The sequence below is a fragment of the Eumetopias jubatus genome, unplaced genomic scaffold (genome assembly GCF_037043125.1).
Source record: "Eumetopias jubatus isolate StellerSeaLion01/CBP00866 unplaced genomic scaffold, mEumJub1_p1.0 scaffold_6, whole genome shotgun sequence".
Classification (NCBI taxonomy): domain Eukaryota; kingdom Metazoa; phylum Chordata; class Mammalia; order Carnivora; family Otariidae; genus Eumetopias; species Eumetopias jubatus.
Window position 1 is genome coordinate 147,204,261 of NW_028274812.1, and position 140,011 is coordinate 147,344,271.

At 43.1% G+C, this 140,011-nt stretch overlaps 7 protein-coding genes and 1 pseudogene across 14 annotated transcripts in view; 6 read left to right on the forward strand and 2 right to left on the reverse strand.

Annotated features, from left to right (window-relative positions):
• LOC114199787 (olfactory receptor 2B8-like) overlaps positions 1-486 on the reverse strand; it is a 960-nt gene extending 474 nt beyond the window's left edge. Inside the window, exon 1 of the mRNA XM_028091796.2 lies at positions 1-486. This exon is cut by the window's left edge and continues 474 nt beyond it. Coding sequence (XP_027947597.2) covers positions 1-465 — 465 coding nt within the window. The 5' untranslated portion in view covers positions 466-486.
• Positions 487-20,330: 19,844 nt separating this feature from the next.
• LOC114199798 (putative olfactory receptor 1F12P) lies at positions 20,331-21,275 on the forward strand. Its single transcript, XM_028091809.1, has one exon. It carries the CDS (start codon positions 20,334-20,336, stop codon positions 21,273-21,275), a length of 942 nt encoding a protein of 313 aa, XP_027947610.1. The 5' UTR covers positions 20,331-20,333.
• Positions 21,276-27,277: 6,002 nt separating this feature from the next.
• On the forward strand, positions 27,278-33,934 carry ZNF165 (zinc finger protein 165). 3 transcript variants are annotated; one of them, XM_028091789.2, is made up of 5 exons: positions 27,994-28,340; positions 29,490-29,628; positions 30,410-30,893; positions 31,181-31,316; positions 32,967-33,934. In XM_028091789.2, the coding sequence occupies exons 3-5, from the start codon at positions 30,483-30,485 to the stop codon at positions 33,869-33,871; spliced, it is 1,452 nt and encodes a 483-aa protein (XP_027947590.2). In that variant the 5' UTR covers positions 27,994-28,340; positions 29,490-29,628; positions 30,410-30,482; the 3' UTR covers positions 33,872-33,934. The 3 variants fall into 3 exon arrangements, with proteins under 3 accessions (XP_027947587.1, XP_027947590.2, XP_027947589.1); XM_028091786.1 differs by lacking the exons at positions 27,994-28,340; positions 29,490-29,628 and adding an exon at positions 27,278-27,354; XM_028091788.2 differs by lacking the exon at positions 29,490-29,628.
• A 15,682-nt stretch (positions 33,935-49,616) lies between these two features.
• LOC148164209 (zinc finger protein 24-like) lies at positions 49,617-57,911 on the forward strand. 2 transcript variants are annotated; one of them, XM_028091785.1, is made up of 4 exons: positions 49,617-50,141; positions 51,155-51,609; positions 51,738-51,885; positions 56,337-57,911. In XM_028091785.1, exons 2-4 carry the CDS (start codon positions 51,211-51,213, stop codon positions 57,275-57,277), a joined length of 1,488 nt encoding a protein of 495 aa, XP_027947586.1. In that variant the 5' UTR covers positions 49,617-50,141; positions 51,155-51,210; the 3' UTR covers positions 57,278-57,911. The 2 variants fall into 2 exon arrangements, with proteins under 2 accessions (XP_027947586.1, XP_087880301.1); XM_088024175.1 differs by lacking the exon at positions 49,617-50,141 and having other exon boundaries at positions 50,271-51,609.
• A 2,599-nt stretch (positions 57,912-60,510) lies between these two features.
• On the reverse strand, positions 60,511-60,836 carry LOC148164210 (10 kDa heat shock protein, mitochondrial pseudogene; annotated as a pseudogene).
• A 5,212-nt stretch (positions 60,837-66,048) lies between these two features.
• On the forward strand, positions 66,049-79,718 carry ZSCAN16 (zinc finger and SCAN domain containing 16). The gene is made up of 3 exons (XM_088024185.1): positions 66,049-66,809; positions 67,716-67,854; positions 75,034-79,718. Exons 1-3 carry the CDS (start codon positions 66,423-66,425, stop codon positions 75,552-75,554), a joined length of 1,047 nt encoding a protein of 348 aa, XP_087880311.1. The 5' UTR covers positions 66,049-66,422; the 3' UTR covers positions 75,555-79,718.
• A 12,492-nt stretch (positions 79,719-92,210) lies between these two features.
• On the forward strand, positions 92,211-127,747 carry ZKSCAN8 (zinc finger with KRAB and SCAN domains 8). Of its 4 annotated transcripts, XR_015768414.1 has the most exons (10): positions 92,211-92,364; positions 101,186-101,705; positions 102,316-102,460; positions 104,797-104,888; positions 105,192-105,315; positions 105,911-107,643; positions 115,267-115,414; positions 123,250-123,344; positions 125,675-125,812; positions 127,474-127,747. XR_015768414.1 is itself a non-coding variant. In XM_088024173.1 (6 exons), exons 2-6 carry the CDS (start codon positions 101,289-101,291, stop codon positions 106,870-106,872), a joined length of 1,740 nt encoding a protein of 579 aa, XP_087880299.1. In that variant the 5' UTR covers positions 92,211-92,364; positions 101,186-101,288; the 3' UTR covers positions 106,873-111,736. The 4 variants fall into 4 exon arrangements, 1 of the variants encoding a protein (XP_087880299.1); XR_015768413.1 differs by lacking the exon at positions 125,675-125,812; XR_015768415.1 differs by lacking the exons at positions 123,250-123,344; positions 125,675-125,812.
• LOC148164212 (uncharacterized) lies at positions 115,326-127,747 on the forward strand. Of its 2 annotated transcripts, none has more exons than XM_088024190.1 (4): positions 115,326-115,414; positions 118,424-121,658; positions 123,250-123,344; positions 127,474-127,747. In XM_088024190.1, the coding sequence occupies exon 2, from the start codon at positions 120,645-120,647 to the stop codon at positions 121,449-121,451; it is 807 nt and encodes a 268-aa protein (XP_087880316.1). In that variant the 5' UTR covers positions 115,326-115,414; positions 118,424-120,644; the 3' UTR covers positions 121,452-121,658; positions 123,250-123,344; positions 127,474-127,747. The 2 variants fall into 2 exon arrangements, with proteins under 2 accessions (XP_087880316.1, XP_087880315.1); XM_088024189.1 differs by having other exon boundaries at positions 115,329-115,414; positions 120,587-121,658.
• Positions 127,748-140,011: the final 12,264 nt, after the last annotated feature.

The following is a 140,011-nucleotide window of genomic DNA, read 5'->3' on the forward strand; positions in this document are numbered from 1 at the left end:
GTTGGCAAAACCAATGGACCACGATGCAGAAGCCATGAGGGCACAGAGACGGGGGTGCATGATCACTGTGTACTGCAGGGGCTTGCAGATGGCTGCATAGCGGTCCAATGCCATGACCCCTAAGAGAATGCATTCTGTGGATCCCAACCCTAGAGCAACAAACAGCTGAGCCACACAGCCACCAAAGGAGATAGACTTGTCTGCTCCCCTGAGATGCACCAGGAGCTGCGGGACAGTGCTGGTCGTGTAACACAGGTCCAGAAAGCTTAGGTTGGAGAGGAAAAAGTACATGGGAGTCTGAAGATGTGGGTCCAGGTGGGACAAGGCAATGATGGCGGTGTTTCCCAGCAGAGTGAACAGATAGAAGACCAGAAGAACCACAAAGAGGACTAGCTCCAGTTGAGGCCGGTCAGAGAAACCCAGCAGGATAAACCCAGTGAAAGAACTGCCATTTTTCTGTTCCATCCTCTGTTAGCACATGTTTCCTGTCAGGACCAAGCATTTAGCAATTTTTAAAAGAAATCTTCAAATAATAAACAGTTGTTGGGGAGTGGATGTATCATGTTAAAGACAGGGCCATGGGATTTTATCAGTAACAATTTAAATAAATGATGTACTGAGGGGGGAAAGATGGTGGAGGAGTAGGGGACCCTATTCCAACCAGTACCCGGAATTATATTATCCATAAGGACTAAGAAGGCAGGTGAGAAAAGACAAAACTCTGGCGAGATGAACTTGTACAAATGATTTGCTGCTTTATAGGATTATATATGTATGTGTGTATATATATATTTAAAGAATGCTGAATGACTACCAATCTAACAGGGATAATAACGAATATTATTTTAGGTTGAAAAATAAAATAACAGGCAAAGCAGATGCCCACTAAAAGAGAAAAAAGAATGTGATTGCCTCTGAATGTTACAATTGCTTCTGGTGCCTTGCTGGAGAGCACACGGGAGGGAACTAGAACACTCATGTCACAGGCTATCATCCTACCTTTATTTTTATTTCTCATTCCACTCAGGAAAATCATTATCATTTAGTAACACTGCATATGAGAAAGATCAGGCTGTGCATTGCATTCTCCCTTCGATTCTCCAGAGTATGTTCTGCTGATTGGGTCACTTTTTTCCCTTCTTCCTCCCCTCCTCAGCATCCACCCATCTCCAATCTCTGGGCACCACCACAGAACACATCTTCCAAGGGAAAGAATATGTCTAGACTAAGGTTAATAAGAAATTACATTTCATTTCCTTCTTACCACATTTTAAAAATTGTGTAATTAGACTAACCATCCTCTCTGTATAGGTAAGCATCAAACTACTGAATGGAGTAAGAAACATTGATTCCTCTAACACAAACTATGTAAATAATACTGGCTGGAAATATGAAACACAACCATCCTAGGTACAGGTGCACAGAATGGTGTCCCTACTAAGTATCATGATATGATATATAGAAAAATCAAGTTACAAATCCAAACATAAATTATTACTTTGCATATAAAAACTAAATACTTGAAAAAAGCACATGTTACATAGAGAGAGAAAAATGTTATTAGGCAAAATAACAATGATTAGATTCTACAAAATAAAAGAAGACAGCATTCTAAGTAATAATTACCATCAAAAAAAGAAAATAATTGGAAATGACATCTCACAAAAATACATTTTTACAATAATAATTAAGAGAACAGGCATCAAATGAAAGAAGTTAAATGCTTAATACCGGCGCACATAAGATGATAGAGCAATTCCCGTGAGTGTTCAATGCTGACATATAAATCTAAAAATTTAATGGAAGAATACATATTTCCATAAACTAGATGCTTAGTATGCAAACTACACATTGTAAAGACCAAAGATCTCAAGACAATGTCTATATTGAAGATATTTCAAATACATAACATTCACTGATATATTTGAGATACAAACCCTGCCGTATCCAGTTCCTGAATGAATCCTAAAATAGTGCGGGCAAAGTTTCTACAGCGTCAGGGCTACAACTGAATCACTATTGCTTTAATGATGCCTCTGGTTCAAAGGTCTGAGGTGACCTCAGATATATTAGAACAGTCCCCTCTATATGAATTGCAACAGATTTAGTCCTGCCTTGGCATTGGCAGCCTTGTCTATCCCATGAGTCTGTCACTGGCTGTGAGCTGCCCCCACCCTGTCCCTGAGACCACCTGGCAAAGTGGCTCCCTTTCAGCTGAGGGCAAATCTCTGAAGAAGGGAATGGCTGTGAACCTTGCAGCCCATGTTCCTAACACATAGGGTAAGGATTGGATCAGCAGCCAGGTAGACAGCATCCGAGCAGGGCACCAACGGCATTCATACAAGAGTCCATTCAGGATCCTGGGCAAGGATAGAAGGATGGAACCCAGTGTACCTCACACATCACCTCAGTGCAATCACACACACACACACACACACACACACACACACACACACACAGAACTTGTCATTTGCCTAATTCATCAATTAGACACTCAAGAGTCTTCCTACCTTTTTTCTTCAGATTGGTATTTGTACTCACTTGAATGATCATCATTTCTTATTAAAATAATGTCAAAATAGAGAAGCGCTCACACAATATTCACAAAATGGAACTCCCCTATTGTTATTTACAACATAGTATTTTTAAAACTCCATAATATTTTATATTTTAGATATTTTAGTAACTCCTAAGGGAGAAAATGACCATTTAGAAACTATAAATACTGACAATGAGTTTTGTGCAGAGAGAACAAATATCTAATTTCACAGACAATAAGGACGAAAAAAAGCATGGAAGCATATAGTCTAATACTTTTACACATATGCATACTCTCTTATTCTCCTACTGAAGGGCATATTTTATTACCATTAAATATACATATTTAAATTATTTTCCCCATATGCATCCTGAATGTACTACAGTAGAATGAAATGTCTGGGAACAACTTGGTGGTCTATAATGAACAACTAAATTTAGTTCTTATATTTGGTGAATTTCCACGGTCTGTTCTTTAGACAATGGACCACATATGCAAACCAATAGTTTTTCTGTTTCAACAACAACTGCAACTGAAAATAAACTAAGTTGCCAATTCCAAAAGCAACACAGAGACCGAATTCCTTTTCACTCACCTTTGTTCACCCTCTCTGTGAATTCTAAGCTATTTCCCTACCTCCTTTCCAAGTCACTGCCTAATGACAGTACTGGGGATTGGCCCTTGGACATGTAGAATCAATTGTATGCAGTAAATGCAAAGGCTGACTATACCAGCACTGGCTTATCCATAGATTTTTCCTGAGCAAAAGGATGCTTTCTCATGATGAGTTCACGTGTCTTCAGGTGGTACAGAGTACACTTTGCCTCTGGGAGGTAGGAGGTGAAGTCCCTTGCAAACTCTCACTATGCTTTCCCGAATACAATGGCCTGCCTGTATGAGCACAGGAGAGGGTGCTGTGACGCTCAGCTGTGGCTGGGCTGGCACTGAGAACCAAATGTGTTTCCCTGGCTGACGTCTCTGGGGAGCAGATGCCCACACTGCTGATGAGCCCCTGTCACTGAGCGGTCCAGAGATGGCAGTCCTCAGGGAGAATGACGACTAAGGACAAAGCCAGAGGAGACCTCATCCATCTCTTTTGTTATTTCATATATTTCACAGAGGACAAATAACTCCCTAGATCTCCCAAACCACCTTGTTCACATCTATGAATGACCTACATGTTTTACAAAACACTTGAGTTTTTTTGTCACAATCACCCAAAAATTTCTTCTAAATATATAAGTAAGAGTCTATTCAGTTACTTAATTTTAATGTAAATATGTAAATAAATTCTTAATTTCATTGATAACCATCATATATATGGGATCACAGAGCTAATATTTAGGCAATTCTTATCTTTACCATGAATATAAAGGAGGGCAACCAAATTCTACCAAACTTCTAATGTGGCAAAGGAAAAAAACCCTCAAATCCTCTAAAACACTCTTCAGTTTATATCCACAGGTTTTAATGATGTACTCAAACAATTTTTATAAAAATTATCTGTGTTTTGCGCATCTGGGTTGCTCAGTCAGTTAAGTGTCTGCCTTTGGCTCAGGTCATGAGCTCAGGGTCCTGGAACTGAGCTCCACATCAGGCCCCCTGCTCGGCAGGGGGTCTGCTTCTCCCTCTACCTCTGCCCCTCCCCTTTCTCATGTTTGCTCTCTCTAAAATAAATCAGTAAAATCTTTAAATAACATTATCTGTGTTTTTAATAAAACATACATTGTTTATTTAAATTCAACTAGTCTTTGCATTTAAGTTCCAAATGATTTTGACTTTACCGGGTTAATTAAAATAATCACTACAGAAAAACAGAAGGAAGTTGATGGGTGGTTTGTGGCTATTTCTCGTAGGTCCATAAGTTTCAATTTCATTTATCATGTTCGACCAGAAGAGATAAACTACTTCCTGCTAAAAATGTTCTTAGATTTGAATTTTCTCAGTTATTCCCAAAGCAGTTAGATTCCCTCCTGGGAGTTAGAGGGAAAATTGGCAGACTCTATAGCCAGGGTGTCCTTTGAAGAGGGAGGGAATCACAGTCCTGCTATTACCTGCTGTTACACTTTGCATCCCCTGGCAGCCTTACATGCTCAAATGGCTTTAATAATAGTGTGGCCTTATGTAGTAATGTGGACCCACACTTACATCCTAGACTCAATATTATCTAGGATAACGCTCAGGCACCTACTCCAAGATACGCATATAAGGACGGCCAACAGCAGCATTGTTTGTATTAATGGAAACTAGAAACAATCCAAATGCTTATAATGGTAAACTAGGTAAACTGTGGCCCGTTATTATAAAAGAGTACTCTACAACAATATGAACAAATCTTAGCTAAACAGGGACACCTGGATGGCTCACTCCCTTAAGGATCTGACTCTTGATCTCAGGGTCATGAGTTCAAGCTCTGTGCTGGGCTCCACGCTGGGTGTGGAGCCTGCTAAAGAACATCGGCTAAACAAACAGAAACTGTTTTTCACACAAAGTGCTGAGCAAATGATGCAAGTCACAAAGTAATCCTTCCGTCTACATAAAGCTCAAAAACAAGTAAAACAAATTATTCTTTATGAATTCGAATATGGGTGGTAAGACTATAGCTAGAGTAAAAAATTATGGTAAAAACTAAAAACGATATCAAAAGGCTGATTATAACAAAGTCAAGATCAAAATAGAGAGAAAGGTGTGCAGTTGAGTAGAGTCCAAGGTTCTGTCCAGGTTCTAGTGAAGGGTGTCAATATCATGACCATTCACTTTTCCATGATTCTTTAAATTAAACGATTTATATGTCGGTCAATTTATATGTCATATTTTTATATGACAGTGTTGTACCCAGTATTATACCTATGACAATAAGAAAGCAGGAAACAAAGTTACTATATAAAAATAATATAAATGATGAAGAGTATTTTTAAAAGGATGAAAGTGGCTGATAAAATCACATTTGGAAAAGCTAACTTTAGACAAAAAAGATACACTATCAAGGACTTGTAAGGAATCACACAGGTGGACTCCAATGAATACCTACCAAAATAAGATTTTACCGAAAAGCAACATAATTGAAAAAGGAAGGAGCAGGAATGTTTCTCCAGCAGGAGCCTGGACACCATCCTCCCTGCAAAGCTACAATTGTGAGGACAGTCTTTCATCTCAAAGATCCAAACTGCCACCAGCTCAGTACATTCTCCAAGAGGCTACTTCTGGTCTCTGAGTTGTTCCCAGCTCTCTGATCCTCTCCTCATTACTTGTCCCCCATCTGAGGGAAGCAGTGGGAAGAGCCCAACCTTCCTACTAAGTGAGATTCCACCGCCCCTGCACTGCTGCCCTGTGTTGGGATCTGTGGTTACCACTGGGTAAACAGATAAAGAGCCTAAGAGGGGAACGTGAAAAGGAAAAGCCTCCAAGAAAAGGGAGAGACAGACGACAAATCCAGAAGGACAAATGACAGAAGCTGAAACAGACAGGACATATACACAGAGATTCCAGTTACACAGAAAACAGAGAATACTCCCTAAAAGTGAAAACAGGAGGAAAATGACAGAATGACAGAGAAAACAATAAAATGATGGGCAATAGAATTCTCAAGGTACAAAAAGCTCAGAATGGATTGAAGTCATTAGAAGTGAGGTAAAATACAGTGCCAGACTGCAGAGCAAGCATTTTTTTTAGTTATTCCATACTCAGAGGTAGTTCACTTATAGAAGGAACTTTCACACACATGTTCATCTAACACAAAAGGTAGGAGATCGTGCATATGTTCACTGCATTTCCACCCAGAGTCAGTGGTAACAAACGTGCTCGCTCCCTGTTCAACATACCACACAGTCCCTCACCCTCTCTGCACAAGGCATGACTCTGACCCTTTCACGGAAACGTTCTCGCACTCTGCAGCTGGACGCTCCATTGCTCCTCTGGGGTTCTTGAAGGATGCTCCCAAACTATTTCATCTTGCTGGGAATTTCCTGGAACCTAAACCAACTAGGTAGAGTGATTGTGATGAGGATATAACTGAGAGCACTAGAAGCCCAAACGTGTGGAAAGAGGCCATAAATCCCTGGCTACATTTCCCTCACCCACACCCTCCCACTCCCAAACACACAACCACGTACATACACACAAAACACGTGCATTAGGAAGCTTCCAAAATTTGGTTTACTATGTCTTCTTTGAATATTTGACCACTGAACAAATCCCTGCTCAGGCTGCTGAATATACAAGGAAACTTAAAACAGTTGGCGCCAGTTTCTATTTTCATACATTAAAATTCTTTTAAGTTTGGCCATTTGGGGACCAACCCTATAATTCTTGTGTAATTAAGTTCTCTACATTATTAACACCTTAACATTATAAATTATAAATATAAAGTTTATAATCACAGTGAGGAGATCTTTGAATGCTCAGCATGGTGACTAAAACATTAAGAGCAGTTGATCACTGACTTTTGGTAACCGTTAGTCTCTACCTGGTAAGAGTAGGGGCTTATTAAAAGCAATTTAAAAATATCCCAAAGTCCAATGGAAAGAACATAATTTTGGAGTCTGTATGTCTAGGTCCACATTTTGGCCCCATCATTTAAAACTGTGACATTTCAAGAAAAGAATTTAACCTCCCTATTCCAGAGTGTGCTCACTTGTATATAATGGTCTCTGAAGACAGTGACAATGTTGATAATGTTGACTCTTGGTGCTATGGGAAATAAATAATATAGAGAATGTGAAAACTCCTAATAAATTAGAAAGCACAATGTAAATGCAAAGAACTAGTAGTTGACTGAAGTCACACTTTTTCTACAGTGCATTTTCCCCGTCACCCGGCATCGAGCCATGTTATCGGCCACTCTCAGCTTGAAATGGTCTTCATGAAACTATTCATCCTAGATATACTCACTTGGCAGCAACCATTACTATTCTGATTCTTTTAAAACTCTATGTACTTTACCTTTAGTTCTCTTTTTGGCGATTTCCCCCTTTAAAAATGATGGTACTTCAACTGAACCACCAAAGAATAATTGTCAAAGGGTATCAGGCTCGGAGTCCCTTCCCAAGTAAAATCTTACACTGCCCATTGTCAGTCCTGACATAGCTACATGGATATTTACAATTAATATGTCTCCCCCACCAAAGGTGGCTGTATTCATTTCCTGGGGCTGACATAAAAAGTACCACTCACTGTGGACTTAAACAAGACACCATTCTCTCACGGTTCTGGAGGCGAGTCCAAAGTCAGCTGTCATCCAGGACACCCTCTCTCGGAAGGTCCTAAAGGAGAATGTGTTCTATGCCCTTCTCTTAGCTTCTGGCATTGTCAGCAATCCTTAGTGTTTGTTTTGTTTTTTCCTTTCTTTCTTTGTTTTTTTTGGTGGGGGGGAGGAACAGAGGGAGAGGGAGAGAATCTTAAGGAAGAGCCATGCCCAGCACAGAGCCTATGTGGGGCTCGATCTCACCTCCCTGAGATCATGACCTGAGCTGAGATGAAGCCTCAGATGTCTAATGGGCTGAGCCATGATGCCCGATCCTTGGCACCCTCTGGCAGACAGATTCGTTGTTGCTCCAGCCTTTGTCTCCGTGGTCACCTGGCGTTCTCCCTGTATTCTGTGTCTGTGTCTCTGTTTTCCCTTCTCATGAGGACACTGAACATTCTGGATCAAAGCCCACCTTCATCATGAATGACCTCATTTAAATTCGATTACATCTGCAAAGACTCTATTTTCAAATAAAGTCACATTCACATACACCAGCTGTTGGGACATGAACATATCTTTTGGGGGGGCATGATTCAACCCAAAACAGGAGCTTTTCCTTTTGGCTTCTCCACTTCTAAGAAAGGGATCAACTGACCTCGCAGTCACCAAGACTGGCATCCTGGTTACCCTGATAATTCCCCTATAGTCACTCACGATATGCTGTCCTGTCTCAGGCTGCCCTCAAGCTCCATATCCTGATCCAGGTTTAAACTCAGAATTCATGATGGAAGATACAGTTTCCCATGTAATAGCTGTGTGATATAAGGAAAAGGCCCTACCTTCTCTGTACTGATGCTTTGTCCAGAAATTGAGGGGATTTACAGAAAAACCTCCTAAAATTCTTTCCAACTTGGAAAGTTGTAACTTCTTTTTTTAATGTTTTTATTTGAGTAGAGTTGACACATAATGGGACATTAGTTTCACGTGTACAACATAGTGACTCAATTTATCTATACATTATGCTCACAAGTGTAGCTGCCCTCCGTCACCATACAACCACCATACAATGTTATTACAATGTCACTGATCATGTTCCCCGTGCTATGCCTTTTATTATCTTTACTTATTCATTCCATAACTGGAAGCCTGTACCTCCCACTCCCCTTCACCCATTTTGCTCACCCTCCCAAACCCCTTCACCCTGGAAACCATCAGTTTGTTCTCTGTATTTATAGGTGTGATTCTGCTTTTAGTTTTATTTATTTGTTTTGTTTTTGAGATTCCACATATAAGTGAGATCATATGGTATTTGTCTTTCTCAGTCCAATTTGAGCCAAATCTGTCTCCACATGGTATGTTGGACTAGAATTGCTGAACCTACATAAAGACAGCAAGGATTTAAAAAGAAAAAACAAAAACAAAAACCTGGGTGCACTTGGTTGGCTCAGCTGGTAGAGCGTGCAACTCCTGATCTCAGAGTTATGACTTCAAGCCCCACATTGGACAGAGAGATTACTTAAAACAAACAAATAAAAACTGAATAATTACTGGGCAAATTCAATCCAAGGAGAAGTTCCGGGTCTTACTGGAAGGAGGAAAGAGAGGTGGGAAGTCATTGCCTTTACCGTCCCAGACCCTCTGTCAGTGCTCTGCACATAATGGATATCCAACACAGTTTTGTTTGAGCAGTTAATTAATATATCAGATAATAAAAAATCAAAAATTGATAGCCATATCCCAGAAGAAGAGAGAAGGTAATTTGAATACAAATGAAGAAATGGAGGGTTTCATCAGGGACAAAATAAGTGTTTATATATATGAAATAAAATTGTTTTGTTAATTGGAATAGACTTTTCACATAAAAAAATGAAGTAACAATAAGGAGAAATATATATCTACGAAACATGTATCTAAAAGCTTAGTTGTCTAATTAAATGCCTTGTGGGGGCGCCTGGGCGGCTCAGTCAGTTAAACATCTACCTTTGGCTCAGGTCATGATCTCATGATTCCAGGATCCTGGAATCAAGCCTCGCATCGGGCTCCCTGCTCAGCGGCGAGCCTGTTTCTCCCTTCTCTCTGCCCCTCCCCCCTGCTCGTGCATACTCTCTCTCTCTCTCTCTCAAATTAATAAATAAAATCTTAAAAAATAAAATTGCTCTAAAGTTGCTCTAAAGTGGAATTATTAAGTCAATAGATCTGAATTATTCCAAAGTGTTTGTTGCATGAGAAATGTGATTTATCTGACCCAGAATACCAACACGTGGTACACTAGCTAAGAAATCTGAAGAAACAGGACACCGGACTAGCATTTTCAACCAAATACCAATAGCACCATTACTTCATACTCTGCTTCCATGATTAGGTCTAATGAGCTGGAAATGATTGTCCTTTTCATTTGCAGGAACTTAAAAGTGCCCACCAGCCTTCCACATGTGCAAGCACATCTGGGCCAGAGCTGGCCACCCTCGTGCATGGAGGCAAGCATCAGACAGTCCAATAGGAGAGCCTTTTAACTCCTATTAGGGGTCATCTTTACAATGGCAGAACATGTGCTTTGAAAAGTAGAGCCGAAAATCTTGGACACTGTGTATCACACAACATAGGAACACCGTGGAAGAGTAGGAGGCACACAGGCTCGAGGCCTCGGGGCCTGAGGAACAACACTGTGCTGTGTTCCCTGAGCTGCCCTCTTCCATATGACAGCACTGACTGGGTGCTGGAGAAGCAACAGGAACGCCAATGGGCACAGACCAAAGAAAAGCATCAAGACCTCGTCTCTCTAGCCAAAGGACTTAGAAAAGCAAAAAACTTTTGGACACTAACCGCTGTATTCCAGAAAAGCCTGTGGCCCCTTTCCCACCCCGCCAAGTCCAAGCTGATGTGATTTCGTGGCAGCCTGGTGGAGATGCACAAATGTCATCAGCACCCAGGAGTAATGTGGCCACACCGCCCCACTGCCGTCAGTGAGGGTTCTGTGGGGAGGAATAAGGAGGCACCCACGCCCCTCCCAGCAGAGCCCTAGTGGGTTTACACTCCTGGGTCCCACAGGGCTGAAGCGAACAGAAACAGTTCCTAACTGGCTGGGCCTGCCCCCAGCGCAGCAAACTGAAACACCCAGATATTCTATGAAAGAAGCCAATTTTCAGATCTTCATAGCCGCACTGGAGTGGGAGGGGGTGGTTCTAAATGAACGCCCACCTCGGGGCCAATTGCAAGCCTTTCCAAAGGCCTGGAAGCCGACAAGCACCGTCTTCACCGTGCCCTGTGGGCCTCTGTGAAAGGAGCTTGTGCACACGTCTGACACTCAGCTGTTGTGGCTGCTGCCTGGGGGACACATTCCTCGGAGGCTGTGCTCTGGTGGCCAGTGGGGCTTGTGTTGCTAGGTTTGACAGGACAGTAGCAAAACAAAGACAATTCCCCACCAGCAGCACAGAGGGAGGAGCCAGACATGCCATCTTCCCTTGAAAGAGGTATGTTTATAAACTTTAAAAGCTGCTGTCCGATGGGCCAACTTCCAATCAGCCTACATCAAGGAGTTGCCTGAAAGCCTCCCTTTTGGGACACGAACAGATCTTGGCAAATCCTCCAATACTGGGAGCCACTTAGAACAAAATGGAGCAGGGGCGCCTGGGTGGCTCAGTCATCAAGCGTCTGCCTTCGGCTCAGGTCATGATCCCAGGGTCCTGGGATCGAGCCCCACATCGGGCTCCCTGCTCTGTGGGAAGCCTGCTTCTCCCTCTCCCACTCCCTGCTTGTGTTCCCTCTCTCTCTGTGTCTCTCTCTGTCAAATAAATAAATAAAATATTAAGAAAAAAAAAGAAAATGGAGCAGAAATGTTCCACAGATGTTGACCAGTTACACCACTGCCTGAGAGCAAGGCTGAGAGAGAGACGGAGACAGAGGTGAGGTGGAAGCACAGAAAGGACCTTCTTTAAGCCACTACATTTTCAGGGTCTTTTGTTATGGCAGCTTATCCTTTAATTTACCTAATGAGTTTTCCACTGACTTCTCTGGATTTTCCTCCCAACTGCATTTAGACGCCAGCCCTCCACTGGCCAATCATTAAATGTTGAAGTGCCTCAAACCTTGGTCTTAAGTGCTCTTCCTTCTCTAAAATCTCTCCCCGTGAGATCTACCCCCTTATGACTGCAAATGTCTATGACATGCAATAACGCCAAAATCCCTGTTTATAATCAAGATCATTTCTATAGGCCCCCAAATTCTGCGTCTCAGCCGAGGCTTTCGCGGAAAACAGAACTTGAAACAAAGGCCTGTGTGCAAGTACCTAGTGCAGAGTGTGATACAGCATCAGGAGTAAAAGAAGGGGAGCAGAACAGGGAAGAAAAGTGGGCTTGTCATCAGGTGCCGCCAGTGTGAGTAACTGGGTGCCTGGCCACGTGCACTCCCCTGAAACAGGTCTTAGGACGTATCCCTGGGTGCTTGGCCACGTGCACTCCCCTGAAACAGGTCTTAGGACGTATCCCTGGGTGCTTGGCCACGTGCACTCCCCTGAAACAGGTCTTAGGACATATCCCTGGGTGCTTGGCCACGTGCACTCCCCTGAAACAGGTCTTAGGACGTATCCCAAGAAGAAAGAAAGGAGAAATATTTACCCAGCAGCTCCATTCCCCATTGGTCAAATTTCAGTCCATGCAGCACTAACTAAGCAGTCTCCCTACCCTCTACCAGGGTGTTGGAGTATTAGAGGAGCTGTAGAGGCCCAAGCTGCGGCATTGTCAAGTGGCACCCAAATAAAAATAGAGCTCACAGAGCTAACTACTGCAGCAGTGGTTGAAATTAGAAAAATGTGAGGCCCCGAAGATCTCAGGTGGTACTCAAAAGGTTCCTGAAACAGTCCACCCCTGACAACATTAAGATCCTTTTGTGTCCAAGCAAACAGGGTCCCCTGCAAGGTGGCTGCCAGCACAATCTCTATAAAATCTTTTTTTTTTTTAAGTAGGCTCCACACTGGGCCTACTGATCAAGAGTCAGATGCTTAACCGACTGAGCCACCCAGGCACCCAACGATCTTTATAAACTCTTAGTGCAAGAGATTTAGCAGAGCACCAGACTGGCTCAGTAGGTGATCTCACGGTTGTGGGTTCCAGCCTCACTCTGGGTGTAGAGATTACTTAAAAATAAAATCTTTAAAAAGAGAGAGAGATTTAATAAAAATGCTACAATCTCACTGCTGTAAGCTGTTCGGAAGCTTTTGACCAAAAGTAGATTTGATTTATCCTCAGCTGTCAGTTTAGCCTGTGTTGTTTGCCTGGAATGGTGGTCCAGACATTTATCCTTAAGGGAACTATACCATTACTTGTCTTCCTCTTATATAATCATGGCTGCTGCAATTCCACATTCACACCCAGGCTCCAGATATACTCATTCCCTACCTTATGTGTAGCATCCCCATGATCTACACAGTCATCTACATGATAATCAAGGTCAATCGTCCTCCACCAGTATCATAACCCCTTTCTTCACTTACTGGTCTAGTGGCATGAGGATCCCAAAGAGGCCATAAGGTAGTCATAGCTTCAAGTTCAGTGAAACCCCTCTTGTGTTTCCTCATGGAAACATTCTCTTCCTTAGAATCAAATATGGCTGACCTAGAGGTAGAGGGATGAAAAACAGAAACTCTAAAACCATATCATTTGGAGAAATGGTAAAAAAAAAAAAATATATATATATATATACACATATATACACACACACACACTTTTATATATGTATGTATATATATACATTTAATATATAATATGTGTGTATATATATATTTCACATATATATAGATATGTTATAGATAATAGATAGATAGATAGATAGATAGATAGATAGATAGATAGATAGATGGATGGATCCTACTTTCATCTTTGGTTGATTGCAAAACTGCCCACAATTTTGCTCTCCTTCCTGAATCTATGTCTTTTTGCCATGTGACTTTGAAGCTCTTCCACCAAGAGGCAGATTCTTTCCCCATCCTTTGAAATTGGGTTGGTCTTGTGACTTGCATTGGCCAACAGAATGCAGTAGAAGTGACATTGTGCCAGTTTTAAACCTAGACTTCAAGACGCCTTTCATGGTTTTACTCTCTCACAAATCTGCCCCTACCATATGAACAACCTGGGCCATCCTTCTGGAGGATGAGAGATCACATTGAGCAGACAGGTGTCATCCCAGTATGGCCATTCTAGAACACTAAGCCCTAAATGAACCCAGATGCTACCTGCAGGCATTTGAATGAGTTTAGCCAAGGCCAGAAGAACTACCCAGCTGAGCCTAGCCCAAATTGCTGACTCATATAATTGTGAGATAAACAATGGTTGGTGTTTTAAGCTTCTAAGTTTTAGAATGGTTTGTTATATAGAAAAAGCTAACATATGCACACCCTTTGGCATCTAGACACATAGGTTGTAGCACTGGGGACACACTACCATAGATGGTTATTTTTCCATGCATATATACCATCCTGAAATATGGCATCCCCAAACTTCTGGGTGTTATCCCCAAGTTGACATATTAGCTGAGGCTTTACAAGGCTATTTCACTGTTAGATCAGGCCGAGTGCTTTGTGGGATGGAGTTCATGATAAAACCAGTGAATCCTGACCATATGCCCATTGTCTCATCTTCTTTGCCCCAAAAATGGGCCCTCTTATCTCAGGCAGCATTGATAAATCAATTCAGAAGCCCAAGGATGGTGTTGTTGACAGAGTGCTGCAATCAGGGAAGATAAATCCTATATTTAGAGAATAAGTCAACTCATACTGGAAAAGGTTATTTGTTTTTGGTGTAATGTTTGATATTTGTTGTTTTGGAGCCTCTTGGAAGGTGAAGGGGGTGACATGTGTTACAAACCTTCCTGGGAGCCTGGAACAATTTCTAGACCTTTTAACTCCTTGAATCTCCCTGGAGGATTATCTGCCAGGTACATTATCCCTAGGGTTGCAATTGGGAAACCCACAAAGGGGATAAAGTAATTGTTACCGGAGTTGAGGAAGCCTGGCAAGATTGGGTTCTCAAGCACTGCAAAGAAGCTATAAACTCCAGTGCTGGAGAATCCTGAGGTCACTCCAACTCTCACCACACTGGATACATCTGCCGCAAGAAGCATCCCATCCCTCAACCTTGTACATCCTGGAGGAGGGGCAACATGCCCTTTTTAAAAATTTTCCCATTACCCTTGAGACTTAGAAGCTAAAGTCTCTTCTCAGAAGATTCCTGATATGAGGATCTGGTAAGGGTGCTGGAAAGTGAGCAGATCTGAGAAGAATGGAGGAAGCAACTCTTTAAAAAATATATATATATTATTTATTTATTTGACAGAGCTACAGAAAGAGAGAACACAAGCAGGGGGAACAGCAGAGGCAGAGGGAGAAGCAGGCTCCCCGCTGAGCAGGGAGCCTGATGTGGTGCTCAATCCCAGGACCCTGAGATCATGACCCAAGCCAAAGGCAGACACTTAACTGACTGAGCCACCCAGGTGCCCCGGAAGCAAGTCTTTAGATAAGTAAGACAAACTCAGGTTCTACTCAAGGCCACCAGGCATTGTCTAACATATAGTAGTGCCTAATACCATTTGTGGACTGAATGAATGAATTGATTAATAACTGGAAGCCCTCCCTGTGAAGGTGTTAAATCCTAGATTCAGTAGTGGCTTAGTGAAAAGTGGACGAGATTTCAAAACAATTAACTCAGGTCCTGGCTCTGCTAACACTCAGTGTCTCTCTAATGAGGATATGTGACCTATATTATAGAGGTGTTATGAGGATTAGCAAACTGTGAGAACATTTAGTGTGGCATCAAGTACTTGATAGTGGTAAGCCTTGTCTTTATAGTTTTTCTTTGTGAAAATTTTATTATTTTTACACAATTTCAGAATTTACTCAGCTGGTTTCATGCAATTTCCATTGTTTTATAATGTTTCTAGAATGAAATCATTTGGGTGATAGAAAAGTGGAGGGGAGAGGTCTTTAGTGTTACCGCTGCCCCACCCTCATGCACTGATGAAATCAATAAAACCTATGGTTACACACCCAGAGTATTTTCACATGCCCATAACTCCTTCTTTATGTCTCCTATAGATTATTGAAAAGCTCTTTCTGTTCCCTCCAGAGTACTTGTTTTCTGGAATATTTCTTTTGTACATTCTCTGTAAATGAATTTTTCAATATTCAGATCAGTTCTTTAACAGAATCATATAAAGAGCTTAGGATAACAGTTAACAATAGGCTTGGGCCAAAATGAGAGAATACTAGAAAGATATGTATTAGCAGTTGAAAGAGTTGGGTAAATGACGACCGAAATGCCAATGGGCATGAACGTGGCCCAAGCTAGGAAAAAAGAGAAGAAATCTGTGTCTTCAGAACTGAGTTTAGGAAGAATTGCTAGGTCAGGAAGGTCAAAGGTGCAAAGGTGAGAGGAGAAAATAAGTAGGAGATATCCTTTTAGATGGACAAAGCAATTAACAAAGGAGTCAGAGCTGAAGTAGAATGCTATGTGACTCTCCCCTTTTCCTGAAAATCTACTTTAATCTTCCCTCTGTGCAGGCAGGTTTCCTGTTATTCAGTCCACATAGCATAAAGTGGCAAGAGCCCAAGTTCTAAATTTTTATATCCCCTCTGTCCAAGAACTAAGCCACTTCACCTGGCCATTTCCCCCGTTATCTCCAAAGCTCCTGGAGTGTCAGCATAGAGACTTTGATGGAAGAAGAAAGAAGACTACAAGGGCTGTTTTCTCTTGGGAGTTTCTCTTTAAGTGGAAGTGCAGGATCTACACACTCGTAGCAACTGTCAAGGCAGAGAGGCATTCTACAACATATGTGTAAAGTGGAGAAAGGCGTGCACTTCACATCCAGAGAATCCAGGGCTCATTCAAATTTGTGTGTAGAATGCCTTTCACACTTCTGTTATTTGATCACTGGAAAAATAACCCAACAGAGTTCCTCCATTTCCTTCAGTTTCTGTCACCAGACTCTCCACTGCTTTGGCTAAGATACAAGACAGTGGGGCTATAGGTGGAGAACCAAGACTAGAACCCCAGATGGTGTGTCTGGCATACTCTGGCATGCAGCTCACTCCACCCGAAAAACCAGTCTGTCTTCACAGGCAAATATAAATCATTGTTTGTAAAATTGGGTTTCCCTATGCAAAGATGAATAAGATACAGTATATATGCTCTCCAAAATAAACTGCAGGCCAGGAAGAGTCATGAAAGCAAAACAAAAACAAATATATAAATATTTATATCTATATATGTATTCTCAAATGCTATATAGACTAGACTTAAAGTAGCTATAAAGTATACACTGAAGACACACATTGCTATCTAAGAAAAAGCTTCCTGAGTCTCTTAGAGGCATATTTATGTATTCAACAAATACATATTGATCTGTGTGTCTGCTGTATTGTCAGGCAATATTCCACACATATATTGGTTTTAAAAAAAGGACAAGTTTCCTGCTCTTATGGACCTTACATTTTATTGATGCATATCAGAAAATAAATAAATTACTTTATGGAAACAAGAAAATTCCAGGTGGTGGTGAGTCATATGAAGACAAAAAGCAGGGCAATGCTATAGAGAATGTCTCGAGGGAAGCTTTAGGTAAGGTATTCAGAGGATTTCAAAGTGAGAAAAGCCAGAGAGACATAAAGTTTCAATGTGTGTCAGGAAATTCTAAGGGTGGGAAATCAGTCACAGCAAGAGATAAGACTAGACAGGCAAGAAAGGGATAATGAAGAACCTTGTATGCCAAGATAAAGAATTGGAATTTGGATGGAAGGCACCTGAAAACTATTGGAAATTTTTAAGAAGGGAAGGAGGGAAATTCTTGTTTTAGAAGAATAATTCTTTAGGAAGTATGAAGGAGGATTGAAAGGGGAAGTCTACAGTCTTCTTTCCTTCCTTCCTGGGAAGGAAGATCAATGTGAAGGTTATTGCAAATATCCACAAGAGATGAGAGTCTGACATAGTATAATTAAGAACAAAGAAAAGCAGTATGGGTGTGAGAAAAGTCAGAATATCAACATGGCTTGGTCATGAACTGGATGAGTCAAGGATAACTCTAAAGTTTCTGGCTTTGGTTTAAAGCTCCTCAAGGGGAGAGACCATGCCTCTCTATTCACTGCTATTTCCCAATGCCCAAAACAGTGCTTTAGTTGTAGTAGATGTTAAAAACCTATTCGTTTAATAATAATATTCTGAATCCCCAAAAATAACATCAGCAGGGCTTAATGATTGATTGGATGTACAGGTAAAGGAGAGGGAGAAGTCCTGGGCTGACTCCCAAGTTTTCTTTTCTTGAACAACTGGACAAACTGTGGTGCTGTTCATTGATAAAGGGCACATGGAGGGAGTAACGCTCTTTGAGCAGGGAGAAGAATATGATGGATTCAGTTTGGGAAGTATTAGACATAAGATGTCTGTGACATCCAAGTAGAAACATCCAGAGAGCATTGGGAATAGGAGTCTGAATATGAGAGAGAATTGCACTAGAGAAATAATTTAGAAGAGAGTGGCATATAGATAGAATTAAAGACATGAGAGTGAATAGAATCATACAGGAATATGTGTTGGATGAAAAGAAAAGAAAGCATAAGACAAAAGCAACAGCAACAACAACAGCAACAAAAACAAAACAGAGGAATGACTACATTTTACGGGCTGTCAAATGGAGTGTGCTGACACTCTCAAAGGGAGTGCAAAGGCAACTGAAAAGGAATGGCCAGACAGATTTGAGAAAATCTGAAAATAAATCCAAGGAAGAGTTTCTCAAGAAAAGAATTCTAGGAAGTCTAAAAACATAAGGACTAAGAAGTGAACATCGGGTTTTTCAAAAGACTCCAAAGAACAATTCATTGGAGTGCCTGAGGCAGCAGCAGATTGGCATGTGGCTATGAAGAAATGAAGTACGTGAGGGGTTGTGCAGTGGGGAGAGAATCAGGAGGAATCCCAGAGGTAGATACGGATCTGGAAAGGGAAGCCAAAAATGGGAGAGACTTCAGCTGAAAGTCAGAGTCCACAGAGCAGGAGAACACGTAGGTTACAGAAAGGAGGAGCTGTGGGCACCTGCCTGGCTCAGTCAGTAGAGCTGGTGACTCTTGATTTTGGAGTTGTGAGTTTGAGCCCCACATTGGGGGTGGAGTTTACCTATAAAAAAAAAAAAAGGAGCAGCTGAGGCTCTGGAGATGTGGAACAGGAGGAAAGGAGAGAAGGAATCATGAGTAGAGATGCAGATAAGTTTCCTGCATTGGTGGCAGGAAGTTGAGCACATGCATCTGACCATGGTTCTGTTTTCTCTATGAACATAAGAGAAGAGCTGTGAAGGGACATGCTGGGGGTTCAGGAAGGAAGATTTACAACAGCCACTGTGGAGACTGGGAAAGAACCCTGACCTTACCCAGTTCTGGCTTGGTCACCAGCAGCTTGCATTTATTAAGTAATCATTCTTTGCTGAGAGTTTTGCACACATTGACTCATTTCATTTTCACAATAAGGCAGGTGCCATTATCATACAGGGGAGAACTAAGATTCTGAGATTTGGGGTGGTTAAGTGCCTTGGTCACCCAGGCCACAAGTGAAGGGGTCTGGTTCCAACTGGGCCAACCAGAGCCCACATTCTCCAAGACCTTTTCTATCTCTCAGGGAGCCCTCTGTTCTCGGGCAACTATCTCATCTGTGGATGTGAATGTTTGTCTTAATTGTTTTCCAGGGTAGTATTTTTCATCCACATCCTGATCCAAGTTTCAGGAATTCTTCCATTGCATTGTGTTTTCTACAACACCAAGATATGCAGCACCCAAACTAATCATGATACCTTAAAAACTTGAACCCTTTTTTTTTTGTAGTTACAGTTAAAATAATACAAAAAAAAAATTAAAAGGGAATCTTGTAAATCTGCACCCTAATTTGATATAACTTTCTCTGTGTTCTTTATCTACACGTATTATATAACTACGTGTTACATAACTTTTTAACTTGTTTTTAAGTATTTTCCTAAGTTGCTCATAGTCTTCATGTAAATTATTTTTGAGAGGCTTAATTTTTTATACTTGTCAAGCATGTTACTGTTATTTTTCTTTTGAATCTTAAAAAGCTAAGATGGTTTATCTTCTTCTTATAAATCCTAAATGGTAAATGTCTGACTGGTTTCCAAGCAGCATGGTTCATAGGATGTTGGATAAACACCTGGAAAATTTTTCTCCTTTAAATCTCAAAGTTTGGCTTAGAGTCACTTAGTGTGTCAGACTCATGGACATGTTCCAACACACAACTGGCAGCCAGGCAGCCACACAAAGTGCAGAATGTGCAAGAGCCACTACAGACATCACAGGTAGGAAGAGGGAAGCGGTATAGAGGCCCCTTGGACGCTCTGGTGAGGTGCCGTTCCAGTAAGGGAGGATAAATAAAAAGTCGACTGATGAAATGGAAGGACATACCCACGGTCAGTGAAGCTCAGGACAGAATACCAGAGAGGAGGCAGGATGGCCTAAAGAAAATATTTAGTAAATGAGACAAGACTAGGTGAATAGATAAAAAATAAAAAGGGAAAAAAAATTTTTGTCAAAAATATTTCATCCTCTTGTTTTCATGCAGATATATCCATGCAATGGAAAAAGGAAACCAAACCAGAGTGTCCGAATTTCTCCTCTTGGGCTTCTCAAGTTGGCCAGAGCGACAGGCTCTCCTCTTCGTACTTTTCCTGTGTCTCTACTTAACAGGGCTGTTTGGAAACTCGCTCATCTTGTTGGCTATTGTCTCAGATCGCCGCCTCCACACACCTATGTATTTTTTCCTTGCCAATCTGTCTGTGGTAGACCTCTGCCTTCCTTCATCTACCATCCCCAAGATGCTGCTGAACATCCAAGCACAGACTCAGACCATCTCCTATCCTGGCTGCCTGGCTCAGATGTATTTCTGTATGATGTTTGCCAACGTGGACAATTTCCTTCTCACAGTAATGGCATATGACCGCTATGTGGCCATCTGTCACCCTTTGCACTACTCCACCATTATGACTCAGCTCCTTTGTGCCTCTCTGGTGTCTGTGTCTTGGGTCCTTGCCACTTTGAATCCCCTCTTGCACACCCTTATGCTCACCCGTCTGCACTTCTGCTCTAACAACATCATCCACCATTTCTTCTGTGATATCAACTCTCTCCTCCCCCTCTCCTGTTCTGACACCAGTATCAATCAGTTCATAGTTCTGGCTGCAGTGGGGCTGATCTTCATGGTACCTTCAGGGTGTATCATGGCATCCTATAGCCTCATCATCTCTGCTGTGATTAAAATCCCTTCCACCCAAGGAAAACTCAAGGCTTTCTCCACCTGTGGATCTCACCTTGCCTTGGTCATTCTTTTCTATGGCGCAATTACAGGAGTCTATATGAGCCCCTCATCCAACCATTCATCTGAAAAAGACTCAGCCACATCAGTAGTCTTCATGGTCGTAGCTCCTATGTTGAATCCCTTCATATACAGCCTAAGGAACAGTGAGCTGAAGGGGGCATTAAAGAAGGCTGTGGGCCAGACCAAAACCTTCTCCCAGTGATTTGTACTGACTGAAAGGCGTTCAACAGGAGACAAATCCTCATCAGGTCAACATTTTCATTCTAGTCATAGTTACAAAGCTGTTACCAAATAACTAACTAAACTTGGCAATGACCTAAATTTGCTACCTTATCACAGGCCCTATCTATTTGAGCTCCTGAAGATATTATTGTTGTGGGCAAACAAGTTCCTGAAAATACAGAAGGAACATGAAATCAACATTTGAATACATCGTTAAGAACTCCCAGATGGCTCAGGACAACACAGAAACCTACCATGGGGAGTGAATAGAGCACCCCTGCAGGCCTGTCCTCCTGGAGTAGACAGAAGTGATGTAACCACATCGCCATGCATGAAAAACAGTAGAGAAGAAAACTACAACGTAATAAAAGGTTCAAATCATAACTGCAATGAGAGGTTAAAGAGAAAAGATATCGGGGAGGGTATAAGAGGTCAAGTAAAGCTTTGAGAAAAAAGCCTCACTTAATCTGGATCCTGGATATAGGTGATTTTTACACAGAAACAATGAGACTATTCCAAACCCACGAGGAAGCCTTGTAGGTAAGAAGGAGCATGGTGTGTGTGAGTAAATGTATCGAGTAAATTAATGGGTGAAAGGTCCAAATGAGGGATTGGTGGGAATGAGGGGTTGGGTTATTTCTCACCCTAATGTTTTTTATATTTAGTCATGTTTTATGATTATATTGTGCGTATTTCCTATAACCTGTCTTTATTCCCTTGTGTAAAAAGTAGCATTTATATTTCCTTGTATATATAAATCTTATCATGGTCTACAAAGAATTGCCCAGAAGACTACTAATCCCATTTTTAAAATTAAAAACCTGGGACACCTCGGTGGCTCAGTCAGTTAAGCATCCCACTATCGGTTTTGGCTCAGGTGATGATCTCAGGGTTATGAGACTGAGCCCCACATCAGGCTCCACGCTCTGCAGAGTGTGCTTGAGATTCTCTCTCTCCGTCCACATCTGCCCCTCCCTCTGCTCGTGCTCTCTCTAAAATAAATTGGGGTGCCAGGGTGGCTCAGTTGGTTAAGCGTCTGCCTTCCACTCAGGTCATGATCCCAGGGTCCTGGGATCAAGCCCCATATCAGGCTCCTGGATCAGCGGGCCGCCTGCTTCTTCCTCTGCCTGTTGCTCCTGCTTCTGCTTTCTCTGTCAAATAAATATTTTTTAAAAAATAAAATTTAATTAATTAAATTAAAAATCTGTGCTGTTATTTAGAGTTGCCTATATGAGAAGCCACCATACCAGCAATTGATAATATGTGCCTTTGTGATCTTTGATTTGGAACTCATAGTTGATTTAACAGTGAGTGTTTTCTGGGTCCATTGTGTTGCCCAGAGCCATGCAAAGTGCCTTTCTCCATATGCCATATGTCCTATAGTTTAAGTCATACTATCCAAAACATCTCCTCAAAGTTGGTAAAAAGGGGGGGAAAAAAGCAAATAAATAAAATGCTCAATCATTTTCATATATGTAATAATTAACAGGCAGAAATAAAAAGATTTTTTTAAAAAACATCCCACTATAAACATTTGTCCTATTTCTTTATGATGAGAAGACCATCTACAAGTTACGCTTGTGTTTTTTACTTTTTTCTTATGAGACAGAGATCAGAAAACTTTGCTGGAGCTTGTAAGGACCAATGTAAGCAACACTGGGTGGGACAGAGAAGCAATGACAACATTGGACCACTCAAATCCGAATTTTCTATCTCTTGAAAGATCTTTGTATGCATCAGCTTTCTTAGTTGCAAAGAAACAGAAATCAATGCTGCCTAATTAAGCAGAAATAGAATTTAATAAGAGAGTGTTGGGTAATTCATAAAATTGCTAGAAGGGCTGGAGAACCAGGGTCATGAGCACGCTATGAAGGCACACATACGAGTTGTGTCTTTCCACAATGTCAGCTTTATTCAATCATAAGGCAAAGTTAAATCACAATTATAAAGCAGGTTCTGGATTCCAAACTCAGTGACAATTCACCATGTGAATAAACTTGGCTTCTTTACACAGCACACAAGGCAGGAAGGAAGACAAGCCACACAACAAACAAGGTAACTGAAGGGTGCAGAAGTTAACGAACCAAGTGCGAAGTCAGTTCATGGGCCCCCAGTTGAGATAAGGCCTCGGTCTGGTCCTGGTCAGCTCTTGGCACTTACTGCTTATGTTCAAGCAGTGAACATAATTTAATAAATTCCAACTTATTTTTCATGGATTATGCTTTTGGTTGTTGTCTAAAATATAACCACTAAATTCAAGGTCATGTAGAATTTCTCCATGTTTTCTTTTAGAAGTTTTATAGTTTTGGATTTTACATTTAGGTCTATGATCCATTTTGAGTTAATTTTGTGAAAGATACAAGGTGATTTTCTTGCATATAAACATCTAATTGTGCCAACACCATTTGCTGAAAAAAAGCTATCCTTTCTCCATTGAATTGCCTTTGCACCTCTGTCATAAATTAGCTGACTATATTTGTTTTGAGTCTATTTCTGGGCTCTATTCTATTCCACTGACCTATGTGTCTATTTCCACTGACCTATGCCATCTTGACTACAGTAGTTTTACAGCAAATCTTAAAATTATAGTGTGAATCTCCTAACTTTGTCCTTTTTTCAATATTGTGTTGGTTATTCTACGTCTTTCCCTTCCCATATAAATGTTAGAATTAGTTTGTCAATATCTACAAAACAGCTTGCTGTGATTTCTGAGTTATGTTGAGTCAACGGATCAAGTTGGGAAGAACTGACATCTTAACAATTCTGAGTCTTCCAATACATGAACATAGAATATCTCTCCATATGTTTAGATTTCTTTGAATTATTTCATCAGTGTTTTGTAATTTTCTGCATACAGATCCTATACCTATTTTGTCAAGTTTATACCTAAGTATTTTCTCTTTGACTTTCAGATATTGACCTTGTAACCTGCAGCACTGCTGTAATTGCTTGCTCCAGGGGATTTTTGTTTTTTGGTCTTTGGGATTTTCTACATAGAAAGTTTATATGTGAATAGACAGCTTTATTTCTTCTTTTCATTTATTTTTGTCTTACTGTCCTAGTTAGGACTTCCAGCATGATGTGAAGTAGTAGTGAGAGAGGACAGCTTTATCCATTTTCTAATCTTGAGGAAAATATTCAGCTTCTCATTTATAAGTATGGAGTTAGCTGTGGTTTGCTGGGTAGGCAGGTGGGTTGTTTTCTGTAGATGTTCTTTATCAAGTAGAGAAAGTTTCCATCTACTACTAGTTTATTGAGAGTTTTTATCACAAACAGCTCTTGGATTTTGTCAAATGCTTTCTCTGAATCAAATGATTACGATTTTGCTTTTTTAGCCTGTTGATTATATTGGTGGATTATGTTAACTGATTTCCAAATGTTGAACCACTCTTGCATGTCTGGAATAAATTCCACTTGGTTGTTGTATATAATTCTTTTTATATACCATTGGATTTGTTAATATTTTGTTAAAGATTTTTGCATCTATGTTCATGAGACAGCTTGGTCTGTAGTGTTTTTCTTGTAATGTCTTTAAATGGTTTTGGTATTAGATATAGTAGAAAGTTAGGAAGTGTTCCCTCTGCTTCTAGTTTCAATAGATTGTGAGGAATTGGTCTTTAACTGCTTGACAGAATTCACTAATGAAACTATTTAGTGGGCTTGGTGCTTCTTCCAGAAAGTTATTAATTAGGAAGAGCAAGGAGGTTCATTGCGGATGATAGAACAGAATGAGCTAGGGAGAGAGTAATAGATTACATGGGGTATAGGTCATATGGGGTCTCATAGGCCATTTTAAGGACTTTAGGTTTGTCTTGCCTGAAATGGGGAGCTACTCAAAGGTTTTAAGGTGAGGGCTAGTTTAGGGATTGAAGAATAATTTTCCCTCTATCATTCTGAGTTGTCAGTTGAAATCCCTGTAATAAAGGACAGTAACAAGAGAAAAACAAACAAGTTTATTAACATGTATACCTCATGAGTACATAGGAAATACCTAGAGAAAAATGAGCAACGAAAAGAGTAACTTAGGATTTCATTTAACAGGGAAAGGGGACAGGAGATGTAGGCCTTTTAGGGGAGAATAAATGATTTTTAGTAAAGACGAATGGGCCCTTAAGAGAACAGAGGGAGGTATGACTGATGTGGGAAACAAAGTCTAAAGAAAGAATTAAATTTCCTTACTGCCTACAGCCCAGTGACAAGTCCTGGAAACAGGTAAAGTGACCTTCCTCTGGGATTTCAGCCACCTTGATGTTGACACTTAGCTAAAGTGGTAATCTTAGCTTAACATTATCCCAATGCCCCAGGATCCTGTTAAGTCTACTTTAACATATAAAAATTCTTTTGGAAACTTTATCTCTACCCCCAAGATCTATGTCAGCAATCATACTCCAAGGATATGACCCACTGATATACATCTGAAGGGTCTCATGACTGAGTTCTTACTAAACAGTAATAAATGACCTTTTCCTAACAATAGCTAGCCCCCCTCAGGATCCTGGAAACCTTGCTTCCAAAATACCTTGGAGGCCTGTGCTGTCCCTACCCCCTCCCAACATGATAGCAAATAATCAGTCACCCATCACTACCCCAGTGCAGCTCTTTCTGCCCACTGGTCCTGTCCCCATGCTTTAATAAAACCACATTTTTCCACTGAAGACATCTCAAGATTTCTTTTTTGACTGTGGGCTCCAAACCCCATTTCTACATCATGATCATTTGTGACAAGTTTGTCAGGGTGTGGTGTCAACTTCTTTCCTATGATATGAGCCAATCTTCCCTAGTTGATGAAACTTCTGGGGAGGGTATTTACAACAATTGAGTTTATTCTGGAGGATCTGTCTTTAGGCAGATAAGGGAAAGTCAGAGAAAGCCTCTTTCCACATTTGCTTTTTTTCAAGTGCCTACAGCTCAAAATAATCAATATATCAAAGGTGCATATTTTGAGGAGGTGTGTTCTGCTACCCTTCAGCAGCATGAGAGAACTCATGCTGCAACAGCATCCTTCTGGCTGCTCTATTAAGAACAGACTGTGGGGAACACGGAAAGAAGCAGAGGGAACATGTAAGAGGTTTACTGCCTTATAACCAGAAGAGAGGGTATCCGTCCATCTTCAGGAAAATGAATGCCATATTCACAACCGGAGAATAAACACAGATTATAGGGGTTACTTCTGTTGAAAAGAAAACCACAGGCCCAAGGTGGAGTTACTTGCCTCCAGAATAGCAAACCAGGACAAAATTACAGTTGCAATCTCTTCAGGAGTGAAATTTTAAGCAAATCAATCAAGAATTTTCTGGCCAGCACCACTAAGGTCACATGGGCCCTCTTCATTCCGTTCTCCCCGCCCCCAAGAAGATGAGATAAGCTGCAATATAAGACCCCCCCCGCCTCCCCACCCCCCCGCCCACCCCCCGGCCAAGGGAACACCAACTTGCCTTGAGACAATGCTTTTCCTTTGGCTAAGAACTTCCTTGCTCCAAGCTCTTTCCTATGAAAATCTTCGGTTTTTGTACCGCTCCACGCTCCTCTCTACTTACTACGGCCTAATTAATAGGATTAGATCTTCACGCTTACTCAGTTGAATTTTGGTTAACTCCGCACACGAGAGGAGGTACTGAGAGCAGCAGTGAACGCAAGTTACCGTCAACATTCTAGTCCTCACGCACGGCCCGTCGCGAGTCCGGGGTATAACCGGCCACGTTTGTAAACCTGCGCTCCCGGAAGCCCAGGAGGGCTTTGCAAGGGTGAGGTCTGAGCGCGGTGCGTGGGCTTCCGGCCCCCGCCCCAGACTGAAGTCCAGGCGCGGCCGCGTTTCCCGCTAGGCAGGGGTGCAAGGACCCCACCCCAGGGCCCCGAACACTTCGGGAACCGCGGAAGCCGCCTGGGAAACGGGAGGCAGAGCGCGGGAGAGACGCCAAGACTTCCGGGAGTCGCAGGCCAGAGCCCACGAAGGCCGCCTTCTGCGCAGGCTCAGAGCCCACGAGGACGGAAGCTTTGAGAGCGGCTGCAGCGCCGTGCCCCCACCGGAAGTGTCCGATCGGAACCACCCTGTAGGAGAGGTGAGTCCGGGTTTGGGACCCATGCGTCCGGCCTTTTGTCCCCTCCAAGCACCTAGTCCCTACGACTTTACTTCGGGACTGCAGCAGCCCCGCGGCGCCCTGGAGCCGGGACCGCGGAGGAACCCCGAGGAAAAGTGGGACTGAGACTCGGCGTGCGGAGGACGCGGCGTCCGCCTGCTTCCAGAGGGGCGGCGGTTTCCATGGTCCCCGCGCCGCGCGTTACGTCACCGCCGCGGGCGGGGCGGGGCGGGGCGGGGCGCCGGGCGGGGGCGTCGTGCCGCGGGCGGGGGTCGGTGACGGGAATGGCGAGCCCTGCGGCGACCTCGGCTGGGCGGCCTCTCGCCTGCGGGAGCTGCACGGGAGCCCGCCCCGACGCCCGCCCTTCGCGGCAGGAGCCCCCGCCTTCTCGTAGGGAAAGCGGGGCGGCCGGACACAGTGGATGTGCCGGGGACGCGGTGGAAGCGGCGGAGACGGTCCCAGGGCCGGCGGTGGGCGGCACTGCGGCGCGCTTCGCTGCGGGAAGCCTTCCCGGCCGCTCCCCCGCGCGCCCCGGCGCCCGCCCTCCCGGCCCGATCCCTCCTCCCTGTCCGCGCCCGCGGCGTCGCGAGGCCCTCGGGCTTTCCTCCCGCTCGGCGAGTGTGAAAACTCGGAAAACGGGGGTGCATGGCCCTTCGCCTCATGGAGCAGCGGTCACCGAGGAAGAAAAACAGCCAAAGCTGAGCATCGTTCGAGCTGACGTGCGTTGTAGCCGCGGGTGCTGTGGGGGCACTGCGTAGAGTGGTCGCTCCAGACGCGGTGCCCGGCGAGCTCGTCCCTCCCGCGGCCGGCCGGCCGCCCCCCTTGCGCGGCCCGCCTTCATGCCGTTGGGATCTTTCCCCTCTGCGTACCGCGCGTCGGCGCCTCCGCCTCCGGCCTTCGCTACCCGGCGCGGACTCCCTCTCCGCCTCCGAACCGTAGGGCGCTTGGTGCCGCTGCCCTACAACTCGGTTAGTCCTTCAGCCTCGGCAGTTACCAGCACTGCAGTGTGTGTTATATGTGAAACATCTTCAGTTACTTAAATGTTTTTAATCCACGTGGGTTTTATGTCCTTTTTCCCGACTGTTTTTACAAACTCAAGCACCATTTAAGTCCTTACGGTTGTACATCGGAATACGGATTTTCCAGGTATACCCATACTGACCCAGACAGTATCCCAAGAATCACTTTCTAACAAAGTTCCCACATGATTGATTAATCAGCTGGGAACTCAGACTTTCTTGGAAACCGTTACTGTACGACTTCTAGCCCGAGCTTGGCTTGTGTTCAGATTCTTAATAAAGTACATGTCCGTGCAAGCATCAGCAGTCAACTGGTGAAATGTGTAGTAGAAGGCCCCGCAAGCTCGATATTTGCATTCTGCTCTTGCACTCTAGGCTTCACATCTAAATTCCTGTCATTCAGTTTTTCAGTGCAGAAACCAGGCATTCCTGTGTGCTAAGACTCAAGGAACTGGTATTTAATAACAAGACTCACAGTTGACAGATAAGCAAGTCATGGTGCCGGTTTATTATGTTTAACTTTATTGGTGAGATGATAGGACTTAATGTCCAAGATACGGACTGAGCCACGAAACTAGGGAGGTAGAGAAGGAACTGTTGGGGTAACAGGAAACCTATTTGAGACCTTTGCAGAAGGAACTAGTTAACACTGATTGAAACTGTTAGCTCCTGGCTCTCAAGAAAAGTTACCCTGGGGCACCCAGCTGGCTCAGTTAGTGGAACAGGTGATTCTTGATCTCAGGGTTGTGAGTTCCAGCCCCACCTTGGGTGTAGAGATTGCTAAAACCTTTTAAGGGCGCCTGGGTGGCTCAGATGGCTAAGCATCTGCCTTCGGCTCAGGTCGTGATCCCAGGGTCCTGGGATCGAGCCTGCTTCTCTCTCTACTGTTCCCCCTGCTTGTGCTCTCTCTCTGTCAAATAAATAAATAAAATCTTTTTTTTTAAATCTTGTAAGAAAAAAAAAGTGACCCTTATTACTTAAGAGATTTATAAGTAATCCTAGGTCCAGATTTTGAATTAATAATTACCATTCCAAGCTTGCATTTTCCTCACACTTGTCTAAGTATGGCCTCTCTATGTCTCTCTTTTCATATTGCAGTCCATCCTAGAAATGAACAACATGTTAATCTCCACAAACAGTATTTGTCAGGTCATTCTGCTCAGAAGCTTTCCTTGGCTCCCCAGTGCCTAAAAGATAAACTCTGAATTCAGGATCTTGGCATTTGAGGCTTTCTATGGTAAGGCCTTTGCCTCTGTGATTTCCTTATACAAACCTACTGAACGTTTTCCTTTCCCACTTGTGTGATCCTACCATTAACCAGTTCGGGCTGTTTCCTTGCTTGTAATTTCCTATTTTTCTCTCTCCCACATCCTATCAAATCCTTTCCATTCTTCAGAAGTTAATTTTTTCATTAAGTTTTCCCTGATCATTGCAACCTGCTAGACTTTGCATCTCCTGTTTTGTGAAGCACTTTATTGTTTTTCTATGCTGCGCCTTGTTGTCTTTATGACTTACATATAATTTAATTGCATGTGGCATGTTAACATGCAGCATTGCCTTAAATTTATAAATCTTATATTTATTGTTTCTACTTTAAGATATTTTGTTTTTATGGGTGCCTGGGTGGCTCAGTTGATTAAGAGTCCATCTCTTGATTTCTGCTCAGGTCATGATCTCAGGGTCATGGGACTGAGCCCAGCCTTGGGCTCTGGGATGGGCTAGGAGTCTGCTGGAGATTCTCTCTCTCTCCCTCTCCCTCTGTCCCTCCCTCCGACCCACGCACATGCGCCCTATCTCTCTCTAAAATAAATGACTCTTAAAAGGAGGTATTTTGTTTTTAAATTTTAATTTTAAGCTGCTTTGAGGTAGAAATTATGTGACAGTTGTATTCCACAAAGTATTTCAGTGCTTTTACATATAGTAAATGCCTAGTACACTTCCGTGTAATGGAAAATGACTATTTCTGTGATGTGATCTTTCATCTTCATAGATAGTAATAGTTATTTTTTATCCCTTAGAAGAGCCCTTGAAACTGCATAAGACCGTTCACAAAGCAGAAGTGGGTTTCCTGGTAATACATTTCATCCAAAAATGACAACAGAATCAAAGAAAGCTACAGCTCAGAAACTTCAGGAGAATGAAGGACTTCTGATAGTGAAGATAGAGGAAGAAGATTCTGTCTGGAGGCAGGACACTTGCCTCCAGAGAAGCGATCCCCTCAGGCAGGAGCTCTGCCGGCAGCTTTTCAGGCAGTTCTGCTACCAGGATTCCCCTGGACCCCGAGAGGCGCTGAGCCGGCTCCGGGAGCTCTGCCATCAGTGGCTACAGCCCGAGACCCACAGCAAAGAGCAGATCCTGGAGCTGCTGGTGCTGGAGCAGTTCCTGACCATCCTGCCCGAGGAGCTGCAGGCCTGGGTACAGGAACATGACCCAGAGAGTGGAGAGGAGGTGGTTACCATACTGGAAGATTTGGAGAGAGGCACTGATGAAGCAGTAGTCCAGGTACTCAAGGGATGGGAGATCTAAGACCTCCACATGGATGGAGTCCCACAGTGGGAGGAAAGGGCCTGAGATTGAACGCCTGGGGAGACCTGCAGGGGCTGTTAGATCAGTGTGCCTTTCTGTCTCCTTTCCACCACATTTGGTGCTGTGCCACATTTTACATTTAAGTCAGACTTAATCCTTCTGCAGTTTTGTATTCCTACAGGAGGTTCTCTTTGTTTTTGGAAGATGTTCAAATACCCAGCAGGGATTCTCTCACAAGCCCAAATGTACTTTATTTTTCTCAGGTTCCAGTCCATGCACATGGACAAGAGATATTCAGGAGAAAGGTGGTACCTCCTGGACCAGCACTTAGTGTCCAGTTGCAGCCAGTGGACCCCAAGACCCTTCATGGTTCTTCAGCACCCCTTCTTCTGGACGGTGGTAAGAGGCAGTATTGCATGCAATTCATGTCACTGAAGGAATGGGACTGTGAATGTCCCTTCTCAGAGTAGCCTCAGTTACCATAGGTGGTCCTTTCCTTTATCACCCCATGAAAAGTACAGAACTTTTTCCCTATGTGTCATTGACCAATTAAAACAAAAACAGAGAGAGAATTTGGTTCCTTTACCAGAATATTTACATTTTCCCATTTGTTCTTCATCCAGAATATTTCCAAAACGCAGGATATTTTTATGAGTAAGTTAAAGGAAAGAAAAATAAATGCATGAGAAAACGTCAGGGAATAAGTAAAGAAACAAAAGAAAAAGAGGAAGAAACGCATCAGGAGAAACAACACATTTTAGTAGAGAAGCAGATACATAATGATATACTGGGAAGTGTAATATAATTCACAGATACATAGAACAAGATCCACATTATTGTCTCTTTTATTGTATTTTTGGTCCTAGAAAGCTTCCATGTTTTTATAGGAAGTCAGCATACTTCAGGTGACTACCTCCATGGAATACTCATCACTGTTCTAAGACTCCTCTGTTTAAAAAGTTCATGGACTCAATATTACTTTAGGTGTGAATGATCTCAAAAATAAACTCAAGAATAATTACAGCCAGTTTTGGGGGCACCTGGGTGGCTCAGTCGGTTAAGCGTCTACCTTTCAGCTCAGGTCATGATCTCAGGGTCCTGGGGTCAAGCCCCAGGTCAGGCTCCCTTGCTCAGCGGGGAGTCTGCTTCTCCCTCTCCCTCTGCTCTCTGTCTCTCTAATAAATAAATAAATAATCTAAAAAAAAAAACAACAAAATAATGATCTTTAAAAAATATATAAGTAAATAAATAGGTAGATAAATAAATAAGTTAGTCAGTTTTTTAAAAAATACCCAAATTCTGCTTTCCAGTTTGTTCTGGAGACATTCCATCCACTCCATCCAAAATCATGTATTTCCCCCAGCCTGAGACCAGCATGGCCTAACCACCTTTCCTGCCTTAGCATATTCTAGACAAAGGAAACCCTACAAAAAGAGGGGTTGCTTGATTGAAGCACAATATAGAATCATAAGTATTGTATAAATTTGTGAGCCAGAAGGCAGGAATTGTGAGGACTTAATCATAAACGGATTCTGGAAAACAGGCAGAGGAGTTCAGGTGTGTTGTGGAAGAAAAGAGGGAAGGTTTCTGAGTCGGGTATAGGAAGGGACAGGATTTTAAAGACAGTTGGTCTGGTGAGGGTATTCAGGATGACTAGGGAGAACAGCTCAGAGTCAAAACAGTGGGAGGCTGAGACAGTCCCCTAGGAAGGAAGAGTGACAAGGATAGTGATACAGAAATGTAAAGAAGGGGATGTGTTCAGGGTACATTTAGCAGAAAGTGCTTATAGAACTTGATTAGCCATGGACGATGAAGAAATGGGTGGGTCGATAGATGGTTGAAGGTTTTCCCCTCCCCAGGCATTCTACTTGCTTTTACCAATTTTTCTCTTTTGTGTCCTTGTCCATCACACCTTTCACTTGAAAGGCCACATTTTTAGAGTAGCCAATTGAAGTACCAATATGTAACTGTCTTGTGTATATCTCAAAATTTTTTTTTCTTCCAACTCAGCAAACAGATATTTACCAGTTTGTCTTTTCATTCTTTTAGATAATGAGAGTGAAAACAATGGATCCATGCCAAAGTTGGACATTTATGAAGAAATGGAATCACAGAGGATTCTATCAAGAAGAATTTCAGGATTCATGTCAGAAGGATCTCCTGAACCTCAAGACATCTGTAAGTCTGCAGGCAGATTAAAGAGGCAATGGGAAAAAGAATCAGGAGGGTCTCAGAGACCATCATCTGCTCCGGATGGAGGTTTTAGTAAAATCCTTACCCACAAAAATACACTGACAGGTGACATTAGCCATGATGGTTGTGAGAGAAGCTTAAACCTGAATTCAAGTGAATTGACACACCAGAAATCTTGTAAACACAGTACCTATGACCAAAGTTTCAAATGGAATCCAGAATTTATTAAGCATCAAAGAATTTATGCCGGAGAAAAAATTCACCAATATGGAACATCTCTCAAGAGCCCAAATCTTATTAAACATGCAGCAATTTTTAGTGGGGAGAAAACCCACCAGTGTAATGAGTGTGGGAAAGCTTTCAGACACAGCTCAAAGCTAATCAGGCATCAGAGAATCCACACTGGAGAGAGGCCCTATGAATGTAATGAATGTGGGAAAGGCTTTGGGGGGAGCTCAGATCTTATTAGACACCAGAGAATTCACACTGGGGAGAGACCCTTTGAGTGCAAAGAATGTGGGAGAGCATTCAGCCTGAACTCACATCTTATCCTGCATCAGAGAATTCACACCAGAGAGAAACCCTATGAATGTAGAGAATGTGGGAAAACCTTCAGAGTGAGCTCACACCTCATTCGACACCTGAGAATCCACACTGGAGAGAAACCCTATGAATGCAGTGAGTGCGGGAGAGCCTTCAGTCAGAGTTCACACCTTCGTCAACACCAAAGAATTCACAAGAGGGAAAACCTGTTAATGTAAAGAACTTAAATTTTTATGGAAATGCGAAAGAAATAGCAACATGAAAAATACTGAATAAAAAATATGGAGTGAGATGAATGACTGAAAGACGAATGTCTCTTTTCTCTCGTTCTCTGGCTATGGCCTTCACTATGGGGGAGAGGGGAGGCTTTCTATGGGACAGGATTTTCCTCTCTACTGCTGACTGCTGAAGTCAGGCCAGGAGAGCGGAATTTGGAGGAGGCTAATAAATAGGTGTGTCTATGGCAATGGAGTTAGAGGGGAAAGGACTGTCTTGGGAAGTAACCATGATTACAGTGTGGAGGGGAGAAGATTCAGTAAAGCTGATCATCAACACTAGTTAGTGATTCTCCTCAAGAGGAAGTAGGCTAAGCCCTGAAGGGGAATAGTTCGAGCAATACACAACAGAGCTTTCAGAACATTACTTTAAATGAAGGCACAACAAAACTAAATTAGAAAGTCATGTCAAACGAGAGGACCTGCACACAGTGGCATTCCAATATGTAGACCAAAGTCTGTGTCCAGAGGTCATGCCAGGAGGTAAACCACAGGAGCATCCGAGGCAAGAGGCCAGAATCCAGAGAGACTCAAACAGGACAGGAGAGAAGTAAATTAGGCAGGAGTTGGGGTTAGAGGTAAGGGAAGGTAGTCACATTGAATTCAACCTCGGATTTGGAGGAGACAAACGGTAACATAACTTCGATCTTACTGCCACATATGCCTGGGTTTTGGCACTTCCATGGGGTGAGTAGACAAGAGACTGCAGTTCTGGGGAGCTCTCTGGACAGAAACAGGGTTCTCTGGCTACTGACAATTGTGGAAGAGGGCTGAGGGAATTAGCACTAAAGGTAAAGGTCCTGAAACTTTCATTACTGCTGGCTGCTCTTCTTTCCAGAAAAGACAGTGTTGAGAGGGTTGGTATCCAAGAGAAGAATGGAGAGTGGAATCCAACAAGTAGGAACTCCACCAGTGATTTCAGGATATAAAGGCAAATCCTGCTCTACTGTTTTCCTGTTTGATAGGCACGTTTTCCCTAATGTGAAAATAAAAGCAACTATATAAGGCTTAAAGTCCCATTGTATATATAATGTCTTTATCTGAAAACTAGCAAACAACCCCCAGTGTAGAATTACCACAATCCAACGTACAAAATCTTCCACCAACAGGCTTTATTAAAAATGCCTTAGCATTTGCTTTTCAATCCTTGAACTAAAAATGTCCTGATAGCATCTAAGTAACCCGATGTGCGGGTGTTGTGGGGGTACTGAACGCAGTTTCCTGTTGCACGTGTACTGTGCTAATGCAGCCTATGTCGTGGCTGTTACAAGTGCTGTTCATGTGTTCCCTTCTGTGGTTGAGAAAACGGAGCTGGGAGTGTCCTGCTCGGAATGCATGAACAGCAAGTGCTGGAAGCAGGAGTCAGACACGTGCTGTTCCCGGCCTCGTGCCTAATCCTTAACCTTGATTATGTCCCTGACAGAATCACCACGTGACGTGACACCAAAACAGACGGCACTCGTGCACCACTAAAGTGGGGGACACGGTTCACACGTCGTTCGCCTTTCAGAAGGTGAAAGACCACACGCAACTCTTCATGTGGGGGATCGTCTGTGCACAGGGTGCCCATTTTCTGGTCAGGATCAGAAGTCTTACCTGTAGATTTGCTTGTGCTGCAAAACACCAGCAAGTTTGGTCTGGTATTTTCATTCCCTTCCATTTGTAGTCAAGCTTCGAATCTTTCCGTGTTATAAATTTTGACTGGCCTAGTTTGTGCTTTCCATCACACATGACTGAATTCACCAGGATTGTTGTTTTCCCTTGGAATTAATCTCTCAGTGAGGTGTTGTTGTTGTTGTTTTTAAGATTTTATTTGTTTGGGGGGGCCTGGAGGGCACGGGCATGAGAATCTCAAGCGGACTCCACGCTGAGCGCTGGGCCCTCACCGCCCGAGATCATGACCTGAGCCAAAACCAAGAGGGAGACACTGAACTGACTGAGGCACCCAGGTGCCCCTCATTCAGAGAGTTTCAAGATGACTAGTCAGCTTTAACCTCAGCAGTTTTTGGCACTCTTTTGCATTTCTGTAAGTTAATGATTTGTTTTGCCTTAGGAGTAGCCAAAAAAATTCACCCCCAGAGACAGTCTCCTTGAAGCAGAAACCTGTGAAGTAAGTTTATTGAAGCGTTAGAGCCCGTAATGGAGGCAGCCTTGGCTGTTAAATCTCAAAGGAGCAGGAGGACTACCCTTGGAGCTAAGAACGTGGGCTGTGCAGGAAGAACGCCCAACAACCAGGAGGTAGCCGCTAGTCATAACGTCAGGCAGTTTTGTTACCAGGAGACACCTGGGCCCTGGGAGGATCTGAACCAACTCTAGGAACTTTGGGTCACTGGCTGATGCCACACCAAGGAGCAGATCCCAATCATCCTGCCCAGGAGCTCCAGGTCTCAATGTTAGCAGATCGGCCAAAGAACAGCGGAGGCAGCGGTCCTGCGGGGCAGTTTGGAGAGAGCGCTTGATGAAACAGGACAGCAGGTGTGATTAAATGAGCTAACATCTAGTGAGGGAGAGAAGCATCCCTACAACCGCGGGAGCAAGGTTGCAGAGCTTCAGGCTGCCCTCAGCCAGGCTGGAAGTATTAGTGTCAGCCTTTCTCATTCTCTCACGCTTTCTAGTTTCTTACTTCTTGAAGGCAGAATACACTCTGTGTCCATTTTTTCTCTATTCTATGCCCTGAGAATTGTCCCCTAAGGTGTCCTTCTAAGATAATAACTCAGGTTCACTCACTGAGTCTTTCGCAAACCCAACCATGTCTTAATTGTTTCCAGGCTGTTGCCAGGACATGTGGAATGGGAGTACGTTCAGAGCAGACGAGCAGCATAGAAGCCACCAACTACTCCAGCCCATGAAATATCTAGAATTCCAGGCCATTCATGAGCAAGGTGAGAGAGGGTGGTTGAAAGTTCTGCTAGCTATCCAGGTTGAAAAGCATTGGGAACACCGGAAACATAGAAACAGCATGCTGAATCAGACTGAATATCCTCTCAAGTTTCGAATTCCCGCTTAGTTAGCACTAACAAAGGACATGATACAGAATAACATAATGCTGTCTTCCCTACTATCAGCCTCAGGAGGAAGTTGTATTCCAGCATTCCTAACTTCATTTAAAAACCTTTTCAGACTGTTCTCATAAAATAAAATTTATCTTTATTTAAACCTGTTTATATTTTCATCATATGTAATATCATGGCCTAACTTCTGTACATTTAGTACTTGCTCTGTAAAGTAGAACTTAATCAATCTTTTGCCTTAAAATGACCTTTTCCGAATTTCCCTGATCATTTAAAGCCATTTTGTACCTCTTTACTGTGTCCTTGTAATGAACTCTGTGTCGTCTACCTAATCTTTCAGACTCATCTAACCCTGTTTGTTTAGTTTTTCCTTTAGTTCCTGCTGTCTTTAGTTAAAAAGTCACAAATCATTCTAAAATATAGATCTTTCCTCTTCAGTATTATCTCCTCATTGCCCCCATTCCCTCTAACTTCAGTACATTTTCATCTGTTCTGACTACAGTTCAAAACAAATTATTTTGGGGCGCCTGGGTGACTTGGTTGAGCCTCCAAATCTTGATTTCAGCTCAGGGTCCTGGGATCAAGCCCTGTGTTGGCCTCTGCGCTCAGCGGGGAGTCTGCTTTTCCCCTCTTCCTCTGACCCTCACCCACCCCACCCCATCCCCCATGCTCACTCTCAAAATAAAAAATATCTTTTAAAAAGATTTATTTTTCTGTTACTTTCTACTGCCATCCCCAATATTTCTTATTTTCACCTTCTTCCACTTTTGATAACCATGTTACTTTCATTGTTCAGTCCAAATCCCTTTTCGATAGTTGCTTTATTCATCTCTTTCCTTGCCCACCTCACCCCCCAACTCTGTACCTATAGAATGGGATAAAATATCTGCAAACTATCAGATAAGAGGTTAATATCCAAAATATATGAAGAACTCGGGGAGCCTGGGTGGCTCAAGTCAGTTTAGTGTCTGACTGTTGATCTCAGCTCAGGTCTTGATCTCAGGGTTGTGAGTTTAGGCCCCGTGCTGGGTGTGGACCCTACTTAAAAAAATTTTTTTTAATATTTTATTTATTTATTTGAGAGAAAGAGAGAATGAGCAGTGGGGGGAGAGAGAAGCAGACTCCCCACTAAGCAGGGAGCCTGACGTGGGGCTTGATCCCAGAACACCAGGATCATGACCTGAGCTGAAGGCAGATACTTAACCAGCTGAGCCACCCAGGTGCCCCAACATTTTTTAAAAAAAGACAAAATATAGGGGCGCCTGGGTGGCTCAGTCGGTTAAGTGTCTGCCTTTGGCTCAGGTCATGATCCTGGGGTCCTGGGATCGAGCCCCGCATTGAGCTCCCTGCTCAGCGGGGAGCCTGCTTCTCCCTCTGCTGCTCCCCCTGCTTGTGCTCTCTCTCTGTCAAATAAATAAATAAAATCTTTTTTAAAAAATTAAACTAAATTAAAAAATAAAAAGACAAAATATATAAAGAACTCATACAACTTAATAACAACAAAAACAATCCAATTAAAACACAGGCAGGGCACCTGGCTGGCTCAGTCGGTAGAGCATGCAACTCTTGATCTCAGGGTCATGAGTTCCAGCTTCACACTGGGTATGGAGCTTACTTAAAAAAAATAAAGTAAAAATAAAACACAAGCAGAGGAGGTGAATAGACATTTTTCTAGAGAAGACATACAGATAGCCAAGAGATACAAATCATCGGAAATGCAAATCAAAACCACAATGAAATATTACCTCACACCAGTCAGAACGACTGATATCAAAAAGACAAGAAATAAGTGTTGAAGGATGTGGAGAAAATGGACCCTTATGCATGGTTGGTGGGAAAGTAAATTGGTACAGCCACTATGGAAAACAGTATGGAGGTTTCTCAAAAAATTAAAAAATAGAACTATCATATGGTCCAGCAATCCCACTTCTACATATATATCTGAAGGAAATAAATGAAAACAGGGTATCAAAAAGATAATCTGCACTCCCATGTTTATTGTATTATTCACAATAGCCAAGATGTGGAAACTACTTAAGTGTCCACTGATAGATGAATGGATAAAGTATAGTACAATGGAATATTATTCAGCCATGAGAAAGAAGGAAATCCTGCCATTTGTGACAACATGGATGGAACTTGAGAGTACTGTATTGAGATAAGTCAAAGAAAGACACATTGTATGATGCCACTTATAGGTGGAAACTAAAAAAGCTGAACTTGTAAAAATGAGTAGAATGGTGGTTACCAACTCAAAGTGGAGGAATTGGGAAGACAGTCAAGGGTACAAACTTGCAGTCAGAAAATTAATAAGTTCTGGGGATCTAATCAACATTGTGATTGTAGTTAACAGTACTATATTATATACTTGAAGGTTGCTGAGAGATTAGATCTTAAATTACAAAAAGTAATTATGTGCCATGATGGAGGTGTTAGCTAATGCTAATCATATTGAAATATATAAGTGTATCAAATCAATGTTGTGTATCTTAAATTTATACACTGTTAGATGTCAATTATAGCTGAATAAAAAAATATAGAGAACTATATTTTTCCCCTCCCCGAGAACTATTTTTTAAATGTCAGCATCTTGAAATGGACTCATCATGACATGAAATCTATTTTTCCAAATCTTACTATCCATGTCATTAGCTTTTTGATTAATAATAATCATGATAAAATAGAATTTTCAATTCATGGTATATAACAAAATTGGATTTAAAAATGATTCCTCCTTTATTCTTTTCATATCAGTGCAAAGTTTCTCAGTCTTAAACATAACTTCTTATAGACCCAAGTTTTGTTTTGTTTCCTGAAATTAAAAAAGTGTTAAAATATCATAGCTCCTTTTTCCCCATCTGAAAGCACTGATACTCCACATTTTTAAAAGAAAAAATATTTGGTTGCAAAGACAGTAAAGTTTATGTCTTCTGAATCTGCAAGTTTAATAAAAGCCTAATAACAAACATTCTATAATCTATACTTTGGGAAAAGATTTTGGTTCATATTCTGGAAAAAATTGTAACATGTTTCTCAAGCGATATTTGTGAGGTTTTAGTATGTATTTTATTCTTGTTTATTTCTCTTCTCATAGTCATATTCTTTATTTTGGTCTTTTTTAATTTGGCAGAGCCAGTACTCACCTGTAGCACAACTTTCTTATATCAGCACAAGAATACATATATCCGGGGGGAGCGGAGCAAGATGGCGGAGGAGCAGGAGACCTAGATTTCGTCTGGTCTCAGGAATTCAGCTGAATAGGGATCAAACCATTCTGAACACCTACGAACTCAACAGGAGATCGAAGAGGAGAGTAGCAACAACTCTCTGAGCAGAGAAGCGACCACTCACTGGAAGGTAGGACGTGCGGAGAAGTGAATCCGAGGCGATATTCGGGAGGATAGACGGCGGGGGAGGGGGCCTCCGTCGGCCGCTTCTGGCAAGTGCTAGAGCCGCGGAGCACAAAAACGGACCTTTTAGAAGTCGGCTCCGTGGAGGGACGTCGCTGCAGTGGCTAAGCGGGGGGTGGAACCCTCCCGGGACAGTGTGGTCTCAGGACCCTCGGGGTCACAGAGAGACCGGGGGAGCCTGAGTGCGGCCGAGCTCCCAGGGATCGGAGCGGGGAAGCCGGCTGCAGAGACGGAGCCGAGGCGCGGGCTCTCAGCTCGGGGTGGCCATAAACTGTGATCCGCGGCCCAGTCGGGCCACTGCTCCTCCAGCAGGGACCCAACAAGCGGCAGAGCCGGGGAGACTCCCCTTCCTCCCCCGGGAGGAGCGGCGCGGGAGCGCACCGCAGGGATCTGCTGGGTTTGGAGACTCCACACGGGGTCGGGTGCCAGAGATAGCAACGCTCGGTCACAGGCCGGGTGAGCACGGAGTGCGGCCGGAGACCGGGGACACGGGAGTGACTGCTTTTCTCTGGGGGCGCACTGACGAGCGGGGCCCTGAGTTCTCAGCTCCTCCGGGTAGAGACTGGGAGGCCACCATTTTCACCCCAGTCCTCCAAAACTGTACCGAGAGTTTGCAGGGAACAAATCTCCTGAGAGCAAACCCAAGCAGATTGCTTAGCCTGGACCACAAGGGCGGGGAAATTCCGCCTCCGGCAAAGACATTTGGGAACCACGGCAACAGGCCCCTCCCCCAGAAGGTCAGCACGAACAGCCAGCAAGCCAAGACCAAGTTTACCGCTCAAGGAGAACGGGAGAACTCCAGCGCTAGGGGAATACGGCACATAGAATTCATGGCTTTTTTTTACCATGATTCATTAGTTCATCAAAGTTAATTTTTTTAACTGTTTTTTTTTTAATTTTTCTTTTTCCCTTTTTCAACCAACATCTTATCAATCCCTTTTTTTAAAAAAACATTTTTTATTTTTCATTTTTAGAGTCATATTTTATCCCTTGGTAGTAGTTACCCTTATTTTTGATATATATATATAAGTTGTTCTCTCTTTAAAATTTTGAGATACAGTTTCTTCTAACAGATCAAAATATACCCTAAATCACTACTGTATGGCTCTGTTCTAGTCTCCTGCCTGATCACATTCTCTCCGTTTTTTCTTTTTTTTTAATCTTCTTTCTTTTTTCAAACAACTTATCAATTCCTTTTATAAAATCTTTTATAATTTTCATCTTTACAGTCATCTTCCATCCCTTCATTGTATCAACCCTTATTTTGTACATATATAAGTCTTTCTTCATTTAAAATTTTACGAGGCACTTTTTTCTAACAGACCAAAATACGCCCAAAATCTAGTGTGTGGCACTGATCTATGCACTAGCCTGATCATATTTGATCTTATTCTGCTTTTTTTGTATTGTTCTGTTTTTGTTATCTTTTCTCTTTCTTTTTTCTTTCTTTCCCTTTCTTTTCCCCTGGTTTCAGGTCTTTTCTGATTTGTATACAGTATATTTGCTGGGGACATTGTTAACCTGTTAGCATTTTGTTCTCTCATTCATCTATTCTCCTCTGGACAAAATGACAAGATGAAAAAAATCACCTCAGCAAAAAGAACAAGAGGTAGTACCGTCAGCCAGGGACCTACTCAATACGGACATTAGTACGATGTTGGACCTAGAGTTCAGAATCATGACTTTAAAGATACTAGCTGGGCTTGAAAAAAGCGTGGAAGTTATTAAAGAAACCATTTCTGGAGAAATAAAAGAACTAAAATCTAACCAAGTCGAAATCAAAAAGGCTATTGATGAGGTGCAATCAAAAATGGGGGCACTAACTGCTAGGATAAATGAGGCAGAAGAGAGAATCAGCGATATAGAAGACCAAATGATGGAAAGTAAAGAGGCTGAGAAAAAGAGAGAGAAACAACTACTGGATCACGAGGGCAGAATTCGAGAGATAAGCGATACGATAAGACAAAACAACATTAGAATAATTGGGATCCCAGAAGAAGAAGAAAGAGAGAGAGGGGTAGAAGGTATATTGGAGCAAATTATACCAGAGAACTTCCCTAATGTGAGGAAGGAAACAGGCATCAAAATCCAGGAGGCACAGAGAACCCCTCTCAAAATCAATAATAATAGGTCAACACCCTGACATCTAATAGTAAAACTTACAAGTCTCAGAGACAAAGAGAAAATCCTGAAAGCAGCTCGGGAGAAGAGATATGTAACCTACAATGGTAGAAATATTAGATTGGCAACAGACCTATCCACAGAGACCTGGCAGGCCGGAAAGGACTGGCAAGATATCTTCAGAGCACTAAACGAGAAAAATATGCAGCCAAGAATACTATATCCAGCTCGGCTGTCATTGAAAATAGAAGGAGAGATAAAAAGCTTCCAGGACAAACAAAAACTAAAGGAATTTGCAAACATGAAACCAGCCCTCCAAGAAATATTGAAAGGGGTCCTCTAAGCAAAGAGAGAGCCTAAAAGCAGCATAGATCAGAAAGGAACAGAGACAATATACAGTAACAGTCACCTTACAGGCAATACAATGGCACTAAATTCATACCTTTCAATAGTTACCCTGAATGTAAATGGGCTCAATGCATCCTTTTCCAAAACATATTATCTGTTGAAAGAGGCCTAAATTCTTAATGAATTTGCCTAATAGGTAGCCCATTAGTAGAACTTCTTATCCACAGGAGCAGTCTGAGGCCTTACTGGAGCTGAACTCACCTGGAAACCTCTTCCATATTTATTGCATTCATAGGGTTCCTCTCCTGCGCAAATGCTCTATTACTGAATAAGGCCAGGGCTTGCCCTGGAAGTTTTCTCACATTCTTTACATTTAGAGGCCTTCACTCCAGCATCGATTTTCAGGTGAACAAGATGAGAGCATTGGATAAAGGTTTTCTCACACTTACTACAGTGATACAATTTCTCCCCAGAGTGAGTGAGTTCTCTGATGTCAAGAAAGTGGGAAATGCTGAATAAAGGCTTTCTCACACTCACCACAATTACAGGTTTTTATCCGGTATGGTTTCTCCTGTGTTTAAAGATTTAAATTCTAGGGGAAATTTTTCCTACATTCATCACCTGTCTGTTGGAAGACTTTTTCATAACTGCCTTCCTTGTAAGTCTTCCCACTGAGTCTGCCAGATGTGCAGTGCCAGCCTCCAAGATGTGTTACCTACGCCATAACAGAGGGCCCCAGGGCTCAGAGTGCTCAGAGGGGTCCTGCTTCTCGGAAGGTCCGGAGCTTGGTTTAAGATCGTTTGCACAGTCTTGAGATTCTAAATTGTATCTTTGAACTTGTGTTGTACATGTGAAGGACAGGACCATGATGCCTGCACCTGAGCAGAGGGTATGTCTTGCCCTCTCATTCACGTAGAGCACTTGTAATCCCCCAGGAAGACAAAATTCCAGTGGACCCATTATTCACGGGAGTTCAGTGAGACTCTAACTATGAAGGGGAGCAGAATAGGCTGCCCCAAAGTACACCACTTTGTCTTGTGGATTATGTTGAGCTGAAGGCAATCAAGACCCAGAAGACTCAGGAAAAACATCTACCTCTCCATCAACTACTTAAAATAATTTAGATAGAGGGCCTGTACCAGAAAAAGAGCTATTACCAGACATAACTTTTTTATCTGAAAGACTTAACTGCACGCCATGGCAAACGTCTGATAACCAGACATCTCCTCTCATTATCCTGTGAATTATCCTTCCCCCCTTTGAAGTCCCAGACCCCTCTCCCATTCCTTGGCTCAGGATGGCATATAAACCTCAATTGCCTGAATTGCCCATGAGTCTCATATCTTTGGGACTCCTGTCTGTACATAATTAAATTTGTTTTTCTCCTGTTAATCTGTCTTAGGTCACTTTAGTTATTAGACCAACCAAAAAACCTAGAAAGGATGAAGGGATGAAGAGAAAATTTCCTGCCCCTAAGGTACAAGGTAGGCACGTTATATCTGCACCTGAGTGAGCTGGGGTGCTGACAGCCAGGTGAGACCATACTTTTTGCTGGAACCAGAACTTGCTCATAACTCAGAAAGGTGGCAAATGACAGGGTCTAAGAAACAGGAACAAGGAACCCACCATGTTCTTACTTGTGTTACTTCCCTGTGCTGGGCAGCCACTTACTGGAAATTATGGCAAAAGCGAAAGGGAAGAGAGCAACACACTGCCACCTTCTTTTTCTTTCTCCTTAGTCCTCAGCAGTTAAAGGTAGAGTAGACAGAATGTGTACCCGTCAAGAAGTGATGAGTCACCCTGTACAGCGTTTCCACTGATCTGAAACACATATGCACGTAGGAACTACAAAATATGAATTGTGTATAATTTGGTGATTCCTAATGCTTTCATATTTGCATTTAAAAGTGGTATTATACCATCTAAAGATGAACAGCAAAATTCATAATTAAAATTTTAATTTTTGTTTAAATGACATTAAATAACAAAAACACACTGATGAGTCATGAGAGAGCCCATGGTAGGGGAAAAATAGGTTTTATATTTTAATACCTTTAACAATATGTTCTTCCTGCTTTTTGAACAAAGGGCCCCACATTTTCATTTTGCAGTAGTCCTGCAGATTATGTAGCTAGTACTGCCTATGTGTATTTCTCTAAATATTTGGTTCTTTAGAGCAAACTCTTATTGGTACTACTTTTGTCACCTAAAGTAGACAGACTGCAGATATAACTTATTATCTGAGACAGACACCTAAGGGAAAGACCAAAGGATGATTTAAGCATGTCCCGGAATATATACTATGGGTCAACCTAAATCAAGCACAGTCTAACAGGGTCAGTTCAAGAGAGACAACACTAACACAGTAAAGATCCAGGACACAGATGAGAACAGTAGATCTTTGGCAATGATTACACTGAAAATTATGAGAGCATTAGAGAGTTATAATGTATATAAAACACTTTCAAAAGATATCTTCATTTAACCTCACAACTCATTCCTGTAAAGTAGATATTTTTGTCCCCCATTCAGAGGTGAAGAAACAGAAGCTCACAGAAGTTAAGTAACTTGCCTGTGGTGATTTAAAATATAACAATGAATTCTTTGACCCAACTCCATCTAAAAGATGGAGCCTCATTTCCCTCCCCTTGAGTCTTGGCTGGACCTAGTGACATACTTCCAAAAATGAGAATATGGTGGGAGTGGTGATAGAAACTAGGTCACAGAAAGCAGTGCAGCATCCTTGGTCTTTTGGATAACTCGTTTTGGGGAGAAACCAGCTGCCACGCTGTGAGGACACTCAGGCATCCTGCCAAGAGCCATGTGAGGGAAGCAACTTGAAAGCCAATCCTCAGCTTTCTTGAGATGACTACAGCCGAGCCAACATCTTGACCACTACCTCTTGAGAAACCCAGGACCAGAACATTCTACTAAACCACTTTCAATTCCTGACCCACGGAAACTATAGATATGTTTAAGATGGCACATTTGGGGGTAATTTGTTACACAGCAATAAATATGAAAAGGGAATGACTACACTAGGAAGCTTTAGAGACCGAATAAAGAGAGTTCTCTGCTGGTGCACTGTCCCTAAGATGTCTGGTAAATCACAGACTCCAGTACCAGATATTCTGATTCCAAATCCTATTTCCTCTTTACTAGATTATTCTACTCATTACAAGGATGAGAAAAGAATGATAAGAATCAAAAGGAGAATCAAAGAAAATGTGGAACTGGAAGCTGAATGAACAGAAATAGTAGTGAATTAGCAAGAGCTATGAAGTGTTAGAGTAAATCCATCACCAGAGGTCAATGCAACATTATGTGAGGGACTGAGGAGGGAGAGACAGTGGACTGGAGAAAGTGGGAACAATGGCCATTGATAATAATATGATCCAACAGAAATCAAGAAAAGAACAAGCAGGCAAATAGAAACCATCAGGGGGCACCTGGGAGGCTCAGGCGTTAAGCGTCTGCCTTCGGCTCAGGTCACGATCCCGGGGTCCTGGGATCGAGCCCCGCATCGGGCTCCCTGCTCCGCGGGAAGCCTGCTTCTCCCTCTCCCACTCCCCCTGCTTGTGTTCCCGCTCTCGCTGGGTCTCTCTCTGTCAAATAAATAAATAAAATCTTTAAAAAGAAAAAAAATAGAAACCATCAGGAAAATCCGATTCAATACTGAAGTTGATCCCAAAACAAGCAACCGACAGAGTTTTTACTAAGGAGGGTGGAGACAGATCTACAATGATTTGGGAATTTACTAAATACAGAAGATCCTCAACATTTCAAGTCAGCACAAAGGACTCCAAGGATCCATGTCTCTCTTTCTCATTTGATGAGTCACAAACACCTTAAGGCTGGGGTGCTAGAAGTTATTAAGCCAGTGAGAGTCCAGTTTCCACATTTCAACAAGTTTTCACTGTTCTCTGCTGATACAAAAACTCTCATTAAGGCTGATGAGTTTATTATGTAAATGTTTGTTACATTTCAGTCAATTTGATGGAGGCCATATACAGACCACTGAATTTTCTAAATTCTTCCTCCCCATATGATTCTCCTTCCCTTTCTCTTCTAAGACCCACTGTCCATTTAAAGCTCAGTGACTCCCAGGAAACCTTCACTGACCTCCCCAGACCAGGGCAAAAGTATCCAGTTTTAAATTCCCGACTACACCTTTGACAAATACAAAATAGGTGTCAGGAGAAGTACTCTGGAAAGATGGTCTGACCAAAGGTGAATTCAAGGTAAATTGTGCTTCTTACCTCCTTCCAGTAGGGGACTGAATCTCTAAGACTGACAGCAAAGCTGTGTTTCCATAAGCCAGAGTTGGAAACTCCAAGACCTGTGGCCCACCATTCTCTTTAAAAACATTACCTGTCAAAGGCAACAAGCGGGGACCTGGAGAAAACTAGATACAGTTGAGCTTGTGAGGGAACCACACTGGGAATTGGAAATAGAACTTATAAATCACAAGTGGTATAACCAAGGGACACGGAGCAGGAGACCTAGGAACCAGAAGCTCATCCAGTCTTCAAGCAATGGAAAGCAGAGAGCAAGAAGTAAGAGACAGACTTGGAACCACAGGGAAGATTTTATCTCAGTAATGATCTACTCATTCCAATTTTGCATCTATGTCCCCTCACCACCATCCTCACTGTCCTACCCAGATTGCAACTCTTTTCTCACCCAGTATCCTAGATCATCAAGCTCTTTCCCTAAAGCTTCCTAGCATGCTCACTTCCTCCACATTATGGATGTTTCTTGTGCATACAAGCCTACAGCTCTTTGGATAGGATGGTCAAGAACTGCTCCAGCACCTTTATAATCTGCTCCTTAATGTGTATCTTGGACCTCAGCCTCTAACAGCAACATTCCTAGAGTTAGCCCAGAGATTTTTGGGGCCCAGACATTCGTTTCCTGCTAACATTACTACCTAAAGTACTGGCAGAAGTTCTGGTCAATAGACTTATTCCACTGCTGCCAAGATTCTTGCACCCTAGTCTGCCCCCCCCTTTTTTTTTTACTAATAGAGGTTATTTGGCTTTTGGAGACTGTATCTTAGGGATCAAGTTTGCTAAAGTCTTCAACTCCTTAGTCATCCTGATCTTGAATAGAGATAGGGTTCAGGAAGATTCCACTGAGTCTTCTGGGAGAATTCCTAAGGCAGGGAAAATTTAACATTTCCCTGATAAAATTGTCACATACGCTTGTTTTGTCTAAGGCGTCATTACAACACTGCAAAATAAAATCGTAGGCTTAGGTAGTGTTTTGTAAAGCTATACAGATTTTCTCTCCACAATGGCCAACCAAGTAAAAACATATTTACTAAGCACTTAATACAACTCAACAGATAATACAAAGAAAGATAAGACAGATCCCTGCCATCCAGATGCTGATAAGAATCCAGAAATAATACTTCTGCCTTTGGTGAGGGCAGCCTGGGTACCAGATAAGAAAGAGCAGAATTGAAAAGGAAGAAAGCAAAATCAAAGAAAAGCAATCAAATCCAGCTAAAGGACATCCGTCTTGGAACAAGCGTCTCAGTACAGCGCACAGAGGATTTAGAGGAGCTGAAAGAGAAAGCTAGAGATGTACTACCTTTCCTCCTCTACCCTGAGCTCCTTCCCCACCACGGCAGATGCTCATTCTCACGTATCTCAGACTCTGCAAGACCCTCAACACCAACCTCACTGTTCTATCAGTGTTCAGTTCAGTCATAACCACCTTTCCAATATATCTCTGTTCTTACAAGGGTGATCTGCTTTGTCAAAGGTCATCTATGTGTGCCGCCTCAACACTGAAGTCTTATTCATTTGTTACCTTTCAGGCAGGTTCTCTGCTAGTCCTGTAAGTTAGCAAAGCGCATCAGTGGTTCTCTGCTTCCCGCTCCACCTACCAATTGAAAGAACTTCCGGAGTAGAAGCTTCTTGTATACGCCGCCGCACATCAGCGGTTCAATTTTTCCAGTACCCTGTTCCCTACCTGGGATTTCAATTTTCTCAAACTTTTTGAAGTGTCTGTAACATTCATTCTCTGCACCACTCACGCAGGAGTTGATCTGAACCCTGGAACAAATGAATTACCCCTCTGCACAAGACACAGTAGCTCAGGGATGCAAAAACGAAGAGAATAGCCTCAAGGAGCTCACTGTCCAGAATACGGTAAGAAATCCAATTACTAAGTGGTTTTTTACTGTAGTGCGTACGAAAATATCAGGTTACTAAGCGTCGTAACAGCAATGCGGTGTTCCCCAATGCATCAGAACATGTCTATGAAGTATTGTCCTTTCCTATTTGGAGAGGAAATGACTTCAGAAGAGTGCAACTAGTAATCGGAGAACTCAGGATTCCCGCAGAAAGCCCCCCGACTGCATAGCCGACGCTGAGCACTGGACTGCTAGGCCAAGCGCCAGCTCGTGGCGCGTGCACGGGGGCTGCGCAGCTAGTGGCAGCACCACACCTCGGCGCTCAGCTCCGCTGCACACCCGTGACAGGGTCGCGGAGCCGTTTTGTCTTGTTTCAGGATGTACAGTAAGCCCAGAAATGACGTCACCTTCGCGGCGCCCCGCGTGGCCGCGCGGCAGGAACCCCGGGGCAGAGCAGAGCCGCTCGCGTCCCGCCCGCGCCGTGCGGACTCGAGCGGGCCCCCGGGCCCCGCGCTTGTTCCTGGGCCGACGGCGGGACGCAGGGCGCGGCGCCCAGCCGGGGGAGCTCAGCTTCGCCTCCGGGCGGCCGTCCTGCCCGCCGGGCAGGTGGGCCCACGTTGACGGCGCTCGGCTGGAGGCCGCGGCCGGGGAGGCAGGCTCCCAGGAGCGCGAGGCGGCAGCGCCCGACCCCCGCCTTCTCCGCAGCCGCGCCCCCGCCCCTCGCGTCCCGACGGGTCGTGGCTCAGCCGCCGTCCTGGCTCGTTCTTCGGAAGGTGTGGACTGCTGCGCGTCCCCGCGGCCTGCAGGCAGAATGATCCCCGAAACTGGCTTCCTGCAAGCCCACTGCCGAATCCCCTCAGCTAATCCTTAGGGCCGGGGAAACACACCTTCGGGTGTGTCTGAAGGATGCCGAGTGGGCAGCCGGTGAGAGGCGCACACAAGACACGAGAGGGGCCTCGGTGCGTGGTCCTGAGTTCTGTGCGGGGAGACCGAGGCAGGGCTCCGCAGCCAGCGCCCAGATGACGGGGTCGCGGCGAGCACTGCAGCCGGTACTGAGGTCTTACCGGGGGCGAGCTCTGAATCCAACGCCGCGCTGCCCGAGCTTACTCTCAGAACAACCCTACGCAGAAGGTTTAGTTAACCAGTTCCTTTCCTGGTCCTGTTAACTGTGCTGCGGTTATGTAAGTAAGATGTTCGCGCTAGGGGAAGCTGGGTGAAGGGTATAGGGACCTGTCTGCACCCTTTGGGGAAATTTCTTTAAATTCAAAATTATTTCAAAATAATACGTTTAAAAAAAAGGTAAGATTTTTACAGAGGGGGTAAATAGAGGTTTAGAGAGGTTAAGCCACTACACATAGGAGAACACGACACGGTTCAAGCCTAGGTCTCCCGGAATCCACAGCCCGCGTCCTTCGCCGCGGCCCGCCATGCTGATGAAGCGGTAGTGCGCATTTCAACAGATAGGCCCTGCTTACGTCTGCTCTTACGGGGAAAACTGAAACCGTCTACACCCACACAGCCTGCTACCGCCCTAGGTTAAGGTGACTTTACTATTCATTTGTCTACGCTAGATATGACGCTATTCCACTATCTTTATCAACATGCCACTATTCCAGGAAATCCTTGCCCTAGAAGATAAAGTGGCAAATAATCATATCTGTTTCAAGAAATTAACCCTCAAAAAATCCACCTGAATGAATCTCAGACTCCCAACTTTCAATGGATAGGATCCAGACTTTTTGAAACCCTCAGCGGAAAACCTTCATCTTGTGTTCATCAGTTACTATTGTCATGATTCTTCTCCAGTCCTTATTCTGCTTTGAAAGGTCTGTCTTAAACCCCTGAAACCTCATAAATATCCTGACTTTTCCGCCCTCCCTGGGAGATACTAAGACTCTGTCAAGGTAGTGCTAGCCTTCGTAAGAATAAATTCAGCTTGCCCTTATCAATGGATTGTTCTGGTGTTACTTTTGGAAAGCAGGGGTCCAACAATATTCTCAATACAATGAAAAATGCTCTTTCTTGACAAACATTCCTTCTACTTAGAAAAAGGTTTGAATTACCTTAAACATATTTTTTTAAATTTGGGTCAAGCCTTCTTGCTCTTCTGAAATAGAAACATTAGACTTAGTAAGTTCAAGTATTTAGTCAGCGTGTGTGTGTCTCTTTTTAACTGTGGTTTCTATAACCTTAGGAGTGTTCCCTGAAAGATAACACTTGTTATTGTCCCCTCTGACCATTGGAGCTGGAATGGCTGCAGTGTTACTTCCACGGGCTCCTGAAGAGCCAGAGGGGCTCTTCAAAGGAAACAACAAAAAAGGTCCTGCCAAGGTTCAGGGATCTGGCCCACAGGGGAGCAGCCCAAAAAGCCAGGAGCTATTCCGCCAGTGCTTCCGACAATTCTGCTACAAGGAGACTCCTGGACCCCGTGAGGCCTTGAGCCAGCTCTGGGTGTTCTGCTGTGAGTGGTTAAGGCCTGAGATACACAGCAAGGAGCAGATGTTGGACTTGCTGGTGCTGGAGCAGTTCCTCACCATCCTGCCCGAGGAGCTCCAAGCCTGGGTGCGGGAGCAGCACCTGGAGAGCAGGGAGGAGGCCGTGGCTGTGCTGGAGGATCTGGAGAAGGAATTGGATGAACCAGACCAGCAGGTAGAAAGGGACCTGTGCTCAGTGCAGGGATGGTTGGGAGTGGGCATCCAGGCTGATCCTTTATGGGCTCTCGGGATCATGTAGACTGTGGGCCCTTCAGATGCCCAAATGAGCCTGCCTGTTCTCAGGTTTCAACCCAGACCTGTGCACAGGAAGTGCTTTCTGAGACTTCGGAACCTCTGGATCCAGCTAAGGAAGCAACATATCTCCAGCCTCAACCCATGGAGATCCAGCTTAAGGGTGAATCTCAGGACCCTCAGCACCAACAGGATTGTGGTTAGTGTTGACACTTGGGTCAAATGGCTCCCCTGGAGACCTTAGAATCATTCATCATTGAACACATATATATTGAATACTTACTCTGTGCCAGGCGCCATGCCTTGCACTGGGTATAGTGAACAAAGCAGACGTGATCCTTGCTTTCACAGAGCTTACAAAATAAATGTACCATAACAGATTGTAGATGGGGGAAGAAGAAGGTAGTCAGAGAAGGCCCTTTTGAGGAAGTAACATGGGAGCTAAATCCCAAAAGTAGAGTAGAAAGTAGCCAGGTGAGTTGTAGAGGGGAAAGCAATGTAGGCCTAAGAGCATGTGCAAAAACAGGTAGGAAAGAGGCGGGTTTGAAAGAAGGCCAGCGTGACTGGAGCATGAAGAGAGGCAGAAGAGCAGAGAGAAGGTGGTTGGGGCCAGAACACAAGGGCTTTGTGCGAGCAGGTGAGGGGTCAGTATGTCTTTAACTTTCAGGGTATATGAGACCTACCTCTGGGGTCTATGAGAATCAGAGGAATTTAAATTCCATTATTCATGGGCTTTTTCAATTTTTCCTATAACTAGGATAAATAATAAAATAAAATAAAACTCTCCTGTAACTCAGGAACTAGACTCTATTAATCCTAGGCACCCTAGATTATAGTTGGCATTCATAGAAACCAGTTTCTCTTTAAAATGTGAAATCAGTTTTTTTCTTTCATAGCAAGTTTATTAAGTTCCTGATGTACTTTATCAGTTATTAAAAGCACCATTCTCTGGGCCAGTACCTTTCCTCTGGGTTCATTTTTATTGAAGTTCATTCTTTAATAATTATCTTAGGTTCTTTGGGTGTAGACTTAGTCTGTGCTTGTCTGAAAATACCCTTATTCTGCCCTCCCCCTTTTTTAAACATATATATATATAACATGTATGTTATATATATGTTATATATATATATATATATTTTTTTTTTTAAGTAGGCCCCACGCCCAACACAGGGCTTGAACTCACGGCCCTGAGACCAAGAGTTGGACGCTGCACCAACTGAGCCAGCCAGGCTCCCCTTTCCTCCCTTTTTACTCACACTTTAGAGTAAAATTCGCATCGACCATTTTCTTCTTCAGCATTTGGAAGGTCTTGCTGGTACTACTTCTAGTAGCTAGTCTTCCAGCTTCTGCCGTGTGCTATATTACCAGTGTCTAAATGCCTTTTTATTTTTTTAGGGATACCATCTTTTCTCATTAATAGCATTTCTATTTACTCTTAGCCTTTATGATGTGAAGTTTCACTAAAACGTGTGTGCTAATAGCGTTTTATTTTTACTTATCTTGCTTGGCCCATAAATGTCCTGTTGCTAAGAACCCATGTTTTTCTTCACTTCTGGAAAATTCTCAGCTATCGGTTCTTTATATAATGGGTCTTTTTATTCTTTACGTGTTTTCTTCAGGGACTCCCAGAAGACACTGGTTAGAACCTATTTATCAATCCACTCACTTCGCTGAACTACTTTTCAGACCCTTTATGCCTTTGTCTCTGTGGTACATCCCAGCGGAGTCCTTTATGCTCCAGTTTATTCTGTCTCCAGTTTGTCCATTTCTGAAATTCCTATTCAGTTTTTATATCTTTTCTTGTTTCATTTTTACTGATTTTATTTCATAATTCCGTGTGTATGTGCCATGGGCGCTGTCCCATCACTTACCTCTTTCAGGTACCTTTCATCTTTTCAGGCTTTTTGATGAGAATAATTTCATCTGGATTGAATTCATGTTCCAGGTGGTGATTTTGTTAACCATCTTTCCTAGCATTCTGTTCATGTGTTTTGAAATTTTCATCTCTGGGCTCATTCTGAGTTCTTTCTGATCTGCTGTACATTCCCCCCTTCCTTGCCGAGCCGTTCCGTGGTCCCCTGTACCCGACCCCACACCCACACCAGGGCTCCCGTGATCACACACACACCGTCAGTGTCATCACAGGCTTCCAGGCAGCCTGACGGGCTTCCTGGTCGCAGAGCCGTCCACATGCTCGTGTGCGCGTGCCTGGGGGTCCCACCCAGACTCCCCACTTTCCTGTGGGCCACTGTCCATCTCTCTCTGGAGCCCAGCGGGTCCATGGCTGCAACTGTAGCTACCATTCTGTGGTTTGGCTTCCTTTCTGGTCCACAGAGAAGTTTGTCTTGTTTAGCACAGATGCGTTAGAGATTAATTTTTACTTTTATCACTCCGCATATTTGGAGCTAGATTATGAAGTTGCTGTGCCATCCTGACTAGAAGTACATCATCTTCTCCAACCTTTTTTTTTTTTTATATTTTTATTTCTTTAAGTAATCTCTACTCTCAATGTGGGGCTTGAACTCACGACCCCGTGATCAAGAGTCACATACTCGGGGCGCCTGGGTGGCTCAGTCGTTAAGCGTCTGCCTTCGGCTCAGGTCATGGTCCCAGGGTCCTGGGATCGAGCCCCGCATCAGGCTCCCTGCTCCATGGGAAGCCTGCTTCTCCCTCTCCCACTCCCCCTGCTTGTGTTCCCTCTCTCGCTGTGTGTCTCTCTGTCAAATAAATAATTAAAATCTTAAAAAAAAAAAAAAGAGTCACATACTCTACTCACTGAGCCAGCCGGGAACCCCTTCCCCAACCTTTTTTAGTCAGTTAGAAATTATGTTTCTACACTATGATGTTTTTTAATAACAATCCATTAGTTTTTTCTCATGCTGATACGAATTTTCTGTTCTATGTGCAGTGATGTTTTGGATCCCATCCTATAGTACATTTTATATTTGCTAATGGCTCTAAAAGATTATGTTCTTTTTTTCTTTTTTAAAAGATCATATTTAGGGAGAGCACGTGTGAGCACAGGAGCAGGGGGAGGGGCAGGAGGAGAGGGGGAGAGAGAATCCCAAGTGGACTCTGCACTGAGCAGGGCCCCACGCAGGGCTCAGTCTCACGACCCCGAGATCATGACCTGAGCCAAAATCGAGAGTCAGACGCTCAACGGACTGAGCCACCCAGGTGCCCCTAAAAGACTATGTTCTTACATAAATGTGTACTTTATGTGATTTTCCTTTGAATTCTGCACACAAATGTATCTAAGGTAGCTATAACATAAAGTTTTAAAGTGCCCCAAACTTTTAAGATAACCTTATATAACCAGTAACAGGAGAACTTTCTCACCAGTGTGGCAGGTGATCTGGTGAGGAACTACCGCAGGCCCCAGTCCTAAAGGGAGGCCTGCAGAAAGGGAAACGCCCCTCCCACTCTGGGCAGCATTGGTTCTCAGCCCCTCCTTCATACAGTGGGAGCCCTGACACCCAGGGGGGCTGTCACTTTCCTGAGCTGGGGTGCCAGTGAACTTTGTCCCTCCTCCACGGAGAGCTCACTCCTGCAGTTTGGCCATGGCTCCTTCCCCCTGCTCTCCCAGAGTGCCCTTAGCTGACCCGTTTTGGCACGGTTGGCCCGCGCCTCTGCCTAGGGTTAGGTCTGATGTATACTGCCTCCTGCATCTTCAGCTGTCTCATACTTGTCTTTCCTCCCATTGCTGCCCCCACCCCCACCCCCCCATTTAGAAGCATATCGCTTTTCCCTGCGTTATTCCTACATGGTTACAAAGTCTGCCCTTCGCTCTGGGCCCGAAAGTGGGATTACTTCCGGGAGAATAGGCCTGAGTGGGACCATCTCACTTTTTTTCAGCAGCTGGTGACCATTGAGGAAGTGGCCCCGTGGCCCACACCCTGGAGGACGGGGGGTTGGGACCCTGCTCAGAGGCACCTTTGTAGGAGAGTCAAGCAGGGGAATTATGGGAACATGCTTTCCTGGGGTCAGGACAGGTGGGAGTCTGGGTCTGTTAAAGACCATCCTCTGTGTTCGTGACTGTTTGCCCGGGAAGTCTCAGTGGTCCACAGAGTGTAGCTTCAGGCTTGACGGACTCCCAGGGTCTCCTCTGCAAGAAGAGTAGTGATGTCTTTGGGGCCAAATCAGTTTCTGTCTGTCCCTACATGATAACAACCTCTTGTGCCCCATGTGTCTAGACTCTGGTCTCCTTGCTCTCCATATCTGGAAATAGGTACTTTTCTGTGCTCCAACCCGGCATTTTTCAGTCTCCCAGAGGCCTTTGGAGCCACCTGCACAGAGCTCCTTCACGACTCCACATCAGCACTGGCCCCCATGGCTTCCTTTCTGCTCCTCCCACAGTCCTGTTCCTTCACCTCTCTCTGCTCTGCTCTCCCCTCGGAACCTGCTTTCATCTCAGATCTTTCCTTCTGTTGTTGACTTACTCCTCCCTGACTTATCTCCACTCTGCTCAGATCATGCCCTGCTAGTCCAGACACTGCTAGTCCTCTCTGCCTTTGCAGTCTCCCACTTTCTTCCTCAGATGTTGTAAAACTGTTTTGCTGGTATAGTTAAGCTGTGTGCTTCTAGTATATGGGTTTAATTTTATTTCCTGTATACGTCATTGATATTTGAAATCTATCCTTTTTGTTTCAGATGATGTGATCGGAATTGAGAAAGGAGAACTGATTCAAACGCAGGAGTTTACTGTAGATCTGGAGTCTCCAAAAACGTTCTCTGGCCAAATGAATGGAAAGGTCCCTGAATGTGGAGAGACCCAAGGACATGAAGGATGGACAAAAAGGTATCAGAGAAACACTTCAACTGAGAAAAGATGTAAGTGTGACAAATGTGGGAGAAGATTCACTCAAAACTCAAGCCTCATTAGACATAAAAGAATCCACACTGGAGAAAGACCCTATTCATGTAATGTGTGCGGCAAAACTTTCATCCAGAGCTCTCAACTTATTGACCATCAGAGAATACATAACCGGTTAAAACCCTATCAGTGTGATGAGTGTGGAAAAGCCTTTTATTACAGTTCACACCTTGTTCAGCATCAGAGGACCCACACTGGAGAAAAACCTTTCCAATGCAATGGGTGTGGGAAAGCTTTTCACTGCAGCTCAGGCCTTGTTCGACACCAGAGGACCCACACAGGAGAGAAGCCGTACCAGTGCAGCGACTGTGGGAAGGCTTTCTGTCTGAGCTCACATCTGATTCAGCATCAGAGAGTCCACACTGGCGAGAAGCCGTACCAGTGCAGTGAGTGTGGGAAAAGCTTCAGCCAGAGCTCAGGCCTCTTCCATCACCAGAGAATCCACAGTGGGGAGAAACCCTATGAGTGTGATGAGTGTGGAAAGGCCTTCAGCCACAGCTCAGCGCTGGTGGGGCACCAGCGCATCCACAGTGGAGAGAGGCCCTATGAGTGTGACGTATGCGGGAAAGCTTTCGGTTACAGCTCACATCTCCTGGGACACCGAAGAATCCACACTGGAGAGAAGCCCTATGAGTGTGACGTATGTGGGAAAGCTTTCCGGCGGAGCTCACACCTCATTGTACATCAGCGAATCCACACTGGAGAGGAGCCCTGGTGATTGTCGGCGCTCATTCCTGCAGAACGCCAGGAAAGCACGGCTAGCAGAGGGCGCCACCGTGACAGTGGGGAATTCTGTGATCACCGCGGCAGTTGGCGCGGCCATGTGTCAGGCCATGCTCCGGAGCCGAGACAGGTGATCCCCAAGCAGCTTACCAAACGAGCACATCCTTCCGCATGCTCGGACTTCCATCTCTGAAGCCAGGGCTCAGGAAACCTCAGTGACCCGTGAGATGGGTACTTGGGGGCTGTAGAGACAGCTGCCGCCCCCTCCCTCCTCCTCCCCCCTGTTTTCTTTGGAGTTAGAATAACGGTCTTGTCTGAAGTGTGCATTTAGAGTTAACATCTCATCTACATAAAAAAAAAAAAATCCTGCATTTTAGGTTAACTTGATAAAAGACATCAGCCTATCAATTATCTACATGAAAACTTTGTGAATACAAAAACCACTCTGTAATCTGGGATGAACGATTTGTGCAGATAGGAAAGGAGGGTGGATCACGCACATTCCATGACCCCTCACATCTTCCACCAGAGATGGCAAACGGGCCAGTGGGCTGTATTTGGCCTGCATGTGTATTTCTCCCAAATGCTATTTTCTTCAATAATATATAAAATTATTCCAAATTTTTAAAGCTGTTTTTTAAAGGTTTATTTATTTGGAGAGGGAAAGTTCCAAGCAGACTGCCCTGAGCACGGAGCCCAACACAGGGCTCGATCTCATGACCCTGAGATCATGACCTGAGCCAAAATCAAGAATCAGATGCCCAACTGACTGCGCTACCCAGGTCCCCCAATTTTTTAAAAATCTAGCGATTTCACATAAAATATGACTTTCTGGATTTTCTTAAAAAATGCGTGATGTGGCAACACTAGATGGCATATTCCCACAAGGCAAGAGTTGACTGGAACAGATTATCACTACTGTGTGTTTAGATGCGGTCCACTGCCACACAGCTTCCTGGGGTCTCCCGCCGCTCCCTCCTCCTCTTACCTGGGTGAGCCCTGCCTGCCCTAAGGGCTTCTCGGGCTTGCGGGTTCCAGGGCAGCTTGCCACCAAGAGTTCCACCTTAGTTTGACACACCGTCCCCCAATAAGATTTTCTCTGAAGAAAGGGCTTTCTGCTAACAACAGCTTGAAGATTTAGATTAAAAAATAAGTTTAAAAGTGTGTACTTGCACACCTGAAGGTAGAGGAAAGCCACTTTAAAATTTTCCTTAGATAGAATGTATAGGTAATTATTGAAAGTCAGCTGTAGTAGCTTCAAGCCAAACCCGTGGAGATGAGTTGTTTGGGTGAGATGAGAACACCACACGTGACGGGGTTCGACACTCATGTCAGAGTGAGAAGGCCTGGGGCCGAAAGCGGAGGTGCAGCTCAGAAAGAGAAGCTTGGAGATCTGAAGCATTTAGTGACAGGAGCAGCTGTGGGAAGACTGTGGGATGAGGCCCAAATGGGAGGCTGGGGAGAGGTGAGAAGAAAAAGCTATGAATATGGGAAGGTCTAGGATAAACGGAGGGAAGGAGAATGGACAGAGACGCCAGGAAAACAAACTGCAAACAGGAAGCCAGAGCAAAGGTAGTGAAGACATGAAGCGAGAAAGCATGATTTAAAGAAACGGGAGTGGAGGGACGCCCGGTGGCTCAGACAGTTAGGTTCAAGGCATGATTGGAGTCCGGGGATTGGGCTCCACGCCGGGCTCTCTGCTGAGCAGGAGTCCGCTTCTCTCTCTCTCCCTCTGTGCTCTGTCTCTTGCTCTCTTGCTTTCTCTCAAGCTAATAAATGAAAGGCCCTCACCCAAATCTGAGTTCACTACTGTTTCTTTGTCACTCAGGGCCCTGGCCCTGCATGGGTCTCTGAGTGTTGGGACACAGGACACTTCTCCTTAGGTATAGAAAAAGACTGTTCAACCCTGCTCAGCCTGGACTCTGCCTTCACAAAACCAGCCAAGCAGGAGGATTCTCCCCCAGGAGCAAGAATACATTTCTGGTGGGGGCCCTGGGTGGCACAGTCGGTCAAGCATCTGACTCTTGATTTGGGCTCAGGTCATGATCTCAGGGTCATGAAATTGAGCCAAGCCCCGAGTCAGTTAGGTGCTGGGTGTGCAGCCTGCTTAATATTCTCTCTCTCCCTCTGTTACCACCCCGCCACCCTGGCTGGTGCATGTGCCCGCACTCTCCCCCTTCTCTAAACAAATAAATAAATAATTTTTTTTTTAAAGAATTCATGCTTGGCCTCTCTGGGAAACTTGTAATTTACCCATTCCTCCTAAAGAGGAAAAAGTGTGTTGTGAGATAGAAATACCCATTATAAATTAATTAAGTGATGTAGCAAAAGGAAAAGTCCTTTGCAAACTCTGACAATCATGGCTGCCATTTGTTGAACGTCAGTTGTGTCCAGCATCCAGCATGTTGTATCTGATGTCAACGTTCCAACTCTTCTGTAAGGTACTATTTATTATCTCAATGTGTAGATGTAATTTATTCTTATGAAAGGCTTATAATAAAATGAAAAGTTTTTAATACATTTAAATGTTAAACAGCCTATAAAAGTATTTTTAGAATATAATGCCTAAAACAGACTTAAAATATTAAAAGTTGGAAGTAACAAAATGTCAACAGTGTATTTAGGTAATGAAAAGGGAATGAGTCTCACCTTTTCTTTCTATTTCTCTGTATATTCCAAATGGAAAAGTTAGAATTCATCATACACATGTAGTAAACACTTTTTTTTAAATTAAAATACTACAGAATTGAGTCTTTCTGGAGATGATTCTTTGATAGCCTTTTCGATTATTTCCTTAGGACTGGTTTATTTAGAGTTTTCTACCTTTTTTAAAAAATATTTTATTCTTAAGTAATCTCTATACCCAACATGGGGCGCGAACTCACAACCCCGAGATCAAGAACTGGACTCTCCACCAACTGAGCCAGCCAGGTGCCCATAGATTTTGCTACTTCTTGAGTGAATTTTGGAACTAAGGGTTCTTTCCCTGAAAATCACCAATTTCGTTGAGATTTTCTAAAATTTTGGTAGCATACTTACTTCTTCATCTGCTATTTGTCATTTACAATTCTTAAATGTTTTCTTTCCATTGGATTTGCTGTAGGTTTGTGGGGTTTTTTGTGTTTTTTGTTTTTTTAGTTTGGATACCATTAGTTTATTATAAAAGACAGACATGAAAATTATTTACATGATGAAAGATTTCACTTCACTGGAATGAGCAGCTTCACTTCATGCCGTTTTAATAATGATTCCAGTCCACATACTTCCAATGTGACCATCTCTGAATAAGAAACAATCCTTGTCATCTAGAACTACTTTGGTGCCTCCATATTCTGGGAAAAGAACTTCGTCTCCAGCTTTCACAATAACTGGCTGAATCTCTCCACCCTTTCCTTTAGAGCCCCATCCAACAACTACTACTGTTGTTTGCAACACTGTTCCTTGAGATTTTTCTGGAAGCATAATACCTCCTTTGATTATAGGTTTAGCCGCACTGCTTTCAACTAAAACGCCACGGAAGAGGGGAAGAAACTTTTAAATGCTTGCCTTGCCATGACTCCAGCTGCCCCAGTTCTTACAGTTTGTGGTTTTTAATAGGCTTGTTTACAAATGTTTCATTCTTGGATCTATTAATGTCACTTTTTCTTTGTTGTAATCCATTTACTTCTGCTTTTATCCTTATTTCTTTTCTAACCTTTCCCTTGGGGATTCCCTTCTCATCCTTTTTCTAATTTCTTGAATGCTTAGTTCATTCATTTTCTCTTTTTAAATTTTATTTTTTAAGATTTTACTTATTTATGAAAGAGAGCACACGCAGGAGGAGAGGCAGAGGGAGCTAGAAAGGGAGAAGCAGACCCCTGCTGAGCAGACAGCCTGATGTGGGGCTTGATCCCAGGACCCTGGGATCATGACCTGGGCCAAAGGTAGATGCTTAACCGACTAAGCCACCCAGGCGCCCCTCATTTTGTCTTTTTAAATAATGAAAGCAAGTGAGAATATACATCCATTGAATGCTGTTATTTTTAAACAGTCCACTAGTGTTTTTGTGGGGTGGTTTTTTGTTTTTAGTAGCTTTGGGAGATCTAAGTAGAGAAGAAGAGGGCCCTGGGCGTCATACACTGGACTGCCTGCTTATGCCTCAATCATGAAGGCAGAGAGGCTTATCCAGATAGAGGAAGGACGTAACCAAGCCAAGGACCAGGGTTTTACCAGGAAGCCTCATTCTGACTGATGTTCAACCACTCACATTTCCACAGCCAGGTGCTCCAAGGCTCTGGCAAGCTGATTGTGTGAAGTTGATGGCAGCCTGAAGCTGGGGGCATACCTGAAGAATATTCTGGATTCCTTAGGAAGTTCAGGACCTGGAGCAGGGTTTGTGTTTGGAACCTGGTGAGAAAATTTGGTACAAGAATTAGATAAGGAGGGAGAAACATGCTGGTAAGTGCACTGCACTGAAGGAGGCGGCAGGGAACAGTTGAGCATTGTCTGCAGTTTTAATTTGCTCAGGCTATGAGGACGTTTTGCGCCACAGTCAAGGGAAGGGGTTGGCTCTCCATCATGTACTTCTAATGGAAAGAAGAGCAGAGGTTATGCTGTTTTTAAATTTCTCTCCCAGAGAGGACAGTTCTCTAAAGCTGGCTTACTTGGAAGTTACTCATTTCTGCGTTTCCTAAATGACCTTTCTAGGTTTATTTTTTAATTTTTTTAAAAGATTTATTTTTTTATTTTGTTAATCACCATACATCACATCATTAGTTTTTGAGGTAGTGTTCCATGATTCATTGTTTGCGTATAACACCCAATGCTCCATGCAGTACGTGCCCTCTTTAATACCCACCACCAGGCTAACCCATCTCCCCACCCCCTCTGCTCTAGAACCCTCAGTTTGTTTCTCAGAGTCCATAGTCTGTCATGGTTCGTCACCCCCTCCGATTTCCCCCCCTTTATTTTTCCCCTCCTGCTATCTTCTTTTTTTTTTTAACATATAATGCATTATTTGTTTCAGAGGTACAGGTCTGTGTTTCAACAGTCTTGCACAATTCACAGCACTCACCATAGCACATACCCTCCCCAATGTCTATCAACCAGCCACCCCATCCCTCCCAACCCCCACTCCAGCAACCCTCAGTTTGTTTCCTGAGATTAAGAATTCCTCATATCAGTGGGGTCATATGATACATGTCTTTCTCTGACTGACTTACTTCACTCAGCATAATACCCTCCAGTTCCATCCACGTCGTTGCAAATGGCAAGATTTCATTCCTTCCGATGGCTGCATAATATTCCATTGGGTATATATACCACATCTTCTTTATCCATTCATCTCTCCATGGACATCTTGGCTCTTTCCACAGTTTGGCTATTGTGGACATTGCTTCTATAAACATTGGGGTGCACATACACCTTCGGATCCCTACATTTGTATCTTTGGGGTAAATACCCAGTAGTGCAATTGCTGGGTCGTATGGTAGCACTATTTTCAACTTTTTGAGGAACCTCCATACTGTTTTCCAGAGTGGCTGCATTTTAAAGAGCACATGAGCTGGGGGAGGGGCAGAGGAAGAGAGAGAGAGAGAGAGAGAGAGAGAGAAGCAGACTCCCACAGAGCACAGAGCCTGATGAGGGGCTCAATCTCAGGACCCTGAGATCATGACCTGAGCTGAAATCAAGAGTTGGATGCTTAACCGACTGAGCCACCCAGGCACTCCCCACCCAAGTTTATTTGATCACTTATATTTGCCCTACGAAGCATAGTGAAGTTGAATCTGATTTTCATCTTAAAAGAGTTATGTCCTTTTACAAGATGACCCGTTGGGCAAAGAATTTCAGAGAGAAAGGGATATTGAGGACATTTCCCAAACAGGGAAATTGTTTGTGGGTTGTGAAGAATAAATGAGGTTTTAAAACAAGTATCTTTCCTGTTTATACCAGTAATAAATTTTTGTAAAAAGTTAAATTTTAGAGGGGTGCCTGGCTGGCTCAGTCCATAAAGCATGCAACTCTTGATCTCGGCGTTGTAAATTTGAGCCCCACGCTGGGTGCAGGGAGATTACTTAAAATCTTTAATAAAAAAAAAAAGTTTACTTTTACAGAAATATATAATATGAAATGAAATTCTCTGTAAGTTTACCCCAGTTAAGAACACATTTAGGGGGCGCCTGGGTGGCTTAGTCGTTAAGCATCTACCTTCGGCTCAGATCATGATCCCAGGGTCCTGGGATCCAGCCCCGCATGGGGCTCCCTGCTCGGCGGGAAGCGTGCTTCTCCCTGTCCCCCTGCTTGTGTTCCCTCTCTCACTGTCTCTCTCCCTCTGTCAAAATAAATAAATAAAATCTTTAAAAAAAAAAACACACACTTAAGATAATTATTCTACAAAAACAATCATATACTGTTTTGTAACTTACTTTTTTAATTCAATATGCCTTTGGCATCTTTTAATTTTTAGCTTTTAAAAAAGTTGGGGATATAAAAAATCTAAATTCCCAAATGTGGACATTTGGGTTTTCCCAATTTAAATGAACAATGTTTCTTTGTATATGTTTGAACATTTATGTATTTTTTTAAAGATTTATTTATTTATTTTAGAGTTCAAGAGCCAGGGGAGGGGCAGAGGGAGAGAGATCTCAAGCAGACTCCCTGCTGAGTGCAGAGCCCCGAAGTGGGACTCAGTCTCAAGACAATGAGATCATGACATGAGCAAAAATCAAGAGTCAGTGGCTCAAATGACTGAGCCACCCAGTCGCCCTTTGTGTAAGTATTTCTATATAAATAATTCCAAGAAGCTAAGTTGTTGTATCAAGAGGTATGGACATACGAATTTTAAAGTCTTGCCTTCTGAAAATATACCAGCCCAAGAGTGCCAGTATTTTCACACACTTTTCAATACTAAATATGACCAATCTTTTTATCTTTAGTAATCTGAACAATTTAAAAAATTTTTGTTATTGTTTTAATTTAAATTCTTTATTAGTGAACTTGAGCACCTTTTCATGTTGTCTATTTGTGTTCTATAAATGCTTACCTAAGTTGTTTGCCAATTTTGCTATTGGCTTGGAGTATTTTTCTTATTTTTTTGTAAGAGGTCTTTGTGTATTAGGAATATCAGTCCTGTGTCTTTTAGATGGGTGACATATTTTACTCTGAGTTTATACTTTAGTTTTTATATTTTTCATTTAAAATTCCAAATGTTTGCATCACCAGTTCCATCTATCTTTTTCTTTATGGGTTCTCAGTCATATGTCTTTAGGGTTTTATGTCATGCTTAGAACCCTCCCCACTCCAAAGTAGCAATAACTTCCCAGCCCATCTCCCTGCTCTGTCCTTGTCCAGCCCCCTTCATTTACAAGTTTATGTTTAACACAGCAGCCAGAAAACTCTTTTCAATACCTGTAGCTGAACATGTTACTCTCCTGCTCAGAAATTCTGAATGACTTCCCATCTTGGAGTAAAACAATATATGTATCCTTGAGCTCACCCGAGACCTTCATATCTTTCCCTCTCTCTACTCCCAACACCCTTTTGATGCCTTAGCTCCAGGCACACAAGCCTCCTTCCTGTGCCTGGAATATTTCAAACACACTCCACTCCAGGCTGTGCATGTGCTATCCCTCTCCCTGAAACAGCTTTACCCCTGACGATGCACTCACTCGTCTCCCTCAGTCTTTGCTCAAATGTCAGTGTACCAGTGAGGTCCTCCATGACCACCCTATTTAAAACTGTATTACTTCGTTCTCACTCCAAACTTCTCATTTCCTTCATTTTCTCCTTGGCACTAACATCCACCATCTAATATACTATATATTTTTCTTGTTTGTTGCCTGCCTCCCTACCTCATACGCAGAAGCACACATACTAAATTACAAATTCCATGAAGTCAAGAGTGTTATTTTCCTTTAAACTATAGTTACAGCTTCCAGAACAGTGCCTGGCATAGCCGGTGAATAATCAATATTTGTGTAAGAAAGAGAAAGAGGGAGGGAAAAGAAACTAAGCATTTCTAACCCATCAGATTGGCAAATATCAAAATATCTTATGATATTGTGTTGACAAGTATAGGTAAACAGGAACATCTCTAGTAGGTTCTATGGTTGGTAATTTGGCACTAACAAAAGTACAAATGTCCCTACTCTGTACTCTAGTAATTCTATTTCTAGGAATATATACTATGTAAATACCCTTACACATGAGAAAGATACATGTTTACAGTAATTTATTGCAGCAGCGTTTCAAAAAGAAGATTGGAAACAACCTGCCTATCAATGGGGTAATTATGAATGAATGATGGCACCTACGATGAATACTATGCAATTGTTTAAAAAAAAAAAAGGCAAGATCGAGGAAACCCTTTATGCACAATCTCCAATATTAGTTGCTAGAAGGAAGCAAGCAAGGCGCAGAAATGCTACCATTTGTGCAGGAGGAAAGCGAGGGTGGCATGTACCTGCCTGACGGTCTACAGAACAGTACGTGTGCCGCGAAAAACACGGGCTGTCAAAATTAGATGCTGGAGGACACTTACTCTTTTTAAATCCTGAACTCTGTGAATGCTTCACTTTTCCATACTACCTATCTAATAAGTAAACCTAAAAAATTCTTGAGAGGGGAAGAGTTTCGAAAAAGAACAAAGAGGGCGTGCCCGCGAGCCCGCGCACAGCCTGCTCGTCCACGTGGTCCTCCGCGGGCGGGGCCACCGAGGCGAGGCTTCCTAGAGCGGCCGGAAGTGCCGGCGGCCCGCGGCGGGGCGCCCATTGGTCGGCGGGAGTCCGGCCTTTGTTCCGGGCCGCCGAGAGGTGGCCGCCGTGGCGCGCGAGTCCGTCCTGCGTCCGTGGCCTCCGCAGGGGAGGACGAGGGCCGAGCCTCCCCCCAAGGCTGTTGACACTGGCGGCTCTTCAGGGCTGACGAGCGCCGACCGCTCCTCAGCCCGGTGAGAAGCGCGAGAGCTTGACAGACGGCCGCCGGGGCGCGGGCCGGCGGCGGGAACTCGGGGCCTGAGCGCGCAGATGTGAGTCCGTGCCCCTGCGCGCCCGCTCGCCTCCATTCGCGCGCGTCCGCGCTCGCGGCAGCGCCCGCCGCGTCTCCGCGGTAACGGCGCTTCCGCTGGAGTCGGCCCCGGAGAGCGTTAACCGCGCGCGCCGCGCACGATGGCCGCAGCCCCGGCGCGCGCCGGTCGGCAAGCAGCTGCCGCAGTGCAGGCGGCGCGACGCCGCCGGGGCCGGGACGCCGTGGCACAGCCCTGCAGCCCTCGCGAGAGGGAGGTCTGCAGGCAGCGCTTCCGGAAGCTCTGCTATCAGGACGCGCCTGGGCCCCGGGAAGCGCTTACGCGGCTCCGGGAGCTGTGCCGCCGGTGGCTGAGGCCAGAGTGCCACACCAAGGAGCAGATTTTAGACCTGCTGGTGCTCGAGCAGTTCTTGAGCATCCTTCCCAGCGACCTGCAGGCCTGGGTGCAGGCGCACCGTCCGAAGACGGGCGAGGAGGCGGTGACCGTGCTGGAGGACCTGGAGCGGGAGCCGGAGGAGCCTCGGCGGCAGGTGGGAAGCGGACGCCCGTGTGGCTGGGCGAGGTCAGGGCGTACGGGCCGGGCCAAAGCAGAAGGGAAAAGCCCGTGGAAGAAGAGCTGGACGCGTGGCATAGGTCGTCGGAGAGAAGAACGAGGCTTAGCGGGGGCCGGCCCGTGCCGGGTGACTGGCGCAGTTTGTAAGGGCGGGCCCGTGAGAAGTTAGGGAAGGCAGGCAGGTAACAGGCAACAAAGAATCTCCGACATTCATAGCTTTCTCTTAAAAAACGGGCTCCCTGGTTAAAAAAAGAAAGAGAAAGCCCTTTCCGTGGAAATAGTCGAGGTGGGTTTAAACAGATGTCAAGGATGCCACGGAACAGCACTGTCGAAAAGAAATGTAATGTGAGCCATGTGTGTAGTGAAAACTCTCTAGTACCAAATTTTAAAAAGTGAAATTAGATATTTTTTAACCCAGAATAACCATGTAATCAATATAAAAAATGAGGTATTTTGCATTCCTTGTTTATATTGTTTTTAAAATTCAGTGTATATTGTACACGCTGGGTATCTCCGTTCCTACGAAGCACGTTTCAGGCGCCCACCCTGGGCTTGTAGCTAACGTCCTGGACAGTGCGGTTAGAGAAGAAATGCCCCCGTTCGGTGAAGGTTGGGCGAGATAATTTTTGAGGTTCTTTCCAAGTCAGAATACCGATCCTGGACCTCTGCGATCATTGAGAGAAGAGACTGAATTTCACTCTCCGGTGGCCTGAAGTGTAGAGATTAGTTTCTGCCTCTTTTTTGTCATTATTGCCATTTGCAGTTGAATGCATTTTTCCCATTTGTGTTCCTGGTCCCAGGCAAAATGCTTCTTTTGATCTTTTCTCTGAAGTTCTTTCACAAAATCTACCTTACAAGGCCAATCATACCTCATTGTTCCCAGGTCCCAGCCAATTCAGAAAGACAGGACACACTTCTGGAGAAGTTGACCCCCCTGGGAAGACCGCATGAGTCACTGACTGCACAGCTCCGTCCCAGGAAGAGTCAGCAGGAGCAGGAATCTGGGGAGCCCCAGAGGAATGGTAAGGAGCAAGAATTTATGTGCGTGAGGGAAGATGATGGTTCCTTGTGTTAGGGGCCTTCTCACTTTGATGTTCTCCTTTTCAAGTTTTCTTGCTCATCCTCCACCTCACTGTGGAAGATTTTATCCCCTTCCTACCCTTGCCTCATCATGGAAAGAATTATATTTTAGTATTTCATTAGACTTAAAAGCTGCTTTTTTGGCCCGATGGATGGGGGATGGGATTTAAATACTCATTCAAGTTAATAATACCTTACATTTCTATTTGTTGTTATCTGATGATTCTAGTTCTAAATTCTCTAAAAATTTACATTTTGAGCAGGAGAATTCATATGACAACCTGTATTCGTCTGTTAGGGCTGCCAGAATGGAATACCACAAGCTGGGTGACTTACACAACAGAAATTTATTTTCTCTCAGTTGTGGAGGCTCAGGATCAGGGTGTTAGCAGGCTTGGTTTCTGGTGAGGCTTCTCTCCTTGACTCACAGACTTGCTGTGTCTTCACATGGCCTTTCTGCTGTGCACACACACTTTTGTGATCTCTTCCTCTTATGCAAGGATGCCAGTCCTATTGGATAAGGGCCCCACCCTTATAACCTCATTTATTCTTAATTACTTCTTAAAGGCCCCTTTTCCAAATGCAGTCATATTGGAGGTTAGAGCTACAGCGCATAAATGGGGGGAGGGGGGCAGGGCACAATTCAGTCCCTAATACAGCCTCACACTGAAAGAAGTAGCAAAAAGAGAGAGCAAGAACTAGTCAGTATAGTAGGCTTTTTGTTTCTCCACGTTAGGTTGACTGGGTTTTGGTTGTGGTTTGCTTCCCCACCCCAGTAATCAGTTCACTAATTGAAAACCAGATGTCTAGTTTATCCCCAGGCTTCAATAAAAAGTAAACAAACTTTAAATTCCAGTTTGCCCAAACACCTTTTTTCAGTGCTCCCTGCCCTTTCTCGAGAGGCTCCTGTGTCCATACTGCCTCCCCTGGGCAGTATTTATACTCTGGCCTATTACGGATTCCATTCTCACTACTTTAAATTTTACTAGTATGGTTCTCTCATTCCCTAGGTTCCCTGCCAGGTGATCTGTCTAATCTGAAAAATTATTTTAAGTTAAGGTATTTGTATTTCATACCTGGAAAGATGGCATTCGATTATGTATAATTTAAAGGAGTCTTTTCATGCTTTAAAGCATAGTGTTGGTTATTGGTTAGCTTTAGAGGTGAGGTTGAGACCCCCTGTTCTGTTCATTCTTCTTTTATTAAACATTTGTTGAGCAGCAGCTACATGCTAGGCACCATGCTAGATGTCAGGAATACAAAGGAAAGACTTCTCTTCAAAAAACAGAAGTGAGCAGTTATGCTATAACCTACAAAAAAAAAGGGACAGCTATCCCTGTGGCAGGCCCGCAGAAGTGTCACAGAGTAGGTTTGCTTGAGCTGAGATGGTCAGGTGGGTGGGAACTGGGAAGGGAGAACATTTCAGGCAGAAAGAACGCGGTGGGGGGATGAAAGCGTAACATTCTAAGAACAGCAGTTGCTCTGAGTTGATTTTGATGAGAATTTTGTGGAAGGGAAAAATCAAAGGCCATTGGTGAAGGTTCCTGAATACCATACTGAGGAAACAGATGGAGGTCTGTTACATTTTTTATTTATTTGTTTGTTTGTTTATTTTTAAGTAGGCTCCACACCCCAACACCAATACCGGGCTTGAACTCACAACACTGAGATCAAGACTTGAGCTGAGATCAGGAGCCAGCTGCTTAACCAGCTGAGCCATCCAGGTGCCCCGTTATATTATTTTAATAGAGGAGTGGATGACAGATTTGTGTTTTTTAAAAATCACTATCCATGATTCTACTTTCTTAAAGTTACAGAGAAAAATATTAGAAGGGTATCTCCAAATGTAGACAAAGACTGTTTGAAGGCAATGAAGTCACAGGTGACTTATTCTACTCTATTTTCCAAAGTCTGTAAGTGAATGAGCACACCACTATAAATAGGGAGAAAAGATAAAACACAAAGGGGGTGAGGGGAAACCACTTTCAAATATAGAAGATTGTAGACCAGTGCCCAAATAAGGCTGGAGAGAGAGGAAGGAGAAAATTCAAGAGAGATTTAGTATTCACTTATTAATGAACAGGTCTGATTAGATATTGGTGGTTGGGGGTGTTTTAATAAAATCCAAGTTTGTGACTTGGGCAACTTGCAGATAATGGTGTAAGTAATTGAGAGGAAAATCAGAAGGTGGGAGTATCTTACGTGTGGAAACTTAGAATGGATTCAATTCTTATACATGTGAATTTGCTGTATCTCTGAAACATCCATCCAGTAGGCAGTACAGTTTAAAATATGGTTCTAGACATAGAAAGATGTGGGAGGAGATAAGAAATTTGCGAATCGTCCCTGGGTAGATGATAGAAGCCATGGCTGTAGATGAAGTTGACCAAGAAGAATGTATAAAGTGAGGAGGAGAGAGGCACATGCAAATTTTTGAGGCATGCCACCATTTGAAGTTTGGGTGCAGGAAGAGGATTCTATAAAGACGGCAGATGAGGGACTATCAGAGAAGCAGCAGGAGGGGGTGGTGTCACTAAAGATACCAGGAGCTTCAGCCGGTTATAGCCAGTGCTACTAGTGGGACACAGGACAAGAACTGGTAAGTGTCCACTTACTGAATTTGGCATTTAGAAGTCAGTGGTAGTCAAGAGTAGTTTCAGAAGGCAGAAGCTAAAAGATGTAGGCTATTTTAATAGGCTTTAGTAAGCTTAACTATGTGGGGTCTTCACCTTTTTTCTGTGAGCAGGCATATTATAAGAAATTTCTCTCCCTGCCTTTGGGAGGAGACAGGAGAAGCAGTCAGTCATAAAATAGGTCACAATAATATTTTAACATGTCAACATGCTAAATTCTATGTAGAACACAGAATTATGATGACTAGGGCGCCTGGGTGGCTCAGTTGGTTGGGCGACTGCCTTCGGCTCGGGTCATGATCCTGGAGTCCCAGGATCGAGTCCCGCATCGGGCTCCCTGCTCAGCGGGGAGTCTGCTTCTCCCTCTGACCCTCTTCCCTCTCTCATGCTCTCTGTCTCTCATTCTCTCTTTCTCAAATAAATAAATAAAATATTTTTAAAAAATTAAAGAATTATGACTAATGGATAGTCTGTGCAAAACTTTAAGTTCTAGATGGTCTTTCCTTGTTGTTTTTTTTTTTTTTGAATAGGTATTTCTGGACTAGTTCCACTCTACTTCATGTTATAAATTCAGAAAAATAGACAGTTCCTATACCTAAAATTGTAGAGGGTTACACATGTGCTGCTATTAAAATAACTTTTCAAGGAAAACTATGAATTGTCTTTTCTTAATCTAATACACTGAAAGGTGCTTCATGAAATCTACCTATCCTATGAGGCCTGAGAATTTTTAGGGAATCCCTTTTGTCTGCATTGAACAGCATGAATAGGACTTTTTTTCTAAGGTACAGCACCAAGAGCCATACACAGTTTTTATCTGTGTCACCACCACCACCACACTCCCCACCAAAACAAATGACAAGCAAAAAACAAAACCCACCAAAACAATACAAAAACAAAATAAAACTCTGCAGAAATCACAACACACTTCAAGACATGTCTTTCAACTTTATTAAAAGCATGTAATGTCCAGTCCAAATCCTCATTTTACAGTTGAGGAAATACACTCACAGTGGTTGTGACTTGTCTAAGTTTCCAAAAAGTAAGAGGCAGAGCTGAGATTACAGTCAGAACCTGGGGCTCCTGCCTGCTGGTCCAGAACAACTGTTAAAAGCCATCAGGATTATGTACCAAAAAGTCACTATCTTTAAAAATATAAATTTATTGTTAAATAGACTTTTTATGCACTATTTCTTATTTTTAAAAAATTCATTGTGAGGCGCCTGGGTGGCTCGGTTGAGTTGTCTGCCTTCAGCCCAGGTCATTATCCCAGGGCCCCCTCATGGGCTCGCTCTCTGTCAAATAAATAAAATCTTTAAAAAAAAATTATAGTATCCATACCAGCAAGGTATTATTATTTGTATTAGCTGTGGGCTAGGATAACGGGACTCCTCTCTATAAACATAACTGGGAATTACAATAGCAATTATCACTTAATACAGAATTATCTTCATAGATGACAGAAGAACTTGGAGAGCTGAGTATTTTGCAGTTCTTTGTAGCACGTTTTAAAGTATTTCAAAGTGAACTTTTTGGACATGCTATTAACCCACAACACTGACTCTCCATTAGCAAATAAATGACAGTCTCCTTAACTCCCTTCCAGTTTCACTGCACTCAGCATTTAACCTTGTCTTTGCTCCCCTAGACTGTCAAGCAAGTTGTACACTGGTAATCAGATGATCTTTACTTGTCCTCATCTCAGTGACTAGCAGGGTTGAACTTACCTCGAATTGTAACTGATAAGGACTCTTAGTATTACATATGCCAGAATAACATTGGAAGGTCAGCCCTGGCAGAAGATGTTAGATCCAAATATTTTTCATTTTGTCTGTTCTAAAAGAAGGTCTCTTGGTGTGCCTGGGTAGCTCAGTCAGTTAAGCGTCTGACTCTTGATTTCAGCTCAAGTCATGAATTCAGGGTCATAAGAACAAGCCCTGTGTTGGGCTCCATGCTTAGTGGGGAGTCTGCTTGAGATTCTGCCCCTCCCACTCATGCTCTCGCTCGCTCGCACTCTCTCTCAAATAAATAAGTAAATCTTTGAAAGAAGGCCTCTGGGAATCCTATTGGCCTGGGACTGGCTAGCACTTGGAAGAGATACATAAATAAGGCCCTGAAACTCCAGTTGACCAAGAAATAACTACAGATCCTTGAGATGAGAAAAGTTCACATTTGACAATTTCCATACAATATTATTCTGTACATTGTTCAGTTGCAGATCTAAGGGAGAGGGTTATCATTTCAATTGCTGACCAAGAAAAACCAACCTTGTATTAAAGAAAAAAAAAAAGCCTTTTGAAGTTCTGGTGAGATTTTTCTCTAGATTTCTCCTGAAGTTGTGGGAGAGAGACTTATCCTGAGGACTGGTAGATTACACTGAAGATGGTGGACTGACCACTTAGTTTTGTCTTTTTTTTTTTTTAATTCATCTTCATCAGTAAGCCACAGGAAAGCCAACCAGTGATGACAGCTGTATATAAAAGAAGTGGTTGAGCCAATATGCTGATGTTTTTGTTTGTTTGTTTTGTTTTGTTTTTTAAGATTTTATTTATTTATTCGAGAGAGAGAGAATGAGAGATAGAGAGCACGAGAGGGAAGAGGGTCAGAGGGAGCAGCAGACTCCCCGCCGAGCAGGGAGCCCGATGTGGGACTCAATCCCGGGACTCCAGGATCATGACCTGAGCCGAAGGCAGTCGCTTAACCAACTGAGCCACCCAGGCGCCCCAATATGCTGATGTTTGAGAACACCTTTCTTAATGGTATGGGGGTGTCTCTGATCTCCATGATTTGCCTGATCATTATTACCCTACTAACTTAGCAATACTTCTGTCACACATCATACTTTTACAAATGCTTTATCATACATTCCCTCATCTAATCAAACTATAGGTAAAGAGGAGGGCACAGAGGTGAAAGGAAACCCAAATAGTGGTCATCTGCCAAAATTTAAGCAGTTATCAGACAGTTCCAAGACTGGAATCTAGACCTCCTGGCTCTAATTTAGTCCTTGTCATTTCTAGCCAAAGATAATACAGCAATTAGGTTCCAAAACAATATCATCTTAGAGGAAATATCCCAACTTTGAGAAAGTCTACTGCCTGATTTAAAAAAATAATAAATAATAATAAAAAAATTTTTTTAATTAAATGATCGTTAAGGAGGAACTGATTTGAGGAAGAATGGTAGCAAGGGGGCATGGTGATGACAGTGAAGAGTGGACTTCACGGCATGGCACTCAGTGAGCCATGTGAGCCAGCGTTTTCCACCCCCAGCCCAGGCACTGAAATGTCCGGGTAGCTCTTGCTGCTGCTTCTGTCATGCCACGTGACCAATGAAAACCGTAATTAAATGACTGTTGCACAGTGAGGATTCCTAGGTTTGTTGAGATGGTGGTCACAGCATGACCAAATAGGTGGCTTTCTATTCCCTCCAAATCATCAAAACAGCTATTTTCTTATAAAATTCATCTCAACAAATATTGAGTACTTGCCATTATGTGCTATTCTGTACTAAACTTGGGGTTGAGGACATGGGGAGCAGGAAGAAGGAGAGAACACATCCAGTTTGGGAAATTAGGGAAGACTTCCTGGAGGAGAGAGCATTTGAGATGGACCTTGAATAATAGCTAGGTGAGTGGTTCTCAAAGTGTGGTTCCTGGACCAGTAGTATCTATCACATCAGGAAACTTGTTAGAAATGCAAGTTCTTAAGCTCTATTCCAGCTTAATCAAATAGAAGTTCTGGGGTCGGGAAGCCTGACATTCTGTTTCAATAAGTCATCCAAGGTGATTCTGATGCACTAAGTTTGAGAACCACCATGCTAGGATTTGGACAGGAAGAGATGATAGTTTCAGAAAAAAGGATTCAACCCAGCACATATACCAGATCATCCATTGTCACTTCCTACTAATCTTCCTGGATTTATCCTGACCTACATGCTCTCAGTCTGCTTTTAATTAATTATTATCCTTCACGCATTCCCCTCCTTTGATGGTTCCTAATCACTACATTCCTCTCATATCCCTAACCCCACTGTCTTCTCCACTTTTACTCAGTTTTACTCCCACTTAACTACCTGTGTTTCAGGGCCCTGCATGTTTCTACCAAACTTTTACCTCCCTCCCCATTTCTGTTCTTTGATCCCCATCTGTCCCTCTTAATTATCCTCAGCATATCTCTAGTCCTCATTTACCACTCACCACTCTGCCTTTGCACAGGACTGCAAGGCAACCCCCTGATCCACATCAGTGCCTTTTCCTCTCTTCTTAATCTGTTCCCAAATAATTTTTCTGCTGCTGTCTTCCCTACTGGCCTCTTAATCTCTTCCTTATATTGTCAATATACGTTTTGACGATGCCAAATATCTAGTTTGTACATTGTATGTTACTTTGTTTTTTATAACACATTTATAACATTTACGTGTTCGTTCTTTCATAGGCTTTGCTTCTCAAACCTAGACTAGGACATGTTTGTGTACTCTGTGTTACAGGTGATAAAACCAGAACTAAGAATGAAGCATTGTCCCGGAAGGAAGATTTGCCCAAGGACACGGAATTCTTTGGGAAGATAAATGACAGACTTAACAAAGACATTCCTCAACATCCTGAATCCAAAGATGCTATGGAAAGTGAGGGCAGATTAGAGTGGCAGCAGAGGGAAAGAAGACGCTATGCATGTGATGACTGTGGGAAAAGTTTCAGTCACAGCTCAGACCTCAGTAAGCACAGAAGGACTCACACTGGAGAGAAACCCTACAAATGCGATGAATGTGGAAAAGCCTTCATTCAACGTTCCCATCTCATTGGACACCACAGAGTGCACACTGGAGTGAAACCCTATAAATGTGAAGAATGTGGGAAGGATTTTAGTGGGCGCACAGGTCTTATTCAGCATCAGAGAATCCACACAGGTGAAAAACCCTATGAATGTGATGAGTGTGGGAGGCCCTTCCGTGTAAGTTCAGCCCTGATCAGACATCAAAGAATTCATACAGCAAATAAGCTCTACTAAGATGGTGAAGTAACAGAAGTTCTTTAGCTAAGCTACTCAGGTCTCCTTCATTATCAGAGAATCTGCCTTAGGAACTGTGAGTATCCTGAATATAGGCAAAGCTTCAGTCATCATTGAACATTTCTCTGGCACCCGAGAATCTACCTGAGAAAACTTCCTTTTATTTCTAAATTAGTTCAGTTTCTTAGGAAGCATTAAGGTTATTTCAGAAAGCCTTGTCTGTTAACAGACTGCTCCCTTGCAACCCAAAATAACCATGTTTCTTGGTTGAAAGAGTGAATTCTACTTCTCAGCTTTCCTTTTTATTTGACTATTCTGTGTATGACATTAGGCAAAACAGTCACATTTTTCTCTGCCTTCATTTCCCCCTTCTGTAGAGGACACAGTAGAGACCCACCAGGTATGTTGTATTAAGTTAAAGCTGCTTTTGAAATTAATAACTAAAACAATACTAAGTATTTATTTTCCATCACTACTGATATAATGGCCATTATAATGTGGTATAATCATTTTGTGGAATTTGTTTGCCAGTGCTAACAAAGAGGAAACTACCAAAAAAGAAGCAGGGTACGGAAAACATTCAAGTGGAAAGGAAAGCAGTGAGATGAGTAGGAGCTGCTGGGAAGAGGGATGACCGTAATGAGGATAAATCACTCTTCTGAGTCTCAGGTTCCTGGAAACTGAGAGACGTGGGGAGGGATTGGTCCAGAACTGCATTGTCCAGTGGAGTAGCCAGTGCCCACCTATGGCTGTATAAATTTAAAATTAATTCACCCAAAGTAGAGAATCCTGTTCCTTAACCACATGTGGCTAGCAGCTACTGAACTGGACAGCACAGACACAGATCATTTTTATCATGGTGGACAGGATGCTGCTGTCCTAATCAATCACCAGTAACATGTCTTCCAGCTTAGATGTTGTGTGATTCTGAGTTCGGGAAGGTAGTAAAAGAAACACCTGAGGAGACTGTAGTAGCAACAGGAGATAAAACACAAACACTCTAAAAAAGGAATTTAGTAATAACTTTATGGCACTTTTCAGCCTTAAAAAAGGAGTATATTATAATTGGATGACTGAAGATTATTAAAGTAAATACAATAACATAATAATCTACATTAAAAGCTTAAATTACTACATCGTCTCTAAAACAAGAGTGTAACTACCTTTACAAAGTAGCATCCCATCAGATACATATGCTGAAAAGAAACTGGGACTCTTGGGAGTTTAAGATAATAAACAGTCCAATTTTTTTGTTTGGCTTGGAAATGCATTAGCAGTCCATGTGCTTGCACCAGTTTTACATCCCTAGTTTGAGAATACCATAACACGACAGATACTGTGACCAGAGGCCCAGCACATTCACATGTACACCACCACCAAACCACCATGAATCACTGGTTCTAGGAATAGCCATCGCCAGGACAAGCAGGAAGGGATCTAATCTCTTTCTGAAGACAGGAATTACATACACCTGCTTCTGTATTGTGACCGAGTAGTTAAACCACCAGTCATTTCAGTGTCTTTACTACTGTTGGAAGATGAATCTTAAATCACTCTTTGTAACACCATAAACTGAACTTTTATGTCTTTTGAACGTAACACTGCTTTAAAAGAAATCTAAGTTTATTTTGATTGTCTACATCAACTGGTAGAAAATTTTAAAACATCAAGTCTCATACTCCTTGTTTTTATGACATAATTATCTGAGCAATATTTCAAAGCATTTGAAACAAAGGATTTTTTAATGGTCATGAAGAGAAAAGTATTAAAAATCTTTAGTATTAGAAACATCCTTGTTTTGAAAATAAAGCTAGATGCTGAGTGATAGCTTTTCCCCCTTTACCTTTTTTGTCTTGCTGAGAAACAAGCGTAGAAGCTGTTGGCAGTCTCTGTAAAAGAAAAGCTCATACTTCTGATATTATCCACTCTTGAATTTAGAGAGGCTTCTGCAATGGTAAGAAAGATGATTTTGCCTACCACAAGATTAGGTTTCCTAAAATTGGTAAAGACATGACAGACTAATTTTCCTTTATCATCCTCTATATGCTGTAACATTCTACTCAGATAGTTTTGAATACCACCTGTTAAGTACAAAGAATCATTCCAGTCTTCGAGTTGTATACCTTCAAAGGCTAGTCTGGAGCAGAGACAGACCATGCTACCCTTTTTTAGGTTTGGTGTTGATTCTCAGTTGCCACCACAGTGTCCACCATCTGGTAACAGGGAGGAAGAGAAATATATGTGGCCAGAGATAGCCTGGAGTGCTGCAGGCAAGAGAAATCTGGGATAAGTGCAGGCATAAGGCAAAGAATGCATGATGTTAAGGATCTGAGTTGTTGCTGGTACCAGGAAGCAGCAGGTGTTGTCCGGTAAGTGTGTAGAAACCCAAAGGAAAGAACTGGGGAGGGTGCTCAAGCACAGCCACAGTTACTGGAAAAGAAGATGTAATACGTTAGACACCGTAACCATAACTACAACCGCTTGGTTCTAGCAGACAGCCATCCGTTTAGAGCACCGGCTCTAAAAGAACCCAGTTTCTCAAACAGTTGTGTCAGAAGCATATGCATTGCGCCTCCATCTTTTTGGAGAGACGATTTTTTTTTCTTTTTTGAAGGGGGCAAGAAGTTGGAGTTTCGAGTTTTTGTGAACTAACAAGACAGCTGTGGTTGTAAGAGGCACCTAAAGGGAGTAGGGGGGCAGCTCTCTTAGACACTGATGGGGGGATGGTAGTGAACTGGTGATTCTGAATTAGGAACCAACAGCTTTGAAGGCCGGAAACAGATTAGGTGCCGGGAGAGGAGGGGCTACAGGGGTATGTACGGACATTGGTGGGGGAAGGGGAGTAAGATCAGGGGGAAGGGAGGAAGGGAGAAAATAAAAAGGAACAAGGGTACCAAGAAAAGAACAAAGATAAAACGAGATGGTGATAGGGGAAGAGGAGTGACGAGTAATCTAATACCGGCATCAGTCGTGTTTGAGCCTGGGTCATAGGATGGATATAAGCCATACGAAGAACAGATGAGCTCCTTATCCCAAGGTACACTGCATCTTACGAGCACAGCACGTATTATCTATCTTTATCCAACAGGTCTCCATTCTCATCCTGAGCATGACATTATTTGTTTATAATCAAAAGTCCATCAACAGTGAAAACAACTAGAAACCTTGACATACTTCAACAAAACAAGCTCTTCTCCCCTAACTGATCCCACAAGGGAGTCATATTGAGGTTCTGAAGGGACAGCTAGCTCAGTCTGTCTTCCTCAAACCGTCTAGAGCAAGGTTTCTCCATCTTGGTTCTGCTGACATTTTCAGTCAGACAGTTCTTTGTAGTGCCCTGCCCCCTGCAGTGCAGGGCCTTTAGGGGTATTCCCAGCTTCCAGCCACTGGATGCTACCACACCTCCTACTTGTGACAAGCAAGCATTTTTAAGATGGGGGACAAATGCCCCCTTGAGGGGCAAAATCACCCTCAGTTGAGAACTGATCTGTAGGAAAATAATCTAATTTCCATGACTGTTCCTCATCATATACAATAAGATTCTACGGAGATGGTGCATACAACCAGCACTGCTAGACCCTCTTTCTACCCCCCAAAAATGATTCCCAGAGTACCTAAGCTCTAAATAGCAATCATACTGAAAAATATTAGTCTGCTTTAGGAAGCCATACCTCACTGCTGAAGACGAGAGGAATCTGCCCTCAAATGGGACTTGCATAAAGAGCTTACATTGCATTTTTTAAGACTTTCCTCTTCCTTCCCTGGCATACTTGTGGTGCTACCTACTCCTCTAACCCCTGACCCAACCACGAACAAAGATTTTTTTATTGAGATTTGCCCTGTCCAGTACAGTAGCCATCAGGTACATATGGCTATGCAACTAAGAAACTACATTTTTTAATTTAAATTAAATTTTAAAACATAATTCAGTTATTGGAAAACCTTCATGTTTGGTGTAATTTGGGTATGTGAATCTACTTTTAACATTTTAAATTTTGTATAATCCCAATAAAGTATTTTCAATGAAAATTTAATATCTGAATTGAGATATGCAGTAAGTAGAAACACATCAGCTTTCAAAGATTTAGTATAAAAAAAGAATGTAAGATACTTCATTAATTTTTATATTGATTAATGTTAATATTTTGGATATACTGGTTTAAATAAAATATGTTATTAGTTTCACCTGTCTTTTACTTTTTTAATGTGGCTATTAGAAAACATTACATAGGTAGATCACATTCTATTCCTATTTATTGGACTGCCTGATCAAGATCTCACCTCAGGGTACATCCCACTCTTTATGTTTCAAACCACTTCTTTTTTTTCTTTTTTTTTCTTTTGTCAGAGACAGCGCACGCACAAGCAGTGGGGGCAGCAGGCAGAGGGAGAAGCAGGCTCCCCGCTGAGCAAGGAGCCCCTGGGGGACAGATCATGACCTGAGCCCAAGGCAGACGCTTAACTGAGTCACCCAGGCGTCCCTCAAACCACTTTAGTTCTGTGAGACTAAGTTCTGTGATGCCAAGTACTTTTTACCTATTTCTTCTTATTGATTTGTTCGACAGGTATTTATTAAACACATGTTATGTGCTATAGAGACAAGGGCAGGTTGCCCCAAAATGTACCACTATGGCATACTGATTATTCTAAATAGAAGTTACTTAAAAGACAGCTGGTGCAAGAAGGATACTGAGACCTCCTCTGTGTCCCCCTGAAAGCAGGAAATAAATCTCCCATGTGAAAGGTCCCCGTCCTGTACCAGGAGGTAAGGAGACATCCTTAGTACCAGAGATGGGAAATTTAGAGCCCAGAAGGCTGTATAAACACCCCGTGTTACTGTTTACTAGTTTACCACCCCAGCCCAAATTCTGTTTAGAATTCCTTACTAACTGGACCTCCCAAAGTTAAGGTTTCTTTGTCCTGTCAAATCCTCACAGTTCTATTGTCTCCTGTCTGAAAAGTATAAAAACCACCTGCTTTGGTCATTTCTTTAGGTCTTAAGTTCGTTATTGGGCTTCCGTCTGGTCTTTTCTCCTGTTAATCTGTCTCCAGTAAATTTAATTCTTAGTCCAACTGTAAGACCACGAAGGGTACAGTAATAATTTTCCCTCCGCTTCAGTTCCAAGCCCCGATTCTAGGTACTGAGGACACAGCAGGGAACAAGGTAAAAATCTCTGCCCTTAAGCCTATGTTACAGTAAAGGGAGATATCCCCTCACACCAGTTAGAATGGCTATTACCAAAAAGACAAGAAAGAACAAGTGTTGATGAAGATGTGGGGAAAAGGGAGCCCTCATACACTGTCGGGAAAGGGAAGTGGTGCAGCCACTGTGGAAAACAGTGTGACATTCTTCAAAAAACTAAAAATAGAAGTATATGATCCCGCAATTCCACTTTTGGGTATTTATCCAAAGGAAAAAACAAACCACTGACAAAGATGTATGTGCCCCCTGTTCACTGCAGCGTTATTCAGGACACAGCCAGGATATGGAAAAACCTAAGCGTCCCGGGGTGGGTGCGGGGTGAAGAAACTGCGGTATGGACGCTGGAATATCACTCAGCTTTTTTTTTTTTAAATGAAATCCTGGATGGAAAACACGGATGGAACTTGAGGGCGTTCATTATGCCAAGCAAAGTAAGTCAGAGAAGGGCAAATACTGTGCGACCTCTCTTGGGGCGCCCGCCAATCTCGGTCTCCGGGGGGCGTTCCAGCCCCACGCTGGCTATAGACGGTCCTTAAAAAAAATCCTAACTACACGGTCTCTCCTATGTGTGGACTCTAAAGAGAAAACTACACAGATGTAGAAAACAGAAGGGAGGGGCAGGCATGGCTTGAAGGAGGTCAAAAACTTAAGAGCCAACCACAAGGCGGTCATTCAGGCCCACATTCAGGAGACCTGACGAAGCGACACTTAACAGGAGCAGCCAGCCGCTGAAGCATGTTCCTCTTTAGTTCCCACTAGTAAAACCCGAGGCATCTGCGCGGGAACCAGGGCCAGCCTGGCTCTTTCCGGGGAGCAAAATACAGATTCCTAGGCCCTGGAGGCGGTGCCTGGAAACGCATTAAAAACGAAAAAAGATCTCCGCTCTTACAAGCCTACCCTACGGTCGGGGAAACAAACACGACAAACACCAGGGACGAGCGACCACGGGGACGGAAGACGCAGAGGCACCGGACGAGCACTCCCGGCCGTCAGCGCTTCTGCGGAGGGAACACGGCCGCAGCCCCGCGCGCCGCCGCGCGCCGCGCACCGCGCCGGGCGCTCTCTGCACAGAGGCTCTGAACAGACTGGAAGAAGCGGGTCGCGTCCCGCCCCGGCTGGGCGCCCCGGCGGGAACCGGCCGCCACCGTGGCGTCCCGGCCCGCACGCTCTCCCCTCAGAGCCGCGGCCATCAGCTCACTGGTCCCCCGCCTCCACGGCTGCACGGCGCCGTCGCCGCGGGGAGTGCTTCCCGACTATTCCGTCCTCCTGCACGGCTCCCTACATACCTCAGCCCGCTCCCAGTGGGGCCGCAGCGCCGGCCCAGCGACGGAGACCGCCCCCGGCCCGCCCCGCCACTCGCCGCCAGCCCCTCTCCCCGCAGCCGTCCACCCGGCGCCCGCCCTTCCGGCCCGCCGCTCCGGAACCGTGGGCAACCGGCAAGCGGAAGTGCCGAGCGGTGGTGAGAGCGCGGGGAGAAGGGTCCGGGCTGCCCCCGCGCCAGAAACACTGGGGTTCCCGCCTGAAAGAGGCCTGGGGGCCCTAGGTGCAAGCGGGGGAAGCTGGTTTGGGGGGCTCCCGGAGGCCCTGTCAGGCGGCAGGGTACGTTCCCGTAAAGTCCCTCGACCGCGGGGCTCGGCAAACCTCCAGGATTCCACAGGATGCAAGAGAGTGACTGTGCGGACCGGCCTCTGCGCCCCGCAACCTCTCATCCGGAAGAACAGTGAGGGGGAGCGAAATATGCCGCCCCCAAATATGCCTCTTTGATATAGGAGAGTTTAGAATCATTATTTTTCAAAAACAAACAGGACAGGAGCTCTGAAAACCATGTAAAATTTACCCCTTTGTAAGAAACCTTTACATTTGTAAATGAAATCTCCATTTGTAAGAGTGTCTCCCCAGGAAGAGGAGGAAGGACTCCAAGCCTCCAGAAACTCCTTGTTATTGAGAGGGTAACAACAAATCAGCATAACAACCTCCTTGTTCTTTATTGTGCTTCACCTGGCAACCTCCCGGGGCTCCCCAAACCCAAAAATCTTCCTTTGCTCAGAGGTGGACATTATACTTAGGGTGGTGGCTTGGCTCCTTTCAAGGAGTCACTCGGTTTTCCTGGATCTCCCCATGTGTAGGAGGTACACCTGTTACTTCACGGTTTTTCTCCTGTTAACCTGTGTTTTTATTGGATGCTGGGGGGGATCTCAGCCAAAATCCTAGAAGGAAGGGTAGAGGCGAAATTATTTTAGTTTCCCCATAAAAGTAAAGTGCAGGACTTGAGTAAGAGACAAACCATGAAGAATGAAGAAGGTTGTGGTCATTGTGAGCTTCATACAGGTGCTCATCCCAGCACTCTCACCAAACTTGGCACCTGGCACAGGTAGGCTCTTGAGAAGTAGTTACTTGGATGAGTAAGGACAGATCTCAGTAGAAGGAATAGAAAAGGGAAGGGGAATCAGATGGACTAAATTTCACTAGTTGACAAAACAAATCAAACCATTTTTTCCTGTGTGAAATGTATGACACATCTGCATATTTTAAGGGCCACTACATACTGGAAGTGGGAGAGAGAGCTCAGAATAAATATTAGATAAGGAAGCTTATACTCTATTTAAAGAGCAGATGCAATAATAGCAGGTAATACAAAATAGAATGCAATAAATAGATTGATAAAATCCTGAGAAGAGAGACATGTTATTCAAATAACAGACCAGTATTTAAGATGATTAAGAAACAATGAGACAAATTCTTGACTTCAGAGTACTGGGGAAACATCACAGTGATTATGGGGTAGGGAGAGGGACATTCTAGAGGGCAGTAAACACAGACAGGATTGCTAATGTTAGAAAGAAAGGAAAAAATCTGCATGTCTATCAATAGGGGAATAATTACATATGCCAAATCATATTATAAAATACCATTCGGGGGTGCCTGGCTCAGTTGGTTAAGCATTTGCCTTGGGCTCAGGTCATGATCCCAGGGTACTGGGAGTCCTGGAATCGAGCCCCGTTTCAGGCTCCCTTCTCTGACTCTCCCTCTGCCTCTGCTCCTACCCCCTGCTCGTGCTCTCTCACGCTCTCTCACGCTCTCACTCTCTCAAATAAAATCTTTTTTTAAAAAATAAAATAAATAAGGGCGCCTGGGTGGCTCAGTTGGTTAAGCGACTGCCTTCGGCTCAGGTCATGATCCTGGAGTCCCGGGATCGAGTCCCACATCAGGCTTCCTGCTCAGCAGGGAGTCTGCTTCTCCCTCTGACCCTCTTCCCTCTCATGCTTTCTATCTCTCATTCTCTCTCTCTCTCAAATAAATAAATAAAATCTTAAAAAAAATAAAATAAATAAAATACTATTAAGCATTTAAAATGACAAATTATCATTGGAAAAAGCAGTGTCAGAAAATATGTATTCCGTATTTCTTGGAAGAAAACTATGTGTATATATATGTAATTATGTGTTATGCTTGTGAACTTAAAGGAAAAGGATGCACTCCAACCTGAACAGTAATTCTCTCATGTTAAGAATTGTAAAAACTTGGGGCACCTGGGTGGCTCAGTCATTGAGCGTCTGCCTTCGGCTCAGGCCATGGTCCCAGGGTCCTGGGATCGAACCCCACATCGAGCCCCACATCGAGCCCCACATCGAGCCCCACATCGGGCTCCCTCCTCGGCCAGGAGCCTGCTTCTCCCTCTCCCGCTCCCCCTGCTTGTGTTCCCTCTCTCGCTGTGTCTCTGTCAAATAAATAAATAGTCTTTAAAAAAAAAAAAGAATTGTAAAAACTTTACAGTATTTGCAAGCTAACAATTTTACGTGCCAGATTCATGAATCCTGGTAGAAGTCACTAACTCCTGTGACAGAAACAAAGGATTTTATTTAATGACACAAACATCAGGAGCTTCATGTTTCCCTTGTGCTGAGGCCACAGGGGTGATGTGGAGGGGCCCAGGTGGATGCTGCTCACACACTGGGTTTGCATCCTAGCAGAGGAACCCCAAGCTTGGGAAAACCCAGTCTTTGCCCAATCTTGTCCCAGAATGAGGCATTATCTTTATTATCCTGGTCAAGAAGTAGATCTGATCCAAAAGGAGTTATATCTTTGAAAAGATAATCTGAAAGAAAATTTGTCAGAAGAAATCCTTGGAGAATTGTCTCCCAACATTCTAGGTAATAGCATTTGGAGGTAGAGATGTCAGCTTTTTTTTTTTTTTACTTCATATACATGTAGATCCTAATTTTTATCATATTTTGTTATTTTAATCTTTCAAAGTATAAAAAACAAAAGAAAGAAGTTTAAAGTTGTTTTAGTGAGAGATGAGCCACTCATGGTCAGTGATTGGGGGAATGATAATGATACTTAAGGAACATGAATCTAATAACCATATATGGGATGGACTAGAGGTATAAAGACTATCTCAGGGCTGCAGTCATGTAGATATGAGATAACTAGAACTGAGAATGATGATTATGGTAATGGAAAAGAGCAACCTTTCAAAGGAGAAATATGCTGGCTCTGATGATTTCTACTTTACCTCCATATTTCATCCAGGTAAATCAAGGAAGCTTCTCAAGATGGCATACATTCAAAATTGGTGATACTGTTAATAAGATCCCATGGTGTTTGCATGCACGATTGAATTTAAGAAAAATCAAGAAAATTCCAGGTCCAGATGGTTTCACTGGAGAGTTCCACCAAACATTCAAAGAATAAATAATTCCTATCTTATATCAACCTTCCCAGAATGCAAAGATTAGGTTATACTCTACCCATTTTATGAGACTAGCATATCTTTGATTCCAAACCTGACTTGGACAGTCTCACTCATGAACAAAAGTTACAAAAGTCCAAAAATTAGTATTAAATCAAATCCAATTTATTGAAAGGATGACATATGTTATGACCAAGTTGCATTTATTCCAGGATTGCAAGGTTGACTTGACACTAGAGAGAATCAATGTAATTCATATTAACATGTTAAAGGAGAAAAATAATACAACATTCAATAGTTTTAGAAAACGTGATAAAATTTAACATCCATTCATAATTTTCAAAATTAGCAAATTAAGGAATTGAAGGAGAGTTCTTAATCTGATAAGGAGTATCTACAAAACCTACAACAGAAATGATGTTACTTAACTGTACCTCCCTATCTCCTTTTCTGTCCAACTGGTTCAGGACAGGCTGCCCCCAAATATGCCACTTTGGGCTATTGATTATTTGGAATTAAAGTTATTTAACAAACAGCCGGTACAAAAAGGGCACTCTGACCCTCCTTTGTCCCCCTGAAAGCCGAAAATAAATCTCCCGTGTGGAAAGTACCCTCCTTGTACAAGCAGGTAAAGAGATGTCCCTATCGCCAGAAATAGGAAATTCAGGGCTGAGAGACTGTATAAACAACCTTGTTACTTCATTACCAATTTACTATCCCAAGCCCAAACTTTGTCTTCTCAGTTCCGCTCAAATTTATTATTTCTTTGTCTAAAAGGTATAAAAACTGCTTTGGTCACTTCTTTGAGCATCATATTTTTATGAACTCTTGTATAAACAACCCTAAATGTTTTTCCTCCAGTTAATCTGTCTGGTGTTGATTTAATTATTAGGCAAACCAAAGAACCTAGAAGGGAGCAAGTTTTTCCTCCCCTGCATTATTTACAATTAATCCATTTTTCTGTTCCCTGGGTTGTTTCTATGTGCGTTACACCTCCCCCTTTTCTTTCATTGTCTGCTCTTGATTTTTATTAGGTGTCTTCTAATGCTTGGTGTTGCTCATATCTAAGAATGGAGTCCTGTGCTGGTTAATGTAGATAGTGTGAGTTTCCACTGCGGGAGGCGGCTTCTGCAGCTGGTCTTACCCCAGTGGGAAGACCCAATCCAGGCTGGACATAAGAGGCTATAGGCAGGCCTTCCTCCAGGGTAAGTGAACAGGGAGCAGGCAGACAGGCTGCGAACCTACACAATTACTGAAATATGAACCTCTTTCTCCAGACTGGAGAGCTTCAATGTACTTCACTTCCAGATAGTGCTTTCTTTATTTTTCCTCCTCCTGTTCCATTTAAAGGTCCAGAGTCATCTCAAATTTTGCTATGCTTCTTTCTTAGGCCTCAGTTTCTTGGTAAGAACCTTTCCACTTGTTTTAAAAAGTGGGTATCAAGCTGTAGGCAGAGGAGAAAGCCCAGCTGCCAGCTAGGGGAGATCTCCAACAGTTCCAAACACAGTTCTTAAATGAATGGCCCACACTTGCCCTTTACAACTGTTGGTCCTGAGGTTTGAACTTCTCCAGTGATACTGAATGAGGAAGCAGGTGTGAGAATCCAACTACCTATTAAGCCAGACATTAAAGAGATTTGCAAAAATGTGAAATAATTCCACTCCTTTCACTAAATTTTTGTTTTGGAAGATATCGTTAAATTCCAGAAGATATATTTCTTAAGTTAACATGTAATGAGAATGTTACTGTTATTTTAAAGAATAGATATTTTTTAATTCCTCATTTTTAATTTTGAACACAGCAAATCTTGATGGATATGAGCCATATAAAAATAATCTCTTTGGGGTCCTCATTAATTTTTAAGAATATAAAAGGAATCATGAGACCCAAAAAATTTTTAAAGATTTTATTTTGGGGGCACCTGGGTGGCTCAGTCGTTAAGCATCTGCCTTCGGCTCAGGTCACGATCCCAGGATCCTGGGATCGAGCCCTGCATCGGGCTCCCTGCTCCACGGGAAGCCTGCTTCTCCCTCTCCCACTCCCCCTGCTGTGTTCCCTCTCTCACTGTGTCTCTCTCTGTGTCAAATAAATAAATAAAAAATCTTTAAAAAAAATAAAGATTTTATTTTTAAGTAATCTCTACATCCAACCTAGGGCTCGAACTCACAACCCAGAGATCAAGAGTTGCATGCTCCTCCAACTGAGCCAGCCAGGTGCCCTGAGACCAAAATTTTTGAAAATTACTATGCTAGTCCATATACTATATATGAAGTGATGCTTCTGAAACTAAAATTCAGAACAACTGGGGAGAAGCTGGGAACATCTTTGAGGTGCTAGGTGTGGAAAATATTTGGAGTGTTATTGTCACAGCACTCCAACTGATCTTAAGGGTTAACTTGCTTCAAGCTTATTAGCTCCTTGCTTGCTGACCTAAGTCCCTTGATCTGTAGCAGAAATAACCTACTATTCTCGGGATTTGCAGACCACTGGCCTTGACAAGTGAAGGACCAGGCTTTCCCAGAAGATAAGGCCTGGCTGCATTTGAAAACAGCCACCATGGAGTCCAGCAAGTCTGCTCAGGGTCATTTCTACAGATGAGTAACAGACTGGACACCTGCTTCTCTGGCATGTAGCCCCCCTCTTTTTCCCCATGCCTTCCCCTTTACAGCCCTCTGGCTTCATCTGGACTGGGAAGATGGTCTTTGAGACATTAGTCCACATCTTCCTAGGCGGCCAGCTTTCTTTTCCACTGTCACTCGTCTCTAAGTACTGATTTTCGAGAGGCAAGCAATTGAATCCGAGTTGGGAACCTGTTCTCTGTCTGGTGATGTTATTAGAAACATGTCCCCTGCTTATACAAAGAGGAAAAGTACAAGTAAGCAGAGTCTTTTTTGTGCCTTGGTGGGGCTGTTGTTGTTGGACCTAGCAACTCAGGAAATTTATGTGCCTTCTAATCCCTGGTGTGGCTAGTTCTAGTAGTGGTGTAAAAAATTAAATACTCTTTTCCATAGTAGGAAGTCAATACGTATTATAGAATATCTATACATGAAAAATCAAGAAATGGCAATGTTAGTACATTAAAAATATGGAAGTTAATATGAAAAGTAAAAGGAACAAGTTAAAGTGACTATCCCTGGGGAGTAAATATTAGTAGGGAACAGAGGAGTGAGGCCTGGTGTTTTTCCCACCATAAAACTGAGAGTACTATTTAATTTTATTAATTTTTTTTCCCAGTAGCTCTATGCCCAACATGGGGCTTGAACTCACCAACCTGAGATGAAGAGTCATATGCTCTACAGATTGAGGCAGCCAGGCACCCCTAATTTTATTAACTTTTTAAAATTTTATTTTTATTAATAAAATGCACAAGTCAGGTGTGCAGCTCCATTTTACATATGTACATAATCATGTAACCATAACCCCGATGGAAATTTTTTGTATTCTGTCAGCACAGATTAATTTTACTTGTCCTAAACATACGTTCATATGAGGCTACTTTTACTCAACATAATATTTTTTTAAAAGATTTCATCTATTCATTTGAGAGAGAGTAAGCATGAGTGGGAGGAAGGGCAGAGGGAGAGGGAGAAGCAGGCTCCCTGCTGAGCAGGGAGCCCAATATGGGTCTGGATCTCAGGAACTGAGCCAAAGGCAGACAGTTAACTGACTGAGCCACCCAGGCTCCCCTCAACATAATATTTAAAAAAAATTTTTTTAGTAATCTCTACACCCAACCTGGAGCTTGAAATCAACACCCCAAGGTCAAGAATCACATGCTCTATCAACTGAGCCAGCCAGGTGCCCCCAACATAATATTTCTAACATTCATTCACATTATTCATCTATCAGTAGCTTCTTTTTATTTCTGATTAGTATACATTGTAAGAACATAACACTGTTTGATTCTCTATTCTCCTACTGATGAACACTTGGGTTTTTCCAATTTGGGTCTATTATCAATAGAGGTGCTATGGCCTTATGTTTTCATATCTCTTAAGTAAATGCCTAGAAGAGAGATTGGTGGGTCATAATGCAGGCATTATTTAACTTCATTAAAAATTTCCAGTTGTTCAAACTAGCATACCATTTTACATTTGAACTAGCAGTGAATAAGAGTTCCAGTTGCTTCATATACTCACCAGCACTTGGTGCTGTCAGTCATTTTAATTTTAGCCATTCTAATGGATATGTGGTGGTTTTAATGTTTTATTGTGATTTTAATGTTATATTTCCTTATATGTTGTTGAGTACCTTTTCATGTGCTTATTGGCCATTCAAATATCTTCTTTTGTAAAGTGTGTGCTCAAATCTTTTGCCTACTTATGTTAGTTACTCTTCTTATGATCAAGTTGTATGTGTTCTTTACATATTCTGCATACCAGTTATCAGAAATATATATTCCAAATATTTTCCAGTCTGTAGCTTTCTCTTTTCACTTTCTTAAAGGTGTTTTTTTTATTGAGCAAAAGATTTAAATTTTGATGAAGTCAAATTTAGCAGTTTTATCTGTTATCATTAGTGCCTTTTGAGAAATCTTTCCTTAGGTCATGACACTATTTTACTTCTAAAATACCTGTGTGTACAACTTTGATTTAAAAAAATTATTTTTGTAATGTAAAAAAAAGAAACTGAGGGCAGATTTCTAGTCTTTTGCCAGCTACCTCCAGTTACCATCCCATCTGGGAGGCAAGAGCTATGAGATAAGGAGCAAAAATAAGTGTCTTGAAGGATTCTAGAAACATTGTAACTTCTCGGTGTTTAGTGTTATTTGTTTCAATTTTAATGATTGCATAAAAAAAAGCCTAAAAACTACTAAGATTTAGTTCTCATGGGTGGACAAAATATTTTCAGGTTTGGGTGGATAACTGGATAGAAACAGTGGCGGGGGCTATTGATGTGAAAATGTTGGGGTTTGGGAGTGAATGGTCACAAAAGAATTCTTGAGATGTCTTTGGTGCAAAAAGGTGGTTTTACTAAAGCACGGGACAGGACCCTTGGGCAGGAAGAGCTGCACCGGGGTTGTGAGGAGTGACCCATTATATACTTTCAAGTTGGGAAGGGGATTAGGGATAGCATACGTCTCTAAGGAATTTTGTTTTTGTTTTTTAAAAAGATTTTATTTATTTATTTATTTATTTATTTATTTATTTATTTATTTATTTATTTGAAAGAGAGAAAGTGAGAGAGCATGAGCAGGGGGAAGGGAAGAAGCAGACTCCCCTGCTGAGCAGGGAGCCTGATGTGGGGCTCAATCCCAGGACCAAAGGCAGTCAGCTTAACTGACTGAGGCACCCAAGTGCCCCTCTAAGGAATTTTGGAAGCAGGGTTCCCAGGACCTGGAGGGGCTAGCTGTTGTTAGAAAAGGTCATTTGTTACTGTCTAGTAAATCCTTAGTCATGAGACCCTTCAGATGTATATCAGTGGGCCCAATGCTTGGAGGATGATTGCTAACATATCTCTTGGGTGGGTAGAGAGAAAGGAAGTTTCCCAAGGGATTTTTTATAGGATCCTGGAAGTCAGGCTAATGTCAAGCTAAGGTTGCCTTTTGCTTCTAGCAAAGTATTAACACTGTGGCAGCTGAGCTCCTTGAGGATGGTCACCCTGCCTGTCTCAAGTACTTGTCAGTGGGCTGTAAGTTGGAAGGACGTTTAATTTTTTTTTCTTTTGCCTTTGTTCTCCACATCAGCTATCAGCAGGAACAGATAAAGAGGGGAAATTAAGCTGAAGATTGGAGGGGCATCTGAGAAAATAAGTGGGTGGTTAGGAAAGGTGCTGAAGGAATAAAAATGGGGAGGGGAGGCAAAACAACACAAATAAGACATTTTCCTCAACCCCCACCCCCCAAATCCTATTTAGTCTGAAAAGTTAAAACTTTAACACAACGGATATATAAAGTGTGCACTAACACCTAAGTAGGTGACTAATGTCAGCCTTCTGTGATCATCTCAAGTGACCTCAAAGAGATCCCCAAACAGGAAGAACCAGAAAACCAGTGAAGCACAGGCCTGCAAGGCACTAGTTTTGAACAATCCAATATAATAGAAACATAATGCATTAAGATGATGTGTAAATTAAGATTTATGTCTGTGGAAATCAGTAAATCTTAATTTTTACAACCGAACAAATTATACCTTCTGAGTCAAGGATTTGGAGAGCTGCTGGCTAGCATGCATACTCTTCCCGTTTTTGCATACAAAGCTAACAAGCTTGAGAGCAGTTCTTCAGAGCCGTCTGAAACACTGTCTCCTTGCCAAGAGTCCTCAGTAACCTACTGAGATCATATATCTGCTTCCCCAACTTAGTGGTGTGAAAACTAGGGTCTACTAGCGAAGCGTCCCTCACAAATTGAGCATTCAAAAAGCTCAGCCGCAAAGCAGGTTTTGTAAGAGGTTGCAATTCAGTAGGATAGGAAAGGGCTGAACACATGTAATGATTCGCTGGGAATTTATACTCAATCACCATGATTTTTTTAACAAGCCTATTACTCGGTGCAAAGGGGATTCCAAAGGCTATGAACTGTGGCTGGCAGGAATTCCTCAAGCAACTGGCAGTCTATGCAGAAGCCCTGGAGGACAGCAAAGTGCCGGGGTCGCCAAGCGCTTGCAGGACCCGAGCCTGCACCCACCTTCCCCTCCCGCCCGCGGACAGAGCGGCGCGCAGGCGCCGGCCACCCGGAGCCCTCAGCCGGCTGACCATAGAGCTTCCAGACCTCCAGGATTCCTAGAGAGCTTCCGGAAGTGCCTCGAGACAAGATGCGCGTTGGTCCATGTTGCGCCCCCGCGGGTCTGGAAGTTAGGGGCTGGAGGTCCCGGTCGGCTTGCCGCTGTCTGCGGGTTTCCTCCCCGCCCTTCCCCCGGGCGCGTCCGTCCTCTGCAGCCCGCCTTCCCCACCCCGGGCCGCCCCTGGAGCTCGCGGTGAGTAACGGTTCGGGCTCCGGGCGGAGGAGGGGAGCGCTTTGTGGCCAGACTAGGCCGCCGCTGGGGACGGGCCGGAGGGTCCGCAGAGGGGCCCCGACGCGGTGCGCCGCGGGCTGCAGGGGCGCCGGGGGTTGGACCCCCGCGGGCGCAGGCCTGGGCCGCGGCCCCAGACTCTCTGCCAGGACTCGCTCCTGGGGGGTCGCTTTCTTCATCCCGCTGCTCTTTTTGTGCTGTTATCTGTCTTAAAATGGGAAACCGCCCCCACGTTATCGTTTATCCAGCTGCTTCCACCGCCTGAACTGTTTTTACTTAGCAATTTTGCATTTCCTTCAAAATACGATTTTCTCTTTTTTTTTTCTTTAATAGATATTTTGCTTTTGGAAGCCCTGATTATCCTTGGAAACCTACTTTTGCTCCTCTGCTCTTTGTAGTGTATTCAGAAAATGGTGGTGTATTGACTGGATAATTGTACAAAACAGTTTTCACAATTTTGGGGTAATATGGAATTCAGCCTTACTCTAAATACTTACCTTGTTTAGGAAGGGTTACTGAGGTAGATGCCTGGGAACTTCTGGAGGGGCCCCGTTTCCAAAACTCAGGTCACTCACGAGTCATTCTGTCGGGCCACAGGAAGACTGCCACTACCACCTCCGAGAACAATCCGGATTTCTGTGGTTTGGTTAGTTCAGTTAAGTGTATTTATGCAGTAATCATAGTTTTTCCAAATGCATAAGTATTTTGAATTTGTGTTGTGGTTGAGTGTGAAATGTGGTCGATATTAAAACCGGCTTCTGCTCTTTGAGATAACTCTAAAGGACAATTTTTGCTTCACTTATTTTTTCTTGATCTTTAAAGCCTGAAAAATCACTTTCTTGTTTTATTTTCAGTTCCCAAACATCCCAGAGTAGACTTACTTCGTCCTAAGGAAGAAAACATTCCTTCTTACCTCTTAAAAAAATAATGCTTTAAAATATCTGAGTTGTGGGGCACCTGGGTGGCTCAGTGGGTTAAGCCTCGGACTCTTTTTTTTTTTTTTTTTAAGATTTGATTAATTTATTTGTCAGAGAGAGCCCACAAGTAGGGGGAGCCGCAGGCAGGGGAAGAAGCAGGGAGCCGGATGCAGGACTCAATCCCAGGACCCTGGGATCATGACCTGAGCCGAAGGCAGACGCTTAACAACTGAGCCACCCAGGCGCCCCGAGAATTATTTATTTATAAAGATTTTATTTAGGGCGCCTGGGTGGCTCAGATGGTTAAGCGTCTGCCTTCGGCTCAGGTCATGATCCCAGGGTCCTGGGATCGAGTCCCGCATCGGGCTCCCTGCTCTTTGGGAGCCTGCTTCTCCCTCTGCTTCTCTCTCTCTCTCTCTCTCTCTCTCTCTCCCTCTCTCTCTCTCCTCCTCTGTCTCTCATGAATAAATAAATAAAATCTTTAAAAAAAAATAAAGATTTTATTTATTTATTTATTTGAGAGAGAGGGAGAGTGTTTGTGCGCACGCACAAGCAGCGGGGAGGGGCAGAGGGAGAGAGAGAGAGAAGCAGACTCCCTGCTGAGCAGAGAGCCCTTTGTGGGGATCATGAGCTGAGCTGAGGGCAGATGCTTAACTGAGTGGGCTACCCAAGCACCCCTATTTATTTATTTGAGAGAGAGAGCTCATGGAGGAGGGGCAGAGAGAGAATCTCAAGCAGACTCTGTGCTGAGTGCAGAGCCCTCCCCAGGCTCAATCTCTCCACCCTGAGATCAACAAGAGTCCCACACTTCACTTAACTGAGCCACCCGGGTGCCCCTTGACCCGGTATTCTTAAAAGAGGATGTAAGAAGCAGTCCTTACCCATAAGGTGCTTACCAATTTAATGCAGATGTGTATACATGAAACTGAGAGGAAGGTAAATAATAGACTAATTTTTGTAGTCTGTATCTTTGTACTTGATTAGTTATAGGTTGTAATTGCCAAAAACTTGATTGGAGAGGGAAGAGACTAAAAAGTGGAAAAAGAGCTACTAAAAAGAATAATCAGGGTGGGGAATGGACAAGACTGGTTGGCTGATTTGGTGTAAATTATGAACAAAGCTGGTAATTAGATGACTTCTATCGGTCTCACTATTGAGACTATTTAATATCATTTAATATGTTAATTATTTAATATCTTAATATAAAGTTCTTGAATGGTGCACACTTAACATTGAAGTATTTTTTAGCTAGTGTTGATAAGGATTGATTATAAGACGGAAGATGGCCAGTTTTTCAGTAAAGATGAACGTTGGCTTTAAGGAAATTCAGACAACACGGGGAAACTATGTAGCATCACATTCTAAACAATTAGAACTTAAAATTAATGTCCCATGGTAATGATCTTTTAAGTTTTTAAAACATAAGTAGCTATTTTAAGAACATTTAAGAATTTATTAAATTTTAATTGACTTAAAAAATAAATTAATTTAAAACCATGGATATTGGGCGCCTGGGTGGCTCAGTTGGTTAAGCCACTGCTGTAGGCTCAGGTCATGATCCTGGAGTCCCGGGATCGAGTCCCGCATCGGGCTCCCTGCTCAGCAGGGAGTCTGCTTCTCCCTCTGACCCTGTCCCCTCTCATGTGCTCGCTCTCTCTCTCATTCTCTCTCTCAAATAAATAAATAAAATCTTTTAAAAAAAAATAAAACCGTGGATATTAATCCTGGCTGTTCAAAACAAAATTGATTACCCCTTGTCTCAAACTCTCCAAAAAATCTCAGCTTCTTGCCCAGATTCACTCTTCCCTCAACTCTCACTATTCTAGGAAATTTCCCCACTTCTCTACAAAATTGCAGATATTTTTCACATGGTCCAAATATAGGACTTACCACACTATGTAGAGTACTGTAAATGTGTGCCCATGGCCATGTTTTTCTTGCAAATGTTTGTGGCAGTGACCTTTTCCTCTGTATGTCTTTTTTTTTTTTTTAAGATTTTATTTATTTGACAAAGAGGGAGCGCACAAGGGGGAGCAGGAAAGGGAGATGCAGGCTCCCTGTCGAGTAGGGGTCCCAACGCAGGGCTCTATCCCAGGACCCTGAGATGACTTGAGCCAAAGGCAGCCACTTAACTATCTGAGCCACCCAGGCGCCCCCCTCTGTATGTCTTTTTAAGCAAGAAAGTTGCATTACTTATATGTATTCCAGAAAGATCACAATGGCAGCCCTGCAGACGGTGGAAAAGAGCACAACCAAAGGCAGCTTATCCCAAAGCAGTTGGCAAGAGACATGCAAGATAAAACCACAGACCTATGGTCTACAAAGAAAGAGGAGAGACAGGCCCTTAGAAGGAAAATCAGATTACATCTATATACTTCCTGACATAAGTCTTCAAAGCAGTGGCTTTTTCAGGAGTATATTTTTTTCTGGAGGAGGGGAAGGGTGGGGTAGGGTTTCTGCGATCACATGAAAACAGAATTTCTCTCTAGAAAAAAGTCCATAGACACAAAAGTTTATAGTCAATTTCAGCAGAGTTCACAGACCTGACACCCATCCAATAACTTCAGGAACATTAAGAACCCTTACTTAGAGGGGGGCACCTGGGTGGCTCAGTCGTTAGGCGTCTGCCTTCGGCTCAGGCCATGATCCCAGGATCCTGGGATCGAGCCCTGCATCAGGTTCCCTGCTCCACAGAAAGCCTGCTTCTCCCTCTCCCACTCCCCCTGCTTGTGTTCTCTCTCTCGCTGTGTCTTTCTCTGTCAAGTAAATAAATAAAATCTTTAAAAAAAAAAAAGAACCCTTACTTAGAGGGGTGCTTGGCTGGCTCAGTGGGAAGAGCATGAGACCCCTGATCTCTGGATTGTGAGTTTGAGCCCCATGTTGGGTGTAGAGATTACTAAAAAAATAAATAGAAACTTAAAAACAAAAACAAACCCTTATTAAGAGAGTGTGGACAGAAGAGGAAGAAAATTTCTTTAAAATTAGACAAGGCTGGGCGCCTGGGTGGCTCAGTTGGTTAAGCGACTGCCTTCGGCTCAGGTCATGATCCTGGAGTCCCGGGATCGAGTCCCATGTCGGGCTCCCTGCTCAGCAGGGAGTCTGCTTCTCTCTCTGACCCTCTTCCCTCTCGTGCTCTCTATCTCTTCTTCTCTCTCTCAAATAAATAAATAAAATCTTTAAAAATAAATAAATAAAATTAGACAAGGCTGGGGGTTGCCTGGGTGGCTCAGTTGGTTAAGCTTCTGCCTTTGGCTCAGGTCCTGATCCCGGGGTCCTGGGATCGAGTCCGCATCAGGCTCCTTGCTCAGTAAGGAGCCTGCTTCTCCCTCTGCTTGCCTCTCCCCCTACTTGTGCTTACTCTTTCCCCCACCCTCTCTCTCTGACAAATAAAATATTTTTTTAAAAAAGAGCCTGCTTCTCCCTCGGCCTGCCGCTCCCCCTGCTCATCCTCTCTCACTCTCTCTGACAAATAAAATCTTAAAACATATATATATATTTTGGTAGCACCTTAATCTGCTTGGGGTGGTGGAGTACAGAGTGGGGGTGATAGAGAAGACCTCATGAAAAAGGAACTAGGTAAGCTCAGACTTTTAAGTTAGAGTTGAATAGTCTCAACTAGACCAGGTTTTATCAACCTTGGCATTGACACAGAGCCAAATCATCCTTTGTTGGGGGGGGGTCTCTGTTATGCATTGGAAGATGTTCAGTAGCATCTCTGGCCTCTACCCACTGGATACTAATAGCGTACCTTCCCTTCAGTTGTAACGTGTTTTCAGACATTGTCAAATATCCCTGGGAGAAGGGAGCAAAATTGCCCCCTGTTGAGAACCACTGAGCTAGAGTAAAGAGCTCTGTAGCAGAATGGAGGTTTAAGAAAGCCATGTTTGGAAAAAGCTATGGGAAGGTGAGCTTATAGCAGATAAAGGTAGGCAGGTTTACGTACCATAAAGGGCCTTGCATATTGTGCTGAAGAGTTGGGTTCCCTGTTGAAAGATTTTAAAGTGATGAGTTGTATTACATATTTGTTAAAACAGTCTCTCTAGCAGAGTAATAATTTCATAGGGTAACATACTATATAACAAAGTATCACAAGCTTGGTGGCTTAACAGCAGAAATCTATTCTCTCTCAGTTATGGAGGCCAAAAGTCCAAAGTCAGGGTGTTGACAGGGCCACGCTCTCCTAGCTTCTGGTTGTTACTGGCATTCCTTAGCTTGTGGCTTTGTAACTCCTGATAACTCCTGATCTCTGCCTCTGTAGTCACATAGCTCTCTTCTGTGTCTGTCTTCACATGACTCTCTCTTTGTCTCAGTTTCTGTGTCTCTTCTCTTCTTAAAAGTACACCAGTCATACTGTATGAAGCCCTGCTCTACTGCAGTGTAACCTCATCTTCACTTGATTACATCTGCAAAGACCCTACTTCTAAATAAGGTCACATTCACAGGTATCAGGGATTAGGACCTCAGCATATCTTTTGGGAGGACGCAGTTCAACCCACAACAGGCAGCAATGTGGAACACAAATGGGGTACAAGAATAACCAAAGGCAGGGAGACACTTAACCACTGCAAGTGCAGGCAAGAGGTGATGTCTGTGACCAAAGATAAAGGCCACAGGACTTATCCCACAAAGAAATAGGACCCTGTCACTGAACTCTTTGGACCTCCAGGTTTATCTAAACCTTGCTCTTTAGCAAATACAGATATATTCTGTGTTAGGTATTATAAATAATAGTTTTTGAATGTTCGTCAATTCCATCAATAAAATAAAAGACATAGATCTATACTCATGGGGAACATACAATTAAGTTAGGAAGTCAAAACTTCTTTGCAACTAATAATACGTAACTACAGGAAAAGTATCATTAATAAACACTTTAAAAAAACAAGTTATAAATCTTTTGTTCTATGAATATGGTGAAATGAGAGAATACATTTTCCAATTTTGTATTAGCATTATATTCCTAAAATAAAAATCACTTGAACATCACAAATAAAGTGATAAGCATTTATGCAACAGAGATATAGAGTAAGAGGGCAGTCACTTCCAAATGGAGTCATCAGAAAAGGATTTTACTTTTTACTTTTTTTTTTAAGTAAGCTCTACACCCAATTTTGTGCTTGAACTCACGACCCTGACATCAAGAGTCACGCGCTCTTCCGACTGAGCCAGCCAGGCTCAGTCGGAATCCTAAGCAAGGATTTTCAAGGAGAAAACATTTTATTTTGTCCTTTAAGAATAGATAGTAAAAGGCGAAGATTTATATGATCTGAAGAGAAAGAATAGGTAGTTTGGGCACTAATGAAAGCAATCAGAGAAGACTTGAATAAATGGAGAGACAGATTGTGTTTATAGAATGGAAATTAAAATGTCAGTGAGCTATAGATTCAGCACAAATCCTGTTCCAGGGTTTCTTTTTGTAGGAATTTATATCAAAAGTCAATGGAATTATAAAAATCAAAACAATTTTGATAATATACCATAAAGTTTCAGGGCTCTTAGTACTTGATTTCCAGATTTTGAAAGCCACAATAATCAAGACAGTTTTGTTTTGGTGAAAGGATAAAGGTATAGATCAATGGAACACAATAGAGGTTCCAGAAATAGACCCACACATATATGGTCAATTGATTTTTGACAAAGATGGGCAAAGATAATTCAGTGGGTAAAGAGTAACCTTTTCTGCAAACAGTGCTGGAACATTTTGGTATCTTTGTGCAAAAAAAAAAATGAACCTCTGTCCACACTTCAAACTCTGTGCAAAAATTAACTCAAAATTTGGGGTGCCTGCCTGGCTGACTCAGCAGGTGAAGCATGCGACTCTTGATCTTGGGGTCATGAGTTTGAGCCTCAGGTTGGGTGTAGAGTTTACTTAAAAAAAAAAAAAAAAAACCTCAAAATGGATCATAGATCTAAGGTAAGACTAAAACTATAAAACTTTTAGAAGAATACAGGAGAAAATCTTTGTGACCGTGGATTAAGCAAAGGTTTCTTAGATATGACACCAAAAGCACAATCCCTAAAAGAAACAAATTGACAAATTGGATTTCAAAAACATTATGAATTTCTATTCTTTGAAAGGCACTTCATTTCTGTTATGAAGAGGAGGAAATATTTGCTAATCATATATCTTATGAAGGCCTTGTATCTAGAATATGTAAGGAATCCTCAAACTCAAAATAGAATCTAATTTTTTTTTTTTTAAGATTTTATTTTTTTATTTGACAGACACAGCGAGAGAGGGAACACAAGCGGGGGGGGGGCGGGGGGGAGGAGAAGCAGGCTTCCCGCTGAGCAGGGAGACCAATGCCAGGCTGATCCCAGGACCCTGGGATCATGACCTGAGCCGAAGGCAGACACTTAACGACTGAGCCACCCAGGCGCCCAAAATAAAATCAATTTTGAAAACAGGCAGAAGTTTTGAGCAGATACTTCACCAAAGATCTACGGATGGCAAATAAACATGTGAAAGGATGCTCAACATTATTGGACAGAAGGAGAATGCAAATTAAAACCATAGTGACATAGCAGAGAGTGGTTAAAAATAAAAGCAAATAAATAATAAAACCATAGTGAGATACCATTACACATTCAGATATCTAAAAATAAAAATAAAACAATATTAAATGCTTGTCAGGAAATGGAGTAAGAAGCAATTCTCACATATTACTAGTGGAATGCAAAGTGTTACACCCACTTTAGAAAACAGTTTTGTAGTTTCTTATAAAGTTATACATATACCTACCATATGACCCAGCAATTTTACTTTTAGATATTTATCCAGGTAAAATGAAAACATGTTCAAACAAAAACTCATATGCAGATGTTCATAGTGGCTTTGCTTGTAATCATCAAAAACTGAAAACGATCTGAGGTATCTCTCAACTGAGAATGGATAAACATACATCCATATAAGGAATAAACTACTGATGCATGCAACAACATTGCTGACCTCATGTATTACGCTAAGTGAAAGATGCCAGACTCAAAAGACTACCTACTGTATGATTTTATTTATAAAACACTGTGGAAGGTCATTAGTGTGTGGGAATAGACTTCGGGGTTGCAGGTGTGGTTAGGGCATTTAGGTTCCTTGGAGAGGCAGGACCAGTGCTCCAAAGAGAGTTGTAGAGGGAGGTAAGGTGCACAGTGGAAGTGGTTAGCCTTGAGACAGGAGGGAAGATGGAGAGCACAGTAGGATAATGACTTAAGTGGAGAAGAGCCTTTGGTGTTGGGACAGTTCTGGACAATACCTTGAACTAGATTATATAGAAATTAGTCTCAGGGCACCTGGGTGGCTCAGTCGGTTAAGCATCTGCTTTGGCTCAGGTCATGATCCCAGAGTCCTGGGATTGAGCCCTGCATCAGGCTCTCTGCTTGGCCGGTAGCCTGCTTCTCCCTCTCCCTCTGCCCCCTGCCCCCCAGCTTGTGCTCTCTCTGTGTCAAATAAATAAATAAAATTTAAAAAAAAAAAAGAAAAAGAAATTAGTCTCTGTTGAGTGTGAGGGTTAGGTTGAGAGCTGAAGTGTGTAGAAACAGTATAGATGGTGTAGCAAATGCTGAAAGAGTTAAATCAGCATCACTGAGGGCCAGCTGAGGTTAAATGGAGAACTTTAGTTAGACCCGGTCTACATGGTTTCTTGACTTTGTGTGCTGTATTCCACATCCCCAAGGAGAGGAAGCAGAAGGAAGGGAATATTCCCCAGATGGGTGTTTGGCAGAAAGCTAAGGAGGTAAGGAGTTACTTCTGGAACAGTGGAGAGGATCACTTAAATGATTTGAGCCATGAGGTACGTGTTGTGGTAAGGAGTTTGTTAAGATGTCGTAATGTATTACTATGATCTTTGACTTGCTTTAATATTGTTTGACAGTTTCTCTACCCCAAGAATTGCCCTTATTGAAGGCTCCGTGGAAGGTTCTTAAGAAGATAAAGAAGGTAGTGGAAACAAGCCTCCTGAGCTTTTCCAGCCCTAAATGGCAGCAGAGTCAAGGAAGTCGTTAGCCCCATCCCCACCTGACCAAGCTCCTGAAGAAGACCTTGTAATTGTCAAGGTAGAGGAAGATCATGGCTGGGACCAGGAATCTAGTCTGCATGAAAATAACCCTCCTGGCCAAGAGCTGTTCCGCCTGCGCTTTAGGAAGTTATGCTACCAGGAGACATTAGGACCCCGAGAAGCTCTGATCCAGCTCCGCGCACTTTGCCATCAGTGGCTAAGGCCAGATTTGAACACCAAGGAGCAGATCTTGGAGTTGCTAGTGCTAGAGCAGTTCTTGACCATCCTGCCTGAGGAGCTCCAGACTCTGGTGAGGGAACATCAGCTAGAGAACGGAGAGGAGGTGGTGACCCTACTGGAGGATCTGGAAAGGCAGATTGACATACTAGGACGGCCAGTAAGTAGGAGGAGGTGTGCGTGCTGTGACTGGGAGGTCTGGAAGCGGGCTGGAGGGACGTTAGCACCACAGCAGAATAAATTCTGGGCGTCCGTTTCTGTGGTAGGAGGATGAACATAGTTCTAGTGCACTGTGGCTTGTACTTGTGGAGTTCTTTTTCTGTGAAGGCTGGGTGTACGTTTTTTATCCTAATAACATCCTTGCAGCTATTACTGTTCCTGTTTGCCAGATGGGAACCAACATGTAGAGAGCTTAAGTTACTTGAATTACTCTCAGCACTCATAATTAAAGGTAGATCTGAACCCAGAGCTCAGGTTTCTTCAGTGTTACCAAAGTTTTTTCTACCAAATAGCACTCTTTAAGTTTCTGTTTATCATTCTTCCCATGCCTTGCGAGTGCAAAATGGCAGGAAGGGCATCAGCAGAAAGGATGCCTTTCTGTTCTGTGCTAATGAGCTCATTTGTGTTCTCACTGCCTGTGGGAAGTAGATGAAATTCTGCTGCTTCCTTTTAACAAGCACATATCCCTAGAGATGTGCTCTTGATCTTAATGTTGTTTGCTTCCTTTCATGAAGGAGTTTCTTGTAATGCATCTGTCCCATTGTTTTCAGGTCTCAGCCCGTGCACATGGACATGGACGTGGACTCTGGGAGGAGGTGGTGCATTCAGAGTCTGCACCAGAGCTTCCAAATACTCCGCTCCGACCTGGGGCAGCCCAGCACAAATCTCCAGTGCCCCAGGGGCCACAAGAGAGAGGTGAGGGGCCAGATTTCATTGATGAGGAGGGAGAAGTAGAAAAGAAAGTGCCTGTTGAGTTCCTGGAGAACTAGGAAGTAGAATTTCTGTTACAGACCAGTCCTAAGATCTGCGTTTGAATGTTTAGGCTTCAGATACAGACTGTCAGTCCCATTGGTAAATTCACGAACAAATTAAAGAATTTGGGGATTTTTACATCTTCACACATTTCTGTTACCCCAGTGTAGTAACAACATAGGCGTTTTCGAGGTTTTGCTGGTATCGTGCCACTTTCTTTGTAACTTTCAGTACATAATTCCTCACACAAGAACATTTTCTTGGATAGCCACAATAAATGCATCACAATTAGGAAATGTAGTGCTGGCACAGAAATACTCCGGTCCGCAGTTCATATTTCTGTTTTGCCCGTTGTCCCAATAATGCTCTTCCAGAGTCCAGTCCAAGATGACCCTCTGCAGTCAGTTGTCATGTTTCTTTAGACTCCTTTAATTTGGACTAGTTCCTCAGCCTTTCTTTGCCTCTCATGACTTTGACATTTTTGGTGAGTACAGGTTGGTTATTTTATAGAATGGCTGCAATTTGGGTTTGTGTAATGTTTCCTTATGTGTAAATTCCAGTTGTGCACGTGTGGCAGGAGCACCCCAGAAGTGCTGTTGCCTCCTCCGCCGTGCCAGAGGAATTTGTCCTGTTACTGGTGTTGGTATCTTTGATGACTTGGCTAAGGTTATTCTTGCTAGGTTGATCACTGTAAAGTTATACTGTTTTTCCCTTTATAATTAATAAGTAATTTGTGGAGAGATACTCTTGAGTGTGTTTATTTTTTTTTATTTTTTTTTTTTAAAGATTTTATTTATTTGACAGAGAGACAGCAAGAGAGGGAACACAAGCAGGGGGAGTGGGAGAGGGAGAAGCAGGCTCCCCGCCGAGCAGGGAGCCCAATGTGGGGCTCGATTCCAGGACCCTGGGATCATGACCTGATCCGAAGGCAGACGCTTAACGACTGAGCCACCCAGGCACCCCTTGAGTGTGTTTAAATATCTGGTCCTCATCAAACTTCTGTTGCTAAAACACTGTTTTGTTGTTTTTTTTTTTAAGATTTTATTTATTTATTTGACAGAGACACAGTGAGAGAGGGAACACAAGCACAGGGAGTGGGAGAGGGAGAAGCAGGCTTCCTGCTGAGCAGGGAGCTCGACGCGGGGCTCGATCCCAGGACCCTGGGACCATGACCTGAGTCGAAGGCAGACGCTTAACGACTGAGCCACCCAGGCGCCCCTAAAACACTAGTTTTAATATTCATTGATGCTTCTTGACTGATTCAGTGATTACTAAGACAAAATGATGATTTCTGTGTCATGCCTTCTACATTTATTTGTTGTAATAGAGAGTGTTCCCTCCTCCCCATTTTATTAATTTGTCAGTATGGACTCATAAGTCCAGAAATAAAATATCTGTATCTGTCTTTATTTTGTTACCATCTTTATTTTGGTGCTTAAATTGTCTCCGATTTGGTCAGAGGAGGCCCCTTCAGTTTGGCTCCTCCGTCCTTTTGACATTTCCCCATAATTTTTTGAGAACTTCTTACCTTCTTGCAGAACAAGGTGTTCTAGCCTCATCTCGTACTTGCTCTGCATTTATTTTTTTTTTTTCACTTATGTGGTTTATAGCAGTTTGTTCCATATAAATGGATTTTTAATATTTCTAAAGAAGAAGCATAGAAACAGTTTCGGTTAGTAATATGATTCTTGTCTAAAGTTCTAAAGCCTATTGTTAATTTTGGTATTGCAATGTCTGGTATTTGTAGGAAGCAGATAGTGGCAGTCATGGTAGACACTTCAGAAAGGTAATAGAGTTAATAGATATAAATTGGTTCTCATACTCCATTTGCCAAGAGATCAGGACCTAAAGAAACACCGTACAGAAGCACAAGGATTGAATGTAGCTTTGGTGGGAGAGAAAAAAATTGTAAAGCAATTCCTGTTAGGAAACCAGTACTCTATTTTTGACATGTAACTTCAGGCTGAGCAGGACATCAAAGTGCAGATGTCTTGTGGGCAGCCATAGTTATAGACCCAGAGCCCTCCCCCTGCCAAAAAAAGATTTTTTAAAAAGTTTGTTTAAGCAACCTCTGTACCCAACGTTTGAACACACGACCCTGAGATCTAGAGCTGCATACTCCACCTACCCAAGCCAGCCAGGGGCCCTTCAGCATCTTATGTGCAAAATCTCTGAAATGCATATGTTCTGAAATACAAGCATCTTTGGAATGGGTTAGTGCTGGCTGCTGCAACTGTGGGGCAGGGCTAGTCTCACTCAGCTCCTTTCTCCTCTCTCAGCCATCTCTGCTTCTCAGAGTCCTACCCCTTCCCAGAAGGGAAGTCCTGGAGACCAGGAGATGACAGCAACACTTCTCACAGCAGGGTTCCAGGTGAGTTGTCCTGCTGCTCGCTGAAACCCCGTGGCCCTGCTTGGCAGTGTGGGTGGCATCCCCCTTTATGTCTGGACTCTCTGTAGCAGTACTGGCCAAGAACTTGCTCCAAATTCTTTTTGCATGACTCTTGATTATCCCCCAGTAAATCTGGTGCATTTCCCTCTTCTTCCCAGCTTCTTTAGATCCCTTCACACAGTACGTCCCCCTCTCAGTCCTCTCCATCCCTGGCAGATCTCCGGCACTGTGGGCTGGAGCTGTGCAACAGTCCCAGTCCCACACGGGGATTTTGTTTTGTTTCAGACTTTGGAGAAGATCGAAGACATGGCTGTGTCCCTAATTCGAGAGGAGTGGCTTCTTGATCCATCACAGAAGGATCCCAGCAGAGACAGTAGGCCAGAGAATTACAGAAACATGTTCTCCCTGGGTAAGGAGAGCTCTGGTTATTGTTATCAGTTAAGATGTTTCGTTTGTTCTGTGATAGTGGCTCTGAACTTTCTGAAAGACATTGTTGAGTTTAAACTCGGGAACTGACAGAGAGAAACAGTGCCATAAAATGGACTTCAGTCTTCCAGTCCAGGGCTGACTTTGGTACTGTTCTGTATGCAGTGGAGTCGTTTCTTCGGCTCCCAGCCCCATGGGGTCTTTACCTAGATGTTGTCCTGTTAGGCCTTTTGTGCTCCGCCCTTTCAGCGACTGCGGCTTTTTTCATCTCTGCCCCGTTAGGTCCCTCAGCAGTTCGTATTCCTCCCCACTTCCCTGCTTCTTGTCAGGTGGCCCTTCCTTGCTCTATGCCCTCCCAACGTCCCTCTTTCTTCATGGCACTTCCTCCCCATCTGGCCTGTGGTACTTCTGCTTGACCCTGCTTTCCTCTCTCTCTCTATTGTGGCAGTATTTGGAGACAGATGGAAGTTTGTGTTTACTGCTAGTTTTCCATGTATATTTCCCTTATGTTCAGTTTCTTTTTAACATAGAGAATGGAAAGTGACATTGGCTTAATGATTCTCACATTTTCATTTCAGCTGGTGAGACCAGGAATGAGAACAGGGAATTATCTTCGAAACAGGTAATATCTCCTGGAATCCAACCACATGGAGAGACAGCTGCCAAATGCAACGGGGATGTTATCGGGGGTCTTGAGCATGGAGAAGCCCGAGATCTTCTGGGCAGATTAGAAAGGCAGCGGGGAAATCCCACCCAGGAGAGACGACATAAATGTGATGAATGTGGGAAGAGCTTTGCTCAGAGCTCAGGCCTTGTTCGCCACTGGAGAATCCACACTGGGGAGAAACCCTATCAATGTAATGTGTGTGGTAAAGCCTTCAGTTACAGGTCAGCCCTTCTTTCCCATCAGGATATCCACAACAAAGTAAAACGCTATCACTGTAAGGAGTGTGGTAAAGCCTTCAGTCAAAACACAGGCCTGATCCTGCATCAGAGAATCCATACTGGGGAGAAGCCGTATCAGTGCAATCAGTGTGGGAAGGCTTTCAGTCAGAGTGCGGGCCTTATTCTGCACCAGAGAATCCACAGTGGGGAGAGACCCTATGAATGTAATGAGTGTGGGAAAGCTTTCAGTCATAGCTCTCACCTCATTGGACATCAGAGAATCCACACTGGGGAGAAGCCCTATGAGTGTGATGAGTGTGGGAAAACCTTCAGGCGGAGCTCACATCTTATTGGCCATCAGAGGAGCCACACTGGGGAGAAACCCTACAAATGCAATGAGTGTGGGAGGGCCTTCAGTCAGAAGTCAGGCCTTATTGAACATCAGAGAATCCACACTGGAGAAAGACCCTATAAATGTAAAGAATGTGGGAAAGCTTTCAATGGGAACACTGGCCTCATACAGCATCTGAGAATTCACACTGGGGAGAAGCCCTATCAATGTAATGAGTGTGGGAAAGCCTTTATTCAGAGGTCAAGTCTCATTCGGCATCAGAGAATCCACAGTGGAGAAAAATCTGAATCCATAGGAGTTTAGGAAAAAAACCACAATCATAGTTTGGGCATTATCCAACTTTAGAGAAACCACATGCTGGTGAGAGGTCTTTCAGTGTAGTAGAAAGTTTGCCATCATCGCAACCTCACTAGGGTCAGAATCGATAGTGGTGGTGGAGTTAGAATAGCTCTTCAGTAGTTTGGGCCAGTGCCTTGATGCAGGTGGATTAGCTTGACTGTCTTGGGAGGTGTCTGATGGAGTGGAGCTCCTGATGGTTTAATGTATCCTTTAGAAATAAAGTAGCATTAGAGCAAGTTGCTTGTCGTGGAGGCACTTAATTTTGTCTTTTGGGTGAGTAGCTGTAGGTTTGAGAGAGGCTACTCCTCCTAGTTCCTCTGCTTCTTCCCATCTCCTGTGACCCTCTTCCCCCATTCATTCCCCTGAGGGTCACTTGTGCTCCAAATGTGATTTGAGAAGCTACTTTAGAGTTTGAAGCAGCCTCTGTGTGAGACTTATTTTGTATTTAGCTTTCTAAGAACCTAGTTATAGGGAAATTTTTAGACACTTAATGTATTTATGCTTAAGTGTGTGTTTTGTTTTATTCTAATGTTCCTGATAGTCAGTGGAAAACCGTATTCCCACGCAAACTCAGAATGCTATATTTTTAACAGCACTCCAGCATTTTTCTTCATATATCACCTTCACTGACTCCACTGAGTCATTGAACATCCATACGTATCCTTCACCACCCCCAGCCCCAGTACCTGTGTCAGCAAAGGAAGTGATGGTTGTGGGAATGAAGCAGAGAAAGAGGTGAGTGGAGACTCAGCCTGGCTGCTCTTGAGCTCGGGTGGTTGTATGTTCTGGTGACTTCTGGCTCTCCTTCCCACCTTCCCACTGAACACTGTGGTGGCACAGAGGTGGTAACGTTACCCCAGTTACAGCATCACGTGGGAGAAAGGGGAGACAGGTGCTTGAAGAAGACCTAAAAATCCTTACAAAGAATGTATACGCGGCCCTCTGGCCCATTATAGTACTGCCCTCTCAGGTTCTTACCAGTCTGCGCAAACCCCTGACCACGTGGTCTGTCGCTCTTGTCATTACCCTGGTCCCACCTTGTTAGACGGCCTTAGCACCTCACCCTTCATTCCTCATCTGTTTCTTGCCGTGAGCTTTCTGCGTCCACAGTGGTAATCCGTCCAATACTTCACCTCACAGCTCCTCATCCTTCTGAGTTCTGCTGTGCTCCATCTGTAATCCAGCAGAGACACAGTATTAACTCGTCATCGCCGGGCGCTATCTTTCTTGGAGGCTTTCAGTATACCAAGGGATATTATTATATAAGGTGATGAGGCTGGTTTAAGGAACACACCAGAATTTATGCATCCAGACATGGTTTGTCCTTTAAATTCGGCACTTCTGGTTATTCCATTAGTGCTACTGCTCCTCCAAATATTTGGAAGACTTTTACCCTTGAATAACATCTCATTTTTGACTATTACCCACTTGTTTATCACATTTGGAATGGAGTTACTTTTGGCTTTTTTCCAAAATCAGCTTTCAAAATTGGAATGGATTCCATTAATCCTGTTCAGAAGAATAGGATACACGCCAAGAGAAGTTACACAATTTCACACTGTTCTAAACCGGAACAACAATTAACACGTATTGATGGTTTTCAAAAGGTCATAAAATCTTTTAGCATAAAGGTCTGCCTTTGGGATCATAAATTCCTTCTCTGTAAAATCCCTTCTCTGCCCCACTGTGGCCCACCCTGATCACTAACAACATCAAAGTTACTACCCCTGTTTCATTGAGTCATTAATACCCACCTATCATTTGCCATCCTGGTTACCTTGGTTAACTTTTTCAAAACAGTGCTTTCCATTATCTTTTGTTTTCTTACTCTCTCTTTTTTTTTCTTTTGGCCTGTAGATTCCCTTGTACTCAAAGGGAATTCCATTCTTCATTCCCTTGTACTTGAAAGTTCAAGAAACCAGAAACAAATCTGGTTGTCTCCAGATCCTTGCTCTCTGCTTCAGTTGTGCCTTACCCTCTGTAAGGTACCAGTTCTGCCTGAGGCCAGTGCTGCCTGTGTGCAGATACTATATATGATGGGTACATCGTCAGAGGGAAAATATGTGCACACGTACACATAGTCCTCCCACGTAGTTCCGAGGAACACTTGTCTTCTATTCCAGTGAAAGCTCTCAGAGCAACATGTTAAAATGACTATAAGTATAGCAGCTAACATCTCTCTACTCACGGTAATGTGTAGCCACATTACTTAAATCTATAATTACTAAGCATCTGGCAGAAATTCAAAGAAAAGAATATATGCCCAGAAGGATTAGTGTGATCCTAGGATGAATGAGGAAAGACCGTGACTTGAAAGAACTATCGAGGTTAGTTCAGCCCACATGTAGAAATAGCCACGTAGTGTAAGAGTAGAAAAGGCTGTTGTTTCTTTGGGGGCATACGTAGAAGTCCATTCTTGGTCTCCACTTCTCACTCTTTGCACTAGAGTGTTGTTGATCCATCTTTATGACCTTGAGCTCCTGACTGAGTGATGTGTGCTAAGTTCCTTTATATCCTGCAGATTCTATTTTTATGCTCTTAATCTGAAATGAACTGTTCACCAGTACTTTCTCCTCCCATCATGATCTCATTTTAGGGCCCAGCATGATAAAGTGGTTCTTCTGTAACTCTGCTGCCATCCAACTTAGTCCTAGAAGACGCATCTTAGGTTTCAAAGATTTCCGCCATTGAGCAAGGTGGCAGCGCTAGAATGTGGATGATTCCCATACAGAGCAGTTAGCTTTACTCTTGGTCCTGAGACTCTAAATAGTAATAGCTGACATTTATTAAGCACTTACTGTGTGCCAAGCCCTATGCTAAGCATTTTTCATGGTTTGATAGATAGTATATCCCGCGTTTTATAGATGAGGAAATAGGCTTAGAGGGGTGAGTGAGTTGACCAAGGTTCTGGAGCTGGGAAGTGACAGAGCAGGGACTCTGCCCTACAGGGTCAGATTCTCGAGCCTGTGCTGCTGACCCTTGTGCTACCATGTCTCTAATGAACACCCTGACCCTGGCCAGCCATCTGGAAATCCTGAATCCCTGGCCATAAGAGCTACTGGGGAAGGGAATGCACAGTATAATATAGTACAGATCCATTGCAACTATTGGATAATTGGTTGAAAATGTTATTTTAGTTGATACTTTTGATGCTCTGTAGTACTAGAAAGCTAAATGGTACAAGTAAAACATGTTTAAAAGAGTAACTGAGAGGATAAAGCAATAATGTACAGATTCAAGTACATTTCTCTCTAAAAACTGCCCCAGGGAACTAGAATTGTGGAGGGAAATGAAATATCCATGTGCCGTGCCGTGCCAGGCCAGGCATATGGTCAGTTGGGATGACAGTAAAATTTACCTACAGCATAAAATGTGGAAACCCTTCAGCTTCACTGCCCATTTCCAACTGCCATTCTGTTTTTCTTCTGTCATTCATGGTTTTTCAAATATACCATCCATCGCTCAATCCCATTTTCTCATTACTATACTCTTGAAACTTCTTACTGGCTTTTGTACTCAGTATTCCACTGAAGTGTCCTATGGATAAATATCAATGCCTTTTCTTAGTTCTTGTCCTTGATCTGTATTTCACACTGTTGAGTTGACCCTGCAACTCAGGAATTCTCTTCTTTGGCTTGTGGGATCCTTTTTGGTCATTTTCCTCCCAGTTTCTAGCTTTATTGGTCTCTTTTCTCCTCTCCACGGAAAATAACCTTCATGTCTTGATTTTTCCAGTATTTTTTCTGTATTCACTTCTATTTATTTTGATTGTTTATACTTAACTGTATTTCAGTAACTTATTTCCCACCCTGGGGTCAGATACCTACACGACTTGGTATTCGAAAACAGACCTCATCACTCTTGTCCCCCAGCTCCCATTTTCCTTTTAAATAGGCATTATTGCTTAACTTCTTTACCCTGAATAGACTCACTGCCCTTCATGTTTCTTTTTTTTTTTTTTAAGTGGGCTCCCAGCCCAATGTGGGGCTCAATCTCAGGACCCCAAGATCGAGTCCTGAGCTCTACTGACGGAACCAGCCGGGCGCCCTGTCCTTCATATTTCTTATTCCCGTCTTGTAGTTGTCTTTGTCTTTTTCTGCTCTCCACTTGACATTCCAGTTCTTAGTTTTCTCCATGACGCTGGATCTTTTACATTTCTGCCAACCCCTTATAGCCTTCTGCAGATCCATATCATCCGACGCCCAGGAAATTGTAATTTCTATTTTCCTTGCTTTCAAGATCCCCATCCTGTAATGCTTCTAAGGTGATCCTCCTCAGAATCCATTTTTAGTCCAGAACACTCAGCAGATGATTCTTATCAGAGCACTGGTGTTCCAAGTTCTCCCATTATTTTGCCCTTCATGCTTAATCTGCCTCTGCCTCATTCTCTGGCGTATTCACCTCGACTCATCTTCTTCATATTGTTGTCTTACAAGCCCTTGCCTCTGTGCCTTTCTCATGCAGCATCTTTTGTTTAGATTGTTTTTGGCCCCAGCTCTTGTTCATCACTCCCTTCAAGCCTAGCTTCTTTGTATCTTCTGAGTGAGCTCTCTCTGACTTCACTTCACACTGAGACCTCCCTTGTTCTGTGCTGCCTCAGCACTTATCCTTTGAGTTTGTACTGTGGTCCATGCACTTACTAATATGTTGCTTGTAATTATTTTCTAGCACTCTGTATTGTAGTTCACATTTGTATTTATTTCCAAAATTAAATTGTAAGCTCCTTGAGGGCAGGAATAATGACTTCTACATTTGTATCTCTGCACCCCCTAGTGCCTAGTACAGTGCTGAGCACACAGTAGGTGTTTAATAAATGCTTGTCGAATCATTGTGTGGATTATTTATGGAGTTATCTACAGAAAATTTTAAGCTGTCTTCAAGGCTTATATGTTTCTTACCACTTTGTATGCAGATCTGTTTCTGTAGTACAGCTATAACTGCCTGTTCCTCAAACTAAGAATAAAAAATCCAACTTCAGGGGCACCTGGGTGGCTCAGTTGGTTAAGCGTCTGACTTTGGCCCAGGTCATGATCTCGGCGTCCATGGAATCAAGCCCCGCATCCATTGCAGCATTGGGCTCTGCGCTAAGTGGGGAATCTGCATCTCCTTTTCTCTCTCCATCTGCCCCTCCCCCCGCTCGCTCTCAGGCTCTCTCCAATAAATAAAATATTTTTTTTAAAGATTTTGTTTATTCATTAGAGAGAGAGACAGAGAGGAAACAAGCAGGGGGAGTAGAAGAGGGAGAAGCAGGCTTCCCACTGAGGAGGGAGCCCGATGCGGGGCTTGATCCCAGGATCCTGGGATCATGACCCAAGCTGAAGGCAGATGCCTAACAACTGAGCCACCCAGGCACCCCTCCAATAAATAAAATCTTAAAAAAAAAATCCCAACTTTAGGAGAATATATGCAAAAACTGAAATACGAAGCTCTCCATTTATTTGGCCAAATGTATTTATTCATTAAGGAAGAAAATAGGAATAAGAAACTAGAGACTACTGTGTTAAGATTATCATTGCAAAAGTGCTTGAGAATAGGCTTTTGTATCTGAGGCTTTTATATCTGAGGTTATATCCAGTGGTTCTCAACTGGAGAAAATTGGCAACCTCTGGAGATATTTTTGGTTGTACCATCAGTGGACAGTTGGGATGCTACTGACATCTAGCAGATAGAGGCTAGGGATGCTGCTAAATATCCTGCATGCCCAAACAGCCCTCACAACAAAAGACCTATCTGGCTCCGTATGTTTAATAGTGCCATGAGAAACCCTGGTCTAGATATATTTAAGGTATATAGGAGAAAGAAAAGAGATGAATACCAGCACTGCGATTAGAAAAGTTAACTGGCAAACTTTAAAAGAGCCCTGTGTATATGTTTTATAGTATGTAAGATTAGAAAAGAAAAAGCCTTAAATGATGGGAGTTCACAGCAATAGACAGGTTGGGGTGATGGTAAACCATAAAATGGTTGATGATGACGTTCTAAGGTTGCTTTCAGCATCAGATCTGCCTCCACTGTCGCTCCATCATTCTACCAAGTAAGTGTTCTAGGACTGCAAGTCTAGTGCTAGCCTTCCCTATCTTGGTTCATTACATAGAACCAAAGATAAAATTTCGGCAGGGGACCTCTAACTTATAAACGATTTAGCTTTGGGGACAACACAATCTTCAACAGCCCCTTGGGCAGTCCCTCTAGATAGAATTAACTATTCCAAGGAAGCCACAAGCCAGAAAGAGTTTGCCAAGTAAAACACCCACTTACAAAGGTTTTAGCAGACTGTTAAGGAGAAAATGTGATTTCCTATGGTTTAAAAGATCAAGAATATTCATCTTTTGTAGCTCTTTGGCACCTAAACAGGTTTGAAAAGGATCAACTTGAGATAGTTGGTTTCAGTGTGTTAACACACCAAAGAAATAACTGCGTTTCTCTGTTGTGTTGAATTATTCATGGTCTATAGAATGCTAGGCTTGGAAGTGACTTGAAATTCTGTAAATGGAGATCCAGAGGGGCCTGTGGCTTGCACTGGGTCACCCGTTCAAGTTAGTGGTACAGATAGAGAATCTAGGCTTCCTGATGCTTTGCCCATTTCTTTTCCGGCTGTTTATACCCTCAGGTCTGACCCTTGTAATATGTTCTTAATTTGTACTCTGCCATGAGATGGATTCAGACTTAGTGCCTCCAACTGTAATGTTTCGTTTTAGGAACTACTTTTACCAGCTTGTATGTCCATACAAGTATGCTGACTGGTGTCTTGAGTTAAATTCTTCCAGAAATGGCTAGTTCGAGGGAGTTTGCGGTGTTACCACGGTCAAGTTTTGAAAGCCCTGGTCCCTCATCTTAAAGCACAGATTTGCAGCTCTGGCTTTCCGAGCTCCTTGCGGTCCCGCGTGTCGGTTTTAGGGATCCTGTTGGGCCCACCTCGAGATGTTCCAAAATTCAAAAGTCGTCCGTCCTACACTGGCAAAATCAGGACGCCCAAAGCTCGTTAAGGAGAGGCGCCACACAGGTGCCCGAGGCCGGAACCAGGTTGGGGCAGCTAGAGGGCCCGCCCGGAAGTTTTCGGGGGGCCGCCCCGGAAGTGCCGGGACTTCCGGTCCGCGTGCGGCGGCGTGGCGGGCGCTGCGCGGCGGGCACCTGCAGGCTGCCTCTGTCCCTCCGGGACCCAGCACGCGGGGGCCGGGCCGGCGGTCTTTGGGGCCGCGGGCGACGCCCAGGTGCGGCTGGCCAGAGGGGTTTTCTCGCGGTTCGGAGCTGCTTCCTCTCGGGTGGTAAGCCTGGGCTTTGCTACGGCCTCCCGAGCTTTATTGAGTCCCCGCAGCACCGTGCCTTCCTGGTAGACCCTCCGCTCGCCTTTCCGGACGGAAGGGGGACGCGGCGGACGACTCGAAATGGGTATAGGAGGGGCTTCCCCTCCCCTTGGCGTGCCCAGGGCGGGTCCTTCCGAATGCAGAGCACACGTCTCTTGCAGCCTGGCGGTCGTCAATCGCCCGTGCCCTTGAGCAGCCACTTCTCCGCCCCCTGCCGCGCTGCCCTCCTCCCGGCGCCGGAGCGCAGTGGGACGCTGTCGGGCGAGAATCCGTGGCACAGGCCACGCGGGCCACGCGGCCGGCGCTGTCACAGCCTTCTTAGCAAGTTAGCGCCCCGTTTGCCTTCTCTCGCGTCGCTTCGGCACTTTGTGTAACACCTATGGCAGGCTTCGCCTTTTCTGAGTAAAATAACGTTTCTTTCACAGAAGAAGGGTAACGGAAAAAGAGGCCCTTAAGAGGAATCTTGCCGGATTGCAGACTCCAAAACTGTGTGGCAGACGCAGAGGGCTTGTTTTCGCTGGTTTTAAGAATTCTGTTACCAGAAAGCTCCTGCCTCTCAGCTGGCTCCAGCAGCCCGGTTGACAGTGGCTGAGGCCAGTTTCTAACCGTGAGGCCTGAGGAGGGCCGGGCGGCTCTGGGAGAGGGGCCGGCGTGGGGGCGGGGCGTCGCCGGGAAGGTGGCTGAGTGGGATGAACCCAGACAGCAGCAGGGGAAGGGAGAGGTATCAAGTCCTCGTAAAACGTTTAGTCTCTTACGTATGTGTCTTCTTCTTCTTCTATTTTTTGGGACGTGTACGTCTAAACCTGTGATTGTGGCCAAATCACTTAATCTCTCTGTGCCTGCATTTCCTCGAATGTAAACGAGGATGATAAAAAGCACCTGCCTAGAATTGTTACCAAGATTACATGAACAGTTTGTGATACATAAGTAGTATCTGAATATTTGTTGTCATTATTTCTTTTTCTCCCTATCTCCCTGGGATGGGTCTGCTCTCTTGATTCCTCTGTTTATACAGTGATATATTCATGATTTCATGTGTTTAATTTTTTTCCAGGTCCCAGCTCTCGCATGCATTTAAGAAGTAATCTATCAAGAAATACCAGCCCCGGGAGCAAAGGGAGAACCACTGTCCCTCCAGCTCCTACCCAGGAATACACCATTGAAATATCAACTACAGGGACTCTTTACCCCGCAGGAGGGTAGTAAGTGTTAAACTTTGACATTCTGTGGTCTTCGGAAGGCTCTGGAAGTAAGGGACCTCGGGAGAATTTTTTTTTTTTTTAACTTATATAACAAGATCAGGGTAAGGGTGTCGTTATGAATTCAGCAGAATCTGATTCAAAGTGAGGGTGGAGCAAGAGGGCACCCAGTGCACTGCTGCCATTTCCACAGTATGTTATTATTCGAGAGTTCCACGTTTACTGCCTGTTGTCTGAGACATAAGTTGTGTATGTGTGCTCCATTTTTTACTTACCTTTGACTGCTTGTGGTGGTTTGTTTTTTTTTTTTATCTTGCAGGAATTTTGATTCTCTGTATGGACCCCCAATGTATCAATCTTTTCATTCATTGCCTCTGGATTTGGGTTCATAATTAGAAAGGCTTTCTCATACTGAGGGTTTAAAAGACCTCCCACATTTTCCTCTGGTACTTTTTATAGTTTACATTTTAACACAACTTCAATTTATTTGGAATATTTGCCTGAGTATAGACCAAGGAAGAAATCCAGTTTAACATTTTTCCAGATGATTACCTAGTTCTCACCACACATTTATTGAGGAGTCTACTCATCTTTTTCTTACTGATTTAGTACCTTTATTCTGTGCTAAGTTTCTCCCTCTGATTGCATCTATTTCTGGACTTTCTATTCTGTACCATTTGTGTGTCCCCCTCACAGTAGGACACTGTACCACTGAGACTTTATAATCTGTTAAAGATCATTTAGAACAAGTGCTCCTTCATTACCCTGCTTTTTCAGTTTTCCCAGTCTTGCTTGTTTACTTATCTGTGTGAGTGTTAAAATCTACTTCTAAAAAAGTTTGTATTTTTATTGGAATAGTGTTAAATTTACAAATTAAGAAGTAATTTCTGAGTGCTAAGTGGAAGGATTTGGGAGTGCATAGATCTAGGTTCAGATTTCCTCTCTGCTGTGTGGTTCCTTGTCCAACCTCGAAAAATCTGTCTCCTTTTCCGTTTTCATACATGTGAGAGGAGGACTGTACCGTCATCTTTGCGGGAGTAAAGGAGATAGGTCTACAGTGCCTTGTTTGAAGTCAACAGAACCCCGTCCGGTGCCGGCTCCGGAACCACCGAGAGGGAACCTCCGGGGCCCTAGAGCGGCCCGCCCGGCGCGCGGCGCGGTGTCTCTGTTCCCGCCCCGACGTGCGTGCTCCCGCCCCGACGTGCGTGCTCCCGGGTTTTGGGTGCGCCCTGAGGCAGCCCGTTGGCTCAGCCGCGTGTCCTTTGCCGCCTCCGCCCGCTCCTCCTCGGCTCGGGGAAGGGGGGCGCGCGCCCCGGCGACGTCCCCGCGCCCCCGGCCGCCGCTCCTCTGGGGCGGCCGACCCTGCTCGCCCCTCACGGGGCTGGATTTAGGGTGCGGGGCGTGACAGCCCTGGTAGCCGCGGCGCCCTTGGCAGTTCTCCTGAGGTGTTCTTGAAAACTCTTCGCCTCAAAGAAAAGGTAGCTGAAACGCCTTTCTTTCGCATTTTCGGTGCATGGTCCCTCGCCGCGCCCGGCCCCTTTCTCCCGTTGGAAAGATGAGCGCGGACGCCTCTCCTCCTCCTCGATGGCCTTTCCCCGGAGCTCAGAACGTTAGCCCAAAGCCGTCGGGTACCGGAAGGGTACCTGACACACACCTGTAGCTTAAGGCCGTGTATTCAGAGAAAATACGTGTGTGCCTTGTCGCTGCCGGAAGTGCGCGCGGTTTGGGGCTGCGAGGGGAAGAGGCGGCGCCTGGCGGCGGGGCCGGGCCGGTAACTCCGCTGCGAGAAGCGGCAGCCCCGGGGCTGTGCGGAGGGCCGCGGCTTCCCCGCGTTTGGCCGCTGATAGCGGCGTAGCCACGAGCCTCCCCGGACCGCGCCTTCCGGATGCCGGGCCAGAGCCCGAGGGAGAGCCCGACAGCAGCGAGCCTTTGCCCGGAAGCCGCTGTTCAGGGGACGCGGCCCGGCAGCGTCACAGAAACGGCTCAGCGCCTACGCCGCGGCGGGCGCTGCGCGTGCGCCACACTTGGGGGGAGCCTCCGGACCCGCCCACCACGGGAGGGCAGCCGGACGCCTAAAAAACACCCGTTTGCGTAAAGAAACGTTCGGAGACACCACCCGCGAGTAAAAGTGCTTCCTTCCGGGGTGGGAAACGGGAGGGTCGTGGTGGAAGGAAGACTTCCTGCTTGTCTTCTTAGAGAATTTTGACTCTTCAATTGTATATTACCTACTCAAAAACAGACTCATTTTTTAACTCTTATTTAAATTCCAGCTAATTAACATACAGTGTTATAATTTGATACTCATCGTGACAAATGCACTCTTTAATCCCCATCACCTATTTAACCCATTCCCCACGCCCCTCCTCTCTGGGTTCTTTGTAATTAAGGGTCTGTTTCTCGATTTGTCTCCTTCTCTTTTTTTCCCTTTGTTTTATTTCTTAACTTCCACCTATGAGTGAAATCCTATGGTATTTGTCTTTCTGTGACTTACTTCGCTTAGCATAGTACACTCTAGCTCCATCCCTGTCTTTACAAATGGCAAGATTTTGTTCTTTTTCTAGCTGAGTAATATTCCATTGTGTATATATGCACACACCATTTCTTCTTTACCCATTCATCAGTCAACGGATATTTGGGCTCCATAGTTTGGCTATTGTAGATAATGCTGCCATAAACATCAGGGTGCATGTATCTCTTTGACTCGGTGTTTTTATATTCTCCAGGTAAATACATAGTGCAATTGCTGGATCATAGGGTAGCTCTGTTTTTAACTTTTTGAGGAACCTCCATACTGTTTTCCAGAGTGGCTGCACCAGCTTGCATTCCCACCAACAGTGTAGGGGGGTTCCCCTTTCTCCACATCCTCATTAACATTTCTTGTTTCCTGACTTGTTAATTTTAGCCATTCTGACGGGTGTGAGGTGGTATCTCACCGTGGTTTTGATTTGAGTTTCCCTGATGATGAGTGATGTTGAGCATCTTTTTTTTTTAAGATTTATTTGTTTATTTTAGAGTGACAGCACAAGCAGGAGGGCCAGAGGGAGACGGAGCGAGAACTTAAGCAGACTCCACGTTGAGCAAGGAGCCTGACCCGGAGCTCAATCTCATGATACTGAGATCAGGACCTGAACCAAAACCAAGAGTCAGACGCTTAACTGACTGCGCCACCCAGGAGCCCCTTGAGCATCTTTTCATGTGTCTGTTGGCCACATGTGTTTGTTTTTTTTTTTAAGTTTTAATTTTTTAAGATTTTATGAAGAGAGCAGGAGCTGGTGGGGAGGCAAAGGGGGAGGGAGAAGCAGGCTCCCCAGTGAGCAGGGAGCCTGATGTGGGTCTTAATCCCAGGACCCTGGGATCATGACCTGAGCCAAAGGCAGATGCTTAACTGACTGAGCCACCCAGGTGCCCCATAGACAAATTTTTTAAAGTTTTTTTTTTTTTTAATTTTTTTTAAAGATTTTATTTATTCATCAGAGAGAGTGTATAGGCAGGGGGAGAGGCAGAGGGAGAAGCAGGCTCCCCGCTGAGCAAGGAACCCGATGTGGGGCTCGATCCCAGGATCCTGGGATCATGGCCTGAGCTGAAGGCAGATGCCCAACTGACTGAGCCACCCAGGCGTCCCTGAAGTTTATTTTATTTTTTAAAAGATCTTACTTATTTGAGAGAGCACAAGGAGTGGGGAGAGGGAGAAGCAGGCTCCCCCCTCAGCCAGGAGCCCGACATGGGCCCAAGCTGAAGGCAGACACTAACCCACTTAGCCATCCAGGTGCCCCTTAAGTTTATTTAAAGTAATCTCTACACCCAACATGACCCCAAGATCAAGAGTCGCATGCTCTTGTGACTGAGCCAGCCAGGCTCCTGGCATAGACAGATTTTTAAATAAAATTTTTAGAATAGTTTCTGGGTACTCTGGACATTTTAGAGTTATAGAAAGATTTTGAAGATAGTACAGAGAGTTCCTATATACCCCACACCCAGTTTCCCGTATTAATACCTTACATTAGTTTAATATACTTATAAATAACTGAATTACTGTTGATTATTATTAAAATCCATACTTTATTCATATTTTCCTCATTTTTACCTAATGTCCTTTTTCTGTTCCAGGATCCCATGTAGGATACCGTATTACTTTTAATTGTCACATCTCCTTAGGCTCCTCTTGGGTGTGATGGTTTCTCAGACTTGTCTTTGAGGACCTTGACAGTTTTGAGGAGTCCGGTTTTTTTGTAGAATGCCACTCATTTGGGATTTGACCGATGTTTTTCTCATTATTATACTGCCGTTAAAGGTTTTGGGGAGGAAGACCTCAAAGATGAAGTGCCATTCTCATCATATCAAGGGTACATACGGTCCACTTGCTACTGCTGAGACATAAGACAATTTGTAAAATGAAAGAGGCAGAGAGGAGATAATTTATGTAATTTGAGTTTGCGGCAGAAGTTTTATCAAGTTTGGAGACAATTGGGTTTGTTCCCAGGGGTAAGAGAGAGGTCACAATCCACCAAGCTTCTGCACGTTGGTCTGAACTGTAAATATGGAACGGGCCAAAGGAGCCCCGTTCTTTGGAGAGGTGAGGGGTCTGTTGTGCCACAGTTCCACGGGAGACAGAGCATCCCTGCTGGCCAGGTGTTGTCCTGCCCCATCAGCTACAGCTGTGGTGGAGCAGGTGGAGCTGCTTTTACCCCCGGTTTCTCTGACAGCCCGCATAGTTGGACTTCCGTGAGTGGTAAAAACACAGCTGTCAGTGATGTTACCAACTTATTATCTGTTGAATTTCTGCTGCTTTTGCTTTCTCTATCCTTCATCTGCTCTACTGTCTACAGATCTCTTCAGTTCCTGTCTTGTGTCCCAATTTAGTTAAATATGATAAAAAGTATGTCTAAATAGGAACTATGTATTATTTTTATATTCACTTATATTTCAGATTCTGTGCTTTAGATACCTTTATGAAGGGTAAATTTTAAATAGTTTGAGTCAGATGTTCATTCTGTTAGTTTTGTGATATGTTACGGCGTAGAGACTAAATAAAACATTTGATCTGGCTGTCATACAAGTGGTGTGTCCTGGGTTTCTCAAACATGTTTGAGAGTTCTAGTTAAGTCTGTATCCTGCCCTGTTGCTTTAGCAGCAGGGAATAAATTACAGTTGAAAGTTTGTTCGTTATTATTTCAGGAATCAAGGCCAGAGGTATGAATAAGGTGGCGATTCTGAAGGGAAGATTTTTGTAAGGATGGACCCACACCAGCAGATTGCCAGCATATATAAGAGGGATACATTTCAGATTCCCAAGTATGAAAAAACCTCTCAGTATATGAACCAGGTACAAAGGCCTGAGGACAGGCCCACAGACGAAAGACGGTATACATGTGAATGTGGAAAGAAGTTTGCTCAGAGCTCAGGCCTTGTTCGACATCGGAGAATCCACACTGGAGAGAAACCCTATGAGTGTCATCACTGCGGAAAAGCCTTCAGTGTGCGCTCAACCCTCACTGTGCATGAAAGAATCCACACTGGTGAGAAGCCCTATACTTGTAATGAATGTAGGAAAGGCTTCAGTGTGAGGGCACACCTGATCATCCATCAGAGAATCCACAATGGAGAGAAACCCTATGAGTGTAATGAATGTGGCAAAGCCTTTAGCGTGAGCTCAGACCTTATCAAACATCAGAGAATACACTCTGGTGAAAAGCCCTATGAGTGTGACAAGTGTGGGAAAGCCTTCAGCGTGAGCTCAGCCCTCATCAAACATCAGAGAATCCACACAGGAGAGAAGCCGTATGAGTGTAAGGAGTGTGGGAAGGCCTTCTACGTGAACTCCGCCCTTATTAATCATCAGAGGATTCACTCTGGAGAAAAGCCCTATGAGTGTGGAGAATGCAGGAAAGCATTCAGCCAAATCTCCACCCTTATCCATCACCAGAGAATCCACACTGGAGAGAAACCGTATGAGTGTGATGAGTGTGGGAAAGCTTTCCGTGGGAGTTCAAATCTTACCAAACACCAGAAAATACATGGCAAAGGAAAGTGTCTTCAGTGATTTATGTGGTGAAGATATTCCAAAGGCCTTTTTTGTATCAGAAGTTAACACCAAAAGAAGGGTATGGTAAAAGTTAGTGTTTTAATTGATACTTGGTCCCTTAGAATATTGAAGAAGTGAAAAAGTCAATGAAAATGACTCCAGAATGGTGACTAGTTAAAGTTCTAAAATCACATCTACTGAGAATGCCACTTTACAACTCATAAGGTAAAGCCTTTTAAATATATACTATAATGTAGTTTGTTTTGGTTTAGTAAGAGCAAACGTCAGTAATTCAAACATTGTTTTTATTTTTCTCATGTACAAGCCTTTTGTTTTTGCTGCCAGTATTATGGGTGAAACCTATTAAGTTTTGAAATCGGAAGTAGTGTTGATTGGTGGGACAGGAACCACATATTCTCATTGTTTCTGGAAATACTAACCAATTGGTTTTCCTTTCTTTGCCTTGGATGTACCTCTGTTCTCTCAGGAGTGATTAGATAGTTGGGTTAGTAACTTCCTTGGCAGAGGGTACACTGCCTCTTTTTAGGTAGGAATCCAGTAGATAATTCTTCAGGGTCATTCTTGCTTTGCCAACAAAATCCCAGGCATTTTGACTTACTGATCCAAAAAACCCCTACACTTGACGGAGCTTTCTGAACTAAAAACAAAAACAAAAAGCCTTTCTAAAAGCTTCAGGTGCTCCAAACCCTTGCATTTGGTGTTTCTCAAAGTGCAGTGTGGCATCTGCAGATTCAAGAGGGTATGAGGATGGGACTAACTTGGAAACTGTTGAGTTGGCATTGGTTTTAGGATGACTTTCAAGGATCTATTTGAGTGACTCCTTGAAGCTTGATGCCTCATATCAACCAAGAGTGTGGTAGATTCGAGAAGTGGTAGAAAGTTATTGAGTTTACTTTGGAAAATGTCTTTTTTATGTCTGTGGAAATCCCAGAAGAGCTGTTCATCAAACTGTACCCTAGCTTTCTAACCCCATCCCCAGGCCTAAAACCCAGAAGTTATATATGCACATACGAAACTCAGGAAAGAGATCTGGACTTTAAAATTACTTTGTTACTATTTTTTTATATTAATAGTGATTTCTAACTCCTGGGTAACAGGCCTGAAATTCTTTTGGTCCCTGAAACTAAATCCCTCGAGGTTGAAGATGAATACCAAATTGATGGAAAATGCAGATTGATTTGGTCCACAGTGTGGATAGGCAGAAGGAAACATTCTCTGGGAAGGTGAAATGATGTTCACTCCTCAGAGTAGGATGACTCTGTGTTGTAAAGGGATGCACAGTTCCCAGGATTTCTCACTTCAGTCCAGTCTGCCCATAGATACACTGGGGTCCATGAAGCTTTGCACCAACTTGTGCCATCAATCACTGAGGTCCAAGATGCATGTGGAAAAGCACATCACAAAGTCTCTGGTATTGAGATAGTGCTTAACCCCTCTGCCCAGGTAACTGTAGACATGGACATGGGGGCTGAACACAGAAGGTCATGGTTATGGCGCTCAAATTGAGGAAACAGGACCTCACCTGGGGCATGGGGCATGCTAGAGAGAGTGAGGCACATACCTAAAGGCAGAAATTGAGGGCCTCAGCAAAACTCTAGGAAATTGTCTTTGCTATGCTGGATTGAAAGTGTGAATTCCTTTGCCCTGCTTCTTTCTGCCTTTTGACAGTTGAAGGAGACTGGTTGCTCCTTGCTCTGCCCTAGAGAGAGTTCCCTGCCACCCTGTTTCTGTATTGTTATCATTAGTGTTTTTAGTGTTTACCTCTTTGGCCCCAAATGTCTTGGTTTGTCCCTAGGGTGGAGGTTTGCAGACAGACTCTTCGGGGATCAGCACTGAAGAGATGCTATATCCCACCCCAAACCAGCACAGCTGAATCCTAAGCAATAAGTGGTGAGTATTCTGAAGACTTTGAAGGAGCAGATATTCTGGAGAAAAAAAAAAATTTCTTTTACTGAAGAATATAGTGTTAGGAGATCAGGATGCATGTAACATGGTTATTTCTTGTGAGCTCAAAGTAAGGTGTTAATGATCATCTGTTGTGGGTTGGGCCTTGTGCCAGGCACTAGGAATACAAAGATAAATGAAAAAATCACCCTGCTGTCCCAGGGCTTACAGTCGGTTTGGGGACGGGGGAAGGGAGCAGATAGGAAACAGTAATTACAGTGATAAAGCCACTAGGTTTGTACAGAGGGCTTGGCACTGAAGGTGTAACAACCACTGGTGGAAGGGTTGAAAAGTCCTCAGAGAAGGGAAGAAATGAAGAGTGAGTTCTTCAGCCACAGGAAAAGGGACAGGAAGATACATTGGGAATCACATGCTAAAAGGTACGTGTGTGCGGGCACCTGCGTGGCTCAGTCAGTTGAGCGTCTGCCTTCAGCTCGGGTCATAATCCTGGGGCCCTGGGATCGAGCCCCGCACAGGGCTCCCTGCTCAGTGGGGAGTCTGCTTCTCCCTCTCCCTCTGCTCCTACCCCCGCTTATGCGGTCTCTCTCTCTCTCTCAAATAAATAAATAAAATCTTAAAACAAAAAAAAAAGGTATGTGGGGGGAAATGAGGGAGGTTTTCACTGATTATAGAATACAGTAGGGAAATAGTGACAGATCACACTGAAGACAGCTGGGGGCCAGACTGTGAGATTCCTTGTTATCTATGCTTGAAAGTGTGAAACATCCTCTCTGGGCTAGTGTTGAAATGTAGTGAGAAGTGCATTTTACCTTGTAACTCTATGCCATTGTTGGGAGGAGACAGCCCTTGTTGGGCCTCTTGCACTCCTGCATGTCCTGCTGGCTAGCACCGCAGGACCCTGGCCACACTCTTACCCAGGCCGCTTGTTCGTATTGTTTATGCCCCTGCTAGCCTTGAGAGATGTCATCTCTCTTGGACAAAAAGTAGATAAGCTCACTGTGTGCTTATTGGTTGGTTGGTGTTCTTTATGGAAAGTTCATGGATAGATGCCTATACATGTTGTAGGAATTATTTACATATTCTTAATGAGAGTCCCTTTCACAGAAAATACAAATACCCTCTTCAACTCTATGGCTTGCCTTTTAATTTTCTTAATAATGATGCCTTTTGATGAGCATTAGTTTTTTAAATTTATTAGTCCAGTTTATCTTTTTCTTTGTATCTTTTTGTTTGGTGTATCTTTTGAAGAATTCTTTCTCTGCTTGCGATCATGAGGCTGATCTATATTTACTCCTTAAAAGTCTTACAGTTTTGGGGCACCTGGGTGGCTCAGCTGATTAAGCGTCTGCCTTCAGCTCAGATCATGATCTCAGGGTCCTGGGATCGAGCCCCATGTAGGGCTCCCTGCTCAATGGGGAGTCTGCTTCTCCCTCTACCTCTGCCTCTCCCCCCTACTCATGCTCTCTCTCACTCTCTTGCTCTCAAATAAATAAAATCTTAAAAAAAAAAGTCTTAGTTTTGCTTTTCCATTTATATCTATAACCCATTTAAAATTGATTTAAAAAAATTTTTAATTCATTGTAGTTAACATGCAGTGTTCTATTTGTTCCAGATGTACAATATAGTGATTTGGCTGAAATTGATTTTATGTATGAATGAGGTAGTTAAATTTCATTCTTTTCCCATGTGAATATCCAGTTTATCTTGCATCACTTATAGGAAAGACTCTCTTTTTCCCCCACTGTTGTACAGTGCTCGTTTGTCATATATCAATAGTCCATATATGCGTAGATCTGTTTCTGGTTTCCCTGTTATGTTCCATTGGTTTATTTGCCTTTCCTTGCATGAATACCACTTTTTCCTAATTATTGTACCTTTACATTATGTTTAGGTATTCAGTGGAACAAATCATCTTACCTGAGGAGTCTAGCTTCATTTCTGTGTGTGATTTTTTTAGACCTGATTATAGGCAATTATAAATGCTTTACCCCTCGTAAGGGGAAAGCTGCCCTCCCACACTAGACTTTGAGGCACAGCTAATGCATGCAGTCTGAGTTGCACTCAAGGATTCAAGACTGCCTGGACAGTAGTGCTCTTAGACATCTCTGTCTAGCCCAGGCACCTCCATCTGGAGGCCTGTCACTGGGGGCCTTGCCTAAGCAACTCTGCCAAGACTCCCTTATTGGGGTAGAGGGAACTTGAAGACACTTTTCCCCACTCGGACTCAGTAGTCAGTACTTTTCCATTCCCAGCCTTTTCCCCTCTTCTTCCTCCTGGCCCCCAGGTCCATAAAATGACTGGACCCTTTTGTTTAGTGCTCTCTTGGCAGTGAGACAGTCCCCACACCTGTGCTGATTCACCTAACCCTCGCCTGGCACTGTTCATGGATTAAGAAGGGAACACTGCAGCTGCCAGCACTTTGTCTTGTGAAGCGTCTTGCTAACACCAGTGCAGTAAGTCATGAAAGGCTTAGCTGTTACTTTCCTGTTTGCCTGTGTTAACTGACCACTGCGACACCTGGCAGCTGGTGCGCCGAAGTGCTGTGAAATGGTACAAGTTGACTTAGGCTACTTATGACCAACTAGATTTGTATTATGTTACCAAAACTGCCTCCCCACCCTGCCCTGTTACTGCCCCAAATCTCAGTTACTTACAGTACAAAACATGTTCTTGTTTATGTTGTGTGTCAGCTATGGGTCAGTTGCAGCTCTGCAATACATTCTCTCCACTCCGGGATCCAGGCTTAAGGAGGGAAAGAAAAACAATGGTAGGGCCACACAATGGCTTCTACAGCATATACTCAGGAGGAGTGTATGTTGTTTCCGCTTATAGTTCATTAGCCAAAGCAGGTCAAATGACCAAGCTTCTTAACTATATGGTGGGGAAAAAGATCCTTACAAAGATGGCAATAAGTAACTAAGAAAATCTTCCATGGAGATAGTATATCTACCATGATGGCCAATATTTATGGAATACTTTCTATGCCAGGGCTTTTTCTGAGTGCCTTATATGTATTTTTTTCTCAATAAAAAACAATGATACGAGATACATACTACTATACTCCCATTTCACAGCTGAAGAAATGGAGGAACAGTGACATTAAAAAACTTGGTCATTCAGCTAGGCAACGATCGAACCAGGAATTGAAACTGGAAGTCTAACCTGACAATCTGTTCTCTTAACTACTAACTGTAAAATGAGAGTTTTAAATGAAGGTTGTTTATGTACCACATTGGGCTCTAAGAGCCAGTGTCTTACACTGGTAAAAACTTTAAAGGTGAGATCCAAGAGCCCCGTGAGATCTAAGAGCCCTTGGTCTCAACCTGTTTTTAACCTCTAAGTAACTGTATTATACTAGACAAACACCACCTAGCTAGGCCTCAGTTTCTATATATAAAGGAGACAGGCTAAATAGTCTCTGATATCCCTTCCAGCTTTGAGATTTCTATAATCTCTCCAGAGAGAAAGTAAAATGCTTTGTTGATGTGATGGCCTCTCTAATCTGCTTTATATGTTATGTTCACAGGGGGTCTTCAATAAGTGTTGCGTCTCCTTCCCAGTCCCTTCCTCCTATTTTACTTCTCCTGTTTTACATTAGTGATATCATACTAACAGTAATAGCTTCCATTTATTGAGACCTAGTCTGTGCCAGGTACTTTTTTAAGCTTCTTAGGTTAATTATTTCATTTAAAAAATATAGATGCTATATTTAGAAAAGAACAAAAGCTGAAGAAAATGCTGTAAACATCCATTTTTGAGAACTTTTAAAAAAGCACAGGAAAGGGGCTCCTGGCTGGCTCAGAGGAGCATGCGACCCTTGATCTTGGGGTCATGAGTTCTACCCCCATCTTGGGTGTAGAGATTACTTTAAAAAATTAAAAAAAAAAAAAAAAAAAAGGAACAGGAAAATAACCCAAAGAAAGGAAAAAGAAGAAAATACTAAAGAGTAGAAATTAATGAAAAAGCAAGTATATACTCTTACTTAGAACTTCCACATATAAAAAGCCATGTTTTAGGTGATTTCTCTCTGTAGGCTGCTCTCATTTGTTACATTTGACTTCGTTCTGCCTCTAGGGAAAAAGATGCTAATTTCATGATCAACCTGTTCTTTCAGATGGTGACTCCTGGCCCTAAACAAGGAGTCCATTTCAAAGCAGAGTTTTGCAGAATTCCACCGCCAAGTGAGGGAGAAGCCCCTTGAGGAATCAGCTTACGGTGCTTCAAGCCAAGCCAGAGTATCTCTCTGATAAAGGGACCTAAGACACTTGGGAGAATTTGCCCTGAAGTTCACTTCTGTCACTGCTCTGGGAGTGGGAAATATTCCCTTACCTAGTGTACAATTTCTACTTGTAATAAACTAATAAAAGAAGCAGCTGCTCAGTCTAAAATGAGTGATCTAAAAATATCTCTCCCTAATAAAACAAACCGTGGAACACCAGTGGTCCTGACTAAGCACCAGCATGTCCAGACTTGAGGAAATCCTATGAGTATTCTCAGCCTGGAAAGACCTTCAGTGTAAACCTAAGGCCCATTACACTACACAACAGAGAAGCCATTCCTGAAGAAGAGTCCCACCAGAGTAAAGAATGTGGCAAAGCCTTCAGATACTGGACTGGTCTTGTCAGATAGCAGAGAACTGTTGGGGATATCTTCAGTGTCATAAACATTCCATGTGAGCTCAAGTCTCATTAAACATAGATTCCCTTTGGACAGGAGCAAGTAGGGAGGTCTTCATTTGGAAGCAGTGCTTATTACCAGAAAACCCATAAATATAAAAAAAGTGGGAAGGCCTTCACTAAAATCAGTCTTCTGTATCGGTAAATCCACATTGCAGCAAAACCCTGTATGTGTGACTGCTTTGGGGACACTTTCAACATTACCTCAATTCTTAAAGTGTATTAAAGATTCCATACAGAGAAAAGCTCTTTGAGTGTAAGTGATTTGGAAAAGCCTCCAAAGTTCAGATCTTACCAAACATCAGTCTGCTTTGGAGAGGAGCCTTATTCCTGGGACAGGTGCGGGAAAACCTTTCAATGAACTCATCTCTTACCCGACATCAGAGGATACAGAACAAATAAAAACCTCAGTTGTGAAATAATGTGGTAAAGGTACAGGACTTTTTCAACATAAAGCATCACCATTAAGAAAAAACTCAACTGGGGCACCTGGCTGTCTCTATTGGAAAAGCATTTGATTCTTGATCTCAGGGTCGTGAGTTCGAGTCCCACATTGGGTATAGAGATTACTAAAAAAAAAAAAAAAAAATTGCATCAATCATTTTAGCATTATTTTATGGAATTACAGATAAGTGCTATTAGAGACTGTCAGGTCACTTCATGGGCCAAGTTGAAACATATCTATGACAGATCTCCATGGGATTTAACTGTCTTTGTCACAGCTTTCATTTTCTGTAGTAAAGGTAGAGAATAGGGAGAAGTCTTTAACTATTCACAACCTTTGGTGATTGAAACATTATTTATTACATTTATTTTCAGTTTGGAATTTATGATGCTAATTAAAATAGTTTTTCTACAAATGATTTTGACATTGATTCCTCTGATGCATCAAGTATACCATTTGTACCAGACTTATTCCCTTTCATTTTTATAGTGTTCATAGATCTAGGAAATGCTGCAAATATCTGTGGTTAGGTAAATCGTTTCACAGAATTTCCTACCCCTTTGGGAAGAAAAAATAGAAGTGTGGGTGGGCCACGTGAACTTGTTATTTGCTAAATAATGGACTATATTTACCTCGTTTGCTTTTGCATGTCTAATATATGGAATAGTGACCGATACGGAGAAGGCTTGGAACACATGCTCCTTGAAGGACGCCTTGAAGTGGGTGGTTATCAAGTCAACCTGAAGAGGAAGCTCTAATAGTTGGTCATAGGATCTGCCCCCTTCCCAGGCCTGGTCCACAGATAAGCTTGGGTACTCATTGTGGATTTGTTATGAACTCAGTTCGTGGTGCATCATAATCATTGGTCTGTGTGTGGCCTTTCGTTTTTATACATTTTACTTTTATCTCTACTCACATTCCAATCCCATTTCTCCCAATTTCCTCCACTCACCCTTATTTAAAAAACTGGTATGTTCTATTTCATTCTGTGGCCATTCTGCTTTTTGAAATCACTTAATTATGAATTCATTAATTAACTATATGCAGATCTAATCCTTTAACTGCTCTATAATGCTTACTTAGTCATTTGTTCATTCTTTTAATGAAAGCTATTTAGGGTTTTAACCAACTTCGGCTCTGAACACCTTTGGGAGTGTTTTTTCTGGGAAACAGGAGTGAAATTGCTGGGCCACAGGTTATGCACAGTGTAAATCTCACTAGCATGTATTGATTCCTGTTCCTTGTGAACTAAGGGACCTATCTGGCATCTTAATCTGATCGTGATATCACCTTTTCCACATGGGTTTTCAAGAGCTGCAGACTTCCAAACCAGGTAGGCACCTTCTCATCTGGTGGCAGCTTGGGCTGAGGCAGATTTCCAAAATAGGAATAAAATGAAATTTCAACTTCAAAAATAATACCTGACTTCTCAGGATCTGGTGATGCAAAACTTGATTCTGCTACTTAAAATACAGTGTAATCAAAAGAGCTACATACCAGACCATGCTATGGGCAAAGGGGAAATAAAATCTTTTCTATCTAAGAACATCCCAGAAAGGGAGTGTAGGAGATGCAAAGGTGCTGACATATTGGAGGAACAGCTCGGCTGATGAGAAAGACCAAGAAGAAACATGGGCGGAGATAAAGAGAGGGCCTATAGCAAGGAACTTGTAGGCCCATTTATAGACTTTGGTTTTTACCCTGAGTGAATTGGAAGGCTTATTGCAGGATTTTGAGCAAAGATGTGGCATAATCTGTCTTAGGCTTTGAAAGGATTCCTCTAGCTGCCTTGTGAAGAGCATACAGGGACAAGAGTGGGAACTAGAACGGTTAGGAGCTATCGAGGTAATCTAGGCAGAAACTGTGTCTTCGGACAAAGGTTTAGATAAGCCGAGGTGGTGAGAAGTGATGGATCCTGATTACACATTGAAGATCATGCCACGAGGATTTTGTGAATGGATAAGATCAAGGGAAAGAAGAAGCAAGAATGACATGGGATTGGACAACTGGAAGAAGGGAGTGGTCTTAGCAGTGATGAGTAATTACCACTTAATTTTTGAACCAATTAAGTTTGGGGTATATATTAGTACCTCCCAGAAATTTTGATGTTTGAGAAAAGAGGAGGAACATTCTCAGCACAGTCTGCCTCTCAGCCCAGATCATGCTTCAGCCACACATGGCTGAGTCCCAGGTGAAAGCCTTTTATCATAGGCAGTTCCCCTCTCCTTCCATCCAGACACTCCTAAAGACCAAGGGCTTAAGAAAGCAGTATTTTCTCACCCACATTTTAGGAAGGACTTAGACTTAAATTGCTGAATGACAGACATCCTGAAGTTGTCTGATTTAAACCTATAGCATGAGATAAACTACCAGCCTCTGAGAGTTATGGCAGATCAGTTCTAACCTCCAAGTCCATGGTTTCTTAGGAAATATTACCTGTGGTATATTCTTGTCTTTTTGAAGGACATTTAATCAGATTAGTTATATGTAAATGTTCTCTTAAGTTAGAATGTTAAAATAGGAGTTGGAATGGAAATCACCTAACAACTATTCACCCTGCAAAAACATGCACCCAGAATTCTGCTTCCAGTAATGGTGGACAAAGTAATACAGACCTATTCTCCCAACTGAGAAGTGGGAAAGCTGGGCAAAATGCTTTTTTTTTTTTTTTAAGATCGTGTTTATTTATTTGAAAGAGTGTCAGATAGCGAGAGAGAGCACCAGTGCGGGGGGTGGGGGGGAGAAGCTTAACCAACTGAGTTGTCTGCCTTCAGCTCAGGTCATGGTCCTAGGGTCCTGGGATTGAGCCCCACATCGGGCTCCCTGCTCAGCAGGAGACCTGCTTCTCCCTCTGCCTGTTCTGCTGGCAGCTCTCCCTGCTTCTGCTCTCTCTGACAAAGTTAAAAAAAAAAAATCTAAAGACATCAAAGAACTAATTCGAGAGTAAAATTATGGGCAAGAAATATAGATTGAAGGAGATTATCCCTTCTTTGGGCATCTTGATTCTGCAAGGGGTACCTGAGAGGGTGAGTCATACTTTTGATAGGTTCACAGAGGAAAAAAAAAATTGGATTCTGGGTACTGCCAAGGTGGGGGTTAGTGCTGGCAAATGCGCTCACTCTCGTGTGTGGGACCCCTAGAGACTGCACTCAAATTATAACCCCACAGGGGGCTGCTGCTCTGCTCTGAATCTTAATCTATACAGTGGATTTAAGTGATTCCATAGTGCCAGTGCCCTCAGGTACCAGGAAGTCCTCTCTATAAAGACATGATATTCTCTTTGCTCTCAAATTATTTCTACAAGCAATTCTACAAAAACAATTTAAAAAACCAGGCACATGAGAAGAAAAATGACACAAAGAAAATCCAAGAGAAGCAATTGCTAGTAGAAACACATCTGGGAGTCCAGATGGACTGGACAGAGATTTTAAAATGACAATGCATACAATGTTCAAACATGAAAGATAAGATTAAGAATTTTAACAAAAAATGGGGGACAACGAAAAAGAACCATAACAATTCTGAAATTGAAAAACAATAGCCGAAATGGATACATATAACAGATAAAACATAGCTGAAGAAAAAATTAGTGAAGTACATAGTTGAGAAGAAAATATCTTGAATAAAGCATAAAAGGACAGAAAGAATGGTCTACATAGGAAAAGGTTGAGAGAGAAAACAGAGATCCAAAATATTTGTAAGTAAGTTTGAAGGAGACATGAGTAAAAGTGGGGGAAGACAGTATTTAAAGAGATAGTAGGTAAGAACTTCCTAAAATGTAATATCAAACACAGATTCAAGAACCATATGAAACTCAAAAAGGATAAATGAAAATACTATTTATATACATCATAGTAAAACTGCTAAAACTAAAGACAAGTATCATAAAGGTAGCAAGAGGGAAAAAAAGAATCTTCAAGGAGCAACAATAGCTTATTTCTCAACAAAAAGATTTGAAGCCAGAAGACACTGAAATGACATCTTCAAAGAGCCGAAAGTAAAAAAAATGCTACATAGATGTCTCTGCTTAGCAAAAAATTCATTCAAGAATAAAGGTAAAAGCCATTTTCAGAACAAACAGAAGCTGAGAGGAGTCATCACTGACAGGCCCTTATAAAGAAAATATTCGAGAAAGTTCTTTAGGCAGAAGGAAAATATTCCTCCTTGAAGGGTTGAAGATGCAGAAGTAATCAAGAACAAGAAAATGGTAACTATGGGTAAAGCTAAACAAGTACTGACTGTATGAAACAAAAATATAATGTCTTGCAGTATTAAAAACTAAAGTATACCAGAAGAAAGGTTTTTTGTTTTTTTTTTTATGTTGAGAGAATAAAGGACTTAAATATCCCTAAGGTTCTTACATTAACTGGATAACTATAAAATTACCAATTAATATTTTTTAAAGATTTTATTTATTTATTTGAGAGAGAGCACATGAGAGGGGGGAAGGTCAGAGGGAGAAGCAGACTCCCTGCCGAGGAGGGAGCCTGATGCAGGACTTGATCCTGGGAATCCAGGATCATGACCTGAGCCGAAGGCAGTTGCCCAACCAACTGAGCCACCCAGGCGCCCTTACCAATTAATTTTAGATTAGTCAGTAATGCATGCTGTGATCTCAAGGTAACCACTACAAGAACAGCCAGGGAATATGTAGAGAAAGCAATAAAGCAAAGAGAAACAGAGCAACTAAGTCAAAAAAAAAAAAAAGCATTTAGTAAATGGTAGGTTTAAACTGTAATATTAAATGTATATGGACTAAATGCTCCAGTCAGAAGATAATTGTCAGGTTGGCTTTTTAAAAAATCCTGCTTGTACGAGGCACATATAAAACATAAGGATATAGAAACTTTGAAAGTAAAAAGCTATATCATGTAAACACTATTTCAGTATCAGATAAAATAGACTTTAATGACCTAAATTTATTTGGTCATTAAATGCCAAAACTGACAGAAAAAAGCAAAATAAATGATCATTTGTGGAGGAAAATCTTTCCACACCTCTCTTGCTGACATAAAAAATAGAAAAAAAATTTTTAAAAATCACTAAGTATTGTTTCAGGGTTCTCCAGAGAGAACCCACAAAGATATACATATATATATACATCCAAGAACCAGGAGCTTCAGTGTCCAAGGGCAGGAAAAGACGGATATTCCAGTTCTAGGAGAGAGAATTTGCCCTTTTCCTTTTTCTGCTCAGGACCTCAATGGAATCTGGACGATGTTTGCCTACATTGGTGAGGGCATATCTTTTTTGTTCAGTCTGCTGATTCAAATGCTAATCTCTTCCAGAAACATCCAGACACATCCAGAAAGGATACCTTACTAGGTAGCTGTGCATTGCTTAGCCCAATCAGGTTGACCCATGAAATTAACCATGGATGGCTCAGTTGGTTAAGCATCTGCCTCAGGTCGTGATCCTGGGGTCCTGGGATCGAGCCCCATGTCAGGCTCCCTGCTGCCTGCTTCTCCCTCCGCTCCCCTGCTCCTGCTCTCTCACTTGCTCTCTATCTCAAATAAAATCTAAAAAAGAAAAGAAAAGAAATTAACCATCACAAATATATATTTGAAAAACACCATTAACAGACTTGCCCTGATGGAGAGAGGGAGGGGGATATAACTCTGCAGTGAACAGCAGCAGGATACGCATTCTTTCCAATTACAACTGAAAAATGCACAAAGCCCTATACTAGGCCATAAAGCACATATTGATAAATTTCAAAGGATGGAAATAATACAGAATAAGTTCTCTGACCACAGTGCAATTAAGTGAGAAATTAATGACAATAAGGTAACTAGGAAAAAAAATTATGTGGAATTTAAGAAATATCCTTCTAAATAACCTAGTCTCAAAGAAGAAATCACAATGGAAACTAGAAAATACATTGAATTGCAATTTGTGCTTCTGACAAAGATGGAGTAATTGGAACTGGATTTACTCTCCCACCAGGAAAAAAAAAAAAAAAACTGGAACCAAATTAATAACCTTTTTTTAAAAAAAAAAGATTTTATTTATCCGACAGTGAGAGACACAGCAAGAGAGGGAACACAAGCAGCGGGAGCGGGAGAGGGAGAAGCATGCCCCCCACGGAGCGGGGAGCCTGATGCGGGGCTCGATCCCAGGACCCCGGGATCATGACCTGAGCCGAAGGCAGACGCTTAACGACTGAGCCACCCAGGCGCCCCAATAACCATTTTTAAGACATTTTATTTCAAGCAATGAAGGATGGTGGTGATTTAAAGTGGGAAACAAATGAAATGAGTGCTAGGATTGCCCCAGAGAAAGAGAATTTTGACTGTTGCACAGGGACAGGGAACCAGGTAGAGCTGGCAGATTCTCTGAGATGAGGGATACAGTTGAGCATGGGAAGAGACCAACGTGGCTGCAGTTCACAGGGCAGAATAATGGAAAGGAAAGTGCTGTACAGAGAACTCTGGAGATATGCAGAGGCCATCTCCTGTCTTTAGGAGTTGAGGAGCATGCACTAAAGAAGGTACCCTCAGGGAAAGAACCATCCGAAAGAATTAAAGGGAAAGGTACACAGCATTACACAAGGCCAAGAACAGTACCTCTTCCCACCAACAAGACTGAAGAATGTTGGAATTCACAAAGCATTAGGTGAAGTACTAAGAAGGAGTCGGCCTCAGTAGTGAGGAATAGTTAGCTATATATAGTTTCCTGTTGCTGCTGTAACAAGTACCACAAACACAGAAGCTTAAAACAACAGAAATTTATCATTTTATAGCTCTGGAAGACAGAAGTCCAAAATGAGCCCCATTGTTCTAAACCAGATGTCAGCAGACCTGCATACCTTTTTGAAGGCTGACAGGGAGATTTGTCCATTTCCTTGCTTTTTCCACTTGTAGAGGTCACCCATATTCCTCAGGTTCTGGCCCCATTTCTCCATCTTCCAAGCCAAAATCAGGTTGAGTCCTTTTCATATTATATCACTCCAACTTCAGCTTCCCTCTTCCGCCTTTTTTTTTTAATTTTTATTGTTATGTTAATCACCATACATTACATCATTAGTTTTTGATGTAGTGTTCCATGATTCATTGTTTGCGTAGAACACCCAGTGCTCTGCGCAGAACGTGCCCTCTTTAATACCCATCACCAGGCTAACCCATCCCCCACTCCCTCCCCCCCTTCCACTTTTAAGGACCCTTGTGATTACATTAGTCTCATACAGACAATACAGGATAATCTTCCTATTTTAAGGTCAGCTAATTAGGAACCTTAATTTCATCTGCAACCTGAATTCCTCTTTGCCATGTAGCCTAACATATTCATATATTTTAGGGATAGATATCTTTGGGTAGGGAGGAGAGATTTTTACCTACCACATTAGTCTATGCTAAATGTTGCTTGGCTCGCACCTAACAAATACTAAAAACAATACCTGAAAGGGGCACCTGGGTGGCTCAGTTGGTTAAGCATCCGACTCTTGATTTTAGCTCAGGTCATTTTCTCAAGGTCGTGAGACTGAGCCCAACTTTGGGCTCTGTGTGGTCGTGGAACCTACTTAAGATTCTCTCACTCCCTCTGCCCTCCCCCACCTCGCTAAAAAAAAAAACAAAAAATAAAAAAATACCCGAGTGGAACTGAATTCTGTTGTCAACCAATGAACTTGGAGGAGTTGTCCAAGCATAAGATGAGAACTGCAGCCCTGGACGATACTTTGATTGTACCTTGATAAGATTCTAAACAGGGCGCCTGGGTGGCTCAGTCGTTAAGCGTCTGCCTTCGGCTCAGGTCATGGTCCCAGGGTCCTGGGATCGAGCCCCGCATCGGGCTCCCTGCTCAGCAGGAAGCCTGCTTCTCAAACTCTCCCACTCCTCCTGCTTGTGTTCCCTTTTTCACTGTCTCTCTCTCTCTGTCAAATAAATAAATAAAATCTTTAAAAAAATAAAAATTTAATAAAAATTTAAAAAAAGATTCTAAACAGAGGGTCGAGCCACACTGCCCAATTTGTCATCTATGGAAACTGTGAGATTATAAACAAGCATTGTGTTTAAGTAACTAGGTTTTAAGTAAGTTTTGAGTTGGCTGCAATAGAATACTATTGACAAAGACACCAATAGGGTAAAAGCATGGAAAAACATGTGCCATGCTCACATAAATAGGTTTCAGTGGCTATATTAATACTGGACAAGGAAGATTTCACAGGTAAGAATGTTACCAGTAGTAAAGTTCTTTCATAATGATAAAGCAATTCCTGAAAAGGACACAATTCTTAACATTGAGGCACCTAATAACATACCTTCAAAATGTCTGAAGCAAAAACCATTGTAACTTCATGGAGAAACGGAAAAATCCATAATGTCAGAGATTTTACTACCACCCAATAATTTAAAAAGTAGACAGAAAATTAGTAAAGATATAGAAGATTTGAAGAACACTCTCAACCAATTTGACCTAATTGACATTTCTAGAACACTCTATCCAATAATAGTAAAACATATTTTTTTAAAGTTTTTATTTATTTAAGTAATCTCTACACCCAACATGGGGCTCGAACCCACAACCCTAAGATGGAAAGTTACATAATCCTCTGACTGAGCCAGCCAGGTGCCCCAGTAAAATATACTTTTAAAAAATCTATTCACAAATTTAGAGAAAACCTGAGATGTTAGAAAGTATTTTGAACCAAATGATCATGAAAACACAATATATCAGAATTTGTGGACACCACTAAAGCATTAGTTAGAGGGAAATTTGTAGCACTAAACATCTATATTAGAAAAGGGTCTCAAATATAGCTTCCACCTTAAGAAACTAGAAAAAGATAAGGAAATTAAACACAAACTAAGCAGAAGAATTAAAGAACAAAAAATAGATGAAATAGAAAAATAAACAACATAAAACTAAAAACTGGTTCTTTGAGAACAGCCATAATATAGATGAGCTGTTAGCCAAATCTGGAAAAACAAAGGAAGGACTCAAGTAATGAATATCAGGAATGAAGGAAGGGGGTGCCTGGCTGTCTCAGTTGATGGAGCATGCAACTCTTGATCTCGAGGTTGTGAGCTTGAACCCTACCTCGGGCATAGAATTTACTTAAGAGGAAAAAAAAAGGAATGAAGGAAGGGAATACTGATTCTACACATATTAAAAAAGATAATACATGAATGTTACAAAAAACCATCATAGTAATAAATTTAACAATCTAGGTTAAATGGAAAATTTTTTTGAAAGACAAAAAGGCTCATTCAAGAAGAAATCAGTAACTCCAATAGCCCTTTATTTTAAAAAATCTAAATTGTAATTTAAAACACTTCTCACAAAGAAAACTGCAGGTCCAGATGGTTTCACTAATGAATTCTATCAAACATTTTTGGAAAATATACCATCAATTCCACGTAAAATCTTTCAGAAAATTGAAGAGGGAATTACTTCCCAGCTCTCTATGAAGCCAACATTACTGTGATACCAAAACCAAAGGCATAAGTCTGTAGACGTATATCCCTCATGAACATGGATACAGAAATGTCTTAAAATTTTAACAAATCTAATTGAAAAATACATAAAATGGTAATACATCATGACCAAGTCAAGTTCATCTCAGTGATGCAAGGTTGGCTTAATATTTAAACAATTCAATTAGGCACGCTTGGGTGGCTCAGTTGCTGAAGTGTCCGACTCTTGATCTCAGCCCAGGTCTTGATCTCAGGGTTGTGAGTTCAAGCCCCTCGTTGGGCTCCATGCTTGGCATGGGGCTTACTTCAAAACAAAACAACAACAAAATAATATAATTAAGCATTAATAGACTAAAAACCATAGCATCTCAATAGACACAGAAAAATCATTTGATAAAATCCAAGATATATTACTAATTAAAAAACTCAGCTCTTGAGAAAAAGAAAAAAGGGGCACCTGAGTGGCAGAGTTGGTTAAGCATGGGACTCTTGGTTTCAGCTCAGGTCATGATCTCAGGGTCGTGGAATCAAGCCCCGTGTGGGGCTCTGTGCTCAGCATGGAGTCTGCTAAAGATTCTCACTCCCTCTCCTTCTGCCCCCACCCCGTGCACACCCTCACACTCTCTCAAATAAATAAGTCTTTAAAAAAAGCAAAACTCCGCTCTTGCAGGAGATGCAGTGGCAGCTGCAGCGAAGCTCTGGTTGACCTGCTCTCCGCTGCTCCTGTGCCTCACCACCTGCCCCTCACTCCCAGCTGTTCACTGTCACTGAGGAACAAGCCTCACCGCGGCCAGGGCTTGAAAGATACTGGTAGAACCAGAGGTGATGATTCACTGAATTAGAACTACCCTAAGCAACCACAGACTAAAATCTTTGGAGGTGTGTGCTGACTTGATCAGAGGTTCCAAGAGAAAGAATCTCAAAGTAAAAGGATCAGTTCAGATGCCTACCGAGACTCTGTGGTGAAGACTCCAAGACGGGATCGTTTTCAGACGAGAACCCAGAAGCAACCCATGGACATTCACAGTCCTTCTGAAATTGTTAAGCAAATTACTTCTGACATTATTGACCAGGAATGAAGGTTGAAGTCACTACTGCCATGTTTTAAGTCAACTATTTTAATAAATTGTCAGTTGTAAAACAACAACTCAGCAAATTAATAACAGATGGGAAAATCTCAACTTGATAAAGGGCATCTATTGGAAACCTACAGCTAACATATTTAATGAAGAAAGAGTGAATACAGGGCACCTGGGTGGCTCAGTCAGTTAAGCTTCTGCCTTTGGCTCAGGTCATGATCTTGGGGTCCTGGGATCCAGCCTGGCATCCGCATCAGGCTCCATGCTCAGTGGGGAGTTTGCTTCTCTCTCCCTCTGCCTCTGCCTCTCCACCACTCCCCTCCACCATTCCTGCTCTTTCTCAAATAAATCAATAAATAACCTTTAAAAAAAAAGAGTGAATACTTTCCCTTTAAGAACAAGGCAAGCAGGGGCGCCTGGGTAGCTCAGGTTCCTGGGATTGAGCCCCGCATCGGGCTCCCTGCTCAGTGGGAAGCCTGCTTCTCCCTCTCCCACTCCCCCTGCTTGTGTTCCTGCTCTCGCTGTGTCTCTCTCTGTCAAATAAATAAAATCTTAAAAAAAAAAAAAACAAGGCAAGCATATCTGCTCTCACCATTTCTATTTGACACTGTACTAGAGGGTCTAGTCTATACAGTAAGGCATGAAGATGAAGTAAAAATATTAAAAAGGAAGAAATACAACTCTTTATTCTTAGATGATATGATTGCCTATGTTGGTAATAGGCTTGAATCTATCCCTGAAAGCTACCAGAACTAGTAAGTGAGTTTAGCATGGTTGCAGAATTCAAGGTGGATATACAAAAACCCAACTGCTCTTTGTATATACTGTGACATGAATATGCACACATGTATACACATATATTGTGTCATGTTGTGTAATTGTAAAATCAACACCCATATATATGTATGATTCTTTTTATCATAGAGCATAAGTATACATGTGTATATACAGACTTTTGCACAAGACCACAATAGAAAACCATAAGACATTGAAGAAATCGTACTTTTAAATAAATGAAGTAATGTGTCACGTTCATGAA

Excerpts from the sequence above, each read along its gene's own strand:
- LOC114199798 (XM_028091809.1), top strand. The coding sequence starts at position 20,334 with ATGGAAAAAGGAAACCAAACCAGAGTGTCCGAATTTCTCCTCTTGGGC.
- ZNF165 (XM_028091786.1), top strand. The coding sequence starts at position 30,483 with ATGACAACAGAATCAAAGAAAGCTACAGCTCAGAAACTTCAGGAGAAT. Across the intron at positions 30,894-31,180 it reads CTGATGAAGCAGTAGTCCAG|GTTCCAGTCCATGCACATGG; the intron begins GTACTCAAGGGA and ends TATTTTTCTCAG. Across the intron at positions 31,317-32,966 it reads ACCCCTTCTTCTGGACGGTG|ATAATGAGAGTGAAAACAAT; the intron begins GTAAGAGGCAGT and ends TCATTCTTTTAG.
- LOC148164209 (XM_028091785.1), top strand. The coding sequence starts at position 51,211 with ATGGCTGCAGTGTTACTTCCACGGGCTCCTGAAGAGCCAGAGGGGCTC. Across the intron at positions 51,610-51,737 it reads TGGATGAACCAGACCAGCAG|GTTTCAACCCAGACCTGTGC; the intron begins GTAGAAAGGGAC and ends GCCTGTTCTCAG. Across the intron at positions 51,886-56,336 it reads TCAGCACCAACAGGATTGTG|ATGATGTGATCGGAATTGAG; the intron begins GTTAGTGTTGAC and ends TTTTTGTTTCAG.
- ZSCAN16 (XM_088024185.1), top strand. The coding sequence starts at position 66,423 with ATGGCCGCAGCCCCGGCGCGCGCCGGTCGGCAAGCAGCTGCCGCAGTG. Across the intron at positions 66,810-67,715 it reads CGGAGGAGCCTCGGCGGCAG|GTCCCAGCCAATTCAGAAAG; the intron begins GTGGGAAGCGGA and ends CATTGTTCCCAG. Across the intron at positions 67,855-75,033 it reads TGGGGAGCCCCAGAGGAATG|GTGATAAAACCAGAACTAAG; the intron begins GTAAGGAGCAAG and ends TCTGTGTTACAG.
- ZKSCAN8 (XM_088024173.1), top strand. The coding sequence starts at position 101,289 with ATGGCAGCAGAGTCAAGGAAGTCGTTAGCCCCATCCCCACCTGACCAA. Across the intron at positions 102,461-104,796 it reads CCAGGGGCCACAAGAGAGAG|CCATCTCTGCTTCTCAGAGT; the intron begins GTGAGGGGCCAG and ends CTCCTCTCTCAG. Across the intron at positions 104,889-105,191 it reads TTCTCACAGCAGGGTTCCAG|ACTTTGGAGAAGATCGAAGA; the intron begins GTGAGTTGTCCT and ends GTTTTGTTTCAG.
- LOC148164212 (XM_088024190.1), top strand. The coding sequence starts at position 120,645 with ATGGACCCACACCAGCAGATTGCCAGCATATATAAGAGGGATACATTT.